Consider the following 102,842-nt stretch of genomic DNA (forward strand, 5'->3'; position numbering starts at 1 on the left):
CTTTGATTGATTTTTGTGAGGATTTATTCACTACTTATAGTCCAAACTTGCAACCTGAGTCACTATCCCATATCCTTAGTTGGTTTCTGATGAGATTAACTCCCAATTATCAGGTGACTTCATGGCACAGGAAATTCATATAGCCCTCAAGCAAATGGCGCCAATGAAAGCCCCATGCCCTGACAGTATGCCCCAACTGTTTTACCAACACATTTGGGGGATGGTGGATTAGGATGTAACAACAACCATCCTTTCTTGGTTAAATACAAGTAAATTGTCTCACCCTATAAATCATACATTCATTGCTCTTATCTCGAAAGTAAAGAGCCCTGAACTTGTTTTTGAATATCGCTCAATTAGCTGATGTAATGTCTAGTATAATATTTTTTCTAAGGTTTTAGCAAATAGATTAAAAAAAGATTTTGCTAAACCTTATAACTGAGCATCAATTTGCTTTTGCAAAAACCCGTCTTATTATAGATAATATTTTAGTAGCTTTTGAGACTTTACATTGTATGAAGAATCACAATTCAAGAAAAATAGGGTTTATGGCACTTAAGTTGGACATGAGTAAAGCTTACAATATGGTGGAGTGGGTTTTCTTAGAGAAGCTTATGGAGAGAATAGGGTTTTGTTCCAAGTGGATTGGTTTAATCATGGAATGTCTGCGCACAGTTTCATATTCAATTCTTGTGAATGGGGAGTTGAAGGGTATGATTAATCCATCTAGAGGAATAAGGCAAAGAAATCCCCTATCCCCCTTCCTTTTCTTACCATGTACAGAATGTTTACATAGATTAATTAAAAAAACAGCAAGGTCAAAGGAGATAAATGATTTTTCTCTTTGCAAAAGAGGGTCCAAGCTAACCCATTTGTTTTTTGCAAACGATAGCCTTCTTTTTTGTAGGGCTAATTCACAAGAGTGTGGAAATGTTCTCAAACTTCTTTTGGAGTACGAAGCTTCTTTTGGCCAAAATATAAATAGAGAAAAGTAGCACTCTTATTCAACAAATCCACACAAGAGGATGCTAGGCAGGAAATAATGAGGGTCTTGGGGGTTCAAGAAATAAAGTTTTATGAAAAATACTTGGGGCTTCTAGCTTTGGTTGGTAGGGGTAGAAAAGCAAGCTTTAACTACATTAAAGAAAGGGTATGGAGGAAGTTGAAAGGGTGGGAAGACAAACTTTTGTCCCAAGCGGGTAGGGAGGTTTTAATCAAAGCAGTGATTTAGGCAATACCAACATTTGCTCTGGGTTGTTTCAAGCTACCATTAGGGCCTGGGGCTTTCATCAGTGCCATTTGCTTGAAAGCTGTATGAATCTCACATGCCATGAAGTCACCTGATAATTGAGAATTAATCTCATTAGAAACCAACTGAGGAATATAGGATAGTGACTTAGGTTGCAAGTCTGGACTGTAAGTAGTGAATAAATCCTCATAAAAAATCAATCAAAGTGCTCCTTATCAGATCTGGTTGGTCTTGCCATCAGCCAAATAAGGGTTGGGTTTTAGTGGGATTGTTTTGATTTGATTTTAAATAGGGGAAAAGCTTGTTTGTAATGAGTTTGGTTAGGTTTATGGATTTTCTATGCGGTAATACTGAAATATTTTTTAATTTTAATTTTTAATATTAAAAATGTTGCCAGGAGACTCTTGACACTTGAAAAAGTGACTTCATTGCCTTCTTAGCCACATAGGGAAGCAAATTAATGAGAATTAACATAAGAGCAAATAATGCTTATTTGAAACTTTATGGACAAAAATGGCTCACTTAGTAAATTTCAAGGATTGATAATTAATGTATTTTGTTATAAAAAGTACTATAATTCAATCCTTTATAAAATTGATTACAAGAATTGTATATAGGGCGGCTCAATACATTATGGGGTCTAATGCAACATTTTAAGTCAGGCCTTCTCTTACATTTATATATTTAATAAATATTTTTAGTTACTTTTATTTTAAATGTGATATATTTGTTCTCATTTAAAATTTTGTATTTTTAGATGCATGAAAGAAACAATATGTATTGGATTAAGTAACCAAACACTATAAAATTATGACTAATTTTATAACTAAACTGAGTTTTTGATTACATCTCATAATAAAATATGATTATAAATTTATTTGGGGTATCTTAGAAATAAACTCAGAGTTTAGGGGCGTGTATGTAAGTAAATATTTTCCCTTATTTTTCTCTTTTGAGAAGGAAAGCCAGAAGTCCTAAATAAAAACTTGAAACCTTGAAACAGAGGGAGAAAATATTAAAATAGCATTAATTTTCAAACAATATAGTTAGTAGTTAAGTTTTACAAACTATATTTTTTACTAGCATCTCGAGTTTAAAAGACTCGATTTTGGATCGAGTCTTTAATGCTCGATTTTTATGGTCTGATTCTGTCTGATGTGGCATTTTTTTACGTGGCGACTACTTGAAAATCGAGTCTCTAAGACTCGATTTACCACCAAAAAAAAAAAAAAAACGCAGTCAGCCCACCTGGGTCGCGCGGCCTGGGCACGCTGCCTGGGTCGCGCGCCCAGCCGCGCCTTGAGACCCAGGCCACCGCGCGCCCAGGTCGCACGGCCTGGGCGCGCGACCCAGGCCAGCCCAAGTCGCGCGGACCTGGGCGCGTGCTGCCTGGTCCGTTTTTTTTTTTTTTTTTTTTTTTTTTTTTTGTGGAGTTCAAATTTCATCTGGCTTGTAAATCGATTGTTAGAGACTCGATTTCCAAGTAGTCACCACGTGGAAAAAATGCCACATCAGACAGAAACAGACCATAAAAATCGAGCATTAAAGACTCGATTTATAGTCCCAAAATCGAGTCTTTTAAACTCGAGATGCTAGTAAAAAATATAGTTTGTAAAACTTAACTACTAACTATATTGTTTGAAAATTAATGCTATTTTAATATTTTCTCCGAAACAGAGTCTTATAGAATAGAGTGTGTTATGTCGCTCAAACAGAGTCTTAAGAACGCCACCCCCTTTGCCTTTGGACTTTCTTAACTTCTCTCTCTCTCTCTCACTATTTTTCGACTCTTCTCTGGGTAACCTCTCTCTCTCTCTCTCTCTAAATTATATAGATATATTTCTTTTATTTATTGTTTGAAACAAACCATTTTTTTGTTGTTGATACACGCTATCTATCAATTGAAGTACTTATAAAATCTCTGTCTCTGTCTCTGCGTGCGTGTGTTTCTTGTGGGCACAGTTCTCTTTTGTCAATTTCGGCTTATCTGTATGTATGCAAGTGTGTACCTATGTTAATTCATGTATATCCCTCTTCTTCCTCAGTGTGATTATTATTATTATTATTATTATTAGGTGATTCTGATTTTATGGTGTGAGAAAAGAGAGAAACTACGACCCAGCAATGTTTGAGAAAGTATTTCGGCAACTTCTGTTGGGATATATTGGTCGATACATCAAAGATATCCCCATTGATCAGCTTAAAATCGACATTTGGAAAGGTATTCTTTCTTTTTCTCCATTTTACATTTACTTCTATTTCAATCTCAATTTTAAACTGTACTTGGTTTTTCTTGTGGACAAAGCAATATCACATTTTGGGACACTTCTTCAGCATATTTGGAACATATTGGCATTTGCATTTGCATTAGCATTAGCATAAACGGCCTAGCCCGTCAGGGGTGAATGAATTCTCCTTGGATTACATGGCAACTGGTTCTAGCCTGGGGGGTCAGTTGCTTGTAGGTTTTACTAGCTAGAGGCGAGTTCAAAGGGCCCTTTTTTAGAAAAAAGTTTTCTACTTTAACGAGAGAAAAATACTGGCCCTTGTCAGGGGTGAGTGCTCTTGGATTACCCAATAATTGGTTTTGGCAAGTGGGTTAGTTGCCCGTAGGTTTTACTGGCTAGAGGCGAGTTTAGAGGACTTTTTTTAGAAAAAAGTTTTCTACTTTATTACACGAGAAAAAATATTAATGCTCTTGGATTACCCAATAATTGGTTTTGGTGAGTGGGGTTAGTTGCCCGTAGGTTTTAGTTACTGGCTAGAGGCGAGGCCAGGGGGCTCTTCTTTAGAAAAGTTGTCTACTTTATCAAACGAGAAAAAAATATTAGGCATTTGGGTTGTTTAGGTGATCATTATTGTAAAATGAACTCTTGTAATTTTCTATCTCCATTTGGGAGTTTACTACAGTATGCTTTTATTGGAATAAAAATCTGCTGTCTCATACACTTATCAAAAAAAAAAAAAAATCTGCTGTCTCATTCCAAGTGTAACTCCTACTTTAAGCTCCATCGATTTCAGTTTATTTTATTTTATTTTTTATTGTATATACTTACTGCTTCATTTGGGGGTTTACTATGATACGTTTTTATTGTATATTACTACCACGTATCCAGAGAATAGTGCAAACGTTGAAATACCATTTGTATATTCCTGCTTTATTTGAGTATATTCTTGTATCACCTGAAAAAATATTGTTATCTAGTTTATATCCATTAATATTAGAAATCTTCTTCTTGTGTAGGAAAAGTATTCTCATTGGAATTAGAAAATGTAGAGCTTAATCTTGAAGCCTTCGATTATCTCCAGTTGCCTTTTGCCCTAAAGCAAGGTATTGTAACCTCCTCCTCTTACCATCACAGTATCGCATTTATAATTAAATGTATTTCAAATTGGGAACTGAAGTATGTTATTTTATTTATTTATTTATTTTTTTAATGTCAAGTTGAGTATTTGAATGAAGATGAATGCATTTGGAAGGGAATAAGTCTTCTTCCGTGAGGGCATTTTGGTGGTTTTCGATCAAAGTTATCAGTGGGACATTAAAAATGAAATAAGAGTTTAGAGAATAATATTTACTCAAATTGAGGAGATTTCAATGGTTTTATAATGGAGGTAGCAGTGAGAGAAAAAAGATTAAAAAAAGGGAAAGGCAGATGTATGAAATTGCAGTTAAAAGGAAGTAGATTGAGGGTGGCAAATATTTTGAGATGTGACTTGGTTGCAAAGTAATTGCAAACCTACTTTTTTAATGCATCTGCTGGCTAATTAGATTTTAAGTGGCAGGTAACATATTTGGAATATTGGACTGAAATGCATTTAAAACCTTTAATTAACCTAGAAACAGCTCCTCATGCCTTCTACATAATTTTAATTACCAATATAAAAATAGCTTTTTATGTGTTTTAATTTTTGGTTTGATGTTTGATGTGGTGTATAAGGAGGGAGTGAAGACATAGAGAGGACTATGCCTGACCTCAAATTATTTTTCTTTAGAACCTTATTGGATTAGATGTCAGTTTTACATAGTCTATCTTTATGTTTAGTTATTAATTGATAGATTCATGTAATTTGTGTTATTGATTGTATGGTCCCTAGTGGTATACTCCCTGTATACGTGGGTGACTCAATTTTTCTGATATCAATAAAGATTGCATTACTTCTCATTTTTTTTGAGGCTCAAATGGAAGGTAAATGGTAGTATATATATGTTAGCTATCGTTCTTTCAGCCTTCCTGATGTATATGTTCTAATTTTTTTTAAATTTTTCCTTAGCAAAGCTTCTTGCAACTTGTACTAGCCATTTGTAATTACATCTAACCATGGATTTCTTTTTTAGGTCGGGTTGGTAAGTTGAGCATTAATATTCCATGGACAATGCTTGGCCGAGAATCCATCATTATTACGTTAGAGGATGTATTTATTTGTGCATCCCAGCGGGATGATCAAGAGGTATTCCACGTTTTTGTTGAAAAAGAAGGCTCTTTTTTACAACATGGGGAAAAATAGAAGCCTTGATGTTAGATGAAATACTATGTTTCTTATTAGCTTCTAAGTTCCGAAATAAAGTACTAAAAAAAATCTCAAGGAAGATGTTAATTTATTTAAAATTTATGGGGCTAGTTACTCTTATTTTTAAAATAAAATTCTTATGGGGCAGTCATTTTTCCTTTGTGGCAGTGGAATTTGGATGAAGTCGAAAAAAGAGAATTAGCTGGAAAAAAGGCTAAACTTGCTGCAGCAGAGCTGGCAAAATTATCGAGACGTGTATTTGGTGAGCTATTTAACTTTCAGTCTCAAGTTTCCATAATTATTTGGTTCTTATAGATATGGTACCACATCCAATTTATCATCGGGTGTTTTAAGGAATCAAAAGTGGAGCTTAAGCTAATTTTTTAAAAATTCTTTGTATGATTGGATGACTACATTTAGTGGCCATTTCCTTTTCTAATTTACCCAAGTTTCTAGATTTTTGTACTTTTAACTGACTTCTTGCCTTTAAGTAAAGCATTCTGTGTACTTGTTTGTAGTATTTTATTTTTAAATAATTTTTTACATACCTATCGAAAAATTATTTGGTTTGTATAAATGTGATACCACATTAATATTTTCTTTTTTAGTTACTTAATACAATTGGATGCATACATCATACAAAACAATGTTATTAATTCCATTCCGTTCCAGCCGGAACGGCTGAAATTTCTCGTGCCGGTGTGCAATCCAGAATGGTACTACCACCCATTCCACCTCGGGTCAAATTCCGGCCTGTTTCGGGGTGTTTTGGCCGTTCTAGTCAATTCCAGTCAATTTTGGGTAAGGATGACAATTTAGATCCGACTCGTGAATACCCGGTTCGGCCTGACCCTAATGGGCCGGATTTTACCCACCCTAATAAAGAATAGGGTTGGGTATGGGTTTTAAAAAAAAAACCCAAAGCGGGTCCGGGTCGGGTCCAAATTTTATCAAAAAAATTCCGAAACCCGGCCCGGACCCGGTTATATTCCTAATTACTAAAGTACCCCGTTATATATATTTCTCTATAAACCCTAACACTTAACACTTCAGTCTTCAGCTCACACCTCAGCCGCCTCTCATCTCAAGTCCGGACTCAGCTCTTCTCTCACTCTCACTCACTCTCAATCTCACTTGCACTCACTCTCAATCGGACTCAGTTTCACTTCACCAATTTCTTCTCTCACACTCTCACTCTCACTCTCAATCTCTCTCTCACTCTCAATCATTCTCTATGATCGCAAGGCTTTGAATTTATATCGAATCGATTGCATTTCGTTCCGATTTGAAACTGTAATTCTCTACTTTTCTTTGAATTTCTAGTTAATTTTTTGTTGTTTTTATCTCAATGATCATTTGCCTTTAGTGTTTTAGTGTATTTTTTGAGGATGTCGAATCATTTTAGTTGCACTTAATTGTGATTTGATTTTCGTTAGGCCTGGCTCTATTTGGTTACCGAGAAAGTGTGAGAAAAAAGAGGAATCGTTAGAGTTTTGATAGATTGCATTTTCAGCATTAACTCCGAGATTAGTTCTTTAGCTCTGTTCGATTTTTTGCTTTTTGGAATAGTTTGATTGAGTAAAATTTCCTTGAGTTTGGAGTTAATTATTCGTTGCTTTGATTCAATTCTCATGTATTTTTTTGGTTTTTAGTTTGATTTTGAGGTTTTTGAATAATTTTAGTTACTAAATTGTGACTAGATTTTCGTTAGGGCTCTGTTTAGGCTTCAATTTATTATTATTATTATTATTATTATTATTATTATTATTTTTATTTTTCGGTTGGGCCACCATTTGGGCCGTGGATTGGGCCCAAATCTGGTTGGCCTAAATGGGGCCCGCGGGCCCTGCAAAGCCCGGCGGGGCGGGTCTGGGCCTCGGGAAAAAAATCCGTTTAATAAACGGGCCAGGTTCGGGCTGCGGGTCCAGGTCCACAGATTGGGTCGGGTTTGGGTATGAAAAAACCCGACCCGTTGCCATTCCTAATTTCGGGTGGAATGGAATTTCTGCCGGTATTGGTTTTGCCTTAAAAAACAATTATCCTGCAACTACATTGTTTTACATCTCAAATCAGATGTTCACAGATCCATTCACACATGTAAAGCTTTTAACATTTGAGTTTCAAAATAGTTTTGTGGGTGGCAGACAGATACTTGACTCAGTTCTTATTGCCAATGAGTGTGTTGATAGTTGAGTGAAGAGAAAGATTCCGGGGGTTATTTGTAAGCTAGACATTGAAAAAGCTTATGATCATGTGAATTGGGAGGCTTTACTAGATCTATTGAAGAAAATGAGCTTTGGGGAGAAGTGGTGTAGATGGATTCGCACTTGTATATCAACAGTCCAGTTCTCTATTTTGGTTAATGGGGCTCCAACAGACTTTTTTGGGAGCACGAGGGGACTAAGACAAGGGGACTCGCTATCTTCTATGTTGTTTTTGGTTACGATGGAGGTTTTTAGCAGGATGTTGAAAAGAGTTGAAGGTGCTGGCTTGGTCAGTGGTTTTAAGGCTGAGTGTAGACGGGGTGAAGGGGAATGTGTCTCACATCTTTTGTTTGCGGATGATACTATTCTGTTTTGTGATGTGGATGTGGAGCAGATCCTACATGTTCAAATGCTACTACTTTGTTTTCAGGCTGTGACAGGATTGGAGGTTAATGTCTTGAAGAGTGAGATGGTTCCAATAGGGGAGGTTAATAACGTGCATGCCTTGGCTGAGATTTTGAGTTGTAGGATTGGGACTTTGCCTATGACCTATCTTGGTATGCCGTTGGGGGCTTCCCATAAGTCCCCTACTATTTGGAATTCTATCTTGGAGAAAATTGAGTGGAAGTTGGCTGGGTGGAAGAAGCTGTATTTGTCAAAAGGCGGAAGACTGACGTTGCTTAAGAGTACGTTATCTAGTCTTCCTACTTACTATTTATCTCGTTTTACCATCCATTTGCATGTGGCTAATAAGATTGAGAAGTTGCAAGGGGATTTCTTGTGGGGGGATTCGAAGGCACATTTGATGGGGTGGGATAAGGTGTGTGCCCCTATGGCGAATGGTTGATTGTGTGGTTAGAACGAAATTGTCGTTCCTTTGAGGATCTTGAGAAGACGTTGGGTGAGTTAAAGGTTTTATGCCAACGTAGTCTTTAAGTGTGGTCTCGTTGTTGGGGTTTTACTAATTGTTATTTTCTCTCTGAGTTTATGTTTTTCTTTAGCTTAGTTTCCTGATTTCTCTTATTGTTGTGCTGTTTGCCTTTTTTTTCTTGTTGTTCATCATCATGAACAACTTGTACTTTTCCTTTTTTTTTCTCATTTATAATAGTTTTCTAATTACCTATAAAAAAAAAAAAGGAAAATGGTTATGGCGGTTTGGGGTTGAGGAAACACGACTTTGGAGAAGGTTTGTAGCTTTGAAGTTTGGGGAAGAGTGGGGGGGGGGGGGATGGTCTTCCAAGCTGGGTAGGGGTGTACATGGGTGTGGTTAATGGAGAAGTATCCGGAAAGGTTGGAAGGTTTTTAGCAAAAATATTTGGTTTGAGTTTGGGGTGGGGGATAGAGTGAAGTTTTGGACAGATCGGTGGTGTGGGGATTTACCACTCCAATTGTTCTTCACGGTAGTGTATGGGATTACTACTAATAGACAGGCATCTGTGGCCTCTGTCTCTTGAACGGTTGGGGATTGAGGCATGGAGAAGTTGGAATGTTCGTTTAATTAGGGAACCAAATGATTGGGAGATGGGTGTTATGGATGAATTCCTTCGTACCTTGGGATCTAATTTACCTCAAACTAAGAATGAAGACCGTATGAGATGGAAGTTGACGAAGAATGGAGATTTTGACATCCACTCGTTCTATAAAAAGCTATGTGGTCCCTTGCCTATTATCTTTCCTTGGAAAGGTATTTGGAAGGTTAAGGCTTCTTGGCGTGTTTTTTTTCTTTGTTTGGACTGCAACTTGGGATAAGATTCTTACAGTCGACAATTTGCGGGGTAGAGGCCTTGATTTTGTCGACTGGTGCATTATGTGTCGTTGTAATGGAGAGACAGTGGATCATTTGCTACTCCATTGTGAAAAAGCTTCTCGGTTGTGGGGCTTGGTTTTTAGATCTTTTGGGATTTCATGGGTCTTGCTAAAATCGGTTGCAGATACTCTTTTTGGTTGGTGGAATTGGTTTGAAAAACACTCTTCTAGCATTTGGAATTTAACTCCCTTGTGCCTAATGTGGTGTATATTGAGGGAGCGAAATCGGCGAACTTTTGAGGACATGGACAAATCCGATGACCAGTTACTTGGTTCTTTTAGTGGTTCTCTTTTTGATTGGTCTGGGGCTTGGGGACTCACCTCTAGTGATTCTCTCCCTTTGTTCCTTAGTTCTCTTCTTTGTAATTAGCTTTTTTTGTCTGTTTGTTTCTTTTTCTGTACTCATTGTTTTGTCTTATACTTTTTCTCATGAGGTAGCTTTTTGAATATACATTTTTCTTACTTATCAAAAATTTTTTTTTTTTGACAAGATCTAAAGCTTTAAATTCAGAAGAAAATAATCACAACCCAAAAAGAAATTAAGAAGAGAGAGGGATATTAACAACAATGGCAGTGTCCAACCTTCATTTGCATGCTCGATCTTTTCTTTTCCCTTTTCATTTTTGGCTTTATTTTCTTTCTGCATTTCATTTTTTCGTTTGCTTGTCTTCGCGTCTCGGCAAACCTTTAGAGTGCTAAGAGCTTGAGACTTTTTTCTTCGCTAAGCTGAATGCTAAGAACCTGAGACTAGTTATTTCTTAACAATAGTTATCTGGTTTGGTAAAGTTTTTAATGGCTCCTACTTCCAAGATATAATTGTCTTTTAGTGAAATCTGAAAATTATTATTTTATTTGATTTTTGAATGGTGTGATGGGTTATTACTTATGAGTATCTACCTGCCTATTGAAGTACATTAGATACAGAGTGTGGCGTGGAGTTTTCTTTATCACACAATGTGAGGGCATTAATTTATTATAATAATAAGTATGAAAAAAAAATTTATATATATTTTTAATTTTTTTTAAGAACCCTGAAACACCTTGAAACAGTATGCTGAAACAGGCTGGTACTGAAATATTCAGTTCCATTGGACAAATCGAAACTGAATTAATAACATTGATTCAAAGAAATTATTGGCCATATATAAATTTTAGTTTTTGATTATCACACAAAGTAACAAACCAAAAGGCAATGCCAATATGAGAGAGAGAGAGAGAGAGAGAGAGAGAGTTACACATGCAGTGAGGGACAAATTGATAATTTATGAAAAAGGAAGGTTTGGATGTTGCATTGGTGCTATATGTGCAAATGTAATGGTGAATTGGTTGACCATCACTTTTTGCATTGTTCGATTGCTATGGATCTGTGGTCTATGGTATTTGGAGTAAGTTGGGCTATGCCGCAATCTGTTGTGGGGCTTCTAGCTTGTTGGCAAGGTAGGTTTGGTTGTCATCGAAATGACCATATTTGGTTAATTGTTTCCCATTTCTTAATGTGGTGTCTTTGGAGGGAGAAAAATAGTAAGTGTTTTGAAAATAGTGAGAGATTCATACTAGACCTCAAGTTATTTTTCTTTAGAAGTTTATTAGATTAGTTGGCTGCTATGTGAAACCAACTTTTCTTGATTTCCTTGATTCTTGTAGTATTTGTACTTGAATTGTTGACCTCTTTTACACTCCCTGTGTATTAGGGTGTTCCATTTTTTATATCAACAAAACTTATTACTTATCAAAAAAATGCAGTGGGACAAATTTAGGGCTGTAAAACACGAGCCAAGCTAGAGCTCATCACCAAACAAGATTTTATGTTCAAGCTTGGCTCATTTTCTTGTCGAGCAAGCTCGAACCTGCTCATGAGCTACTTGATTAACTTATTATTTTCCTAAATATTGTGAAACCATGACTAAAATGTTTTACCTATTCACAATTCGATGAATTTTTACTACAAATAGATACTTTTAGACAAGTATACATTTAAAAATATAATATTATATATAGTTAAATCAAACCCTTACGTTCATGAGCTTATTCATCAACACATTATTATGATTGAGTTTGGTTTGTTTAATAATCGAGCCTAAACTTAAGGCTTGACCTTGGCTTGTTATTGAAATAAATGAACATGAACAAGCTTTTTCTTGAGCCAAGTTCGAGCTATTCATAAATGGCTTGGTATATTTACAATCCTATAGGGGATGAAAAAATGTGGAAGAAGACCAAAAATCACATTAGTAGAAGTGATAAAAAAATGACATGTCAATTAAGGAAGTAACAGAGAGTTTGACTTTAGATAGAAAATAATAGAGGAAAAGAATGCATGTAGCCAACCCTATCTAATTTGTTGAGGATTCATAGCGTACTTCAAAAATTTTGGACTAAGGCTAAGGCGCATGCACTTGATGGCTGTTGAATCCACGACCTCTCCCTCCAACCTACGTTGACAAGGGAGGAGGTGATATCTGTGTTAGAGCTCATTGGCAACAACTTACAAGAAATTAAGCTAACCTAAATGCCAAATATATAGACTGATCAACTAAATAAGACACATACTAATATAATAAGACTTGTGGTGTTGAACATCAACATACCATGTTAGGAACCTAGTGGTTCCTAATGGGATTGGATGAGAATTGTAGGGGAATGTATGAGAATTGTAGGGAAATTAACTTAGTTTGAGGTAGTCACCCTCTATAGAGAAATGTTAAGAGAGAGAGAATGGAAATGCACTAAGCAATCAATTGGTTTATTTTTCAATGATGAAAATGTGATTACAAGTAGGTATTTATAAAACCATAAAACTACTCTATTGGCTCACATGGCCTTATCCTAATTGTCCTATTATTCTCAATGTGCTTCAATAATTCCAATATGTGTTAAATGTGATTAAAATTCTTGGAATTATAACTAACTAACCAACTAAATTACTAAATTCAACATTACAACAATTATTGTCTATATACCTATAGGGGTTCCTAATATTTCCTTCCTCTTCAAAACACTTTGCCCACAAGGTGTTGTTGTGAAATGACACCTTTATGAGGGGAAATCGGCCACTAACCATACTCCAAAGCACCTTGAAGATTGAACACACCAACTACTTCCAAGCACTTTGCCACAACCCATAGTTTGATACCAAATGTTGTAAATCCATGGGTAAAATTCACCCTTGAAAATCGGTTTGCAAGGGGAGGGTGACTAAAAGCTTATAAACACATTGTACTTAATCTATGTGGGACACTAGGATCATAACATACAACCATGCTCCATGGCCGATGTCCACGGCGGCTCACTCTAGCGACACTGACCCGATGGCAACCCTTTCTCTTTTGGTGGCTCCACTCATCTATCAGTTATTTAATCTAGCCTCTTGGTCGCCCCTTCCGGGATCCAACCACAAAACCGCATCTCATTTGATCCCATACTTAATGAGTTACACCCAATTATTCTGGTTGGTTCCGATACCAAATGTTGCAAATCCATGGGCAGAACTCACCCTTGAAAACTGACTTGCAAGGGGAGAGTGTCCAAGAGCGTATAAACACATAATTAAGCTTATACTTAATTCATGTGGGATACTAGGATTATAACACACTACCAGCAGTTACTAGGTTTATGAAAATACTCTCGACCCACACAGGAAATCCAAATGTAGAATAAACTAAAATAATAATGACCTAATTAACTACCTTGAACACCTAGTCTTTAACCAAAAAGGCTTCTTGAATGTCCTAGGGTGCTTGCTTTGCTCTTAGGCTTCCCAAAAGAGTACTTTATGCTAATGCACCTTAGGAGAGGACATGATAATGTGAGCTTTTCTTTGGAAATAGTTTCTCAATGTAGTTTTGACATTCGGTTCTTATCTGTTGTTTCATTTTTCTGCAGATAATCAGGCTGGGTTTAGTTCATACATTACTGCAAAGGTGACATTACTTTTGGTCTGATTGTTATTTCTTTTTCCACTTAGACTGAAATTTTGTCTGTTCATATTTATGATATCTTTTATTTTCCACCTTAGATTCTTGACAGCATCCGAGTCACCATCAGAAATTTTCATGTTGTGTACCAGGATACGCAGAATGACTTGGTAAATCTATTTCTTTGACATATTCCCTGTTCGTTCACTTTACCTTTTGGGGTGCATTTTTTATTTTTTATAGTTCAATTGTTACAATTGGGGGGGGGGGGGGGGAATTTGAACCCACCCAATCCTCTTTATAAAGGAGACCAGACAATGCCATTGGGCTACAAGGCTCTTGGCTACCTTTTTGGTTATAAGTCATATATTAGTTTCATTAGTGGATTTATTGGAGCAATATTATTGTTTTGTTTAAATGTGACCATTTAAATTGCTAGTTTCAGCATTGATTGCTCTTTGCATATATATATATATATATATATATATATATATATGTAGTTAAAAGTTGGGTTGAGAATTTGAATCTTCTTGATTAAGTGTTGAGATTTGTTTTATTTTGTTGCAGTACCATAGTTTATGTCAACTATAACAACTTCTGTCTAGTTCAATGTTAGTGTCTCCATATTACGATTTGGATCTGCAGGCTGTATTTAGCATATAGGTAGTGTATACATAGACCTGTTATTTATCAACAACTTTCATATATATAATAAAAGAAAAAAAAGATTTATCTCATATTTCTTGTTATGAAACATGGAAGCAATTGAAGGTGAGGTTGATGGTGCACATTTATTTATTTAGTTATTTTTTATTTTAAAGAAAACAAATAGCAGGACTGAATTGTAGCTCAACAATCTTATTTGTATATTTAAATGGAAGTGAACCTTTATAAATTACCATTCTGACTAGCTCTTCTTGATTAATCATGTACAATTTTTTCTGTTCGAAAATGTTTCCCAGGAACATATTACTTTGGGTTTAAAGCTTTCCAGCTTGACGATTATGAAGCAAAATCCTGTTTGGTAATTTTTTCATTTCTTATGTTTTCTGGTAGTTGTATCATTTATTTAAGACTCTAACATTCACCTGACCGAACAGTATAGTGAGGAACCAGGCTATTTGACTATTTCTGTTACTGAAATTGCTGATAAGTCCTACTCTAGAATTCATGAATTTATTTATTTATTGATAAATTGGAATTCATGGATTTAAATTTAGCTCCATTCTTTGTGTTTGTCTAGTGCTATGGCTTATACATAAAGATTAGAATGTTGGATCTGAAGTATTTTTGAAAAAAGTGTCAATGAAACTCCCTAATTTCTTTTTTTGATGTGCATATTGGTTACCTTTGCTTTAGCCGCCCTAGTTTTGTATTCTAGTTTTGAAGTTCTCTTAATTTCATCACTTTGTTTCTTCTTTCGCTCTTTCTTTATTTATTTTAATCTTAGGAAAAGACTAGGGATGCCACCCACGAGGGTTTGGGTGGAATGGTCAGGGGTAGTGGACAAATTCCACTCCAACTAGGAGCGCCCTGTTTCAATTCCTCATGACATACCCTCACTTTCCTGATACCTGGGGTTTACTCTCCATGGGTTGGGCCTTAGTGAGGTTCCATGATATATTTTATGGATGGCTGGGAATCTTTTATAGTTTCATGATATGTGCTTAGTATTAGTGTTAATTGGCAGTTAATTTTATTGTTCTCCAAATGTCAGGTCATATAATGAATTGGTAAGGGGGGACCAAGTCAACAAAATTGTGGAGATTATTGGTTTGGAAATTTATTGCCGCACATTTCATGGAACAATGGACTTGATGACTCTGGAAAATGCTGGAAACTCCAAATTACGGGGAAGTGAAGAATCTGGAGGGAAGAATTGTGACTCCTTATTGGCACCTTGTGATGTGTCATTGTCTCTCTTGGTATGCAAATTTGACTTACAATCTTTCATTCACTATATTTTTGTCCATTTTGTAATTTTGAGCCATGGTTGTGACTTGGACTTTAGAAGATTGTTTTTGGCTTTGTGATTTGGTTGTTGAATGCCTTATTGTTGGACATGTATCTGTTTAGGTGGTTTTAGATATCCTTGCAGTCCTGTTGTTCCTTTTTTCGTTGGATATGTTCCTCTTAAGTGGTTTTAGACATCCTTGCAGTCCTATTTTTCCTTTTTTTGGAGGACATTAATTTTATTTTATATGACTGCTTTTTTGTTGTTATACTTCATGTGTCTGTGGTAGACAGCCTATTCAAGGCACAGTAAGAAGTTGGGTGTCCAGACTTGATGCAGTAGCATTTCAAACTGATCTTAGCTTAAAATTCTTGGAACTGTTTGTGGTTTTTCCTTTTCTGACATATCTCTATATAATTTTGTTATTTACTACTAAATTTGAAGTTGTTTGCTTTATTTCCTTTTGTATCAGATTATTAGTTTCTCCTTGATCAATTTGCTTGAAATTGGTCCACTTGGTTGCAGAAGTGGAGGTGATGGTTAGGATACTCTATGGAGGGGTAGTTTGGTGTTTGACATTAGTGTTTCTCTTATTTATGTTTTTCAAGTTGCCTTTGAGACTATTCTTAGTGGTCAAATCTTGGTTTTGATTACAATATTTTTATTTGAAATATGTTTTGATTCTTGTAGCATAATGCAGTAACTGGCAAAAAAGCAAAAGAAAAAGAAAAGGATAAAAATTACTGAGATAAGGTAGGACAACCAATGCTATAGAAGCCAAAGGTTAAAATAAGACCTTGAGATATCAAAATGGCAAACAGTTTGCTGCTTGCTTCATTTAGCGGCTCTCTTTTTGATTGGTCTAAGGCTTGGGGACTCACATCTAATGATTCTATCCCTGTGTTCCTTAGCTCTCTCCTCTGTAATTAAGTTTCTTTGAATTTTTGTTTTTCTCTCTTTTGTACTCTTTGTTTTGCTTTATGCTTTTTCTGACTAGAGCAGTTTTTTGAATATACATCTTTCTTACTTATCAAAAAAAAAAAAAAAATGGCAAATAGTTTGATAACAATGGAAACATGACTTGTTTGATACCCCTGTAGTGAATAATAATGCCCATGGTATAGAAATCTGCGCTCTCTCCCACAAGAAAGTAATCAATGATTGAGGGCCTGCTTGTGTGTCTGAGTTGGGGGTAAGGCATGGGGTTGATTTCTTATGATGGCTGATGTATATAGGGCACAAGTGGGTGGTGTTGGGGAGTATAAGATGCGACGGAAGTTCAGAAGTTCCTATGTTTAGTTGGATGGATGGACAGATTGTTCTTTCATATGGACTTCGAACCACTTCTAAGGTCCCTTTCTTTGTTTGGAACACAGCCCTAGATTGCTACTTAACTGCTGATAACTTGTAAAAACAGAACGCTGTTCGTTATATTCTTTTTTGCTATTTATATGTTTAGAAGGGATGGATAATTCATGGATCATTTGCTACTTTCATTGATCATTGCACGGAATCTTTGCTCCTCAGTCTTTTCTTTTGTTAAGTTCATTAGGTTATGCCTGAGTCTTTGGTTGACTTGTTGGTTTCGTGGCTTATAAAGTTTGAATGGGAAAGAGCCTAGTTGTTTGGGGAGCAATTTCTTATTGTTTGATGTGGTCTGTATGGCTGCAGAGTAATAACATGCATTTCAACGTGGATTCTCTATAGGCCTTTACATGGTTTCTTAATCTCTCTTTTAGATTTAATTGACATTCTTAACTTAATAATTTTATATGCAATCATCATTTTTTCCTTTTCATGGGTAGTGCCATTGAGTATACTTCCTCTGTATGTAGGTTGCCCCCATTTGGGGATATCAGTTGAACTTTGGTACATAAGAAAACAAAAGGCCAAGGTTGTGGCACCATAAAGTAGTTGTTTGAGGGTGAGGTTGCGGGTTCAAAACCAATTGATTGTGTGTCTAACTTATTGATAAAAAAAAGAGCCGCTTTGTTCAATTGGGAAATATTGACATTTTATTTTTGTTTTTTCTTCTTTCCTTTCTTTAAAAGAAGTTCATTTCTCATTATATAAAAAATATATTGATAATTATTTTTTGTATTGATGATACTAAAGTTTGTTCTTTTATGTAGGTTAACAGATCAGGAAAGCTTGATAACAATGCACCACAATATTCTATGACTGCTGAGTTAACTGGCTTGGTTGGTTTTTAATTTTTTTTTTCTAAATTTTAATTAGAAAAAGCTTACAATAATTCTAATTGGCATTTTATTCTTTGTAATATGCACTTTCTGATTTTATTAGGTCATATCGTTGAATGAGGTTCAGTTGCAGCAAATTTTGGTGTTGTGGGATTATTTAGGCACATGTCATTTGAGAGAGAGGTAAGTTCATTATTTCATTTATATTGTTTTCTGTATTACATTTTTGTAATAATTTTATTGAGAAGTTATTCAGTATGGATTGTCTATCTTAACAGTTTAAATTGGAATTTTTTTTCTTTATTTAGATTTTTGCTTTTAGCTGGCATCACTGCAAAATTTTTATTTGACTTGATTTGCTTACGATTGGTTTGACATCTTATGTTGGTTTTGGTATTATGACATATGATTTGTTTTAAAAAAATGTATGATATAGTTAGTGGATGTACCTGTCACATTTCCCTGCTGCTTATGAAGAAGCTCTGTGAATTGCCATGTTTAAGGACAGCACCTGCTTCAAGTTTCAGTGGGTAACTGCTCTTAAGCAAAAGATAAATTGGAAGTTCCCTTCTAATAGAGAAAGCATATGAGACAGTCCCTAGTGAAATACACAACAACTTGTTTTTGACAAGTAAGGAATTCTATTAAAATAATTAGGCTAGGAATGAGGAAGAGGAGCTGAGGTTTAGCAGATTGTCGAAGTATTTTTTTTCGTTCAGGGAAGGTGATTTCGCTTACACCCTCCAACGGAGCTCCAATTCTTTTGGCTGTTTTCTACTGTTGACTGAACTTAAAGTTGGCGGGTCTAGGAGGTCCATTATTAGTCCAGTAGGTAGAGCAAAGAATGGATGGAGGATTTTTGGGTTAGAGTTAAGGAAGATATTGGAACTTGAAAACCACGCGAAAGGTGGTACTGGGCAGTCAAAATTTGTGGCTCAGCCCCATAAGGATAACTCAGGGACCCAACTTTCTAAATCCTTTGCCGATATGGTGCGTGGGAATGAGGTGCAGGTCAGAGGTAGAAAACAGTCAGAGAAGCAAAACCTAGTACTTAAACAAAAAATGTTGACAGAAGCGCTGGTGACCTCGCCAGGTTCGATGACTCTAGAAGGTAGTGTTGTGGGTTCTTGGCGCAGTACAAAGGAGTTTAACTTTGGAAGCCCAAATCCGGTAGGAAGTAAAAGGCAATCTCCGTTGAAATTCAAATCAAATGGGTTTGTTCATGCTTTTGGAAAAAAACGGGAACTGGGATATTCTGACTGGGCAGGTAGCTTTACAGTAGTAGTGAATGGAGAAGGAAAAAGGAGGGTGGCGAGGAATAAAGGAGGTCTGAGGAGTTCCTTATGGGTATCAAGGGATCAAAGGGAGCACATGCCTAGTGGTTCACGGGTTCACGGGTTCACATAGCTCCTGTGGTGGGCTCAGACCATATTGGTGGTCAAGTGGGCCTTCCAGAGCCCACCAGCCCAAGTAAGTTGGAAATGGGTGAAAGCCCAACATCTGGGGAGCCGATGCCTTTAAGTCAGGAGGCCCACGCCTTGGAGATGTCCATAGCACCTCACGAAGCCTCGGTTGCTCAGGACATCACATGGGCTGAACTTGATCTCGCTGAGGAGTCACCGGCGCTGTCGAAGAAGGCCAGCACAGTGCGACAACCAGCCCCGACGACGGTGGCATGCTCGGTGACCCAAACTGAGATGTTTTGTTCTCCGGCGAAGGCATCGGTGTTGGAAGGTGGTTCTTTTCCCGATAGGTTTCTTGTCGGGGCTTCACCGGCGAATCTGGAGAGGGTTGTTACAGCTCCTTTCCACACCCCGAGTGCTATTTTGGTGTCTGTTCCTCCATCCGAGCACTTGGGTTGCCCTGCGGAGACATTGGCGGAGGTCGAGAGTCTTTTTTCTGGTGGGCTTTGCGCCGATGAGCCTCTGTACACACTGGGTAAGGCAGAAACAGAGGGTGACTGGGCTTTTAAAGGTCTTGAGCTGTCCAATCTTGTTCTGAGTCCACCGAGAGTTGGGTTTGAGGTTCGGGGTGCTCCGGGTGGTGATGAAGATGATCGGGTTGTGGGTGCAAGTGATATCATGGGGATAGACACCTCCCATGAGGCCAACCAGATGATGTTGGCATTGACTGAGGTCGAAATAGCTCATACTGCTTAGGTACTGGGTGATGTGGAGTGTTCTTCCCCATTGATGTCTATTAATCCTCTGGGGGTGGTTGTGGCGGCTGAAGTGAATAGTATTACTAACGTGAGTAGCGTGTCTAATTGGGTGAAACATAGACTCCCCAGTTTTTGTAAGTTGATGGGGCTTTCTTTGGGTCGACAGGAGAAAAGGTGTATTATGCTATTACAAAGACTTGAGACGGAGATTGAGGCAGCCAAGCTGGTGCACAGGGAAGATGCTTCCCATCGAAAAGCCGTCTCCAAGGACAAAGGGAAGAGGGAGTTGAGGAATTTGATTTCCTTCGTTAATTATGATGGGAGATAGTTTTCTTTTCTGTCTGCTTGACTGGGGTAGTTGTAGGGAGTTTACAGTTTCAATGAAGTTAAGAATGGTGTCATGGAATGTCTGCGGTTTGAATGATTTGCGGAAACGTTTGGTAGTTAGAAATTTATTACGGGCATGGAATTGTGATGTAGTTTGCCTTCAAGAAACTAAGCTTGCAGGCATGGATAGACAGTTGATTTGCAGCCTGTGGAGTTGTCCCCATGTAGATTGGGCAGCCTTGGATGCTGATTAGACAGCTGGTGGGGTTTTGATGATGTGGGATAGGAGGGTGTTAGAAAAGTTGGAGGTAGCGGTGGGTCAATTTTCGTTATCAGTTCGGTGGCAGGGCTTGGGGGATGGTTTTATTTGGGCATGTTCTGGGGTTTATGGCCCGAATGACAATAACTTGAGGGGGCTGATGTGGGATGAGCTAATTGGAATTCAGCAACTTTGGGAAGTTCCATGGTGTTACATAGGGGATTTCAACATTGTTCGATTCCCAAGTGAACGGTTGGGGGGTTCACGACTTACCCTGACTATGGAGAATTTTTCTGAGTTCATTGAGGAGCTTAGCTTGATAGACTTGCCTTTGGAAGGAGGGAGTTATACTATGAAGCACGGACGCGGCTGGGACGGTGCCGCACCGGAGTCCGACGCGGTTGCCTGCGCGTCGGTGTCGTGTCTGAGTTTTTTTTTTTTTTCATAGATTCGCGCCGACTCGGCTCGATTTGCGCTGACTCAGCTTGATTTGCGCTGAATCGGCTTCGATTCGCGCCGAACCAGGCGGCTGGAATCAAGCCGTATCGGTCGAATCAGCCAGCGACCGAAACGGCCGATACGTACCAAAATGGCCGAAAAAGGCCGAAATATGCCTTGAATCACGCTGGAACAGCCGAAATCAGCTTTGAATGACGCCCAAACATCCTAAATCTGTCCTTCCTTAATTTTTTCCTTAATATTTGTTGCTTCTTTTGTGTTTTGTGTTTTGTGTTTTGTTTTGTGTTTCTTGCCTTCTTCTTTCTTGTTTTGTGAATCAAGGCATAGTAATGTGTTTTTTAAGAATATTTTAATAGTAAAAATATATAGAAAATATAAATAAAAATATTTTTAATAATTTTTTAATCGCCGCACCCCGCCGCACCCGCACCCAACTTTTTCAAAAATTACCAAGTTTCGCACCTGCACTCGCACCCGAATCCGGAAACGCACTCGTGCTTCATAGGAATTATACATGGTCGAGTGGTTCAGATCAGCCCTCGATGTCTAGGATAGATAGGGCTCTGGTCTCTCATGATTGGGAGGATCACTATCCGGACGTGACCCAACGGGTTTTACCTCGTCCTATTTCAGACCACTTCCCAATTTTAGTGGAGGCAGGAGGGATTTTAAGGGGGAAGAGTCCTTTTAGGTTCGAGAACATGTGGCTAAAGTCGGATGGGTTCAAAGATAGGGTTCATTCTTGGTGGAATTGATACTCTTTCTCAGGTACTCCTAGTTTTGTACTTGCCAAGAAGCTGAAGGCATTGAAGGAAGATATTATTCAGTGGAACCGGAGTGAGTTTGGTAATGTAGAGCGTTAGAAAAAAGAATCGTTGGAGGCCTTGAAATTATTGGATGTTAAGGAAGGGGAGCACGGCCTTTCTGAAGTGGAGTTAGATGAGAGGGCTGCGTTGAGATCTCAAATTCAGAACCTTCTCTTATTGGAAGAAGTCTCGTGGAGACAGAAATCGAGAATGCTTTGTATTAAGGAAGGAGACAACAATACCAAAATTTTCCATAAGTTGGCCAACTCTCGGAGAAGGTATAACCATATTAGTATGTTGGAGGTGAATGACGTTAGCTATGAGGACGAATCCGAGATGGCAGACCAAACTGTACAGTTTTATAAAGAATTGTACAAGGAGATAGAGGAGTGGAGGCCTTTTGTGGAAGGTTTGGAGTTCGATTAGATAGAGGGGTTGGAGAGGGACTGGCTTGAACGAAGGTTTGAACAGGAGGAGGTTCTTTGAGTTGTCAAAGAGATGGAAGGAGATAAAGCTCCAGGTGCTGATGACTTCTCTTTGGCTTTCTATCACCATTGTTGGGGAGTTGTGGAAAGAGATGTCTTAGCCGTGTTTGAAGAGTTCTATCAACACAGTAAGTTTGAAAAATCTCTTAATGCAACCTTCATAGCCTTAATCCCTAAGAAGAATGGTGCTTCCAATATTCGGGATTTTAGACCTATTAGCTTGGTGGGGAGTGTTTACAAGATTTTGGCCAAGGTGTTGGCAAACCGCTTGAAAGAGGTTTTGGATCAGTTGATATCTGAGTCTCAACAGTTTTGTGGGTGGTAGACAGATTCTTGATTCAGTTCTCATTGCTAATGAGTGTGTTGATAGTAGGGTGAAGAGTAAGCTTCTGGGGGTAATTTGTAAATTAGATATTGAGAAAGCTTATGATCATGTGAACTGGGAGGCTCTGCTTGATTTGTTGAAGAGAAAGGGATTTGGGGCGAGGTGGTGTAGGTGGATCCGCACATGCATTTCTACAGCCCAATTTTCTGTTTTGTTTAATGGGTCTCCAACTGATTTTTTTGGAAGCTCGAGGGGATTGAGACAAGGGGACCCGCTTTCCCCCATGTTGTTTTTGGTAATGATGGAGGTCCTTAGAAGTATGATGAAAAGAGCTGAAGGGGCTGGCTTGTTTCGAGGCTTTAGGGTTGATGGTAGGCGGGGGGGGTGGGGTTTGTGTATCGTATCTTTTGTTTGCGGATGATACGATTCTGTTTTGCGATGCTGATGAGAAGCAGATTCTGCATGTCCGGATGCTTCTTCTTTGTTTCCAGGCAGTGACAGGTTTAAAGGTTAATCCGCTTAAAAGTGAGATGGTTCCCATTGGGGAGGTTCCTAATGTCCATGTCCTGGCAGAGATTTTGGGATGCTGGATTGGGTCTCTGCCTATGACCTATCTTGGTATGCCATTGGGGGCGTCCTACAAGTCCCCTATTGCTTGGAATCCTATTCTGGAGAAAATTGAGTGTAAGTTGGCCGGCTAGAAGATGTTATATTTGTCAAAAGGTGGAAGACTAACGTTGCTTAAAAGCACATTATCTAGTCTCCCTACCTATTATCTGTCTCTTTTTACCATCCCTACGCATGTGGCCAATAAAATTGAGAGGTTGCAAATGGATTTCTTGTGGGGGGAATCCACGTTTCATTTGGTGGGATGGGACAAGGTGTGTGCACCTTTGAAATATGGTGGGTTAGGAGTAAGGAAATTGACTAGTTTTAATAAAGCCTTACTAGGGAAGTGGTTATGGCGGTTTGGGATTGAGGAGACAAGGCTTTGGAGAAGGGTGGTAGCCCTCAAGTTTGGGGAAGAATGGGGGGGTTGGACATCCAAGCTAGGTAGAGGGGTGCATGGGTGTGGCTTGTGGAGAAGTATTCGCATGGGATGGGAGGATTTTAGCAAGAACATTCGCTTTGAGGTAGGGGTGAGGGATAGAGTGAAGCTATGGACAGATCAATGGTGTGGGGATTGCTTCCAATAAAGAGGCATCGGTGGCCTCTTCTCTTGAACGGTTGGGGATAGAGGAGCGGAGAAGCTGGAATGTTCACTTTACTTGGAGACCAAATGATTGGGAAATGGGTGGCGTGAATGATTTTCTCCGTACCTTGGGCTTTAATCTTCCTCCTACTGAGAACGAAGATCGTATGCGATGGAAGTTGATAAAGAATGGGGACTTTGATATTCGTTCGTTTTACAATAAGTTGAGAAGCCCCTTTCCCATTATGTTTCCTTGGAAAGGTGTTTGGAAGGTTAAGGCTCCTCGGCGTGTTTCTTTCTTCGTGTGGACTGCTGTATGAGATAGGATCCTTACAAGTGATAATTTGAGGGGTAGAGGGTTGGATTTTGTAGACTGGTGTATCATGTGCCGCAGTAATGGGGAAACGGTGGATTATTTGTTACTTCATTGTGGGAAGGCTCATCGGCTGTGGAGTTTGGTGTTTAGATCTTTTGGATTTTGTTGGGTCTTGTCTGGTTCAGTTGCGGATACTCTATTCGGTTGGTGGAATTGGCCTGGAAAGCATTTGTCTAGCATTTGGAATTTAGCTCCATTATGCTTGATGTGGTGTCTTTAGAGGGAGCGAAATAGGAGGACGTTTGAGGACATGGAAAGTTCTGATGACCAGCTTTTGGCCTCTTTCAGTGGCACTTTGTTTGACTGTTCTAGGGCTTGGGGACTCACCTCTAGTGATTCTCTCCTTATGTTCCTTTGCTCTCTTCTGTGTACTTAGTTTCTTTTCTTTTTTCTTTCGCTCTACCTTTTGTATTTTTCTCTCTGCCTTATGTTTTTCTGCATAAGGTAGTGTTCTTGAATATATATCTTTATTACTTATCAAAAAAAAAAAAAATGTATGCTAAGAATGGACATATTATGCCTTAGAAGTTAACTTTGTATGTTTGCATGTCTCTTTTCAGATTCATAAATAAGTTGATTTATTAAAAAGAAAAAGTTTTAGAAAATAGAGTTGAAATTATTTTGACATGGTAGAACATTATGGAGTATATGGAAAAATTTTGACACCTGGAAGACACCATGTAGTGTTTGGAGCACCTATTACAGTTTCAGTGTTTGTAAGTAGTAAAATAAACCTTAAAATATTTGACACCTAATGGCTGACAAGGATGATTGTTTGGGTGCCTGCAATAGTATGCAGAGGATGTTTTTGCTTTGTTTCTTTTATTCTTGTAGTATGGGAAGATAGCTAGTATTCTTCTTGTGTACTTGTTGGTTCTTTTTGAATGAAAGGCAAAACTTAGGTACAATATTTAGGTGTTGTTTTTTATATTTCCCTCTTAAAAAATTCAACCATGTGGCAATACTTAACTAAAAATACACTTCCATCCCATGATAAAAAAGCCACATGACTGAGTTTTAAGAGGAGAACTTAAGGAATAGTACCTAAGCATTATACCTAAATTTTGTTGTTGAGTAAATATTTGGGTCTTCCTTTGGGGGCAAAATTTAAGGACAAGTCAATATGGATTCCTATTCTTGAAAGGATGGAAAGAAAATTAGCAGGTTGGAAAAAATTATATATATCCAAGGGAGGTAGAGTCACTTTAATTAAAAGCACTCTCTCTAATCTTCCTACTTATTTCCTTTCCTTATTCCCTATTCCTGCTTTTGTGGCCAATCGAATTGCTAGACTTCAACGAGACTTTCTTTGGGGTGGTTTAGGAGATGAGCCCAAATTTCATTTGGTTGATTGGTCTTCGGTGTGTACTCCTTTCTCTTCAGGTGGGTTGGGGATTAGGAACCTGAGAACCTTCAATGTTGCCTTATTAGGGAAGTGGTTATGGAGATTTGGGCAAGAAAGGGATGCTCTTTGGCGTCAAGTGATTGAGGTGAAGTATGGTTGTGATTGGGGTGGCTGGTGTTCTAGCTCTTTCTCTGGTCCTTATGGTGTCAGTTTGTGGAAAAATATTAGACGGGGGTGACACTTTTTATCTCGTTTTATTATGTTTGATATCGAAGATGGATCAAAGATGCTGTTCTGGCTAGATCATTGGTGTAGAACTTCTTCTCTTGCCGACCGCTATCCGGAATTATATAGGCTTTGTCGTAGAAAAGAGGCAACTGTGGCGGATCTTATGAGGTACACCAATGGAGTCCTCTATTGGGAGTTTTAGTTTTGTAGGGATGTGCATAATCGTGAATTGGAAGCTTTCAGGAGCTTCATCAATTTCATTTATAGCACTCCCGTAAGGGGGATTGGGGAGGACAAGAGTTGTTGGCTGCCCTGTAAGAGTAAGGGGTTCACGGTTAGTTCTTACTACCATCTTCTAGTTGGCCATAAGGAGCAATTTTTCCCTTGGAAAAGCATTTGGAAGCAGAAGATCCCCTCTAGAGTAGCTTTCCTTGTTTGGACCGCAGCTTTGGGGAAATGTCTGACTGTTGACAATTTAAGAAAAAGAAAAGTTTGCATTCTGGATTGCTGTTATATGTGCAAGTGCAATCGTGAAAGTGTTGACCATCTTTTCCTTCATTGCCCGGTTGCCATGGAGTTGTGGGATATGGTCTTTGGTTTATTTGGAGTTTGCTGGGTTATGCCAAGGTCTGTTGTTGGGCTTTTGGCTTGCTGGCAAGGTCATTTTGGTCGCCATCGTAATGGAGATATTTGGAAGGCCGTTCCTCATTGCTTGTTGTGGTGTATTTGGAAGGAGAGAAATAGTAGATGTTTTGAAGACATCGAGAGTTCCATGCCTGATCTTAAGTCTCTTTTTTTCCGAACCTTACTTGATTGGTTCTCCGTGTGGAGAAGCCATCATTTTCTTTCTATTTTGGATTTTCTTGACTTTTGTAATGTTCGTCTTTGATTTGTTCTCCCTTGTATACTTCCTGTGTACTTGGGTGACTCTCTTTCTTATTTCAATGAAATTATCTTTATTACTTATCAAAAAAAAAAAAAATATTATTACTTATCAAAAAAATTCTTGTAGTGTGGGAAGGCATGAAAATGGAAGGTTAATACATTTGGTGTTGGTTGAGGATTACCCGCATCACCAAGGGGTTTTCCCCCTTCCTCTTTATTATTTTATTTTATTTTTTTTTGGTAATAATTCTTTATTCCTGACACTCATATATACTTGCAGAGATACACATAGCATGCACAAATTACACTTTAGGGAAGATAAGGAATAGAAATGTTGGTTATTGTTGCTTTTGTCATTTCTGCTTTGTTGACCATACTTTGGTGACATTTCTAGTTGTAACTTGCAAGCGTTAGTAAACACATGATTTAGGAAAAATTAGGGATTTTCCTATGTGTGTTTGTTGTGGGTTTTGGGTTTGTAAAGAAGAGGAATTAGAGAGAGAAATTTGGGATGTTCAGGTACCCGTGAACAATAAATTAGATAAAGGAAAGAAGAAGAAAACGGGATGAAGAAGAGAAAAGGAATAGGGAACCACAAAGGCCAATGTGCCTATATTCTTAAACACTCAATAATTTTAATAATCAACTCTCTCCTTCATGTGCATTGAGTTCCACACTCCTCACATATATGTATGTATGTATATAAAAGACTCTTTCTTGTACTAGTAATATTATACAACTCTTAGTTTGACTAGTAAATAAAAACCTAATTGAATCAGATCAAAGCCCGTACATAAAGACCCATAAACTAAATAAGGCTTATTAATAAAATAAAACCCATGGCCCATGCCCAAGAATTGTAAAATTACTAAAAGAGCCTTGACTCTAGAATAACCAAATAAAATATAAAACAAAACCTAATTAACTATCATAGACACTTATTCTTAGGCTTTTGCCTTAGAGGATATTTGTTCTTGTACCATGCTATGGTTGCATCATCAACATCTGAAGCTCAAGAATGGAATATATTTGATCTGTTATTATTGAATTATGTAGGTATGGACGTTATCGTCCCTGGTGTAGTCCTTTATCAAGAAAACTCCATGGTTGGCAGATATTGTGGTGGCACTATGCGCAAGAATCTGTCTTATCAGATGTTCGTAATAAATTAAAGAAAACTTCGTGGAGATACCTTGGACAGCGACTGTAAGTATACATTCTATTGAGATGTAAGTTCTAGACATTATGCATTGTCAACAAGCATGTGATTTGTTTGATTTTGGTTCTTAGTTTGCACATTTTTAATATGTAATGTGTATGTGTGTTCTTTCTTTGCACATTTTTAATATACTATATTTCTTTAGTGTTTGTAATCTTACTTCAAATTTAACTGTCTTTCACAATGAATCATATTACAACTGGGTTTAATTTGGAAGAAAAAAAAAAAAAATCCTACAAATGGGCATATATGTGGTAAATTTATTGACAAATCATTGTAGTGTCTATCTACTTTCAATTAATAGCTGCTTACTAAAAATGACATCTCCTTCTCTCATCTATGGAGGGTGAGGTCAGAAGTTCATTCCTCTAAGGTTGCATGCGTTGTGACCAATGAATAGCTGTAGATTTGTAGTAGGATCTTCATAGCCAGTTCCATCCGTTTAACTTATCAGACAAATTCATTTCTGTTAGTGTCAAATGGTACGTGAAATGTAATATCTAATGCACATGTTGAATCAAGGGCAAAAAGATACATATCGTATGGTTGTGTCAAGGATACTCATGTATCATACAATACATGTGTATGGATTGTATGAATCATATCGAATTTCCAAATCGGTGTATAGTCTGATTCGTAAACATTTGAATTTATTTTAGGCCTATCCAAATTTATGCTACAACTTGTTTAGTTATGTGTGAGTGTGTTTTTGAGTTTCTTGCTTGTATTAATAGTAAAATAGATGTGACATAGGTATAGGGCCTGGTGCATTCTTCATTAAAGGAGGGTGGATTGGAATTTTTAAACTGAGCCCATGTAATCAAACTCTTCTCATTTAATCAAGCTTTCCTAGGGAAATGATTATGAAGATTTGCTAGTTATTGGTGATCTCTTTGTTTTCATTGCCTACAAGAAAGTGGTGGATTTATTGTTTGTTGGAAGGGGCAGTTTTGTAGGCATAGGTTCAGTGCTACACTGAATGTTGTTCCTCTGTCTCATGTGGTGCCTTGGAGAGAGAGAATTCAAGAGCAGTTGACAGCATTGGGCTTCTTTTGCCTAAGTTGGTGTTCCTATTTTTGAAATGCTTTTGGAATGGGGAAACAATTTTTCCTTGTGCTTGTGTAATGTCCTTTCTTTATTAATGAATCGTATTTACTTATCCAGAAAAAGAAAAAAAAAAGAAAGTGGTAGGAAGAATAAGGAGATTTTGAATGGGTGTTTGGGATCTAAAAGATTTTGATAGTAGGCGAGAAGTTTACTTTGGATTCATATGGCCAATTGCATTCTAACTGTGGACTTAGGTAAAATTGGTTACTCACAAGTCATGACATTAATTGGAGTCTATGGGTAGATGCTTTGTCAATTGGACTTTCCTAATCAATTCAATAACTTTATTGTATATTTCTTCTTCTTCTTCTTCTTCTTCTTCTTCTGTTTTGGATATTTCAAGCTGTAAGAGCAAATTTTTGTTCTTTGTTCTTTTGTTGTATGAGGTTTGTCTGTATAGTTCCTATGTACTAGGAATTCACTATTTTTTTCTTTAATGAATTTCATTTCTTATTAATGACAATAGAAGTGCTAGTACACCTTGACCTTGAAATTATAAACTTTCCTGTTAAGATTTTAATTTTGAATTAGTTTTTATTCCTGAATGCAGAAGTTATCGTCGGAAATATAAGAATTTGTACAAGACCAAGCTGGATTTTCTTCGACAAGAACAGGTGATGTTCTTCTTCCTTGATAAACGCATATACAGTGATACATATGTCTGATATGCTTCAACTTTCTTGCCAAAAGAACATTTTGACTTGTATTAATGTCTGTGTCTTATCTGTACCCTATCCTCTTTCAGTGCACTTCTATTATTCCATTTTGTATGGTTTGGAGTTGGGGTTTTTGGCTGTAAATGATAGCGGTGCAGATATGATTGTCCTTTGAATTTCACATTTCAAGTGATGCCAAGTGGCTCTCTCATTTGCCGAGGGTTTGATGCTTTAAATGTTGGTGATGATGTCTCTTATGTCCTTTGTGCTATAATTACATCATGTACCAAATCTTGTTGGGTATTTAATATTGCTTAAGCATGCAATTTGATGTAGTAGTAATAATACTGACACACAATCAGCTACAATATCTTCTTCCAATGTTGTAAATATAGAAGCTTATCCAAATAACGCTTTGATTTTCTTTTCCTTTAACTTATCTGATGCTTTTCCTATAATATAATGGAAGGTTCTCAACATGGACTGTTGTTGAAATTTTTATGGTTCCCTATGTGGATTCATATGTCATTATGATATGGCATTAACATCTAAGTTAGAATTTGTTTAGTATCTGATCTGCTAGTGGCACTGATGTTCAATTCATGATTACCAGTCGGTTGATGAAGATATTCTTCGAGAATTAGAGCAAATGGAGAAAGAATCAGATGTAGATGATATTTTAAGCTATAGGTCTGCTGCTGAACATGAGCTACAGGTATGAGTTCTACTGATGTGTAGAATAGGAAATTAAATCCACATGTTGTTTTTCAGTTGGTCTTCGTAATAATTTGTGAAAAGAAGCACACATAGGTAAAACTTTGATATTCCTAGCTATTTTTTTTATGTTTTCTGCAAGCTGCACATTTATCTTAATTTTTCTTGTTTGGTGTTCGTGCAGGAAATTTCCTCAAAGTATTCAGCTTCCAATATGGGAACAAATGGTTCTAGTGTTGCTGTGGAGAAGTCACGGAGTGACGACGCTTCAGCCAGCAAGTCCCGAGGATGGTTAAATTGGCTGTCCCGTGGTGTGCTTGGTGCTGGAGGAACAGACGATTCGAGTCAATTCTCTGGTGTTGTTTCTGATGAAGTTATAAAGGTACATGTGCCAATTGAGTGCTAGTTGTTAGAATACCAGCAGTAGTTTTCATGGTATCAGATCAAGTGGTCTTGGGTTTGAACTCAGTCTTTACTTACCTCCCATTTAATATTCAAAATTCCACATGCTAGCCCACTTATTGAGGTGGTGTCTTGCTCACATGTGAAGGGGAGTGTTAAAATAATTATTAAGTGATTAAAATCACCGTTGTCTATTAGTTTAAGCTTCTAGGACAAGCAATGGTTTATCTCTAGTAAAAAAAAATTGTTCTTGTTAACACACATGTATATTGTTTATATGTAGGTAATTACACTGATATCACAATTTTACAATTTTATCCTTATCACATACTTAGAGCAACCATACCAGCTCATCTATAATTTTTTAAAATAGAAAAAGTACCAAATTTACACATTCTAACCCAAAAAAACCCACACCAGTCTTTGTAAAAATGTGCAAATATACAGCATGACCATGTATATGAATAGTAACTGGGCATATATGCACGTTTACTGTTCACCGTGTAAATGACTTTATTTTATTTTATTTTTCTCTCTCCTCTCTCTACCTCTGACTCACCTCACCGTGTAAAGAAATGTGTATAATATTTTATTTGAATATTTTACACTGTTCATCGTGTAAAAAAATGAATATTTTATTTGAATAAATGTATATAATAGACAAACTGATGTGGGTGTTTTGTAAAAATAGGTGTGTAAAATAGAATAAGTAGGTTTTAGATGTGCAAAATGAAAATTTTTTTCCACATACTGATGTGGATGCTCTTATAACAGTCTTTTTTAATTTTTTTTGGACAAGTATAACAGTTCTCAAAAACTAATTACTGATTTTTTGTACAGGATATTTATGAAGCAACAGAATTCTATCCTCCAGTTTTATCCAATGGAGACATTGTTGTGAATGATAAGATCTATCTATGTGCAATCAAGTTCAGCATTCATCAAATTTCTGCAACACTGCAGAGCATGTATGGATGGATGCTACTCTTCTGTAATTTATAATGCTTTAACTTGTTATTTCTTGAGCATGATAGTGAAATCAACAGCTTCCTTTTCTAACTGCTTTCAATGAACCACTTAGGTTTGTTTTGTATGGCTGCACTTGCTTGATTAATTGGCATTCTGCTTGAGCTTCCATGTGCTGAGCCCAAGTTGAACTTGGATGCATAAAGTTTGGTATATCATCATTTGGCTGAGGTCTAGAATTGCTTATTTGTAGATCATTTGCATGTTTGACTTTCATTCTTGGGATCAGATTAGTAAAACCTAAGAAAATTAAGCATAGTCTCACATCAGCCCCTATATAATCTTTATCATCTTTTAGAAAATTGATAGATGGAAAATAAATAGCAGATGAAATCAACTGACAATTATATCATAATCCGTGACACCAAAAACTCAACTCAAGAATATAAAGGTTTGATGTTCAACTTAGAAATGTTGTATGAATCTTGGTTCTAAATTAATAAGGAAACTATGAGAAAGAAATAAGAAAAGAAAGGAGAAAAGGAGAGGATCATATGATTTGCAATCTCTACCTTATCCCAGGTAATTGTTGAAATGTAGGCACAATGATATTTTCCTTCTTGTGTTTTTATGTCTGGGATGATAGAAGTTAACCATATTCTGATATACATGATCCAATATGTACAAACTCACCATCTCTCATCTAATTCACTGATCTTTTTGCCTTTCCTAGACCATCAATATCTCATGTCAATGGTTGTAAAGTCTGTAATTGAGAACCATAGCAGCAGGGTATGTTGGTAATTTTGTATAAATTATTTTGTAATATTAAGATGTATAAAAATATCTGTGCTCCCTTACCTATGAGTTGAAGTTGCGGAAGCTTGGGCTCCAGATGGTTTAGCAAATGAGCCAGAACTTAAGGTGTTAGTCAGGCACAGTTTATTAATGAGCCAAGCCTGGGCATAAGATTCGCATTAAACTATTTGTCTTCGTGTAGGTTTGTTATTGTGCCTTTTCATTAATATGGACTGAATTACTAAATAAATGGGCTGTTGAACTTTTTACAGCTTTTTTTGGGCATTTTAAAAAAAACAATCCTGAACTTGCAGCCATAATCGATCGGAGGCTGTGGGCATTGTTGCTTGGTGGCTAAAAAAGGAGAAAAAAATTGGCACATGTCATATGTGGTTGTTTGTTTTCTATTTTATTAGTTTCTCTAATTTGTATTAATCATTTTGGGCTTAGTAGCTAACATCTGGGTTTACTGATTCATCTGTTGACTAAATATATTTATGCTTGCACTTGTACTGCTGCTTATTTGTTGGTAAGCATATTGTTAATTTGAATTGATTCAAATACATTGTGCTTTTTTCCCCCCCAGAAAGTATGGACAAGAAATTGCTGAGTTGGTTCTTCTTGGGGTAACTATTGAATGTAAGCTTTTTGAAGAGTCTGCAACCATCAATGCTCTAGTCGAGTCAGGGGAGATGGTTTGTCCATGTAGCAAGAAAGTCATTCTACTTATGAAAATGGTTTGTATTTCTCTTTATGCACTCTATTAAAGTTTCAATTGCTTGCGGCAAATGGGTTTGGCCTAAGAATTCATCATTCATTGTGTGACTCAAATTTAATATATATTTTAACATTAAGTTTACTGCATCACTTGATATGGTAGTACGTGTGGTACCAAGTTTTTATTTCCAGAAAAGTCTATTTTGCTGAATGGCTAAGCCCTAGCTTTGTAAAACTTGAGGTCTGCTATATTTTATTACAATAAAAAGAAGGAAGAAAAAAGAAGAAGGAATTTCAAGTATAAAAAGCACTACTTTGGTTGTCAAGCTGGCTTACATGTAGAAGAATGGTAAAGGATATTTCAAGTAAAGGAACAAAATATGGAAAGTCAATTCCCAAGAGTAATATTGTCAAGTCTTTGAGCACATCAGTTATCCTGTCAAAAAAAAAGAAAAAAAGAAGAAGTTAAGCTGAATGAAAAATTTAGTCTCTCGTTGCAACACAGCTTATTTTTGTTGGTTACATTGGTTTTCTTTAATTGATTGGATAAAAATTCTGTAGCAACTAATGTTGTTTTCAAGTTGATTGAACCATTAAGTGAAATCAATGGCTTTTACCGAAGTATTTTTGTTATTTATCATGAACTCTGAAACTTAAACTTATCTCATATATTCAGGAATGTACAACCCTGGAACACCAATTTTATGCTCTCCTCTTATGATCTTTTGAAACTTGTGATTCCTCATGCCAGTGATGCCACTTTCACAGGACCTTATCTTCTACTTACCTTGATAGAGAGAGAATTCTGAGAGCCACTTATAAAAAAAAGGGATAGAATTCTGAGAGCCAAGAGCCTTGTAGGCTGTAGCTCAATTGGTTGCCACCTTTTGATATTCTTAAGACATCTAGGGTTCAAATTCTCCCTCCTTAGAAATCTGGATCCTTAGAAATCTGGATTATGAAGAAAAAGATAAATTCTGGGTCATTCGAAACTCTCAAACAACTTGCCACATGGAAGCTATAAATAATGATAATTATGAAGAAGCAGCTGCTGCTAATTAATTTTTCAAGTAAAAGACCAGAAGCTACACCTACATCTGACACCAATGAGTTCTAGCTTAAACCGCACCTCTTTCCTCTGTAAGAATTGCCTTGAGCATGAAGTCATGGGCAACCACCAGGTCTTTGTGTATACTAATCCCAGAAAATATAGAAAATAAAAACCCTAGTTATTTAACACTACATTGTTTTATTGCTGTTAATTGATAATCAGTTGTACGAGATTGCTTTTTGTTGATGCGAACGGTCCATTCTTGAGTTTAAGTCTTTTTTCTTTTTTTACTCTTCTCGAATGGTGTTTGGTTTTACCATCTTTTTCTTGTCTTTCCCTTCCTGTTTTGCTTGATCATTGTAATATGGTTTCTTGATGTTTTTGCCTCTTTAGTACATTTCCTATGTACTGGGCTATGTTTTTTTTAATAAATTTTTTTTGTTACTTATCAAAAAAAAAAAAAAAGATTGCTTTTTGTTGATAATCGGTTCTAGACTTGTAAATTCTTACAAAATATTCATTGCGATTTTGACTTCTTTTTTAATATTGAGGATATCTTTATCATGTTTGCATTTGCTCCAAATCTTGGAACTTTATCTGGAAACTATTTCCCTTGTCCTGCTCTTGAGTCCACTTTGCCTCTTGCTATGGCTTCTTGCTTGGCAGAATAGTACTGTTATACGTAATGCAGTTTTCTATTTTTCTGGAAGTTGATGTGATCTCATTTGAAACACAAACCAGTTTGTGTTATGATTCTGTTCCATTTACATCCTTTTTTGATTGGATACTTCTAAAGCTATATATTGATGTTTGCAAGAGCCCTTTAATCACCCATATGAATAGCCATTTGTGCCTGAAGTAATTTAAGGACATCTTATGAAATCTGGTTTTATTTACTTTTCATGATCTACTAATAGGAGCCACCGTTTGTGATTGACCTTCTCTATTTGCAGCCCATTGTTGAGGAAGATTTACTGTATGATAAGCAACCTTCCTGTAGCGTCCAAGTGGATGTGTCTCCAAACTGTGAGGTTGAGTTGTCAGTAAAGGTAATTATTCCATCTTTCGCTCTTGTATACCTAGTAATCTAAGAAAATGGGTGCTGAGCCTTTGTATCTAGCTTCATTTTGGTACATATTTCTAATGACAAAATATTTAACTGACCATTGTTGTATTGTAACTTCTTGATTCAGGGCATGCTTCAACCACTTGAAGTTACTTTTGATGTAGAATTCTTCCTAAGTTTCACTGAGTTCTTTGACGTGTTTAAATCCTCAAGTTTTCAGCATGATAGGGTAAGCATTCTTTAGCTGCTCTTTTTCATTTCTTTTTTATTATTAATTACAAACGCACTAAGTGGGTCTTCAATCTAGGGCTGTACCCTCCACATTGCCATTTGAGCCAAAGCTCATGGGCATTCTTTGAGAAGGTCTATAACACCATTTTGTTGCTGTTAGTTCTAATTGGTGTTTTTGCTTCTTCTTTTTTTTTTTTGGATAAGTAATGAAATTTTATTGAAAATGAAGGTGGCTTTATGTTCACGATGATGAACACAAAACATCTTAATGAATTACAAAAGCATCAAGTTGAAAATCTAAAAGAGTATTGGGACTCTAAAATGGAATTAAAAATTTGTAAAAACCCCAAGCCTGAGTAAAAAAAGTAGCAAATCAAGGATTTCAAATGATCAAGAGATTTCTCAACATCCTCAAACATCTGACTATTCCGTTCTTTCCACACTATCCACATCAAGCATTCCCAAACCAATTTCTCCAACCAAAATAGCATTGCAAAGGACAACTGTGTACAAAAATTCAACGAATTTTTTTAAGTAAATAAATTTATTCAAAAAGAGGAAATAGATCAAATTACAATATGCGAATTGACTTACTCGAAAAGAATTACAATCTCAAGCTTACTGTGTTGGAGTGAAGTGTTTTGGGCTTCACCATCTACCGTGGAAGACCAATGAAGTGGATGACCGTGGTTGTGGTAGTGGAGAGAAAGACAATAGTGTGTTGGAGTGTGACCCTTTGTCTCGGTGGGAACCCAATGAACTCAGAGAGTTGTTGCTGGTTCAGGATTCTGTAGAGGGAACTTAGGTGACAGAATCAGGGCCACCTTCGATTTGGGTGTCCCAATTGATGAAAAATTTCGGGTGGGTTTCCCTATTGTGAAACATGAATCTCAATGTTTGGCTCTATTTCGCCTTTTGGAATAGGAGTGTCTCAAGGTGATTGATGATGGGGTGTCTAAGCGACCTGCAAACGCATGGTCACAAGGTCTCAGGGAGCTTAAGGGGCTTATTTCTAATGTTAATTATGATGTTGTCTCTTTTAGGAGTAGGAGCAGAGCTTCTTCAGTTGTTGTGGGGGGTTGTTGGTAGTTTTAAATGACTCTACAACTACTTTTTTGGAATGTAAGGGGGCTTAACAATCCCCGGAAGAGAGAGGTTTGTAAGAATCTTTTAAAAGAGTGGAAGTGCGATATTGTATATTTTCAAGAAACGAAAGTATCTTCTATCGACGTTGCTTTTGTTTGGAGTTTATGAGGTAGTTCTTTCATTGATTGAGCTGTTTTGGATGTTGTGCAGACTTCGGGAGGGGTACTGCTGATTTGGGATAAGAGGGTTTTTGAAAAGTTGGATGTAATTGTTGGACAGTTTTCTATCAGTGTCTTATTAAGAAGGGTGGTGGATGGTTTTGTTTGGGCTTGTAGAGGTGTGTATGGCCCTAATGACAATGGACAGCGGTCTACTTTGTTGGAGGAGTTGTCACAGGTGTGTGCTAGATGGCCCATGACATGGTGCTTAGTAGGTGATTTCAATATTATCAGGTACCCAAGTGAAAGGCTTAGGTACCCAAGTGAAAGGCTTGGCTATGAGTCTTTTAGCCCTGCTATGTTTGCTTTCTTGGACTTTATAGAGAGTAACTCTTTAGTTGATTTACCTTTAGAGGGGGCTTCCTTCACTTGGTTTAGAGATTTTGGTCTTCCCTCTATGTCAAGAATTGACAGGGCTTTGGTTTCTCTAGATTGGGAGGAACATTTTGAGAATGTATCCCAACGGGTGCTTCCTCGTGTTATTTCAGACCACTGCCCGCTTTTGTTAGAAGCTGGTGCTGTTCAACGTGGTCGAAGTGCCTTCAAATTTGAAAATATGTGGTTGAAAGTTGAGGGTTTTGTTGATAGAGTTCAACAATGGTGGAATGGGTACAGTTTTGTGGGCTGTCCCAGTTTTATTTTGGCACAAAAATTGAAGGCTCTGAAAGCAGATTTAAAAAAGTGGAACAGGGAGGAGTTTGGGGATTTGGCTTTTAGAAAGAAGAATGTGCTGACTGAACTGATGGGTTTAGATGCGAGAGAGGAGTTGGTGGGTTTATCGAATGAGGAACAGATTTGTCGTCTTCAACTCAAAGGAGACATAACAGTTGGCTTTTCTTGAGAAAATTTCCTGGAGACAAAAATCTCGGGCTTTGTATGGGAAGGAGGGAGATAATAATACTCCTTTCTTTCATAGATTAGCAAACTCACATAGAAATGCTAATCAAATTAAGAGGATTGAGGTGGATGGTGTTTTTTATGAGGACGAGTTTGATGTGCACTCTCAGTTCTTCTCTATCAGGGGTTGTATGAGGAAATTGAGTTAGGGCGCCCTACTATGGATGGGTTAGAATGTATTGATGAGGATGAGAGGCTGTCCTTAGAGAGGGAGTTCACGAAGGAGGAAGTCATCTAGGTCTTAAGGGAGATGGAGGGTGATAAAGCCTCTAGTCCTAATGGTTTCACCATTGCTTTCTTTCACAAATGTTGGAGTATTGTGGAAAAGGATGTCATGGATGTTTTTGATTATTTTTATCGGCATTCTGTGTTTGAACGGTCTATGAATTCTTCGTTTCTCACTTTAATCCCTAAGAAGTGTAATGCCGTTAACATTAAGGACTTTCGCCCTATCAGTTTGGTGGGTAGTTTGTACAAGTTGCTGTCCAAGGTGTTGGCTAACAGGTTGAGGGCGGTTTTGGATTATCTCATCTCTGAGACTCAAAATTTGTTTGTTAGCGGAAGGCAGATCCTGGATTCAGTGCTCATTGCAAATGAATGCCTGGATAGTTGGTTGAAGAGCTGGTTACAGGGTGTGGTTTGCAAGCTTGATATTGAAAAAGCATACGACCATGTAAACTGTGAGGCCTTGTTTTTCTATTGGGCCGGATGGGTTTTGGGTTGACATGGAGGGGGTGGATTAAGGCTTGTGTTACTTTTTTTTGTTTTTCAGTCCTGGTAAATGGATCCCCTGAAGGTTTTTTCGGAAGCTCTCGTGGATTGAGACAAGGAGACTCATTATCCCCGCTTTTTTTTCTCTTGATAATGGAGGTTTTAAGTAGACTTTTGAAGAAGACAGAGGAGAGTAATCTTATTCGGGGTTTTCATGTGGGAGCAGCGAATTCTATTGGTGTGCGTATATCCCATTTGTTGTTTGCTGATGACACTATCTTATTTTGTGATGCCTCTAGGGAACAGATGTTGTCCATAAGGTTGGCATTGTTTTGTTTTCAGGCTTTTACGGGTTTGAAGGTCAATGTTGGGAAAAGTGAGATTGTCCTTGTTGAGGAGGTGAATAATCTAGATGCATCTTATTCTCTACTTTAGTTTATCCAAACTCGTATTCTTTGGGGTGATAGGACAGATACTCTTTGGTGGCGGTTGGTGATGGTAAGTTTGACACCCGGTCTTACTACTATGCGATTTGGGATACTCCGATTTCTTTGTTGCCTTGGAAGGGTGTTTGGAAACCAAAGATTCTTAAGCGAGTGGCTTTCTTTTTGTGGACAGCTGCTTATGATTGAATTCTCACTTTGGATAATCTCATGCTTAGGGGTCTTTCTTTGGCAAATCGGTGTTGTATGTGTTGTTGTGAGGGGGAGTCGGTGGACCACCTTCTTCTTCATTGTCCTCTTACACATACTCTATGGACTTTATGCTTCAGGCTTTTGGTATTCATTGGGTTATGCCGGGACTGGTGGCTGAATTGTTATCTTGTTGGCATCAATGGCTTGGGAAGCATAGTTTGAACTTTTGGAATTTGATTCCAGGGTGCTTAATATGGACTGTTTGGTTGGAACGAAATCGTCGCTCTTTTGAAGACAATGAGAAGACGTTGGATGAGTTAAAGGTTTTATGCCAGCGTAGTCTTTTTGAGTGGTCTCGTTGTTGGGGTTTTACTGATTTTTCTTCTCTCTCTGAGTTTATGTTTTCCCTTAGATTAGCTTCCTGATTACCCTCTTTTTTGTTTTACTGTTTGTTTTCATCTTTTTCTTGTTGTTCATTATCATGAACAACTTGTACTCTTCATTTTTTACTCATTAATAATAGTTCTTTGATTACCTATATAAAAAAAAAAGCTTAGAATTCACTGGATTATGCCGCACAACGTTATTGTGTTGTTTAGGTGGGGTAAGTTCAGGCGACATCACAATATAGCTCATGGGAGGCTTGTGCTGCATTGCTTGATGTGGTGTATTTGGCAAGATATGAATGCTAGAAGTTTCGAGGGATGTGTGTTTTCTGTGCTGGAGCTTAAATCTTTTTTCTTTCACTCTCCTTGAATGAACTTTGGGTTTGTCTCATTTGTCATGTTTTTCCCTTCCTGTTTTACTTAATCATTGTAATTTTGGTTCCTAATTTTTGCCTCTACAGTACATTCCCAATGTACTTGGGTTGGCTATGATCTTTAATAATATTTTACGTTACCTTTAAAAAAAAAGGTTCTAAAATGTCTAAAATAGAGTGTGGAGGGATGCTACCTAGAATAGTCATCTACTAAAAAAAAAAAAAGCATTAATTGCTGAAGTCATGAATAGACCGTTCAACACTGACCATCAAATGTTCTACCATTTCTCTCTTGTTGAATAGTCCATTATAGCCATCCAAATCTTCTAGTTTCTGTGATGATGAACTTCTCCTTGTAAACATTCCAACATCTAAATCACTATTTTTTGTATAACCTAAGCAACCCCAAAAAAGCATAAAAAAGCCCGCAAGTTACTCAATACTGAGCAATGAAGAAGATGATGTGTCGGGCGTTGGCTCTCTGTTACTCTTACACTTTTAACATCAATTAATAATCAGCTGGGATTGTTTTTGAAGATTATCTACTATCATAATTTTACCAAACACTGTTGATGTACCTTAACACTCTACATATTCCTCCAAGGGAACTGAACTCTTGTAGATCCTCCAAGACTCGTAAAAAGAGCTAATCTCAAACTTCCCATTCTTAAAACTCCCAAGAAATCTGGGCTCCAACTTGGCGTTCAGGAGATTGAGAGTAACAAATCATGGATACTATACTTGACTCTCAACTCCCGGCCAAAATGGCCCAATACCACCATTTCATAAAATTTTTAGCAAAAAAACACTGTTTTGGAAATAAATGGCGATCTACCACTTTTTCTAGTACTCGAGTTCCCTATTTTCTAGTTCCACCGTGGCATGCCTAACATGGCATTTGGGGATTTAAAAATGCCACTTCGTACTCGAGTTTCCTGAGCTCGAGTACTGTATAGTGTGGTACCCGAGTCCACTAAACTCAGGTATCAATCTGTGTTCAATTTCTTGTGTGCATCATGCCAATTGATACTCGAGTTTCATGAACTCGGGTACTGTGTTAGCAGTACCAGCAGTACCCGAGTCCACTAAACTCGGGTATCAATCTGTGTTGGCCCCAATTTATTGAGTGCATCATGCCCATTGATACTCGCATTTCATGGACTCGAGTACTGTGGTAACAGTACCCGAGTCCACTAAACTCAAGTATAATCTATATGTGGCCCCAATTTTTGGAGTGTTAAAAATCATGCACTTAAAATCTTTACGTCCATTTGATTTTTTACGTCCATTTGCATGAAGTTCTCGCTTATTGTACACTCTTAAAATCCATTTGATTTTTTAGTGAACATTTTTTTTTTGTTTGATAAGTTGATTTTGGTGACTGAAGCTAGAACTTCATGCAAATGGGTTGAATCTGCTCGATGGACAAGAGTCACAAGACCCATGAAACAATGCACAAGGTTTCCTCCGTAGCTAAAGATGGCTTATATTGAAACAATCAAAGTGACCACCATAAATTGTCATAGTTTCGGACTCCAAAAATTCCAAAATGAAATGATTTGTTGGATAGGAAACATACAAAAGACTGACCTTTTGCTAAAAGACACTTCAATGCCGGATTTTCAAGTCAAATCCCCTCTTGGATCCTTTTGAAAAATTCCTCTTTAATCATGGTCCAACCAGTTCTACTAACAACCAACCATCTTATGTATATGATCCTATGTATATATTGAAATTCTATTAATTTCTACCAACTTCTATTTATTTGCAACCACCCCAGTGCACCATTGTTCTTCCTCTACCCTTGTTTTTCATCCTCCTCAACTCCTATGTGTGCTTCAAATAGATATCCTCTGACATTGTGAGAGTTCCAGTAATTATTTTAGCCCTTTATCCTTTGTTATCCCTGCAACACCCCCAGCCCAAACACCAATAAAACCACTTGCTTGCCACCACCCTCAGCCTTTCAAATGAAAATGTCACCATTTGAGTAATGCTTGATATTGACATGAACCAATTGCTGAAGATCTATGACTCAACCAACATATACGCTAGGGTCAATTAAATTTTCAGACATACATTTGGATTTACCCAATGATATTGATCAGCTCAGTTTCTTTCTCAATATAGTTAAACTTTGCATAATCCTTAGTTAGTTTCATGCCCTGTAATCATAAACCACAAATACCCAATGCTCAAACAAATATTGAGATAAGGAGACATACCTTGCGATTCCAAACTGAAGATGCAGACCGAGAGTGAGAGTAGAGAGCGTGAGCAAGAGGGAGAGTACAGAGCGAGAGCAAGACTGAGAGGGAGACTGAGAGCAGGAGGGAGACTGAGACTGAGAATGAGAGCGAGAGGGAGACTAAGAATGAGAGCGAGAGCGAGATTGAGAGCGTGTGGGACAGTTAGAGTGAGATGATAGCGAGATTGAGAAAGTGAGAGTGAGTTGATAGCGAGATTGAGAGAGTGAGAGGGAGACTGAGAAAGGGAGTGATGAGAGAGTAAGCTAAGTGTGGGTAACAGTGGTTCAGAGAGTTTAAGTGTGGGTAATAGGGGTTCACTCGGGTTTAATGGAAATGGGACTACAATAGTATTTGAGTCCAAGAAACTTGAGTACCAAGTGGAATTTTTAAATACACAGGTTGATACCCGAGTTTAGTACCACACTATACAGTACTCGAGCTCGAGAAACTCGAGTACGAAGTGGCATATTTAAATCCCAAATGCCATGTCAGCCATGCCACGGTGGAACTAGAAAATAGGGAACTCGAGTTTGGTGAGCTCGAGTACTAGAAAAAGCGGTAGATCGCCATTTATTTCCGAAACAGTATTTTTTTGCTAAAAATTTTATGGAAAGGTGGTATTTGGCCATTTTGGCCCTCAACTCCCAATCTTGAAAAAATCCTTAGTCTCCTCATCAATGGATGAAATTTGCAACTTTTCTGTCTACGGTCTCTTCCTGGATTGTTTGGTATAAAGCCCTTTATAAAACCACACTAGTGCCTCATTTGCTTCATTTTCCTCTGAATGGACAACTCTATCACCCTTAAAATTACCTTTGAAGTTGACTCTTCTATGGGAGTTGGCCAAATGATGAAAAAACCACTTAATGGAATCTCCTTCCTTCAACTACAGTGCCCTAGATGTCTTCCTCAAATCTGCTTCTCCAAGTGGGCCTGCCTTATTGCAAATTTGAATTCCTGTCTCGTCATTCTATTATTTGCAGATAGCACCATACTCTCCTCCTTCCCATCAGGCCCTTTACCTTCTCCAACATATGCTATTTTTAAACCACACACAATGTCAAAGATGTCTCCATTTGATGCTTGCAAGTAATCTTTCAGAGCCCTCGACCAATTTCATCCACTTATTTTCAAAATGGAATGGTGCTTACCACCCATGCAGGTCACCATGATCCAATAATACAGGGCCATTATCAAAAGTAGTTTTTGAATTGCATCACCAAAGTGTGCTTCCCATTCAAGTGGAAACTAAGAACCTGTCAATGTGAGACATGGATGGTCTTTCCTGATTGTTAGACCAGGTATAAATTCCCCCTTTCAAAGATAAGTAAACTGGATTCATCTGACCAACAAACCTAGTATTGTTGTCATATTCTCCTCCTCTCATCTTACTACCTGTTAAAAAAAAAAAAATCTAATTCACTGCCCGACAGCATTCATACCTGAAATGAATCAGATTTTGACGCAGTCCTAGGTATTTTACTCTTAACTTGATCATTTGTTCCCATGAAAATTGACCACACAAAGATTTCACCTCTAGACCTTTCCACATTAGGCTTGAACCAATAATCTGCATAATCGTTAGAAAATTTTGTGATCTTCCATTACTAGTAGTCTAGTATGTATAGGTATTATGGTGAATTGTTCCCTTGGTATGCTTATTGTTGAAAAGAAGTATATATGGGTTCTTGATGACTGCTTTGTGCCAGAACCTTATTTTCTTCATTCTCTTTGTTTGTTGGATGCTGCTTTCTTTCTTTGTCACACTAAATTTGCATTTTTTGGTCACATTTAATGTTTGGATATGAAAGTCAATGAACACTACAGGGAAATAAGAAACTAAGGTGTTAAAATATCAGTGTCCTGCATTGGGAATATTCACGAATTTCCAGATCTGTGAGATGCGAAAAACAGTAGAAAATTAACGCACACAGAGGCAATCACACGACACAAGAAATTATGTGGTTTGGCAATTTGCCTACGCCCATGGTGTTGTAGTGATTCATTGTTTTCATGGAAATTATGCAAGATGTGACAATACAGTTTTTTTTTTCCCCTCTCAACACACGGAAACCCTAATTTGAAACAACACTATTTATATCCCACACAACAGATCCTCAATGGGCTAAAGCCAAAAATTTCCATGGACTAAGTCTCAGAAAATTTCCCAATAAAAAACCATAACACTTCTATATCTATTCAGGTCATAATCCAGATCAAACACAAACTAGGCTCCACACAGCTCAAATCCATAAAAAAATCTTTTGTTTCTTTCAAGCCACAGGTTCCATATCACACAAAGAGGCATGGCTCGCGACTCCTTTGCTGCTTTATGGCACTTGTTAGAAGTATTTGTTAGTTACTTAAATGATTAAATTTACAATAGCTTAAACTTTTGAGACAATTGGTAATTTAACAGCGTTGAACTATCCTTGCCAGCACTCCATAAGAGTGCACACAGATTTGGGCATCACATAGGCTAGCCCAAGCAAAGTAAAGACAAAAGAAAATATAACTGATATCAAAGACCAATGTAGTAGCAAGTTATCTGTAGATTCCCCACTGCTTATACATATACAACACCAGTTGATTATCAAAATGTGCCTCTTGCGAAGGTTGTCAATTGTCAAAATTTTCCTAAGGGTTTCTGTGCACACAAAGAACGCCACCTTTTGTGGGACTTCAGCCATCCAAATACCCTTCCACGGGAAAGAAAAACTAGTGATACTCCTGAGAGCAGTTTACTATGAGCGAACCTCTTTTATTACTTATCAAAAAAAAAAAAAAAAGTATGAGCGAACCTCTTTATTTATTGTTTTATTTATCTTTTTTTAACTCTGATATTTCTTGAAATTTCTGTAGTTTTACGAGTAATTGTATGCGAATTGGAATACCTGCTATAAAAGATAAATTATTAATGCAAAATTTTGAAAGATTCAGTGTCATCCATTTTTCAATTTATTTTGAGTCAAAAGTTGGTATGTGGATGTTAACAGTAACATCTGACCTACTGCAGCTGCTCTCGTCACTGAATGGTATCAACAATGTCAATGCTAGACTGTTATCAAAAGCTGAGTAAGTTTCTTGTTGCCAATTGAGATATTGCATTGCTTTTATGATTTAAGAGCTATATCTATGTGGGTTTGTGTCTTCACATACATTTTTGTGTTGTGCTATTAGAACTTTTGGCGATAACTGCTTGGTTATATTGTACTTTGGCAGATACATTTTATCAAGTCGAAAGAAAGTGATCTGGGATGTCAGTATCATCAATATCATCCTAAATGTTCCTTGGAGAAATGCAATTTCGGAACAATTTAACTTGGTACTTCCTACTTTTACTGTGACTCCACTAATCATGGTGTCATGTACAGAAATGAACAATCTGTGTTTTTTATCCTTTTTTTTTTTATGGCGTGGAACCTCACTAAGGTAGGGCCCTTTGGACTTACCCTTAGGGAATAAACCATGAATACATGATATAGGGCCACTGTAATGGGAAAAATAAGAAACCTCCATTTTTTTTTATTATAAATGTTTTACTTTGATAGTATGCATAAGAAGTCTCGAGAGTTTTGGATATCTTAGATCAATATTTCATGACAATGGAAAGATTGAAAAAAATGTGAATTGTGGGATGAGAGCAAGGTGGATGAAGTGGAGAATCGGATCGAGAGTATTGTTTGATTTTATAAAATGTATTAAGTTAAAGGGAATATTTTATTAGGCTTCAATAAGACTAGCTATGCTCTATGGTATAGAGTGTTGGGTTGTTAAGAAACAACATAGTCATAAAATGAGTGTAGTTGAAATGAGAATGTCAAAATGGATAGGTGGAAATATAATGAAAGATAGGATGCTAATTGAGGAAATTTGCTTAAAGATAGATGTGGCCCCTATTGATGAGAAGATGAGGGAGAGTCACTTGATATGGTTTGGACATGTTCAAAGGATAGTAATTAATGCTCCAGTGAGAAAGAGTGTATTGATTTAAGTTGAGGGAATGAAGAAGGGTGGAAGAAGACCCAAAATAATATTAATAGTAGTAAAAAATGATGTGTCAATGAAGAAGTAACAAAGATTATGACTTAGGATAGATTAGAATGGTGGAAAATAATATATGTGGCCGACCTTGATTGGTTTGTTGAGGATTCATGAATTTTGGGACAAAGATTTGGTGGTGGTTGTTTGACAGTGATTCCTACCCATGTTAAAAGGTTGTATCTATGTTGAAGTGTTCTAGTTCTTTTCAGTTACGAATGTATTTATAATTGTATACTTGGCAGTAAGAGTGATGCTAGAATTCGGTAATACTTCTTGGTAGGGGATGCTTTTAGTTATAATTATTCTGTTGTACTTGATGAATGTTTCCTGTAGTCTTGTCTGCAAATGGATTAAAAAGCTGAAGTTCTATATATATTTTTGATGATGTGGAACCTCACCAAGGCAGGGCCCTTTGGACCCACCTTTAGGGAGTAAACCACGGATATGCGATCCCACTCTCCAAAACTTGTATCAGGTAATCCCGGAGAATTCCTAGCAGGGATCGAACTCAAGATGTCTGGGTTTGTAGTTCATCCCAAGCCTCCAACCACTAGGCTGCACCTTGACATGTTAAAGTTCTATATTTTGCCATGTCTTATTTTTGTTGCAATTTTTTTGACAGGTATTGGAATTCGGGGCCCTTTCTTTTGTATCCAAATCTGATCTGGGTTTTCCCTCTTCGAAATTTGAGGAACAATCTTGTAACCTGAGAAATTTGTTTAATTCAATTTCCAACCATAGCTTTCATCTTCAAGATCTTTATGATCACTTTGAAGTCAAATTGAATGATTTTGAGGTCAGTCTTTTTTTTTAATTAAATTAAATTTCCTGTTATTATATTTTCTATTTAATATCTGTAATATATTTTAAACATTTTATATTACTCAGATTTCGTGGTATAAATCTAAGACCCAGATTGATGTTTGCAGATGAAGATAATGGTGCCACATCATACTCAAACAATCAGTGTCTTGGAGAAATTTTGTCCTTCTATTACCTTGGCATCTTGTGTGATCCTGGATGATTCTATATTGAGACAGTTGGAGGTAAATTTTTTAAAGTCATTTATTTATTTCTTTCTGGTAAAAGAGGGGGTGGGGGGAGGGGGACTGCCCATGTTCTTCTACCCTGCTTTGACCCAAACAAGCTTTCCTAGCTACTAAATCTAGTGAAGACTCTAATGGGACTGCCATTTACTAGGCTAGAATAATCTGCCTGACTTTGTAGAAAACAGAACCTGTTGAGGACCTTTACACTGGAGGAAACTTGGTTATTAGACCGATGAAAGGCTTCCCTCCCATGGAAACCAACTCCTGAGATTTTATGAAGTTAGAAATTTTTCACATGTAAAGGCTTCTATTCCTGTCAATGCTTAACTGCAGAATTCTGACAAGATCAATAATTCCTCCTAAACATTTAACATGCTTCAGATTGCTTTTTCTTCATCCTTCTTAACCAATGAACTTCCTCCTCCTTTCTGACTAAGCTAGAAGTAGGTAATGTGCTAATGACTGCTTCTTCTTTGCTCTCTTCCTATCCCACATTATTGTTGTGCACTAATTACTATCATCTGGCACCACACGCCTTTCTTCCAAAAGTTGGCTCAACCTCTTCCTTGCATTTCTTGAATCTTGTCAAATTGAGTTTTTCTCCATAAATTCTTCCCAAACGTGATCAAATCTTATGTGTTTATTTTCTTTTTCTTTTTTTAATAAATATTAAGTTTTATTAGAAAATAATGAACATCAGGTACACAGGGGGTATACCAGATGCAAATCAACTAAACTGTAAAAGTAAAATGATCAAGAAATTCCAATAAGCTTGAGAAAGAAACCTTCCCTAAGATGGATAACCAGTCGAACTAGGTCTTCAAAAATGCAATTTTGAAGATGGGGTTGAGTGCTCATTCTCTTCAAAGTTTCTGGCATTTTTCTCCCTCTAAAAACACCACATCAAAAATGAGGAATGACCTTCCAAATCTCACTATAATGATGTCACCCAAAATTGGCTTGCCAGCTAGCTAAGAATTCCACCACCCTCCTTGGCATATCACCCATTGAACCTCAAGAAGGATGAAATCATATCCCACAACTCCCTAGCAATAGAGCAGTACAGCAACAAATGATCCACTGTCTCCCGAGCCCTCTTGCACATACATCACCAGCTCACAAGAACGAAGTTACACTTCCTCAAATTGTCTGTTGTAAAAATTTTCTCCAATGAGCAGCCCAAAGAAAGAATGTCACTCTTGTTGGGACTTTAGGCTTCAAAATACTTTTCCAAGGGTATGTCACAACTCCTCTAGGGGCTTGTATATTTATTTTCATAAAAATAAAGATTCTTATGGTTCAAAATTAGACCGGTAAAAGCCTTACTAAAAATCACATCTTTGCAAGTGAAGTTATCCATATCCATTAAGATGTTTCTCTTGTGAATTTCATCAAATACTAATGGTTATTTAAACCAACATGTGTAGCAAACCTTTCATGTCCAAAAGAACACTCTTAGGACTTGCATCGAACACTTAGTGTGCATCACTTTCTTGAATAGTTTCTTTAACATGCATTAAAGTACTCACCTCTAAATCGCCATCATCAATATAGACATCATAGATCGGTGGAGAATTCTTTTTTTGATAGGTAATAAGAATATTATTAAAACAAACTGAAAACAAATGAGAGCCAAAACAAGGTGTTCATGATGGTGAACACAAGGAGAAGCAACAAAAAAACAAATAATAACAAAGAACAAGAAAAAACTTAAAGTGTAAAACTAAGAGAAGAAATAAACTCAACAATAGTTGAGCAATCCAAGAAGCCCAACACCTAGACCAATCAAATAAAGTCTTTTGGCATAGAGCTTGTAATTGAACCAAGGATTTCTCGGTATCCTCAAAAGAGCGCCGATTTCTTTCCTTCCAAACAATCCACATCAAACAACCAGGATCCATATTCCATATGTCTGAATTAAATTTTCCCAGCCAAAAACTCCAACAATACATTAAGCTTTCCACATTGCCTGGCATGACCCATTGTGTCCCAAAGATTTGAAACATATAAACCCACAGAGAATGAGCAACCGGACAGTGGAGGAGAAGATGATCCACAGTTTCCTCATTCCGATGGCACATACAACACCTATTCGCCAAAATGTGCTCCTTAAGCTTAAGATTATCCAATGTAAGGATCTGCCCATGAACCGCTGTCCACACAAAAAATGCCACCCTCCTAGGGATCTTAGCTTTCCAAACACCCTTCCACGGAAAGTTGGAGGCAGCTGCGCCCCTAATGATATTGTAATAGGACTGGGTATCAAACTTGCCATTCCCTTTGAGACACCAATGAGAAGAGTCACTCTTGCCGCCCCTAAGGAAATTGACCACCTTTAATAAAGGCCTATTAGGTTAATGGCTATAGCTCTTTGGGGTTGAGGAGAATTGACTTTAGGGGAGGGTGGTAGCTATGAAGTTTGCGGAAGAGTGGGGGAATGTACCTCTAAGTTGGCAGGGGTGTTTAAGGTTGTGGTTTGTGGAGAGGTATTCATATGGGTTGGGGGATTTTTGTCAAAATACTTGGTTTGAGATTAGGGTGGGAAATAGAGTGAGATTATGCCATGATTTTTGGGGTGGGGATCAACCTCTTCGAGTGACATTCCTAGTTTTGTATGAGATAGCCATTGATAAAGGGGCCTCTGTTGCATCATCCTTGACACCTTAGAGAGAAGGGGTGGGGGAGGGGGGGGGGGTAGGAGGACTTGGGGTGTGAGGTTCAATTGGGATCTGAATGATTGGGAGATGGGTTCTATGGTGGATTTCTTTCATATTTTGGAGTCCAATACCCCCTTAATTGATAATGGGGATTGATTGAGATGGACTTTGAAGAAGAATGGGAACTTTGACATCCGCTCTTATTATAATGCTTTACGAGGTTCCCCTTCAGTTACTTTTCCTTGGAAAGGTATTTGGGGAGTGAAAGCAGCTAGGCTGAGTTTTATTTTTTATTTTTTATATATATTTTTTGGACTGCGGCTTGGAATAAGATACTTACTAGTGACGATTTACTGATTCATTGTGAGAAAGCTCATTAGTTATGGTGCCTTTTCTTTCAATCTTTTAGGGTTTCTTGGGTCATACCAAAAATGGTGATTGATCTTCTATTTGGTTGGGGAAACACTCATAAGATATTTGGAACGTAGTACTGTTGTGCCTAATTTGGTGCATATGGAGGGAACAGAATAGGCGCACGCATAAGGATGTGGATAGTTTGGGAGACTAGTGCTCACATCTTGTGTCTCCATTCCTTTGTTCATTAGTTCTCTTCTTTTTTGTAATTAGTTTTCTGTTTTTACTTCCTTCTTTTTGTATTTGACTACTACGTAATTTTTCTGCATATAGTGGTGTCATTAATATATTTTCTTCCTACTTATATAAAATCTTCTTTTTTTTTTTGTGGTGAGGTTACTTATTTAGTTTGGGCTTAGTTATCAAAGACCAAGGAGGTCAAGTGCTATTAAAGTTAGGTATTAGTCATTTATTTTTATGATATAATGGTTTTTATTCAATAGGAGAGAGAAATTTTTTTTTCTAAATTTTTAGAGGCTTTGAAGCTTTATTTGAGGGTTTTTTTTGGCATGAGAGAGAGAGAGAGAGAGAGAGAGAGAGGAGGGGGGGGGGGGATTAAACTTTAAGAGGTAAGAAGACTCAGTATATAGAAAACTAGGGCGTAGCAGTTGGCTTTGTATCTTTTTTTAATGGAAGATGTGGGAGGTGCTGGATTGCAATTTCTTTGTGGTACTCAGATCTTTCAGAATTGAAGCCACAGAGTTGAGTTGCTATTGACTGCTTGTTTGTTTGTATGTATATTCTTGTGTTTGTGTATCTGTTTATATCCATGCTTCTATATACTTACCTTTGGGACATGTAGAATTTAATTTCTCAGGTTTAGTTGTTCTGATTGCAGGTTTATATTATTGTACCCTCACTTCATGCACACTTGTCTCCATTGATATATGGTGCGGTTCTGGAATTGGTTGCACATCTAGGTACTCTGCATTTGAAGTCTGAATCTGCATCATCAGAAACTCTTGATCCATATAGTATCACATCAAATGAATGGAGGGATCCGATTTTTGGTTTATCTATCAGTGCGAATTTGGAGTTGGTCTGTCTAGAAATTGATCTTGCAAATAATGGAGATAATAGTTCTGCACTCATGCTTGCTCTAAAAGATTTGGATTTGTGGTATGTGGATTTTATGTTTCTGAATACTTGTTTGTGTACCTCTATAGGTGTACTCTTGAAACCACAACGTTATGTACTTTCATTCCTTTTTTTTTTTTTTGGCTTTGAATTGATTATTGAAACATGCAGTATGATGGTTAGAGGCATTTTTTTTTTTTGGGGATAAATGATGTCTTTTTAGAGGCTTTTCTTTAGTAGTTGCTTTAGATTAGATTTGCCCAGAAAAAATGAAGTTCATGCTCTGTTGTGAAATTGCAGGTATGCTCTTGGGAAAATTGAGGAGTGCTGGATCCGTATGAAGGAGTTGAACATCACAACCTATCCATTGAGAGGGGAAGGAGAGAACCATGTTCTGTATTCATGCGGGAATGCATCTTCTACTAATTCTATGTATCAGCATGACACTGATATTGGTCTTAATGATAGAAGTGATAATTATACTGGCATAAATTTTTCTGCTGAAGAATGCTTTCTTTTACATTATGAATCTCATAGAACAGATTTGGTTTGCCAGAAGTTTACACTTCACTTCAATGATTCTGATGTCCACTGCTACCCATATGTAATTGGATTGCTGACTGGATTTTTTGATAGACTGTCTATATATGGTACATCTTCTGACAGTACCTATAGCCCCACAGTGGATACTGAAGTTCCAAATACTGCATCTGGCTTTGGGTTTCAAAGGTTTGGTTTCTCCAACTTTTTTGAAACTGGGTCCTCTGAATATGCGAGTATACCTTTAGATCACTTCCCATTTGTCACTATTTGCAACTCTGGTTCTCTTGCTAGCCTTGAGAGTTCACTTCTTTATCCCAATTATGAGTGGAGAAAATATCTGAATCTAAGGGACAGTAAAATAAGAGGTCCGAAGTTCAGTATAAAGGAGGGATCTAAACTATTGCATGCTCCAAAATTATTATCCACATCTGGTACAGAAGCAATTCGTGTGTGTGGGACCCTTGGTGTCACTGATCAATTTCTTATAGATTTGCATCTCCGTAAAATCAGAGTGCATTTTCATGATTCCTCGTGCGTTATTGGAACAATCTCAGTACCATTCTCTAAATCTTCACTCTTTATTACCGAAGATTCTATGGATATATTATGCTCTATAGAGGGATTGATTCTCACCTCATCTTGGTGGACAAAAACATTTCGTGAGTTTTTATGGGGCCCCTTATTACCAAATCTATCTCCAATTTTGAACATACGTGTGAGGAAAGGAAAAAATAAATATTTGAGTTCTCACTTTGAAGTAAGCATCGGCATTCAGCATGTACATTGCATTTTACCGACTGAATATTTGGCCATAATCATAGGTTACTTTGCATTGTCTGATTGGAGTTCAAATTCAAATGATCAAGCTGTCACTGAAGGTCATGAGTACATTAATCATGCAAATGAGGATTCCTTTATATATAAGTTTGAGATACTGGACTCCACTTTGATTTTGCCTGTGGAAAGCAATGAGTGTCAGTTTCTGAAGGTTGAAATTCCACAACTATACTGTAGTTTCATCCATGAGAGAATTTCAGATGATGCATTGAAGGAAATTCCTCGTGAATTTTTGGTACCAGTGCATAAACTTGCAAGAAGAAATCACTGTTTAAATGTCTTTGGACAGGATTTGTTCCTATCATTCGTATTGTTCAAGGATGATGGACATGGTTGCTCAATGTTTGATCAAGATACTGACTCTGTTTATATTAGTTTAGTTGCACCTCTAAGTGCTGATGTTTGGGTTACAATACCTTGTGAGAGTGAATCCCTTTGTAGAAGCTCTCCCTCAATCACATGTGTCATGACAAGGATCCGAAACTGTCAAATTATGGCTGATGGTAGGAGCTTTATCTTTCATGGGTCACTTATTACTAGAATCAAAATAGTTTATCTTGTCATGTTTTATCTATGAATTAATGCATCCCTTCTCTTTGTTAACAGATGGTCACTTTTTTAATGGATTTGAGGCTGTACAGGATGTCATTGATCAGTTTTCCACTATACTTGATCAATCAAAAGAATTCAAATCTGATGTTCTACAGTTTCTTCAGTCAAGGAAGTTTTTAAAAGAGATTAGTGCAGTTCCATCTGTTGGGTCAAGCACGATATTCACAGAAGTTCAGTGTTATGTTAATTCAATGTTAATAAACTTGCATCGCTGTGGAAAAGATTCAAAAGAAATGATTGCTAAGGCTGAAGTGCAATTTTCATGCTCTGCATCATTGAAAGATGACAAACTCTTAAGCTTGGGAGTTACTTTCTCTTCCTTGGAGTTATATTCTTTGCCTAATTCTATCTTATTAGCACAATGCTCATCCACATGCTCATCCACATCAGTTCTTGACATTTCTTTTTCTGAGTCAATTGATGAAGAAAATGAGTTCTGCGTTTCTCTTCCCTCTCTTGATATTTGGCTACATTTGGCTGACTTGTTTAAGGTTGTTGACCTTATCAATTCTTATGCTGGACAACTGACCAAAACAATACTTTTGTATCCACCAAAAAACATGGCAGCTGATGTTTCTCCAAATTCTCTTCATTCTGCAAACATGTCAACTCAGTTTTCATCAGTGAACATGAAGCGGGATGCTGTTACGCTGATTATGAGGTCAGAAGATGTTGGCATTACATTTTACTTCCCTGTTTCAGTCAGCAAAGAAGCATGCCAGCAACTTCAGCTGGACAACGATTACAAGAATGCACCGCAGAATGTTTCATATGATGTACTTAGAGAAAAAGACTGTAAATTTATTGCTGTGAGTTTGTATAGTAAAAGTATTAGATTATTTTTAGAAGGAAGAAATATAAAATTTAACTCCAACTTGGAAAAATTGAGTGGCACGATTGTTATATGTGAGGAAAAGAGTGTTCCATCTTGGCCTCTTTTCCAGATATATCAGGTTGATGTGGAGGTTCAGATTAGTAATAATCAGATGGAACTCATGAATGTTGAAGTGGGGATTCATTGTGATCGTTCAGATGTGTGGCTTTCACATCGTGTGTTCTACTTCCTTCACCGTGCATGTTTCAACGTTCCTGAAGTAGAGTCTTCTGAATTTGGGTTTGGTCAGATTGATTTTAAGGCCAATTTAAGGAAGGTTTCACTTCTGCTAAGTGATGGAAGGGTATGTTGGCCTGGCCTTTATGATTACTTATTTAAAATTTTTGTATATGCATTTACTCAATCGTGAGAGGCGGAGATAGAGTTGTGCAAATAACTTTTTTTAACCTTGTGTTTATGCAGTGAACTCTGCAATGAATTTTATTATCTATACAGAGTCAATTTTTCCTAGCAGATGGTGGAGTTGAGTTTTAGAGCTAACTTTTCAAAATTCTAATATGATTTAGTGAGACAAATTTATTGGTAGAATCTTTCAAAGAATTCTCTTTGTCAACATGTTGGCGTTTTGATTTACATCAAATTTTCTCTAAAGCCATTGAACCTTTGAAAAGAGGGATTAGGGAAATTCTTCAAAATACCTTATTGTAAAACTACTAATTTTGTCTATATGACTAAGAAGGATTATCGTTAAATTTGGTAGAAGTGTTTGCATCCTGGAAAGATAATATATATATATATATATATATATATATTTTTTTTTTTTTTTATGTATGTATGTATGTATGTATGTAATGCAATTATGTGGAAAATATGGTGTGAGAGGAATAATTATATTTTGAATGATTCAGAGCTAAAGGGGAACTTGCTGAAAAGCATTTTGTTTTACACTCTATGACTGGTTGCATGCTTTTGGAAATTCGCATTGTGATTCTTTCTTGGATTTCATTGCTATTATAATTTTTCAGGTGTAACTTGATTGAGGGGATGAATTATAATCCTTCTGTGTTCTAATTATTTGTGTTTTCTTTGAATAAAATTTATTACTTTCATAAAGAAAAGTTTCTGTGCGGCCAAGGTTCATTGTATGCTCTGGTTGATCTCACTTGTGTAATTATTTTAACATTATTCTCTAATTTAGCCTGTTCAACAATTTGTGCCATCAAGGGGTATATGCTACTTGGGAGCTGTATTTCTGGCTCTATTTGATTGTTTTTACTAGTTTTTTCCTTTGTAATTGATTATCAATATTGCTTGCTTTTATTCAGTCCCATTCTTAAATTTTGTTGTATATGGACATTGGATTTGTTCTTTATTTGCCATTTAATTTATATTTTATTGATCACCTGATGCAAAGGAGTTGGCTCTTACCCTTTGTTCTTCATGTTGCTTTCCATGTAGTGGAGTTGTAGTGGACCTTTGATGGAAATTCTTTTGAGGAACTTCGCCTTGCATGCTAAAGTGACTGAAAACAACATTGAGGGTTCAGTCACAGCTGAATTTCAAGTGAACTACAATAACATTCACAAGGTATATGTTCACTGGGATCAGTATCTCTTAATTTTTTCAGTATGAATGATATGCGCATTGCTGATTTATCTGCTTACAATGGTTGCAGGTGTTGTGGGAACCCTTTATTGAGCCTTGGCAATTTCAGATGGTTGTGATTAGAAAGAATGAGATGAGTGCTTTGCTGAACAGCTTCATAATGACAGATATCCAACTGAAATCGATAGGGCAGCTTAACTTGAACTTTACGGAATCCCTTATTGAGGTATATTATGATTTTTTATTTCACTTGCTTCCAAGATCATCTATCTACCTAAAAGAATTTTTCAAGGGTTCTTTTTGACAATTTAAATGTCATTCTAATATATATATATATATATATATAATTTTGAAGGTGATGGAATGAAAATATATGCAGTCTTGTCAGACATTGGCACAGAAAAATTGGGGTTTTCATTTCGGAAATGTAAAAAATTTTTAGTAACATTCCTTCTATCAATGACTATTTTTAATCTGTTGGCCTTATTATTGATGATGCATGTTCAACTCCCTTAAATGCATTTGAGAAACACAATGCTGCATTTAAATTCTAGGTGGTATCTTATGTGCAATAATAATTTGAGTAGTAACAGTGGTTGCAGAAGGGTATGGTGCCTTCCAACCACCTCTCCAGACCCTATGGATGTTAGAGCCTTGTGAATTGGGTATGATGAATAGTGGTTGTAGAAGTAGATGCATCATTTGATCTTGTCTCTAATTCTTTTAATGGTTCAGGCACTACTAGATGCTATTTTAAAAAACAAAACATTAACCTTTCGTTTCTTCTATTTTGTGCAGCTTCACCTTGTTGGTTCTTGTTATTTTGATAAAATCTGTTGCTAAGTTTTTTTTTTTTCTTCGGGTGTTCTCTTGCAGTGTCTTTCCAGGACAATTGAGATGATTAATGATGCTTGGGATCTGATGGAACCATATGATCATCCTGAAAGCCAGAAACTCTTGAATTCTCCAATTACTAAATATATGTCTGATGGGAGATATGCTCCTTATATACTTCAAAATTTGACTTCTGTGCCACTAAAATATCATGTTTATCAAGGGATGGATAGTTGTGGTGAGTTTGATGTCTCAGAAGTGAGAGATGGAAATCATGTGCTTCCAGGTTGTTCTCTTCCTATTTATATTAAGGAAAGTCCTGAAGAACAACTTTCTCGTTATAGGACAGCCCATTCTTCTGATAGACTTAATGAGCAGAAATCAAATGGGGTTGCTCATCATTTTATTACCATTCAACTTGATGAAACATATGTGCCTTCTGTTCCTATTTCAATGGATCTTGTGGGACTTACCTGTTTTGAGGTTGATTTTTCTAAGGCATACAATGATGACACTGAAGATAATGGAACATATACCAGCAGTGGTTTTGTTGTTCCAGTTGTGTTTGATGTTTCAGTGCAGCGCTATTGCAAATTAATAAAAGTATACTCAACAGTAAGTACAGAGTCCAATATTTGTTTTAGTTTTTAATGCTAATGAGGTTCCCTTACTTTTCCTGTATTGCTTTTTCTTTTTTTACCCCCATATATGTCTTTCTCGCTGAGTCACAGTTAATATACTTAGGTTGTACTTTCAAATGCAACTTCAGTGCCATTGGAGCTGCGATTTGATATTCCATTTGGCGTATCCCCAAAGGTATGAACAAGAAAAAAAAATTATTTACTCCTGTAATTAATCTAAGGTACCTATTCTTGTCTGTGTTGCAGTGCGTTAGAAAACTTAATATGCATTCTCCTTCTTCAGATATTAGACCCAATATATCCTGGTCAGGAGTTACCACTACCTTTACATTTGGCTGAAGCTGGTCGCATGAGTTGGCGCCCACTTGGAAATTTATATTTGTGGAGTGAATATTATAACCTCTCAAGTCTACTTTCACAGGAGGGCAAAATTGGATTTCTCAAATCCTTTGTTTGCTATTCACCTCAAGCAAGTGGTGATCCATTTCGCTGTTGCATATCAGTCAGAAATATCAGTTTGCATTCATCTAGTCGACCAAGGAAGAGTGTTTCTCTGCATGAGGGTACTTTAAAGAAGTCTTTTGAAAGTTGTGGTCAAATATTGCATAATCTGGATGAAGCAAAGAAGCGGTTTGTTCACCAACTGACCCTGACTACTCCGTTAGTAGTGAACAACTACCTTCCTGAGTCAGTCTCATTGACAATAGAAAGTGGTGGGGTTACTCGTACTGCAATTCTTTCAGAGGTTTGTGATGTAATATCTTGTAGCTGATGTATCTTAATTTGAGTATGGAGTCCTGTACTGCCTTTTATTTTCTTTAGTTTTATTGAGCATGGTAATTACTCTATTAAGAAATTTTGTGTCCTAATCTTTAATAGGTGGAAACTTCCTTTCATCATATTGATCCTTCACATGACCTGGGTCTGGAAATCCATATGCAAGGATTCAAACCATCAGATTTGAAGTTCCCTCGTACTGAAAAATTCTGTGCAATGGCTAAGTTCAGTGGGACCAAGTTTTCACTGTCTGAAACTGTGACCTTTTATCCAGATTTGTCAAATGGTAGTTGATATATGTCCTATTAAATTTGCTATTTAAGGTGTTTTATGTGTGATAAATCTGTTAATTGTAATTGTTTTGCTTTATTCTAGGTCCAATACATGTCACAGTGGAAAAAAGGATTGATGCATTCTCCGCTGCCAAGGAACTCTTCATTTATGTTCCCTTTCTGTTATATAATTGCACTGGTTTTCCGTTCATGATTTCAGAATCTTCTGATGAAATGAACGGAGTGGGCTGCATGATTCCTTCCTGTTATGATTTGGTTGAACAACTACTGGGAAAAAAAGATGGTCTGAGTCTGCTGTCTTCTAGCCTTGATTCACAGGCTGAACCTCCACCTAGTTTAAGGACTTCTTCCCTTGAAAATCTTGTTGTCTCAACTAGGGAGAATGTAAATTTGTACTCTGCGAGATTTCTAAGCAAACCCTTGATTTCATCTAAATCCATCACAAATTCTCACAAGCATTCAGACATAATTGATTTAGACAGTCAGAAAGCATTTTTAAATGGTTCAAAGAACAGCCTGAGTTCAAGCAGTCCGTTGGCATCGAGGAATTCCAACTCTGAAGGACATGAGCTTGGAAGGGTTAAGGCATGCATGTATTGTCCTAGACCTATTTCCTCTACGAATGATGTTATGGTTAGAGTATGTAGGTGCTTGCCCGAATGTATTACAGAAAGCATGCCACTTTCTTCATGGTCAAGCCCTTTTTATCTTGTTCCACCAAGTGGTTCAACTACCATTCTTGTTCCTAAGTCATCAACAAATTCTGCATTCATGATATCTGTGACATCTAGTGCAGTTGCTGGACCATTTGCTGGGAGGACAAATGCCATTACTTTCCAGCCTAGGTGAGAAAATTAGCAGAACTACAGCAAACACTGTTTTTTAATCCCTTTAGTCCTGTCTCTTAGTCTTTTAATACTCCTTACTTTGGCAGATATGTCATCAGTAATGCATGCAGCAAGGACTTATGTTATAAGCAGAAGGGAACTGATTTTGTTTTCCAGCTGGGTGTAGGAGAACATGCTCATCTTCATTGGACAGATACAACCAGGTTTTTCACGTTTATATTTGCTTACATCTACAGATTTTCAAACACATATCCATATTTGAAATGCATATTTTAGAGATTCTTATGCATATTGGTCTCAAGAATTCATCTCTATATCATGGTTTGATTATATTTATTTATTTTTTATCAAGTCCTGTTGTTTTAGTTTTATGTTTTCATATGTAATATGTGATGCTTATGCACCAGTAAGTAAGAGTGATTTGATTCAAGGAAAGGAATAGAAAAAGGTGGTGGAAGAAAAATAACATTTATAGTAGTATTAAAAATGGAAATGTCATTTAAGGAGGTAATAGAGAGTATGATTTTGAATAGAATAGAATAGAATGACAAAAAAGAATACATGTGGCCGAGCTTTTAGGATCCATAGCCGGCCTCAAAATTTCGAGATTAAGGTTTGCTTGTTGTTATTGTTGTATGTAATATGTGGTGCATAGTGCTTTGATATGGTTTTATTCAGCAAATATGGATATGAAATAATTATTTTGTTCATTTTTGGTACTTTAAATGCATCCAGTGGATTTTGAACCCAAGACTTCATACTTCACCCTTTTCTTTCAAATTCAAGGGGAGGTGCCATTTGAGCTAAAGCTTATTAGCAATTTGGGTGTGCAGTAATTCAAAGAAGCCTGTACTTTTGTGCTTACCCTAGCCTGTTTGAAGGAGCTTTATGAGGTTCTACATATGTCCTATGCTGCATGCTCATACGCACCTAGGCACACTTTAATAACAGTGACTAGAATCATTTGTGCCCTTCTTTTGTCCGAAATATTTTTTTCCCCTGTATATCCTAATGAATTTGTGCAACCTTGGCTATCATATGAGAGATTCTTAAACGATGAGAGAGTTGGACAAGTATGTGCTTGAAAAAATAACAAATTAGATTGTAAAATTCAAGTTTAATGAACTTGGTTGGTTTGACTAGACTGTCAATATTGATACTTAGTTTCATAATCTGAACGAATGTTTCTAGCCATTTTGTTCTATTACTTTTCCCATTACTTGGAGGTATCTCTTGCATCTATATTTTTTTCATTATTTTTATACTCTCCCCCGTTAGTTTACATTTCTACTTGTAGCAGGGAGTTACTGGTTTCCGTTCGTTATAATGAACCTGGATGGCAATGGTCAGGCAGTTTTTTGCCAGATCATCTTGGTGACACTCAAGTAAAATTACGGAATTATGTTTCCAATGCATTAAATATGGTACGAGTTGAAGTACAGAATGCAGATGTTTCCATTCAAGATGAAAAGGTAGTTGGAAGCCTGCATGGAAATTCTGGGACAAACTTGATTCTCTTATCGGATGATGATACAGGGTATATGCCATACAGAATTGATAATTTCTCAAAGGAGGTTGGTGCCCTTGTTCAATTAGTATATTCACTAGACTAGATGCTATCCCAATAGGTTTAATGGTTAATTTGGAGTTCATTTTGTTACTAGTCTTGTGATCTTGTTTCTGAGTGTCCTCTTGTTGTTTTACACACCCCGTTCCCTTCTTTTTTGAATGGTAAGTTATGCACCTAATGGATTTTCAATCCATGATGTCACCCTCCACTCATTCTTATCATAAAAGGAAGTGCCTTTTTAGCTAGAGCTCATTGGCCTAATGTGTTGCCCTTATTGTGCATTTTAAACATTAGGCCCTTATCGTGTATTCTTTACATTAGTAATTGATACTTATCTGGTTTGAAGTAACACTTTCTTTGCTCTTTTACATGTAGCTTGAATCCATCAGTCAAATTAAAAAATGCATAGTCATAATCTTATATTCTCTGTACATATACATTCTTGATGTTGAAAGCTTGATTGACTAAATTTTGTGTGCTGCTTGCCACTTTGTAGAGGCTACGGATATACCAGCAAAAATGTGAAACCTTTGAGACTATTGTCCATTCTTACACATCTTGCCCTTACGCGTGGGATGAACCCTGCTACCCGCATCGTTTGACTGTAGAGGTAATCCTTCTTGGTTTTTTGTTTAAAATGATGGGTTCTTTCTAATGTTTACTAAGGAAAGTTTATTTGGTGTTTTTGGAACTATAAGGTACCTGGAGAACGTGTTCTTGGGTCATATGCTCTTGATGATGTCAAAGACTACATGGCTGTGTATTTGCCTTCAACCTCTGAGGTATAATTTTGGAAACCTCATCCATTATTCTACTTAAAATAGTAAACTTGATGGTTTTCGAAAAGTTGATATGTTAAATTTTTTGCTTGCATTAACTTTGCATGTTTTAAGTTTCTAAACTGATCCTTTTCTTGAATTCACTAGACCATTTTAATGAAAATGGAATACTCTTTCTTGTAAGGTCTTAATTTTGTTTTACATTTTGATTCATAATTCCAAAGTTGTTTTTTTCTTACTTGTTTGGTTGGCTGTCTTCGTTGAGTTCATTTTCTTCTACATGTCTATTAGATTTCATTGATCATTGTACTCTACACATCATTATGGTGGTCTCTAGCATACTCCCTGTATACATCGACTCTTTTCTTCAATAAAGTATGTTATTTATATATAAAAAAAGTCCAAAGATGTGAAAACAAACTTAGGACTATAATGTCAACAATCTCTTTCTCTCACCCTCTCTCACTCACGCACGTATGTGTAGATTGAGATATAGATATGGATGCAGAATACTTGACTAAATGAGATAGAGAGAGTTCGGGTGTTGTAGTTACCTAAATATTGAGAGTTTGCTGTTGTCATTTCTTGTTTTTCTGCTCTTCCATCTTGATTTTTTTTTTTGTGCTCCTAGAGGCAAAATAATACTTGTAAAAAAGAAAAAGAAAATTGTGCATGAAGTACTGTTCATATCTTGAATGTTGTATGAAAAGAGAAAGAACATTACCACTGCCATTAAAGATTGCTTGGATGATTAGAAGAAAAGCTTTTCTTAGGAAGGAGAAAGAAAAAGGGTTCACTTTAACTATAGAGATCCATGGAATTTTTTGATGAAATGGCATCAGCCTTATAAATTTTAAACATCTTTTATTATTTTACTGATTTCTTAATGAGGTGTAATTGAAACTAGCTCTATTTGCATCTTGGCATAGTATATGTTAGTAGTTATAACATGAACTAATTTTCTTATGCTCAATTCATGGTGAAACAATGTGTCATCATATTGTGGACCATAGTTCCCGTTAATTTTGTAATTGAAGTCGACCTTATAAGCATAATTTTTATACATGATTTCATTGGTGGCTTACACTACCTTTTGTCTGCAGAAGCCTGAGAGAACATTACGATTATCAGTCCATGCTGAAGGAGCAACCAAGGTGCATTTCTATTAGTTTGGTACATGCAGTAACCTATTTGGTGTTTTATTTTGACAGTATAATGATTTCTTTTTTGCTTCTGCAGGTCCTCTGCGTTATTGATTCAAGTTACCACATATTGAATGACATGAAGAATTCAAGTGCATATCACTTAAGAGAACAAGGGAAACATGCTCAGAAACAAGACAAGCTTATTGATTACAAGGAAAAAATATCTGTTGTTATTCCACATATTGGTATCTCCTTGATTAATTCTTACCCACAGGTATATGGAATTATATTGTCTTCCCATTTTCCATGGTACTGTTTTGAACTCTATTAATCATTCAACTCTTTTGCAGGAGTTGCTTTTTGCATGTTTGAAGAACTTAACGATCGATCTGCTACAGAGTTTGGATCAACAGAAGCTCTCCATTCAAATCTCATCATTGCAAATAGACAACCAGCTGCGCACTACCCCATATCCCGTTATGTTGTCCTTTGATCATGAATACAGATACAGCTCAGCTAGCCAAATAAGAACCAAGGATAAGAGTGCAAAAACAAGAAGTGAAAGATTTTTGCCAATGGCATCTGACAACTCTTGTGAACCTGTATTCTACCTAGCTGTGTCAAAGTGGAGGAAGAAAGATATTTCATTGGTTTCTTTTGAATATATAAGCTTAAGGTGTCTATTTCTGTGATTAGTACATTTCTCAGAGTCTAATACTGTCAGTGCTTATTTTGTACTGTTTAATGCTTGCAGAGTGGCAGATTTCCGCCTTGAACTTGAGCAAGAAGTGACATTAAGTTTGTTTGAATTCTTCAAAAATGTTTATTCAAGGTTCCCATTTAGGACCATGCCATTATCAGATCCGTTACTGCATTCTCATATCAGTGATATGGGTGTGGTAATGGAACCCACAGGCCAGGTTCAGACATGCGAGTATTTGAATGGAAGGGAGGACCTAATTCCTTCAGTGAATGTACCTGTGTTCAATGAAAAGAACGGAGGTAGCCTATCACTACCTTCAGTAGTTCCAATTGGAGCTCCTTGGCAGCATATTTACCTTTTGGCCAGAAGACAGCAGAAAATATATGTTGAAGTGTTTGATGTGGCTCCCATCAAGTTGACCTTAAGGTGAATCTGTTATCCCTCACAGTAGGGATGCACTTGCAAGATCTGGTTTATCTTTTTTTTTTTTTTTGATAGGAAGATCTGGTTTATCTTTAACTCTATTACTTGAGCATTATTATGAGAAATATCTCCTCAACAGTTTTTCCAGCTCTCCATGGATGCTCAGAAATGGTGTTCTTACATCAGGAGAATCTCTTATCCATGTAAGTAGCATATTTTTTTCTGAAAAATGATGTTAGGATGTGGTATTTTTTTTTCCAAGCTAAAATAGAAGAGGATTACAGTATGTTTACAGCCAGCATAGAACAGTGAGATTTAACGAACAGGATGATATATACTAGGAAGGTAGGTTAAAAAAACTGAAGATCATGTAGAATTCAGCTACTTGGAGGAGCGTAGAGAGCATATAGGTGCCAAATCTGTCAAAAAGTTCCTACTTGTAGAAAGGACGCATGGAATCAGCTTTGGTCTATGTTTAGACGTCATAATGAATGCACATAGAAGTAGGCAATCTTTATACAGTTTTAATTTGTTGCTTGAAGGAAAATTTGAAGCTACATACAAGTTTAGATATTTGAATTTCTTCCATCAATGTATATGCTAAGCTTCCTGCTACTGGTGGAGATCAACCATTCTCACTTGATGGATAAAAAACGGACAGTAATGATGTGTTACTGCACCCCTTATAGGAGGGAAATTTTTTCTTTTTTTATGATCTAAAGTTTTTTTTTAATTTTTAATTTTTTTTTTTGGTATAAGTAATGTAATTATTATTGCCATAAAAAAAAAATAGTCACCCAAGTATGCAGGGAGTATACAGTTGGGGACCATACAAACAAACACGCAAATTACATGAATATATCAAAACACTAACAGACCGTAAAGTTGACATCCAATCCAACAAAGTCCTTAAGAAAAATAATTTGAGTTCAGGCGTAGTTTTCTTTGTGGATCATCTTCTTCTTCATTGCTCTATAGTGTATGATTTGTGGACTGGTGTTCAACTTGTTTGAATTCCATTGGGTTATGCTGCAAAAGGGTCATTGATTTGTTAGCTTCACGGTAGGGCAAGTTCAGCTGGCATCACAATATTGCTATTTGAAGGTTTGTGCCACATTGCTTAATGTGGTGTATTTGTCGGGAATGGAATGCTAGATATTTAGAGGGATGTGAACAATCTATTCTTGAGATGAAGTCTTTTTTCTTTCATAATTTGCTTAAGTGAGTTTAGCCTTACAAACATGTTTATGCTTTTCCCTTCATGTTTTGTTTGACTATTGTAGTTTGGATTCTTGAATGTATTGCTCCATAGTACATTTATAGTGTACTTGGGTCTGTTTTATATTTAATAAAGTTTTCGTCACTTATCAAAAAAAAAAAAAACAAAAAAAACAAAATAGTTCTCTCTATGTCCTCGAAATTCCGATCGTTCGCCTCCCTCCATATACATCACATGAAGCAATGCAGGGCAGCAATCCACAATTGACCTTTCCGATGATGCAGAAAACAACCTGGCCAACAAGCTAACAACTCATCAACAGTCTTTAGCATCACCCAACAAACTCCAAATAAATCTAACACCATAGGCCACAAATCTACGGCTATAGACAGTGAAGTAAGAGATGATCTACTGATTCCCCATTGCATTTGCATATATAACACCAATCCAAAAGCCACATATTCCTTTTTTGTAAATTGTCAATCATCAAGATTTTCCCAAAGCAGCAGTACAAACAAAGAAAGCAACTCTAGAAGTAATCTTTGATTTCCATATGCACTTCCAAGGGAAAGATTGATCACCATTGCCAAGTAGAACCCTGTAGTAACCACTCACTGTAAATCCTTGTTCTTATTTGGTTTCCAGCACAGTTTATCCTCCCCACTTCCTTATACTGGTACACCATCAACACATCCATGAAATTTGACAAAGACTCCAACTCCCAATCCTGCACGGCTCTTGTGAAATTGACATCCCAAAAGAGTATCTCCCATTAGTGGATTGCATAAGATCCGACACACTTGCCTCCTTCTCACAGAAAATACTGAATCGCTCAAGATAGCACATAGCCAGAGAATTATTACCGCACCATTGACCCTGCTAAAACTCCACTCTAGATCCACCCCCTACCTCAAATTGGAGATAGCTTGACAAAGTAGGCCAACTTGCCTTTCCAACTTGTAAGAGCTCCATAACACCTTTTGGCATGATCCAATACACCCTAAATAGTGAAGATTTTCCCTCCTGCACATGCGGCACCAGTCTATTACAACTAATCTCTGCTTTCGGAGGTTATCTGTAGTGAGGTTTTTTCCCAAAGCTGCTGTCCAAAGGGACAAGCTAACCTTTATTGAACTTTTGGCTTCCACAAACTCTTCCAGGGAAAAGATTGATGAGATGTCGATGATGGCAATGAGAAATGAGGCTAAGTTGGTAAAAAACTGTGATTGTTTTATCTTATATAGAAGGGACGTCTTATTATGAAAAAGAAATTTATAATTCAGCCAGTTTTATTGGTTGAATATCGGTACAAAACACCATAGATGATAGACCACTTGAGCCTAAAGGCTGCAGACTAAACAACACAGAAAGAGAATAAAGATTTACTCTGTTACAACAGCAAACCTGAGACTTCAAATTTTCACTTCAACACTTCAATTCCTGGATTTCGACTCTGCCCCTTGTACTCTATTTACAAACCTTATAGTATTGCAACTTCCCATAATTGCCATTTTAGTCAGATTAAGCAGCCATCCTTACTTTTCACCACCCTGAAATTTTTTTAAAATTTTTGTTTCCATAATGAATACTTACCAGGAAGGGGAAAAAAACAGAAATATCCATAATAAAGGGAAGGAAGAAATCAGAGATGCTGTGAGAGGAAGGGCAGAATGGAATTTCCTATAGCATCCAAGCAACCTGCCACGGTTGTGTTCATTATGGTAATTGGTTGGTCTGCCATTGTGGTGTTCGTTGTGTTAATTGGTTGGTCTGCCATGTAAGCTACTGTACTCTCTCTTTCACACAGACAATTTCCCTACCTCTTTAGCGAAATTAGTTGTAGAATAGATTCTTCATGGTCTGAGATCAGCACGGTGGCTATTACTCTTGGGGCCAGTGGCAAAAGACTTTGAAAATGGACAGGCTCAGACTTGGTGAGGTAGTTAGCAAAGATGGGAAAGCAAATATGTTGGCAAGATGGATGGGAAAACACTAATTGGTGCATTAGCTAATAAAAATTGGGCTTATCCGTCCAAACAATAATTGGTGCATTAGCTATGAACCATGGCTGAGAGAATGTTAGTTGCACCCTTTATCTGTCCATGTGTGTTTCTACTTGAAAGTAAAAAGCTTCCTTGAAACCTTGTCTCTAATTGCTTTGGTACTTTAAATCTATGATCATTAAATTTTTCCTCTTTATTGTCATTATTTGTTAATAAAATTTCTCACAAAAGCTAAAATCTAGTGTTGCCACGGGTTTCAAATAGTCTATTTTCTTTCTTTATGTTCATGATTTCTTTGGATTATATATCTACTTTGCTATCCATGTTAATCATGGATATTGAGAAACTACCCCTTTTCCTAAAAGCTTAAGCAGTTAGGAAAAGGTTAAACACTATAAACATTTTCCCTCACATGTAGGCCAAAACTCTCCCTATTAGTGCGAACCAGTATGAGTTTTTTAACTTTTTAAATAGCTGGTAAAGTGAAGATAGAGTTTGAATTCATGACCACTTGCTCTGATATCATGATAACTAAAAATTTCTCAAAAGCTTGAGGTGTTAGGAAATTGTGAATTTAATCATTATTTTAATAAATATTTTTGGTAATAATTAATGACAGAGAGGTATTATGGCCCTTGCGGATGTTGAGGGAGCACGTATTCATCTGAAGCAATTGACCATTGCACATCACATGGCTAGCTGGGAATCCATTGAGGAGATCCTCATAAGGCATTACACTCGGCAACTTCTTCATGAGATGTATAAGGTAAATTATCAGTAGTTATCTAGCTGGCTCATTTTTATTACAATGTGGTTTTTAATTATTTTCATTTCTTTATCCGTGATTGATCAGTCAAATAATATCTTTGTTCATTAAGGCAGTGAGTGAGAAGAATCCAGGGAAATTAAGAGCATAAATGACTGTATGTCCGGCTTGGAAATTGTTTCTATATGCATGCTTCAAACTTTGTTGCAACCCTTGCTGTGTATTTTTTCTTTTTATGTTTTTTCCTGTTTAATTTGTTTTTTAAATTCCTAGAATTTTCTAGAATCAAATAAATGAAAATTTTCTTTGATGCATGTGGGATAAAGTATGTATTCAACCTCTACTGCTTTTGGCCAAGTATTCTCTTTCCACCACCTGTGGGACAGAGTATTTAATGCCTGCTTCTATTTTCTTTTTGCTCTTGTGATACATTTTTTAATAATTTTTAATATTTAAATTGGCTAAATATGTAAACTTTGTCATATTAGATTAGCTAAAACAGTGACTTCCATTAGCAATGCAGTGGAAATAACTATTTATATCAAATACAGGAGGTATTTTCATGCTCCTATAGCTGTAAACTACTGTGGACTTTTGTTGTCCTTTCTGATTTCTTCCATGTAGATTTCACTTGATATATACAATTTAAGATTGAAGGATATATTTTAAGAGGTTATTAGTTGCAATTTCTTAGATTTAAGGTTGGGATTATTTTGATAAGTTGTTTTTATTCTTTAATAGCATATTCCTAACATTAGTCACGTAGCATTGAGATTTATAGTTACAAGCTATGCTTAAGAGTGTTATTGCGGAATTTATATTTCTCCTTGAAAACCATCAGAGCCTCTACTCCCTCGTGATTTTGAAAATCTCGCCTCTACTCATTGGAGATGTTCAAAATTGACAAGTGAGTAGAGGTGAGGTTTTCAAAATCATAAGAGAGTAGAGGCTCTGATACCAATAACATTTATCTGTTCATTTTAGGGATGTCTTATGTGAAAATAGTTGGTGGGCTATGGCTTTAGGAAAAAAGAAAAAACTGTTTGTTGGAAATTTCCTGGCAGTAGCAAATTAGCGTGTTTAAGGTTGGTTGCTGCTGTCAAAAGGGTGTGACAAATTTAGGGTTTGCAGGTTTCACAGAGGATATAGGAAAATGGATCTGATTTGGGCTATAAAAGATGAAAGAAAAGAGAAAGTTTTCTGTGTTCAGGGATTGTGTATACCATGACAGTACTAGGTGTGCCAAAGAAGAAGAGAGAGAAGAAAACATACTATGGCCAATATACCTCAATACTCAAATGCACTCCATTATATTTATCAACTCAAATTTTTTTTGAAATTGGACATATTTGTAAGACTATTCGACTTCTTCCACAATCTGCTAGAAGGACTTTCTAATTTGCCTAGTAATTAAAAAAATAGACTTGACTCAATTACCAACAAAATAACCATAACTTGTAAAATAAATACTCTTTTGACCCTATGCCACTTTGATGCATTCTATTTAACGATGCAGATGTCATATCCATCGAACGTCATACAGGGGTCATACAGGGTCTCACATGGCAAAAACGTAATACAGGCAAACAAATACCTATAAATTTTTTAAGAAGTTCTATATCTGACTCAAAAACCCTGTATTACCAAAATTCTATGCAAACAGCAACTAAATCTCTTTTTCCATGGCTGCATCACATAGGGATTTGTTCAGGTGGTATTGTTTTTAACCTGCTCTTTTTTTGAAGGCCGAATAGGGAAATGGGAGCTTGTTTCATTAAATATCAACAATCACATCATGCTACTGTTAGATGTTGAGATGACATTAAGACTGATATTACTCATGACTTTGTGGGTAGAAATTACAAGCAACTGAGCTGCAGTTTATATGAAAATAGTTTATTTGAAGAATAAACTGAGTATGAAAGTTTCACTATGAGATATTATATATCATGGAATGAAGACGTGATCATTTTTATGTATATCAATAGTAGAATTCATATATATAGCAAATTAAATTTACATCGGCTAATGTGGCTGATTGGGCTATTCAGAATGTGGGTGGAAGGAAGTCAATGAGCTATAAGTCAGGGAATCTTTAGCAACCATGAACATAATTGTTGTGTTAAATTACCAATTGGGATAGGTAAATTTAATCATTTAACCACATACCTTTAACACTTCTCCTCGCGCCTGGGCTCACACACCCTTTTAATAGGTGAGACCCAATAAGTGGGATTTTAAATGTGAGGTAGAGTGGAGGAGACTGGGATCGAACTCAGAACCTTCTACTCTAATACCATGTTAAATTGCAAATTTTCTCACAAGCTTTAAGCAATTGGGATATGATAAACTTAATTATTTAACCACATACTCTTAACATTATGTTATAAAAGTCATCTCCTTGTCTTCTGTGAAACAGATGGAGCCTTTAAATTTGAATTGCCTCTCCTTAGGCTTCCAGTTTATTTGAGTCTCTAGAATGAACATTGTGCCACACTCTTTTCATGCTCCTTGTTTCTTTTTATTTGCAGGTGTTTGGTTCTGCTGGTGTTATTGGTAATCCAATGGGATTTGCTAGGAGTTTGGGGCTTGGCCTGAGGGATTTCTTATCAATGCCTGCCAGGAGTGTTTTGCAGGTACATAGTTTATTAGATGGCCAAAACTTGCTCCTTTGATCAGATTTCTGAAAACTAGCTTTTTCTATTGGCAGAGCCCTACTGGACTTATTACTGGCATGGCACAAGGCAGCACTAGTCTTTTAAGTAACACAGTCTATGCTATAAGTGACGCTGCCACTCAGTTCAGTAAAGCTGCACACAAGGTATCTATTTTCATCATAAGCATTTGAATGGTTTCAGAGACCAGTTTCTTTATATATATATATATATATATATATATATATATATATATATATATATATATATATATTTGTATGTATTTAAATATGAACTGAATTTCTGCTTGTAGGGTATTGTTGCATTGACCTTCGATGACCAAGCTGTTTCAAGTATGGAAAAGCAACAGATGAGTGCAGCTTCACAAAGTAAAGGTGTGATAAATGAAGTCTTAGAGGTATGTCAGTCATATTTAGTAGTTCTCATTGTAAAGGCCACCTAGATGTTTATAGAAGTGGATCCGTTGGTGCATTGTATGGGACAAATTTATATGTTTCACAAAAGTTGAGTTGCAAATTAGATGCAATAAATTACCTGTTGTACCAAAACCTTAAACCTGTTGGGAAATATTAAAATTTAATCATTGAACTCCTCCTAAATAAATGGGGCCCAACTCATGGGAATTTAACTTTTTAAATAGGAAGTAGAGCGAAGACAATGCTTGAACTCAAGACCACTTGATTTAATACAATGATAAGTTCCAATTGTCCCAAAATTTTAAGCTATTAGAAAGTGGTAATTTTAATCATAACTCTAACAAGATGAAACTAGAATGATGTGTTCCAAACCTATGGGTAGAATTCAAACAACTAGTAATGTTTTCAATAAATGAGTGGCTATTGCATATAAACTTAAAAATAGTGAAAATTATTATATAATTCATAAATTGCTCAATTAATAGTTAATAGTTATTTCTCTCTTCCACTTCGTTTCCCAAGAGCTTTGTAACTCAATGGCATTGCATGTGCTCTTTTACAAGGAGAACCATGATTCAAATCCCACTCCCTCATTTATTGTGACAATTGAATCATTAAAAAAAATGAAGTTATTTTTCTTTTTTTTAGTTGTTTGTTTATTGGTGTGTATTTTTTTGTTTATTCATTTACTTACATGATTCAGAAAAATCATGCATCCACCTATCAGTCGAGGGCTAGGGTTGCATCTCCCACTCAGAACTACCATGAAAAATTTAGTTGCATATACATTTATTTTTGAATTCCCTTTTGACATTTTTATTTTATTATACTATTAATGGCTATTATCTCTTTTAAATTCTAAACTAAAAATTATTTAAAAAATAGAAAGATTTTTTTTTTTTTTTTGTATTTTATCATATTTTAATGTCTCTTAAGGTTCAAAAGCAATAAATGGAAAACATGGGTTGTAGAAAAGGGAAAATAAAGAAGCAAAAGTTTTGATCAAATAGAAAAAAATACAAAATAAAAAGAAATTACTTTTACCTTTTAAAAGTGATAAAAGAGTTATAATAGGAGTTCAAATTCTTCATGTAATAATCTATATTTGTTCATAAAAATCAGTGAATTAGCAATAAAATTTGGAATAATTATATAATAGACCAAGAATTTGATATTGTCTTCATGTTAAACTCTTGAAGTTTTAGGTCTATAAATGTTTACATTAGAGTTTTAAAATTGTTACAATATGGTCATGTTATGAGTTAAGCAAAAAGTCTCATAGTCTGTAAATAAGGTCTATCTAGTGTCTAAAAGTCATTCTTTGGGAACTATAAGTAAAATTTTGACTATAAAAAATTGCAACATGGCTTATTTGTATATGAAGAAGACCTAACAAATATACACAATATAGTTGATAACTATCTTTTTATAAGTGTTCTTACTGTCTAGTATAGACATAAGTTCCATTTTCCTGTCCAGATTGGTTTAAGTGTATATATATAGGGTTAGATCAGGTGGTACCTGGTGGAATTCAATGGTAATATTAAACTACTTAATAAACTTGTATTGGATTAATATTTTGAAAATCCATTTGACTCCCTATTTTTTTTTTTGATAAAATCCGTTTGACTCCCTAATTATTTATTTGATTTGCACTTTCATTTTGTTTAGTGGCTTAAAATTAAAAATTGTTTTGATGCATATGGTTGCAGAAAAAAATCACTTTTTTTTCCCAGAAGTGGGCTTCTTCTAACTTCTAACGGAGGGATTTTTCATTCCATTTTTGAAGGAAAGATTAGTTCTGGCCTGTTTACTTTTTACCATATATATATAAACAAAATAATTTATTAAACTAATCAAATGAACTTCTCATTGATGTATAAGTTCAATCCTTTTTTTTTTCCTCCTCATCTAGACCAATCCATCTGTACATCTTCCTGTATTAAAAGTGATTCATGTAGCTAGTCCATTGATATTATTGTTCTATGAATTCCATTACAAGTAAATAAACCAAGAGATTTCTTATAATTACAATACACCTGGCAAATCATTGATATGATGGGAGGTTCTTTTATCATTAATTAACTCACTGAAGATAATATTATAGAATATAGATGTAGAAAGAAAAAAAAAATTCAGTTAGAAAATATTTTGATTGGAAAACTCAAGATCGATTTTGTGTATAATTTTGAAGTCATGAAATTTAAACATTTCATAGATGAGATGATTATTAATCATATTACTATTTTGCAAACATGGAAGGTATAAGGAGACAATATTATTTAATGGTGGTTTGTCAAAAGGCGATTCCATTAGAAATTTATTGAGGTGTAATCTTGACAAAATTTCAAGTGTTCAACCATGTGTTAATTGACTTGAACCCACCCCGAGTGTGTGTGTGTGTGTGGGGGGGGGGGGGTATGTATCTGTTACCGAGGTCAAATTCTAACACAGCCAATGTATATGTTGTGTTTTCCAATGTATGGGATTGTTAAATCTTCGCATAACTTGAAAACATGTGTTATCATGCTTCTCTTTTGAAGGGAAATTATATGCACTATATTATTTATGTTTTAATGTGTTGAATTGTGTAACCTGTTTAATTCTAGGGACTCACTGGTCTTCTCCAGTCACCAATTAAAGGAGCTGAGAAACATGGCCTTCCTGGTGTCCTCTCAGGTAATCAACTACTAGGATGCTGTAAATTGTATACATTTCATTATGATTAGCATAATTTCCCTCAAAATTATGAGCATTTAACGGATCAGCAACACGAACATTGTCACTTAAGATGTAGAGATGGTTTGTGGTGTTTGCATAGCAATTGACTGTGCTTTCTTGCTCATATCCCTTGGTGCAGGTATAGCATTGGGAGTCACAGGACTTTTGGCAAAACCAGCAGCTAGTATCCTTGAAGTTACTGGAAAAACTGCACAGAGTATCAGAAATAGAAGTAGGCTATACCAAATGGGATCGCAGCGCTTTAGGGCCCGTCTTCCAAGGCCTCTAAGCAGGGAATTTCCTCTAAGACCTTACTCTTGGGAAGAAGCAGTTGGAACATCAGTACTTGTGGAGGCTGACAATGATTTAAAGCTCAAGGATGAGGTCTTAGTCATGTGCAAAGCACTTAAACAAGCTGGTAAATTTGTCGTCATCACACAGAGATTTGTATTGATTGTTGGTTGCCCTAGTTTGGTGGAGTTGGGTAAGCCCGAATTTCGAGGCGTTTCTGCTGATCCAGAATGGGTGATAGAATCGGAAATTGGTTTGGAGAGTGTTATACATGCTGATTCGGACCAAGAAGTGGTACATATTGTTGGAAGCAGTCCAGATACCATACTGAGGCAAAACCAACATCATCCCAGAAAAGGTGTTGGTACAAGGACAGTACGATGGAGCAATCCTACTACTCTTCCGCTCTTCCAGACAAACTTGGAACTGGCAAGCAAGGAAGATGCAGAAAGTCTGTTACAAATATTGTTGTCTACAATTGAACATGGGAAAGAGCGGGGCTGGGGCTATGGGCATCTCCTGCATCAAGGAAATATTAAGTAGCTTAAAAGTGGAGTACATTTTTTACTGATTTGAAGGATTAGATTCATCACAAGGCCTGGCTCCTGCTACCGCCCTTGCCTGGCAAGCAAGGAAGATGCAGAAAACTTGTTACAGATATTATTGACAACAATTGAACTTGGGAAAGAGTGAGATTGGGCTATGGGCATCTCCTGCATCAGGGTAATTTCAAATAGCCGAAAACTGGAATACATTCATTTTCTGCCCTGAAGGATTGGATTCATTAGAAGGCCCACCTAGTTCCACCCTTACCTTGCCCACACCCCCCCCCCCCCCCCCCCCCCCACACACACACACACACACAAAAGTGAGCGAGGGAGCACCTGAAAAAAGAAAAGTTCCTTTGGGGCCTTTTTGTTGCTGATTGGTAATTAAACACCCCCAATTGGACTAAACACACCACATCTCCCTTGGACTGACGTGATATCTAAGCTTGAGTTCATTGGCTTCAGTAATACCTTTTTAGATAAGCTTAGGTCATATTTTCCGATGTAAAATGCGTGTAACCTCTGTGTTGTGTACATGATGTATAGTGGCTCTCTTCTTTTTTCTTTTTCTTTTTTTCTTTTTTTTTAACATTTATGTACAGCATCGTTATAAACTTTGGGTAATTTTTACCCTTGTATACGTGTAAAGTAGTTAGTAATTTGTGCAATACACAAATTATTTATAAATGATACATATTTATTTACTAATTTTAATTAGAGGATTTATAGAAAAGAATATACATAATTTAAATAGAGTTTGTGTGATTCCTATTTATTTAATATTGAATCAAATTATTTTCATAAATTATGTGATTTTCTTTTTTCCAAATGATTTTAAATCTTTTTATACCTCTTATTTATATTTCAAAGTTAGCAATGTCTTTCCTCTTTGTTCAGAATAGCTGAAAATTTCCATTTTTGTTAATTAATGGGTATGAATAACCCTCTATTCTATCTTAGTCTAAATTTTAGTCAATCTAGTTCCTTTCTCCACTCCTATCTATTTTGCTAAATTTAGTTCCTATCGTGATTTTGGCTAGTACATGACGTTAACATCTTTTTTCTTAGTCCTTTTTTATCTCCTTAGAATATAAATTCAAATTTATATATTTGATTTGATATTATTTCCATGAGAAATTTAGGGCGTTCATTTTAATCATCATAAATTTTCTCTCTTGATTTGATTTTTGAAATTTGATCCAATGAGGTTAAACTGTTGATTCATCTTAAATTCTCACTAAAGGCCTGTTTGGATTGAGGAAGAAGAATGAGGGTGCAAAAGGGAGTAGAGTAGAGTTGGCTCAAAATTAGGCTAAATTTAAGCCAACTTTACTCTACTTCTTAATCCAAACAGACCATAAAGGAACACCATAGAAGATGGATTAGATGTCCTCTTCTTAGTGCCACGAGGTGGATTTTCATCCTTGGTCTTCTAGCTACATTAGGCTTGTTTGTGGAAAAATAAACAAGTATGAGCAATTATAGATTCTAGTATTCCGATTAGTCTACTTGTTTATTGTAGGATTTACAAAGCACAACTCAATCTCAATTGACAAATATAATTCATGTGATTATTATTTTTTTATTTAAACATTTTTGGATAACGTCATTCAAAATACTAAAAGAAAAAAAAATTAGTTAGAAATTCAGCAGGTGGTCGGTTTTAATTTTATCTCGCATTCCCAAATAGTGTGCGATCGATGTTCTTCTAACAACCTTAACACCAAATGATCCATGGGACCAGGACCCAGCTTATCAACCTCTTGAACAGCAGCGGTAGCCATACTGCACAAAGTTTAATGTATGGTATCACTTATTTGTTTATCAATGGTTTCTTTATACAATTTGTTTTCTTTATTAAGTACTAACTAATAAATAAAATGTCAATTACTTTCATCTTAATCAATATAATTCACAGAGAGGACATATGAACAAATAAATCAAGGTTAATAGCAACATAAAGGGGGGCTAACTCCAAAATCATATTTTACAAAATTAAGAGTCAGCATTAACAAACACCAACATCATCACATTATGACCCCTATCCCCCACCAACACTTGAATTCACTAACTGCAACACCAACAATTTCTTATCATTAAAAAACACACACATATACTTAATAAAAACAATACCATTCAAAGGGCATCTTAATAAGATGGATAAATAGGTGGTCTCATGCTCTCGAGCGTGTGGAAGCAGTAGGAGTCTTGTAGGGTGGTAACCTTTGCAAGAGGTCAGTGGTCTCCTTAAGGTGAGGCCCGTTTTGTTAAAGTCTAAAGATGGCAGATGATATAGAAGCACTCCGGGAAAAGTTATCCCTCACTGTAGAAGAGGATGAGCAGGTGGTGTTGGGGAGCAATAGTACAAAGGCAGCAAAGGAGTTGGGCAGAAACTGTCTACTGATGAAAGTACTATCACGAAGGTGCATCTCGCTGGATGCACTTCGAAAGAACCTGAGAATGGTGTGGAAAACAAATAAAAGTGTACAGATCTCCGAAGTAGAAGACGAGTTGTTTATGGTGGAGTTCGGGGATGAAAGAGACAAAAAGAAAATTATGGAGATGCGACCCTGGAGTTACGACAAACAGTTGATTATCCTACAAGATTTTGAAGGGGAGCAAACGCCAAGAGAAGTGGTCTTAAAATGGTCTCCTTTCTGGATTCAGTTGCATAATCGACCACTAAAAAGCAGAACGAAGGAAACAGGGCAGTTAATAGGAGCAACAATAGGTGAAGTGGTGGAGGTGGATGTCGCAGAGAATGGGGTGCAATGGGGGAAGTGCTTGCGGGTACGAGTGATGGTGGATGTTACAAGAAGACTAATCCGTGGAAAAAGGGTCACCATCGAAGGAGGGGAAGGTCGGTGGGTTCAGTTCAAATACGAGAGACTTCCAAACTTTTGCTATTAGTGTGGTATGTTGAGCCACGACATGAGAGACTGTAATGAGGTGAAAAAGTGTGGCGACCAATCGGAGATTGTATAACTCTAGTATGGTGCCTAGCTACGAGCGGAGGCGTTTAGAAAGCCTACGAGAGCGATGGATCAGATAGGTAGAAGGGGGTTAATGGAGAAGGTTGAAGAAGCTAACAAAGAGAGATGTGCTCAGATGGAACTGGCGGTCGAACAAGTCGGCGGCGATGTGGTGGAGGAAAACTAGTCTGGGGAAGGATTGAATGGAAACAGCGGAAAATCAGGGTCAAAGATTCCAATCCACGAAGTTGCAGACAATGGGAAAACGCCAAACAAGACAGACGAGGTGGTATTGGGCAGTGTGTTTATACATGAAAGGGGTAAGGCTAGTCAGGCAGAGAAGGTAACAGAGAACACAGTGCCTATATTAGGATGCAAAAATTTATTGAAAACAGAGTCTAGAGGAAAAGGGCCAAAAATGGGCAATTAGCCATAGATGCTAAAGAATATAGTTAGTAGGCATCGGTTTGAAAGTATATATAATAGTAACATCTCAACTCTTAGAGAGTCGATTTTGGGGTATAAATCGAGTTTTTAATGCTCGATTTTCATGGTCTGATTCTGTCCGATGTGCCATTTTTTCCACGTGGTGACTACTTGAAAATCGAGTCTTAGAGACTCGATTTACAAGCCAAAAAAACTTTTCTTCTACCTCCATCCATTCCCAGAGAAAAACCAACCACAAAAAAAAAAAAAAAAAAAAAAAACCCACCTGGGTCGCGCTGCCAGGGGGCGCGACCTGGGTCGCGCTTCACCCAGGTCGCGCGACCCAGGTGGGCTTTTTTTTTTTTTTTTTTTTTTTTGGCGGTGGGTTTTTCTCTGGGATTGATGGACTTAGGGAAAATTGTTTTTGGCTTGGAAATCGAGTCTTAGAGACTCGATTTCCAAGTAGTCGCCACGTGGAAAAAATGCCACATCGGACAGAATCAGACCATTAAAATCGAGCATTAAAGACTCGATTTATAGCCCCAAAATCGACTCTCTAAGACTCGAGATGCTAGTAAAAAATATAGTTTGAAAACCTTAACTACTAACTATATTCTTCCGCATTTATGGCTATTTTACTATTTTCTCCGAGGAAATGGGACAGACAAGATGCAGTGGGAGATAATGACACCACGTATAGAGGCTCCAATTTTTTTTATAAAGAAGGTCCAACGACAAAGGAGCACCAGGATGAAAAAAAGCCCATTAGTAATGAAGCAACCCAAGATCCAATGGCCATGATTTACAAGGAGAAAATGGGCTGGGTTGCAGAGTGTTTAGGCCCTAAGAGTGGGAACTGGAAGCGAATGGCGAGGGAGAACCGGCCCAAAGATGGTATTGAGCAACAAAGCCCAGGTGAGGACAAGCCTATAGTCCAATACAAGTTAAAACATGAGAGCCTGGTTCCTTTAAAGGAGTTGGAATTAAACCTCACTGAAGCTAAATGCAGCAAAGGGCGAAGAGAGATCAGAGCAGCTAGGAAGGAAAACACAAACACGGATGGCAGAGAGGCGGCGACTACGACGCAGCACCGCCGAGCTCAATGAGCTTCCTAGCTTGGAACTGCCGGGGTCTAGGATCACCCCCGGTGGTTCGAACTCTCACCGACGAGGTGATGAACAAAAAGCTGATCCTGGTCTTCCTATCGGAGACCAAAGCGAGTGTAAGCAAGATGAAGGGTTTTCAAAGTAAAATAGAGTACACGGAGGGGATTATTGTGCCGAGTGACGGAAAAAGTGGGGGCCTAGCTATGATTTGGAAGAAAGGATCAGAAATAAGGTTGAAGAGTTGCTCAAATTCTCACATCGATGTCATGGTGGAGGGCGATGCAGGGCAACCGCCGTGGCGAGCTACTGGGTTCTATGGCCAGCCTGATTTGGGTAAGAGAAAAATTTCTTGGAGTTTATTAGAAGCTTTAAATAATCAATGCAATATGCCTTGGGTTGTTTGTGGGGATTTTAATGAAATAATCCATGCTGAAGAGAAGTTCGGATGGTTGGAGAGGGATGCAACTCAGATGAGGGATTTTAGGGAATGCCTAAGTAGGTGTGGTTTGATAGACTTAGGCTTTGTGGGGCAGAGGCATACTTGGTGTAATGGCCGGTTGGGGGAGCAGAGGACACTGTTTAGATTAGATAGAGGAGTGGCTAATGAAGCATGGAGGAAAATTTTTCCGGAGGCTAGTGTTCACCATATGGCTATGTCTGCATTAGATCACTGTATGATTGTACTGTATTTGAAGAGGAGAAGTCCAAAAAGACCCGCGAAGTGAAGATTATGTTTGAAGCTATGTGGACCCGAGACGAGAGGTGCCGACAGGTTATTGAGAACGCTTGGGACCCTTTCTGAGATGATACTGGTTACCAAATCCATGAGAGAATAAGGAGTTGTCAAGACCATTTGCAAAGCTGGAACAGGGAGGTCTTTGGCAATGTCAACAAAACTTTGAGAGTAAAATAGAAGAGATTACAGGAGCTTGAAGCTTTAAGTATGCTACACGAGACTGCGAAAGAGTTAGAGGGCCTGAAAAAGGAGATTAATGAGGTTCTAACGAAGGAAGAAGTGATGTGGAGCCAAAGATCAAGAGCTTTGTGGATGAAATGCGGAGATCGAAATACGAAATTTTTTCATGCAACGGCAACACAGAGATAGCAGAAAAACAAAATTGAGGGCCTTTTGGATGCAGATGGGAAGTGGCAAGAAGAGGAAGAAAGGATTGAGGAAATCATTGTGGAGTATTTTGGCAACATATATAGCTCTGAGCATCCTTGTGGATATGAAGTTAATGTTGAAGATGTTGAAAGTTGCATTACTTCGGAAATGAATAGATCTTTAATCGAGCCTTTCAGAGTGGAGGAAATCAGATGTGCTCTTAATCAAATGCATTCGACGAAGTCCCCCGGCCTCGACGATATGTCCCCTCTATTTTTCCAGAAATACTGGCATGTAGTAGGTCCTTATGTGACAAAAAGTGTTTTACAGATTCTAAATTCTGGTAGCCTTCCATGTGTGTTGAATGAGACATATATATGTTTAATCCCGAAAGTGCAGTGCCCTCAGAAAATTACGGAGTTCAGACCAATTAGCCTGTGCAACGTAATTTATAAGATTATGTCCAAAGTGTTAGCAAATAGATTGAAAAGGTGTTGGAAAAACTGGTTTTGAATCTCATACAAAACACATAGCGGAAGCAACAAACAAGGATCTATTTCATTCATGATTGATAACGTGCATTATGTAAATTTCAGAATTTAAGAACAAGATAGCGTACCTTGGTATGGAGTTCAAAACAAAGATTAGAAGCACTTGGGAACACTTTTAATCTTCACTCTAATTCCACTTTACATCCAAGATGTGTGGTCTCTCAATCAGTTTTCAAAGGGAGAATAAAAGTGTGTCTCACTTTCACATACACACCGTTTTTTTTTTTTTCACTAATAAAAATTTTGTATGTTTCTCCCTTTATAACTAACTGATTATTTAATTGGGCTGGCCTATTGGGCCTTTCCAATTAGGCTTTAGTGTGTGGCTTGGAGTGGGACCAAAAGGGACCAATAAGACACTAGCTTCAATGGGCCTTGGGCTTTTCCGTCAACTCTTGACAAGTCCAAAGTTACCATTAATTATATTTAATACCACTATATAAATATAATTGCACTCTAGACCTTATTAATAAATTATATCTCAAGACTTTATTATACATGCAACCCCTTCATTAAAATATTCGTAGTAATACAAAGTCATGAATATAGACTGCCACTTTGAAGATTACTACATCTTAATCCTTGAGTACCTGATTTAATCTTTTATGTTATTCATCATATATTTATGAAATCCAATTTCATAAATATATACTTTAGTAATTCTTACTAAAGTGGTTGGACCCAACTCTCTGAATAACTAAACCCATTAAACTTATCTCAAGGGAATATTTTATATCTCCATTAAGAGATTATGAATTCCATCTTGAGAATATATGTTCCATCAACACTAAATGCGGTAGCCCAACATACTGAGGTTTTGACCGTGACAAATAGATCTCACTCCTAATATATCAAAGCAACCTACACATCATGATCATGTCCATTATTCTCTCAGGATTAAGAGTTCATGCAAATACAAGTCGTGAGATTTATTATTCATTCGACAGTCGTTAGAAGAATAATAAATCTCACAGCGGTCCAGTTCAATATGTCTTAACTCTTAAAACATATCAACATATCAACTAGAAGTCTCCACTTCCATGATCAAGACAAATCATCTTAGTTGATACGTTATAGTTTTCGCAGATGAAATGCCTAATTTCATCACTGACTACAAACTATAAATTCTGAGTTTACAAAGAACTTGTGATTTACATCTTCTATGACTAAATCACATACAATGCATCTCATGGACTATGATAATGTCCCATTAGTTCATTTATAAATAGTCTCATATAATTAAACAGTTTAATTATTTATGACATGCTAATAAATTGGATTTTAGGGTACAAACCCTAACAATCTCCCACTTGTCCTCAAAGACAATTTACCATATATCCGACACTTATCTCTCTTTAGAGTAATTCATGGTTACTCTAAGGCAAGATTTGGAAACAAGTTTCAGCCAGATTTATTGCATAAATTATCTTTTATACTACTACTTAAGTACTCATATCTCTCTAATGAGATAATACTTACATTTAATGTGTATCTTCACCACTTAGGATGCACACATATCTTGAAGTCCAACTTCATGAATCACAATTAAACTACAAGTCAGTATTTGTACATCCAGTAACTATCAAAACCTTACTTTTTTGGACAAGCATATAATCTCTCATTCTCCAAAGATGTTTGAGTATATGCTTTACTCCCACTAAATTAAATGATCTTTGATTCAAATGATATTTGCTTACCATGCCCACGGCAAAATAGATATTTAGCCTAGTATTTAGCATAGCATAAAGACTTCCTATTAGAATAGTATTAGGAACCGTCTTAATATGCTCTTCCTTTTATATGTCTTAGGACCGCAATCCTATATATAAAGGAACTTCAAACTTAAAAGGAAAGAATCATTTCTTGAAATATTATATGCTATACTTGGCTAGAACCTAATCTATTTAAGCAGTTTGAGATAGATCCAACATCCTAATTTCTGAATTATAACAAAGTTAAATTCTTAGGATAATTAATCTTTCCCAAGTATTTTATAATAATCTGGATTAGACAACAAAAACTCTATTGATGACAATAACTCAACATCATTCTAAATAATTAGAATGTCATCAACATACATTAAGAAATTTATTATTCTATATAGCTTTACACCATAAGGCCTTTTAATACTTGACCAAAATCAAACAATTTGATTTCTTGATCAAAGATGATATTTTATGATTTAGATGCTTGTTTTAATCCTTAAATGGAATTTAAGCAACTTGCAATCTAAATACTACCGTTTCTTTGCTATGTATAAGTCTAGTTACATCATATAGATGTCTTCCTCAAGATTGCTACTAAAAGAAGCCTTCTTGATATCCATTGCCATATTTCATCCAAATGAAATATAATGGATAAGAGAATCTAGATAGAGTCAAACTTGACTATTGGTGAAAAAAAAAAATTTCATAATCGAACAATTTCTTTCTGAATAAATCTTTTCACCCTAGTCTTGAGTTTGAAGGTTTGCACCTTCAAATCTATCAATATCATTTTTCTTGTAGACTTATTTGAGAACAATAGGCTTAATGCCATTAGGCTCCTCTACAAGTTCTAGACTTTAAATAGAATCTAATTTTATTTACATAACCTTGATCTAGTAATTCATATTTATATCATCTATTGCCTCTACGTAGGATCGATGATCAAATTCATATCCTTGTGGAATGACTTCAAAAGTTTATTCCAAAAGTATGAATTTATTTGATAATTAATAATCCTCCCACTACGATATTGTATCGGTGTATTAGCTATATATCTAGAATAATTCCTTGTGGTGTATCTAATACAGCCATCTGATTTCTAAATATATTTTATAGTTGTCGTTCAACAGATTCTGACATATTTCTTCTAGAACAATTCTATATATACCTTTAAGATTATTCACATAGTTATCATCAAGAACTTTGTATTTGTACTTTACAAACATCTTATCTTCTTTATGACTAACAAAACAATCTTTTGAAATTCGTTTTGGATACCCAACATAAACATACATTTTTCTACCTATTGATTTCAATTTGTTAGACTTCCTTTCTAGCACAAGTGCTGGACATTTCCAAAAGTGAAAGTATCATATACTAAGTTTTCACCCAATCCACAATTTGACAAATGTCTTAGGAACAAACTTTTGAAATCAATTTTAGAAAATGTATAGTAATTATTGGAGTATATCTCCAAAAGAAGTAAGCAAACGGAAATATTAATCATGTACTTTACTATTTCTAAAAGAGTCTTATTCTTCCTTTATGTATGCACTGACTTAAAGAAGTCATTGAAACTATAATCCTTTACAATAAAGGAACCCTAGATCATATTATCCTCTAAATAGAATTCATAGATTGAGAATTTAACAAGATAATGGTTCTAAAAGCCCATCTTTTACCAATCTTGAATACCATTTAGATTAATAAGATCTAGACATAAGTGCCAAGCATACAATACCAAAGGACGGAAATTTTCTCTTTAAAAAGTAAAACATGTATATCTCCATCTAGAAAACAATCATGGACAAAGCTTAGCATTACCAAACCAGAAACACTTTCCTTTGGTTATACTTTTGAGTCTAATTTCCTTTTGGCAACTACTAGGGCAACTAGCTAGCCCAAGTGTTTGGTATTTTAATTCCTCTTCTTACCACCTTTTCCTTTCGGTCTAGGCTAAGAATTTGAATTACATCATATTGATCATAGCCTTAGCTTTTAGGATGTCTTCTGTTGTGTAGAACTCACTCATCAATTTAGATAATATAAAAAAAAAAATTATTTTCAAAACAATCTGAATTGATCAAATCATTCTAACAAGGACTTGTGGATCACATCCATATGAGATTAACATTTAATCTCTACATCCAAGAATTCCAATTCATTTTAAAAATAAAAAACATTCTTATAAATGATATAGAATTGGAACTCCTTAAGCTTTTCTTGGCACTCAATATGACTTATATTAAATATCGTCTAGTAGCACGATATTTCATACCAAACATCTCATTTAGACCTAATACAAAGTCTAAGTCTAGTACTAACTCTTGCATCTCATGCTGTAGCACATTTGAGATAAAAGCCAATGTAACATATTAGCCTCTCAATGGAGATTATGATCATATCATAAGCCATCTTCCATCAATGCATCATGCATAGGAAATTATGATAATGTTGAATCGAAACATATATATATACTTCAGCTCCTTAAAGCACCATGTCCAAAATTATAACTTAGTGAATGTGATCCAATAAAAATAGTAGCTAGAGAACAAAATTATGACAACTTTATTTTGAGACTATGAACATAATTACAGGGACATTATATTTTGCATCCATAACCATATAGTATAAAATCCAAAAAACATACTATAATAAGTGCAATGACAACCCAATCCGTGTCTATAATTCCTTGGTAGCAAGGTTATTATAAACACATTAATTGGTTGAGAACTATTCTCATTATTAGTGTTATCATGATAACTCTTATCATACACCAATAATATGCCGTATTGCCTTCAGCCTTTAAGTAATAATGACATAGCTCCTTTGGGAAGTTAACATTACACTTAGGCTAGTGTATACCATTATCTAGAATCATGTGTAGCCACATTTCATCTCCTTTTATAATGTTTAAACTTGTAGTACCATGAAACAAAACACCCTCCTTTGGGATCGCGAGGCATATACGCCAAGACGAGGTGCTTGTTCACACTACTTTAAACGGGTAAGTTCAATCTTGTAGTACCATGAAGTAAACACCATCCTTTGGGACCGCGAGGCATATACGCCGAGACGAGGTGCCTACTCACACTACTATGAACTGATAATGGAGGCCGTGAGATCCAACCCTTGTATCTCTCTCCCACTAGAAATTTTAAAACAAGTGGATTGTCTTGAAATTATTGTGATCTAATCACAATTTTAACCCTACACATCAAATGTGTTTAATTGTTTAAATTCGATGTGATGTTACTAAGTTACGTCACTTTAGCGTAACGAACATTTGCGCAATCACAAAGAAGTTTAACCTTGTAACCCGTGAAGCAAATACCCTCCGCATGGAATGCAAGACTCGAAGTCAAGACAAAGTATCTATTCACATTACAATAAACTTAACAAAATGGTCATTTCAACACTCCCCCTCGTTATTTGGGTTTTTCTTAAATAATTGTGATCTCTCACAACTAATAACCTTGCACTTGTTGAAGATTCTAATCTCATTAGAATCACTAACTAAAATGGAAGTTCTAAACTATTTAGGATTCCTTAAACACTAATGAATCAAAAATTAGTTATATAGAACTCTATCCTTAATTATTAAATAAAAGATTCTAATCTCATTAGAAACTATATACCTTTTAATTAGAATTTTAATCTCATTAAAACCCTCTAATTAAAATAAATTAAGGACTTTTAATCATAAAACAATTTAGGACTAAGAGTTCTATTTAACTAACATTTTTGATCTCATTAGGTCTTTTAGTTAGATAATGATTAATAAATATCCTTAACTTTTAAGGACTATAAAATTAATCACATAGCCTTGCTTTTACTAAAGTTTTAACACTTAGTCAAAAACAAGTGAAAATTCAAAATTCAATGCCTTCAATCGATTGAACCTATTACTCCATCGATCGAAAGACGCAAAATTGAATTTTTCAGAATTTTCAAGTAACCGTTTTTGACATCTTCATTGTTCTTTCATCAAAAAACAATTTTAATTTTATCAACAAAGATTCACAGATCAAACATTAAGGTTTTCAAGATCATCATCAAGAATCCTAATAATGCTAGAAAACCCTATTAATGCTAGAAAGCCCTTGAAAACATAATCCTAATCTCATTAGGAATAAATTTCATTAAACTAGCATTAATATATATAAATATATATAACGTAATAAAAAACCTTTATTACATATAAAAATCCATATTATATTATATATAATATAATATACAGATTAACATAAGTAATATATAATTATTACATTATATATATATATATATATATACACATCAAGAACCATAATATACGGATTCTATAAACAAATGGAATCCTTTATATATGCATGCAAGTGGGCTATAATCCATGCAAGGCAATTGAATCCTAGCCATGCATCCAAAACAAGCCATGCAAGCCTTGCAATGACATTCACCAAGCCGTGCAATATATAATCCAAAAGGTGCAATGTCAAAGTGCAATAATTGACTTCAACTGTGGGCCTTGAATCCTTGGTATAGCCAAGCCGTGCAACACTACTCCAAGCCATTAAGAATTTGCCCATAAACCATATATATAATATATGATAACTATTACACCACATATATATATAAATATATATATATATATATATATTTATATATATATATATTACGGATGCAAAATCCAAGCAGTGCAAAGGAATCCAATGCGCACTTGACAGTTACGTTCATGAAAATTTATTGAATTATATTTATACACGGATTGATTGAAGCCTTATAATTTCCAAGTGATGCAATCAACATGGTTCACTCATATGGTAGTTTCAAAAACGGTTACTCCAAAAATCAAAAACTACCATAAAGCATGGCAATCCGTACATCAACTATGAATAGAACAATCAATGCATCAACACTCAATTGTATTCATATGATGCAGAAAATTAAAACACAAAGATAACAGTTTTCTTAAATTCTAAAATTCAATCACACGCTATACAATCATGATATGAAAACTTGGCTCTGATACCAATTGTTGGAAAGACTGGTTTTAAATCTCATACAAAACACATAGCGGAAGCAACAAACAAGGATCTATTTCATTCATGATTGATAACGTGCATTATGTAAATTTCAGAATTTAAGAACAAGATAGCGTATCTTAGTGTGGAGAAATTCAAAACAAAGATTAGAAGCACTTGGGAACACTTTTAATCTTCACTCCAATTCCACTTTACGCCCAAGATGTGTGGTCTCTCAATCAGTTTTCAAAGGGAGAATAAAAGTGTGTCTCACTCTCACATACACACCGTTTTTTTTTTACTAATAAAAATTCTGTATGTTTCTCCCTTTATAATTAATTGATTATCTAATTGGGCTGGCCTATTGGGCCTTTCCAATTGGGCTTTAGTGTGTAGCTTGGAGTGGGACCAAAAGAGACCAATAAGACACTAGCTCCAATGGGCCTTGGGCTTTTCCGTCAATTCTTGACAAGTCCAAAATTATCATTAATTATATTTAATACCACTATATAAATATAATTGCACTCTAGGCCTTATTAATAAATTATATCCCAAGACTTTATTATATATGCAACCCCTTCATTAAAATATTCGTAGTAATACAAAGTCATGAATATAGACTGCCACTTTGAAGATTACTACATCTTAATCCTTGAGTACCCGGTTTAATCTTTTATGTTATTCATCATATATTTATGAAATCCAATTTCATAAATATATACTTTAGTAACTTCTTACTAAAGTGGTTGGGCCCAACTCTCTGAATAACTAAACCCATTAAACTTATCTCAAGGGAATATTTTATATCTCCATTAAGAGATTATGAATTCCATCTTGAGAATATATGTTCCATCAACACTAAATGCGGTGGCCCAACATACTGAAGTTTTAACTGTGACAAATAGATCTCACTCCAAATATATAAAAGCGATCTACACATCATGATCAAGTCCATTATTCTCTCAAGATTAAGAGTTCATGCAAATAAAAGTCGTGAGATTTATTATTCATTTGACAGTTGTTAGAAGAATAATAAATCTCACAGCGGTCCAGTTCAATATGTCTTAACTCTTAAAACATATCAACATATCAACTAGAAATCTCCACTTCCATGATCAAGACAAATCATCTTAGTTGATACGTTATAGTCTTCGTAGATGAAATGCCCAATTTCATCACCGACTACGAACTATAAATTATGAGTTTACAAAGAACTTGTGATTTACATCTTCTGTGACTAAATCACATAAATCACATACAATGCATCTCATGGACTATGATAATGTCCCATTAGTTCATTTATAAATAGTCTTATATAATTAAACAATTTAGTTATTTATGACATGCCAATAAATTGGATTTTAGGGCACAAACCCTAACAAAATGATCCTTCCCAGGGTCATTGGTAAAGCTCAAAGTGCCTTTGTTCTAGGGAGATAAATTTCTGACAATGTTTTTGTTGCTTTCGAGACTATGCATAACATTAAAATGAAAAGGAAGGGAAAAACAGGTTTAATGGGTGTTAAGCTAGATATGAGTAAGGCGTACGATAGAGTCGAGTGGAAGTATCTGGAAGGGGGTCATGGGGAAGTTGGGTTTCCAAGAAAATTGGATCCAACTATCCATGATGTGCGTGAAAACAGTGTATTACTCCATCCTTATTAATGGGGAACCGAAAGGGCGAATTATACCTACAAGGGGGCTGCGCCAAGGTGACCCCATCTCACCCTACCTCTTCTTGTTGTGTGTGGAGGGGCTTTCGTCTATGTTACAAAAAGAAGTTAGGATGGGAAGGATTAAGAGGGTTTCAGTGTGTAGGGGAGCTCCTTAAATCTCCCACCTTTTCTTCGCCGACGATAGCATAATTTTTTGTAGAGCAACATTGGAAAAGGCAAATCAAGTGAGCAAAGTTTTGTAGGATTATGAGAGGGAATCCAGGAAAAAGCTGAATAAAGAGAAAACATCTCTCTTTTTTAGCAAAAACACCAGCTGTGAAGTAATGGAGGGGGTGAAGGACTTATTAGGGGTGCAAATTATTAGACAACATGAGAAATACCTAGGTTTTCCGTCACTAGTGGGGAGGGGAAAAAAGAAGGCTTTCAACCGAATAAAGGACCAAGTAGGAAGGAAAATTGCGGGGTGGAAGGGCAGGTTGCTTTCGAATACGGGCAAGGAGATACTCATTAAAGCGGTGGCACAAGCCACACCAATGTACACTATGAGCTGCTTTAAGATTCCGGACTCGTTGTATCAGGAGCTAAATGCCATGGTCAGGAATTTTTGGTGGGGGCAGAAGGAAAATGAAAGGAAAATGGGTTGGATTTCATGGGAAAATATGTGCCAAAGGAAGGGGGAAGGGTTTTGGGTTTTAAAGACCTTAAGGCTTTCAATCTAGCACTTTTAGCCAAACAAGGGTGGCGGATCATCCAAAAGCCAGATTCTCTGTTTCATAGAGTTCTAAAGGCAAAGTACTTCAAAAGCACAAGTTTTTTGGAAGCACAATTAGGAAACAGCCCCTCGTACACGTGGAGAAGTTTGATGGAGGCAAAAGGTATTGTGGAGAGAGGAATGAGGTGGAGTATAGGTACTGGAAAAAATGTAAATGTTTGGAAGGATAGATGGATTCCCACCCTTGACTCTTTTAAGGTTGTTAGCCCGAGAGGTCAGGGGTCCATGGTTGAGAGGGTTGAGCATCTGCTAGACTGTGACAAAGGAGCTTGGGACATCAATAAGGTACGAGATACCTTTCTACCTTTTGAAGTCGAGACCGTGCTGGGGATTCCAATCAACCAAAATCTTTCTAATGACTCTAGGATCTGGGCTTGGACAAGCAATGGGTTTATCAGTCAAAAGTGCATATGCAGTAGCTCAAAAAGTGTTATTGGAAAAAAAGAAAAATGAAGACAAAGGTGAATGCTCTGACCCATCACAAATGAACGATGGCTGGAAGTCCATTTGGAAATTTGAGTGTCCAGGTAAAGTTAAGCATTTCCTTTGGAGGGCATGTAAGAATATTTTGCCTACCAATTCCTGTTTAGCTAGAAGAAAGGTGTCAAATGGGGATGGGTGTGCTTGGTGTGGTGAGAAAGAATCTTTGAGCCATGTACTTTGGGACTGCAAGGCAGCTGTTGGGGTTTGGAAGGAATCGGGCTTCCATTTTCCGGAGTGGAAAAACAAGTATGGGGATTTTATTGATGTGTTTTGGAAGCTAAAAAAGGAAGCAAAGGACATAGACTGGGTAGTGTTTGCAAAAATGGCATGGAGCATATGGAATAACCGAAATAAGTACAAGTATGAGGGAAAGCTCAAGCCTGCAAAAACAGTTTTCAGTGACGTGACCAGGTATGTGGAGGAATTCAGGCAGGTTGTCTCTCCAAATCCACCCTTTCCCAAGCAGCCCCTCGGATTGGTTCCCAATGGCAGCCCCCAGAAGTTGGTTGGTACAAAGTGAATGTTGATGCAGCAGTTTTTAAAGAGGCAAGCAGTTGTGGTGTGGGGGTAGTAGTCAGAAATGAAGAAGGGCTTTTGATGGGGGCGATGAGCAAGAAGATCCATTTTTCGTTGGGGCCTTTAGAAGCAGAGGCGAGGGCAGCGAAGGAGGGTATTGTCTTTACAAAGGACCTTGGTCTGAATGAGGTTTTCATTGAGGGCGATGCGAAGAATGTAATGCATGCCCTCGCAATCTTAGACCCCCAGTGTACCCCATCCTCCATCTAGAAGGTTATGGAAGGGGCAAAGTCCAAGCTGTAGGCTTTTAAATCTTGGAAGATTGGTCATGTCCATAAAAGCTGTAATATGGCAGCTCATATGCTTGCAAGGCATGCTTGTAATGTTCCTGATAGTTTAGTTTGGGTGGAGGATATTCCCCCAATGATTTCTGCTCAAATTTGTATGGATGTATCAAATTTGGGTTCATCCCTCAATTAATGAAAATTCTCTAGTATTGACTATCAAAAAAAAAAAAGATGGATAAAAATCTAAATGTACTTATAAAAATAAGTAGAGTTTTAACAAATTATAGAAGCCAACTAAAGCTAAAACTAAGTTAGCTAAACAAACCATTGCTCACTAGTCACCACCTCAGCAATCTTGACACCCTAAATCAAATCACAAATGAAACCCTATCCCATAAACACAAAAAATAGACAAATACAAATCAAATCCAACATGAAACCCTATCCTACAGATACAAACCAAATCACAATAGAAACCCTAAATCAGTCAAATACCCTTTGCTATGGAGAGAGAGAGAGAGAGTCGTTACTTGTGATAGACGTGGAGCCAATAAGAATTGCGACCCTAATACCCACCAGCAGAGCCACCTAATATACAGAGATGAGAGTGTAGAGTGAGAGGGAAGATCAGTATCAAAGAATAGTGTTGTGTGAGAGTGTCTGAGATGGTTTGAGAGTGTTGTATGAGAGTGTTTGCAAAGTGTTTGAAAAGGGAAAAAGTGATGGAGAAAGATGGAGTGGAAAGAAGAGTCTTTGAAGAGTGAGAGGGAAGTGTGTTGTGTTGCAATGAGTGAGTGAGTGAGATTGAGTGAGAGAGATAGAGAGAACTAGGGAAAAACGGGAAAAGTGTTGTTGCTGGGACCCACATTAAACAAGTGGAGCGTTGTCCACCATGAACTGAAATCGAGTTCATAAGGCATGTTTTCTATTTAAACAAAATCGAGTCTAGAGGACTCGAGTTGATTTAAACAAAATTGAGTTCAAAGAACTCGAGTTCTATGCCTACGTGGACGAAATGTCTACCTTAGCTGCTGCCACGATGGGAAAATCGAGTTAATTATACTCGATTTATGACTCCAAAATCGAGTCTCTTACTCTCGAGTTGTTAGATTGGTAAATTGTTTTGAAAACGTGCTAACTAACGAAATTGTTTGACTTTTAGTGTTATTCTGAAAAAAAAAATCTTGGAATTTTTTTTCCAAGTACCCTTACTTTGCTAACAATTTCGTTAGTTGCCTGGTTTTGAAACAATTTGGGAAACTAGCATCTCGAGTTTTAAAAACTTGAGATCAATGTAGAACTCGAGTTTCTAATACTCGAGTTAGGGATTTTTCATACAATGACGTGGAGAAATTTTTCCACGTAGATATCAAGTTTATAAAACTCGCTTTTAAACTCGAGTTATAGAAACTTGTTTTCTGACCACTTAAAACCTAGAATCCAGACCTCACTCGTCACTCTCCCTTTCAAACACTCACAATCACTCTTAAGCTTTCAAACACTCATCACTCTCAAGCTTTCAAACCCAAACTCCCTCTCAGACACCCAAATAAGTAACTCTCACACTTACTTTCACACACCCAAATCTGTCACTCTCCCACTCACTCTCAGACACCCAAATCTATCCTCTTTCAGACACCGAAACCCACCCAAATCACTCACTCTCACCCTCAAACACTCTCCTTCTTCAAACACTCTCATCCTTTAGACACCGGCAGCCAAACATTTAGACATTGTTTCACCGGAGACGCTCACTCACTCTAACGGAGACGCTCCTCTCATTGGCAGCTCGAAGACCCTCAGTCAAAATCCTCGTTAAGGTAAGTTCTTTTAGTGTTGTGTCATTTAGATTTTTTCCCCCCTTTTAATTTTGCAGCAAGTTGCATGCACCAAGAATTTTGAATATAACATCTATGGTTGCATTAAGCGCATAAAATGGTTGAAGAACTTGGCTTCAAAGGTTTTTGTTAGGGAGACTCTGAATCCAATGCTTAAAAAGTATAAAAGTAATAATAAAAGAGTAGGGTTCTTGAAGATTTAGCCCACAATAGCAAGACTGAAAGCTAATGCTAATTCATTCTTGAGAAAAATTTTGGCACAAGTTCCTTCTAGTGAATTGACACTTGAACTACCATGAAAAAGAAAACAATCCATATTGTGTTCTGTTGCACTTCAAATCCTAGTTGCAATATAGATTAGGTTCCACTCATTTCATGAACATACAAGCTATCACATTTTCAATCTTCAATTCAGAGGCCAAGTAATCATTTGTTAAACTCACATCATCTTGCTATGATTAATTTGATTAGTGAAATCTTTTTACATATTGCTTCTGCATATATGAGAGTTTGACAATATGCTGCCATTATCCCTCTTAATCTTGTTGAATTTATTCACAGCCATTTTCATATTAATTTCTCTCTGTTTTTCCTCCCTTCTTTATTTGTGTTATAAGACTGGTTTCTGCAATGTTTCAATTCAAAGCAAACAACTCAGAAAGTATACAACATTTTATCTAATTACATATCCATAAAATTTACATACTTATTTCATACCCAATACGAAAAAAGCCATTTCATTACACATCCAAAGAGCATGAATTACATACCCATTTTATTACAATTCATTTGAAGGGCATGAATTTCACTACCCATTTTGTACTCAATACAATGATGAATAAAGTCAAAATCCTTGTAAGATCATGATAAAGATAAGAGCCTAGAAATGATGAATAAATTTTGATAACAAAAACCATGCAAATAAATACTCAAAAAATTTACACTAACAAAACAAAGTTGTATAATTCACAATATTGGTATCTTAACAAAGTTATGTTAAGTATCTACCAAATAAATAGTCAAATTCTTTAACCCACACCTAACAACAAATAATACTCAACTGCAATGATAATCAAATGCAAACCCTTATCTGAGATGAAAATTTGTTGAGAGGGAGGAGTAGTGACAGAGAGAGGCTATGGTGTGAGATCAGAGACAATGTGGTGTGACAAGTGTGAGTGTTATGGGTGAGGAGTGTTAGAGGCTGAGTGTTATGGGTGAGAGAGTGTGAGGAGTGTTAGAGGCTGCTATGGGTGAGAGTGACTTACTGATGTGTAGTGTTTTATAAAAATTTTCCCAGCAAAAATTGAGTCTTATAGACTCTAGATCTATGTGGATTTCTCGAAGAAAATTGAGTCTTAAAGACTTGGTTTTGTTTTGTAGAACTCGAGTCTTAAAGACTTGAGATCTACGTGGCAATAATAGTGTCTAACTCATCAACTAGGAAGCTAGTCTTGTTTGACAAGCATTCCTCTTCTTAACACCACGAGGTGGATTTTCATCCTAGGTCTTCTAGCTAAATTAGGCTTGTTTGTAGAAAAATAAACAATTATGAGCCATTATGGGTTCTAGTATCTAGATTGGTTTACTTGTTTATTGTAGACTTTACAATGCACAAACTCAAACTCAAACTCAATTGACAAATATAATTCACATGATTATTGTTTTTTTATTTAAACATTATTTGATAACGTCATTCAAAATATAAAAGAAAAAAAAATTGAAAATATGGGTCAACCGACCCATTTCTAACGAATAACCCGATTATGACCCGATTTCTATGGACTTAAGAATTTTAAAATTAACGGTAACCTTTTCTGACACATGCCCTCTCAACTGCTATATAAACAAACCGAACCCTTGAGCAAACCCACCCAAAAAAAAAAAAAAAAAAAAAATTATTGGCTTTCAATCATCAAAATCAGAGAATTAGATAAGATATGTCTCTCATGGGCATTACTAAATTGGTTTACTACATGGATCCATTGATGTCAAAAAATCTGCTTCAACAATTTCCTGACAAGTCTTCCGCTTTCGACTTCAACTACTCTCAGAGATCAATCTGGTCCCCTTTGGTCCCTCGGCTTCACAGTGCCATTGATTTGGATTTTGAATACTTTGGTTTCGTGACACCAAAGAGAAAATCACTTGGCAGCAAAAGCAAGATCAAGAAAGTCACTTCTAACATCAAGAAGAAACTCAAAGTTGCTGTCAGTCTTGTGAAGTCCAAGGCCAAACACAACAACATCAAAACGAAGGCTTCTGACTTCTCCCCATCTCCTCTCAAACCCACCACAAAGGTATTTCTTTTTCTCTTTGTTTCTTGAGAAATTTTTTATTTTTTATTTTTTATTTTTAGGGTTAGCAAAAAAACCTGAAATTAATAAACCCTTTTGAGAGGGAAAAAAAAAAAGGAAAATTAATTTTAATAGAGAACAATTATTTTGGGTTTTTTTTTCTAGGATTTTATTTATTTATATTTTTCAATCTGAACAAGTTTGAAATTATTAACCTGAGAAAATAAACCCATTTGAGAGACAAAATTTAGGAATTAATTTTTGTTAGGGAATGATTATTTGGTCAATGAATACATTGTTTGTTTGTTGGCATTCAAACCCATTATTCTTGTTTGTTCTTGTCCTCTGTCTGAAAACAGAACAGACAAACATGCTCTATAGATTCTGTAATTCGAATATATTATGTCTACTGTTTGAATTTCTTTGGGGAAACATATAAGATTTAGAACCAGTATCCTTATTATATTTTACATTGTTTATTGCAGGCTTGTTGGACTAAGGCACTGAAAGCTGGCTCTAAAAATTTCAAGAAAACGAGGAAAGATCCCACGGCCCATGTGAAGCTCTATACCTATTTGATGAGCGAAAATATTTGAAGATTATTAATTGGTAAGTTGTTGGGTCACTTCATTTGTAATCTGCCTACCAATTGTTGGTGAAAATACCTAACCAAAGCCTTTTTGTGTGAACTATGTGTCATTTCCTTGGTTGTTCTGTTTTCAACATGTATGGCATGTGCTTAAACTTCTGCTTTATAACATTTACAGTTCCGTTAGAGTTGACCAATTGATAAGTCCTTAGGGATAATGTTTGGGTAATGAAAATTTCTGCTTTATAACATTTACAGTTCCTTTAGAGTTGACCAATTGATAAGTTGGGAGTGATAAAGTGAGGCATGATGAAAAAATTTAAATTTTATGAAAATATTTATGATCGTTAAATGAAAAACATAAACAGAAAACAAGCTGCCGTTTAATTATTTTGAAATAAAGAAACCAAGCTGATATATTATTATTCACAGTTTCGCTTTTATAATTTCCAAGAACCATAAAATGTGGAGAAAGTAAGGAGGAAAACTATTTTGAATGTGATGCTTGTACTTGTGTTGGATTCTTTTTAAAACAATGACAAAGCAGGACTGATCAGCTGCCATTTTATATTTTAATAAGGAGAAAGCTGCCAATTTTTTTAGCTATTACTACATGAGCTTATTGAAAGCATGTCAGTTGCATGGGTTGTTAGCATAGTTAAATATCTGGATTTGTAACTAATATCTGTTATAGGTTAGTTGCATTATTAGTTAGTTAGCTCCACATCGGCATGTGCGTGCTAAGAGCAGCACACAAAATTCAAAGGTTGTAATGAATCTCATTGTACTGTCTCATTTTCTAAATGAATTAAATACTTCTTTCTCTACTTGTTATTGTTTTTTCCATTTCTCATCTTTCGTTGCTTGGTATTACCAGTTTGTGTGACAAAATATCTGCATAATTCATCTTCTGTCACTTATATTGTTGGCATGCAGCAATACTCTCTCCTATGGCTTTTTCCTGAACTAGCTTGGATTAGTCATTTTGAAATATGAACTAGCAATCTCTATAATTTGTCTTTGCCTTTCCTACTTGGCAGATGGTCCCAATGCATAAATAAGGGTTGGATTTGCTGTTGGGATTTCCGTAATTACACATACAGCAGAGCAACATGAAAAGGCTGGTGAAGAGCAGGGTTTGAAGGAGAGTTTGATGCTCTATAACTCTTAGAGCCAATAGACTCAGCAAGCCCCATAATTTGACAAATTTATGTGCCCCATCATTTACTGGGTTTTGCCATGTATATTATGTGTCTCAATTGGGCAATTTATATTTCGTCGTTTTTTATTTGATGTAAGACGTGTGAATTTTGTGCGTGCATAGTTTTTTCTTTTTGTTATTTTTTTTCGGGGTGATGTCAATTTTGTTATTTTATGTAAAAAAAGCATCTGCGTGCCTTCCAAGCATTTCTATCAAGTTATCTTCCATGAATTGTCATATTTGATTGTTGGCAATTGATAATATGAATTAATTACAACTAAAATTTTCGAGAAAAAAGCTAATAAAAATCTAAGCTGGATCAAATATCACAACACCACTAACAATAGGCATTAACAATACTTACAAACAGAAAAGAAAGGAAAAAATTTATTTCTTTCTAGCTGCTTTATGCTTCACCAAATACTTTGTAGTAAAATGTTCATTACTTCTTTTAAGAAAATTCCATTCATATTATTCAATGCATTACAACTAGTTTAGTTTTCCAATAGCATATGGTGTACAGGCTAACTTTCTCATGATTAATACAATTTCAATTTAAAAACATTAATGTGAAAATCTGTGAATAGGTATCCTAAGGTTAGACTCATTCAATGCCTCTCCGACTCCAACAAAGGCCTAAAAAAAGATTTTTTGATCATATCTGGGGAATGGCACAATGGCCTCCCCTGTCCGACGAGAGAAGGGGAATCAGGTGGGGCTCTAGGTTTAGGTCAACTATTTATAATCACCCCCCTCTTCTTTTTCTTTAATTTGTATCTGTATAGAAATTTTCTTTTGATTTAATCTTGTTTTTCTTGATGGTTTTGCAGACCAACGCGTTGTTATTCCGAACTTCAATCTTGTCAACCAGCCGAAGTTAGATGAGATATTGAAGGCTGAAGTGTTCGTTCACACTGACAATCAACTCCGAGCAGCACATTTGATCCTTGGCTACACTCCTATCTCCAAATCCTTCCAGGCGCCGAAGTGTGTGATCAGAGCAAAAGATCCACGCGTACACTGGATAAGTGTTGCTGTCGAGGGTTTCCTTCTTCCCGAGGGCACTTCTATCCCCAAAGGTACTTTCACTACACAACCCATACTAGAAGGCATCCCTACAGTACCTTTTCCACCCCAACGTGCAACTGGTGAAGCGGCCTCCTCCCAACCCATCATCAAGGAAGAGGAAGAAATTGTTGAAGTATCAGATTTCGAGGACAAATCTGATGTTTTCAACCAGCCTACATCCCCGGGAAGTCCATCCTGTGACCTTGGCACTTCATCTTCAGAACCGGCAAGCTTCTCACAAGGAGTAATCACCACCTAATCACCACCTCGGACACTATGCCAATTGAATTCAAGCCCCGCCAGAGCCTCCGAGACCTGATGGAATCTCAAGTGAAGGGTCAAGAACTGAGTAAGTCTACCAAAACCAAATCTCCCACCCCCAAGGAACAAGAACAAGGGAGGTCTAGACATCCCAAGCTTCCCTCCCTTCCACCCACCCAACCCCAACGTACCGATCAGGCTGATCTCAAAAGAAAAAGGGATCAGCCTAAGGGCAAATATGTGGTAGAGGGGGAAAGAGTCTTCCTCCTGGGGAAGTGGAGCCACAAAAACGGGCCAAGCAGGCCCGGATATCTCAGACAGCCTTGGAGAAAAGGGCCGAGGTTCAAGACCCTGCACCTGCTCCAGTTTGGGCTCCAGCCATGATCCTAAATGATCATGCTTTCACTGTCGATGCCTCCATTAGAGGTTCTGACCCAGGAACAACCGCTTGTGTGGCTAACGCATTAGAGGAAGCTCTTCTGCTGTTTGAGGATATGGCCGAGTTGAGGCAGATGAGGAAGCATGAGGTCTTCATGACACTGAAGAAGGAGCTTGTCCTGGTAAGATTGCCATCCAAATTTTCTCCAATTTTCACTCATTTCTTCTAATGTTATTACTTTTTGTTTATACTTAACTCTGAATATGCTTCTTCGTTTCTTTTTGCTTCTAGGAAAAAAGGCTGTCCAAGCTGCTCATAGAGCCGAGGAGATAATCATTAGCACTCACAGGTCTATGAAGGACGAGGAGGCCATGTGCATTAATGCCCAAAAGACCTTTGAGGTGGTAGAGAAGAAGCTGCAAGAGGTCATTGCCAAGTTGAACAAGGTAGAAAGCGAGAAAAAGAGTGCAGATGCAGCGCTAAATGTAGCTAAAAGGCAGGCCAAGACTCAACGGCTATAGCTTCGCTAGGCCGACGAGGATTATGTTGTGGCAAAGAAGCAGATAGAGGCCCTCGAGAAGAGTCTGAGGGAGTCTTAGAGGGCAAAACAAGAGGCTAACAAAGCCAAGGTGGAAGCCGAAAAAACCAAGGAGGAAGCCGAGAAAGCAAGGGATCAAGCTGAGCATGATGGATATGAGGCTGGGGTGGCTGAAACTGAGGAAAACCTCAGGTTGGAGGTCTCAGAGGTATGTAGGCATTACTGCCTTTAAGTGTGGAATGAGGCCCTTACCCAGGCTGGGGTTGATGCCTCTTCTGCCCTCTAGAGGACTGAAAATGTTTGCTATACCCTAGCAATCCGGGCTTCTGGTCCATCCGTCCCCAAGGCTAACGCTGCCTCCCAGGGAGTTGAGGTTGGAAAGGATGGCTCAGTTGAAGCCCTTCCTTCCACTAGACATCCGTCCTAGAGGTTAAGCAGCCTAAGGCCATCGGGCAATCAACTGAAACAAATAAAGAGGTGGCCATGATGCTACTTAGCCCCCTACTGCCCCTAAGGAGTCTGCCAAGGAGAAGGGAACCACCTAGTCAATGGAAATTGTCTTAGCGACCCTTCCTATCACCACCAAGGAGGACCCAAAGGGCAAAGGGCTTGCTTCTGACAACAAGGCTCCTAAATAGCCTCCAAAGACTTCCAAGGACAAAATTGTGATAAAGACAAAGCCATGACTTGTCCTTATTTGTTCCTTCTTTGAGATTTAGTAGTTTTTTTTTTTTTTTTGGTAATTGGATATCCTGTGAGTAAATTGCCTTTTCAAAAGGCTTTAAACTAATGAAAATGCCAAGTTTTTCCTTTATGTGTATGATGTTTGCATCTTTTCCTTGTATAACTTCTATTTTTCTTAGTACCTAATTAGTAGGATAATGACATATGCCTAACTTTGTCATCTGCATAAGTGATAATTCCTTTCTAATTAATCAACAGAATCAAAATTTAGTAAGTCAACCAAGTTAGCAAAACACCTTTGTAACTGCAAAACCCATATATCACAACAAAATAATCATTCACATCATTCACTATAGACCTAATAATCTCGAGGAAATAATCAGGTATTGACCAGACAATAGAAAGGTTTGATATACTTACAAATGTTTTAAGTGATGCTCATGAACTCCTATTTGTTCAGATCACTATTTTGGAAGTCCCCAAGATATGCGATCAGAATGGCTAAACATAATCAAGATCAACCTTAGGTGTTAGTTGACCCAAAATGGATGGACCGAGGAACCAAAGGGTTCTGTTTAACGCTTAGGAAAATATGGTGAAATATCAATTTACCCAAGGCATGTGGTCTGAGGAGCCAGGCATAGCCAAGGTTCCGTTTGATACTTAGCAAAATAACTTACAGTGTTAATTTACCCAAAGTAGATAGTCCGTGGAACCAGACACAACTAAGGTTCAGTTTAACATTTAGAAAAATGTTATGAAATATCAATTTACCCAAGGTATATGGTCCGAGAAGCCATGTATAGCCAATGTTCTGTTTGATACTTAGAAAAATAACTTACAGTGTTAATTTACCCAAAGTAGATGGTCCGAGGAGCCATACATAACTTATGGTCTGTTTAATACTTAGAAAAATGTTGTGAAATATTAATTTACCCAAGGTATGTGGTTCGAGGAGCCATGCATAGCCAATATTTTGTTTGATACTTAGAAAAATAACTTACAATGTTAATTTTCCCAAAATAGATGGTACGAGGAACCAGACATAACTAAGGTTTTGTTTAACACTTAGAAAATTTTTATGAAATATCAATTTACCCAAGGCATGTGGTCCGAGGAGCCAGGCATAGCCAATGTTCTGTTTGATACTTAGAAAAATAACTTATAGTGTTAATTTACCCAAAATAGATGGTCCAAGGAACCATACATAACTTAGGTTCTGTTTAACACTTAGAAAAATGTTGTGAAATATCAATTTACCCAAGGTATGTGGTTCGAGGAGCCATGCATAGCCAAAATTCTGTTTGATACTTAGAAAAATAACTAACAGTGTTAATTTACCCAAAGTAGATAGTACGAGGAACCAGACATAACTAAGGTTCTGTTTAACACTTAGAAAAATGTTATGAAATATCAATTTACCTAAGGCATGTAGTCCGAGGAGCCAGGCATAGCCAATGTTCTGTTTAATACTTAGAAAAATAACTTACAGTATTAATTTGCCCAAAGTAGATGGTCCAAGAAACCATACATAACTAAGGTTTTGTTTAACACTTAGAAAAATGTTGTGAAATATTAATTTATCCAAGTTATGTGGTCCGAGGAGCCATGCATAGCTAAGGTTCTATTTGATACTTAGAAAAATAACTTACAGTGCTAATTTATCCAAAGTAGATGGTTCGAGAAACCAGACATAACTAAGGTTTTGTTTAGGACTTAAAAAAATGTTGTGAAATATTAATTTACCAAGGTATGTGGTCCGAGGAGCTATGTATAACCAAGGTTTTTTTTGATACTTAGAAAGATAACTTACAGTGTTAATTTACCCAAAGTAGATGGTCTAAGGAACTAGACATAACTTAAATTCTGTTTAACATTTAAAAAATGTTGTGAAATATCAATTTACCCAAGGTATGTGGTCCGAGAAGCTAGACATAGCCAATGTTCTGTTTGATACTTAGAAAAATAACTTATATTGTTAATTTACTCAAAGTAGATGATCCGAGGAACTAGATATAACTAAGGTTCTATCTAATACTTAGAAAAATGTTATGAAATATCAATTTACCCAAGGTATGTGGTCCGAGGAGCCATGCATAGCCAATGTTCTGTTTGATACTTAGAAAAATAACTTACAGTGTTAATTTACCCAAAGTAGATGGTTCGAGGAACCAGACATAACTGATGTTATATTTAACACTTAGAAAAATGTTATGCAATATCAATTTACCCAAGGTATGTGGTCCGAGGAGCTAGGCATAATGAAAGTTCTGTTTGATACTTAAAGAAAGTATGAAATACTATAAACGATATGTGATAAGTAGGTTTTTTATTAATAATAATACATTCGCAGGTTATTTACATTCCATGGGCGTAGTACAACTTTTTCATCTAAGCCTTCTAGATGATATGCCCATATCCCTGCTACTGAGGTAATATGATATGGCCCTTCCCAGTTGGGCCTTAATTTTCCCCATGCTGGATATTTTGTAGTACCTAACACTTTCCTTAATACCAAATCCCCTGGCACCAGTGGCCTTAACTTCACATGTGAGTCATAACCCTGTTTAAGCTTATGTTGATAGTACGCCAGTTTAATCATGGCATTTTCTCTTCGTTCTTCGACCAAATCCAAACTTCTTCCCAATAACTCATTGTTATTGCTTGGAGTGAAATAGCTTGTCCTCAATGTTGGGAAATTGGTTTCAAGAGGAATTACAGCCTTGGCCCCATAGGTCATTGGGGTGTCTCCCCTGTTGATCTTCGAGGTGTAGTACAATACATCCATAAAACGTGTGATAACTCTTCCACCCATTTTCCCTTTGTTGGGGTTTATGCCCTAAAACCCAATTTATTGGCATGTATTTAATAATTAAATTGTTTAATTATAT

At 36.6% G+C, this 102,842-nt stretch overlaps 1 protein-coding gene and 1 long non-coding RNA gene across 2 annotated transcripts; both read left to right on the forward strand.

Annotated features, from left to right (window-relative positions):
* The first annotated feature begins 2,919 nt into the window (after nt 1–2,919).
* On the forward strand, nt 2,920–74,776 carry LOC142615631 (intermembrane lipid transfer protein VPS13). The gene is made up of 48 exons (XM_075788371.1): nt 2,920–3,047; nt 3,325–3,470; nt 4,494–4,580; nt 5,589–5,701; nt 5,930–6,023; nt 13,654–13,691; nt 13,787–13,855; nt 14,648–14,709; nt 15,403–15,610; nt 17,772–17,840; nt 17,944–18,023; nt 27,745–27,894; nt 29,565–29,628; nt 30,284–30,385; nt 30,569–30,766; nt 31,627–31,754; nt 33,137–33,287; nt 35,272–35,367; nt 35,512–35,613; nt 45,188–45,246; nt 45,394–45,496; nt 46,838–47,011; nt 47,145–47,261; nt 51,174–51,454; nt 51,713–53,295; nt 53,399–54,582; nt 55,698–55,826; nt 55,915–56,070; nt 56,721–57,293; nt 57,423–57,494; nt 57,603–58,064; nt 58,199–58,382; nt 58,472–59,234; nt 59,324–59,440; nt 60,538–60,811; nt 61,304–61,417; nt 61,506–61,589; nt 62,690–62,740; nt 62,826–63,005; nt 63,082–63,407; nt 63,486–63,860; nt 63,997–64,060; nt 67,699–67,845; nt 70,377–70,481; nt 70,556–70,666; nt 70,813–70,917; nt 73,546–73,615; nt 73,797–74,776. Exons 2-48 carry the CDS (start codon nt 3,374–3,376, stop codon nt 74,489–74,491), a joined length of 10,566 nt encoding a protein of 3,521 aa, XP_075644486.1. The 5' UTR covers nt 2,920–3,047; nt 3,325–3,373; the 3' UTR covers nt 74,492–74,776.
* Nucleotides 74,777–94,815: 20,039 nt separating this feature from the next.
* Nucleotides 94,816–97,256, forward strand: LOC142615168 (uncharacterized). Its single transcript, XR_012840684.1, has 3 exons — nt 94,816–95,234; nt 95,717–95,840; nt 96,861–97,256. It is a non-coding gene; the product is annotated as an uncharacterized LOC142615168 (long non-coding RNA).
* The last annotated feature ends 5,586 nt before the right edge of the window (nt 97,257–102,842 follow it).

Source organism: Castanea sativa, chromosome 11 (genome assembly GCF_040712315.1).
Source record: "Castanea sativa cultivar Marrone di Chiusa Pesio chromosome 11, ASM4071231v1".
NCBI classification, from domain to species: Eukaryota; Viridiplantae; Streptophyta; class Magnoliopsida; order Fagales; family Fagaceae; genus Castanea; species Castanea sativa.

Bases quoted from the DNA above. Each gene is read 5' to 3' on its own strand.
- LOC142615631 (XM_075788371.1), top strand. From the start codon at position 3,374: ATGTTTGAGAAAGTATTTCGGCAACTTCTGTTGGGATATATTGGTCGA. The intron at 35,614-45,187 runs GTAAGCATTCTT...GACCTACTGCAG, and splicing joins CAAGTTTTCAGCATGATAGG to CTGCTCTCGTCACTGAATGG. The intron at 63,861-63,996 runs GTGAATCTGTTA...TCTCCTCAACAG, and splicing joins CCCATCAAGTTGACCTTAAG to TTTTTCCAGCTCTCCATGGA.